Raw genomic sequence first — 144,179 nt, 5'->3', positions numbered from 1 at the left:
GTCACGGGGGTTCCGCAAATCGCGGGAGGGGGGGTCGCGGGGGTCCCGCGAATCGCGGGAGGGGGGTCGCGGGGGTCCCGCGATTCGCGGGGGTCCCGCAATTCGCGGGGGTCCCGCAATTCGCGGGGGTCCCGCAATTCGCGGGGGGGGGGGCGGGGGTCCCGCGATTCGCGGGAGGGGGGGTCGCGGGGAGTCCCGCGAATCGCGGGAGGGGGGGTCGCGGGGGGGTCCCGCAAATCGCGGGAGGGGGGGTGTTGCGGGGGGTCCCGCGAATCGCGGGAGGGGGGTCGCGGGGGTCCTGGCAGAGGGTAGGGATGTGCAGGAGTAATGGTGGATGGTGGCTGTGGAGTAATGGTGGATGGTGGGCGTGTACTGTAGCCCTGGCTGGGCGGGGGGAGGTGATGTCAAGGGGGTGGAACGTCAGACACATGAAAGTGAAACTGTTCTACACAGGAACGTTCTCCACAGGGGTTGAGTGACAGATCTGGCTAAATATATAAGATATATATATATATATATATATATATATATATATATATATAAGTAGAAATTAAGCAGGCAGCGGCACTCGTAGGATTTTTCAAAACGTGTAATGAACACAACAGCCAAAAGCCAACGTTTCGGGGCTGGCACGCCCCTTTGTCAAAGTGTGGGTGAGTAACAAAAACATAATCGCGTGCTTACCTTAAATTAAAAAGTATTATGCCTTCATTAAATCAGAATCAAGCTGCTCCCACCGGCGCGTCCATGCCCGGAAGTCTTTGGCCGGAAATGCCATGTTTCACCTGCCACAATGCATCTCTTGGGTAATGCGTTCCAGGCGCCTAGCGTGTGGAGCGCAAGCGTCACCTAGGTGACTGCATGGTGATTGGCTGATGGGTGATTGGTTGGCTGGTCCCTCCGTACGGATTGGAGCAGCATTCTACGAATGAATGACAAGTGCACTGTGGTTAATGACATACATATGTGACTGCAACTTATTAGTGACAGAGTGACAAAGACTATAGCTTTATAGTGAATATGTAGAATCATGAAGCGGTTATGTCGAATGAGAAGTCCGGTATGGCGGTGACGTGGAGGTCTAGTAGTGACATGCAGGACATCTGTGAAAATCTGTGCTTACACTAATTGCGTGCATACAGTGAACAATAAAAGCATTCAACAAGAATTTATAAACTTTCGTGGTTACAAGAGTCCTTTACAGCAAGTGGACCAACCGGGATGTCATTATCTGTTTCATATCGTCTGTACTGTTCTAGAGTAATAGATTCTCTGTTATGACAATAATTTGTTTCTCAATGTGGGTGACTCTCTGATCCATACTTATGATGCTCAAATCCTAATTTAATGGAAATAGCAAAATGATGATGAAAGGTAAAGAGGAGAAAGAAAAAGCACACGTGGGACATCTGCAGATTTCTGCTGGAGTAGGGTCAACAATATATATATATACTGTATATATAAAGTAGTTGAGTAAATAAAGTATAGCATAAAATGTCATCTAAACCAATGGTAGAGTTGCTATAGGACCCAGATTTACCAGAAATGTACCAGAATCAGGATGTGTATCCTGAAATTAGTATCACGGGAGATGGCAGCAACGATGGACTGCTGTGCTGTGTAGTACTGTGGGTGGAAAATCAGGCTAAGGCAGTGGTTCCCAAACTTTTTGAATCATGGCACCCTAAATATCAGAATATTTTTCGCGGCACACCTAGGCCAAAAGTTGGTTACTAATTTCAGGAAAAATATTAAATAAATTGTGATTTCCTTAGGTCTACTTATGTGGTGAGAAACATGATTCACTTCGGTTTACCCACATCTTCTTAATTGGAAGCCACAAGCACTGATTTTGCCTATTTCATTGGCCATAAATAACTTGAATTGGTTCTGGACCACCAACCTGAGGCACCCCTGCAAGTGCTCCAAGGCACCCCAGGGAGCCTAGGCGCACAGTTTGGGAACCACTGGGCTAAGGAAAGAAGGCGCTGAGGGCATAAGAAGATGGGTGGAAGGCAAGGTCAGGTGATGCAGCAGTGCAACAATGACCCCTGGCAGTTTAGTTGGCGAGGACTGGTGGTTGGCAGCTGCAATTGATATTCTGATTTAACAATGCACAAAGTAAGTTACTGACTACACCTGTGTGACTCCTGTTCCCATTCAGTGTCTTGCTGCAATCATTTACTGCTTGTAATCAGCGGCGGTTCTTACCTGATTGTAGGAGGGGGCCAGATCCCCCCCACACCCCTGCACCCAGTCCCTGGTGCCGTACCACAATGCAGATGACAGGCATAGAACAATGCATAGACAGCCCATAGAAGCCATAGAGCCAGCCTGAAAGGAGGGAACATCGTCTAATGGGACTGTCTTACTGCAGGTGACTGGCAGGTCAGACTTCCAATAGTGAAGACTTTCTCATTGGCTGCATCTGGCTTTACAGAACACTTAGCACAGTGACTGATTTTATCTGGAGGGTTGCCACCCATAGGTAAAAATGGGAACTGCTTGTAACCCATAAACCCTCAAGAGTAAGCAACCCATAGTGACTTAATGGGGAAGAGATCAGCAAGATGATCAGGGTCTATGTGCCCCTAGTGTACTCCGGGACAAAATATATGTGATGTGAGGGTTTTTGTGCCCCCTAGTGTTCACCAAGCACAGAGAAAAGTGAGGGGCATCAGATTTGTTTACCACCAGTGGTCTCTAAGGAAACATGGATCTGAAGGGGGTTTTGTGTTTGATTCGGGGTCATCAATGCTTCTTGGGCTTAGACATTGCTGAAAAGATTACATTATATTGGGTGTATCGGTCATAACCGATCTTTATTCACGTACATTGTGACATGCATAAATCAGGAAAGTGTAATTGTGCTTTCCTGCTGAAACAGAGTTAAGTACTACACTAGCTGGCATAGCATGGGTTGTATGGAAACTGTGTGTGTACACAGACAGACATCATACCCTCCAACATGACCCATTCCATTAGGTACAAAATGCTCTGTTCCTGGACTTCCCTGCCAGTGGCAGTTACAGAGGTTGGACTCCAGCACAGTCCAAAATTCAAAGAGGGGGGTCACATCAACTGCCAGTGAGTCCAGGACAGTGATGTTTGGGGTGGCAGTAGGTGTGGCTCCCCTTTTTGAATATTGGACCGTGCTGCAACCCCACCTCTGCAACTGCCACTGGCAGGGAAGTCCAGGAACAGAGCATTTTGTACCTAATGGAATGGGCCATGTTGGAGGGTATGAGACATGCAGGCAGGCATCTGTCAATTATGAATGTATGTGCAGGATATGTGCTTTCTTTGGTAAGTCTGCAATGGCAAACATATGCAGACTGGCTCCTAATGTATATGGTTGTTCCTTTCATGGTATTTTCATGTGGTGAAGGGCACTAGCTAATAGCTCCTGATTGATTGTTTGTGAAATCTAGCAAATGTTTATTGGTACTTGGGTATTGATTATGCTTGATGAGGACAATTAAATGCGGCCAGGCTACATCCAATGTAGGAAATGTGGAAATGTAATAGGCTCCATATATTCCAGGGGTGCGGTTCTTTTTTTGAAAGTGACAATTATACACAAGCAGTGGTGGTTTTTACCTATGGGCTGCAGTCGTAACCCCCCCCCCCCCCCCCCCCCCAAACACACACACACACACACACAGCACACACACAGGTAAAATCCACCACTGTGCTCAGCCTGTGAGACTGCATTGGCTTCACTGTGACTGGCAGTGGCTATTGGAAGTCTGACCTGCCAGTCACCAGAGGCAGTCCCATTAGGAGGTGTTCCCTCTCACCGGGGCTGCCTCTTTGTTTTCTATGGACTGCAGCCAAAGCAGCCCATAGAACCAGGGGTATGTCACAGTACCTAGTTCAGTACTTCGCATGCGTCGGTTCCAGTGCCTGTCATCTGTATTGTATTGTACAGACCCCAGATTTTACTTCTTTGGGCTGCTGCCGAGGCAGCCTATAGAAGCTGTGGGCATGCACATGTGCAGTAAATTGGATGGTACTTTGCATGCACTGGTCATCATTGTACAGGCGTCGGTGGTGGGGACTGGCCTGGAGTAGAGACAGCCCCCCTCCGACTATAAGGTAGGAGCCTCCACTTGTATAATGCAAGACATGGTTTTGCGCTGTAAATTAATTCTGCTTAAAAAAAAAAGGCTGAAATCGGACCCTGTTACTTTTCCCCCACATGTGTTGAAGCTGTGCTTAAGTAACTGAGCAGGCATGGTTTGAATCACAGAATGGCAGATACTGTATGCATGTATTGGTTGATTTATAGATTTGGTTGAGGCTTTAGATGTCTGTAATGGAAATGAGAAGATTGAGTTTACTTTTAAACAAAATGATAATTACATTTCTTGCAAAATCATTACAATCACAAACTTTGTCTGTGACTAAGTAATTGCTTTTCCCACAAAGTATTATACAGAAAATTGAACTGAATCCCGTTTTGTTTATATACCAAATGATTGAGAAAGAAACTTTACATTGTATAATTAATTAAATGAAAATAAGCAACTCCAATGCAGATCTTCACTTTTCATTAACTACTGTGTTTTATTATATGACATCCGTGAGCTGCATATGCTACATATGTTGTATAAAGGAAGAAATTGGTTGAGTACCCAAAGCTATCTTCAACTAAACTAATTTGTGCATTTTTATGGGTAAACAATGGGTGGCGCTCTGTGGTGGAACTACCATTGGTGTAGCAGGTGCTTTGCATTGGGGCCCCTAAGGACTAACAGGGGGTTATGCAATCCTGGATCACATCTGTCGATCCCTCCCGACACCCATCATCCAATCCCATTTACGTTTTGCCTGGCAGCAAATCGGCAGGCATGATTCAATGTCCCGCTCGGCGAAAAGGGGGCGTGTCCACATAAACAGCCTTGGATTGTCGATCTGCGGCCGGGATCGTGACAATCCACAGCCGATATCGGCAGAACAGGCCCGACAGCTTCTAATGACGGGCTCGCTCTGCCGTGATCCCTCTTCAATGCTGTCAGTAAAGACAGCATTGAATAGGGACCTGCCGCTATTTCCTCTATCGGGAATAGCAGTGGAACACTGCATACCCCCCATAGGCTGATCGCTGTCCAGACCAGCAATGACTTCTTGGGTAAGGGTAGAGGAGGGGGCCCAAATTATATTTTTGCACCTGGGCCCGCCACTCACAGGTTCCACCTCTGGTGATGCTCCTGGACTCTGTAGAGCAGGCATGTCCAAATTGTGGTCTGCCAGCTGTTTTAGCATTCCCTAATAACAAACCTGTGGCAAGGTATTATGGGACTTGTAGCTTCACAACAGCTGTAGGGCCATAGCTTGGACATGCCTGCCATAGAGAGTAGGTCATAGTTCCACATGCTGCCCATTACCATCACTGGGGCTCAATAACCCCCTTGTAAAATGCTACTATGATCAGATCATTTTCATCTGGCTTTATCCTCTGGCACTCTTACAGAGAGGGGTTATTGAAAGCAGACAAGTATGAATTGAAAATTTAATCGAGTAGGTTTCCAGGTAAGTTCTAATATATTTTTTTTTTTTAAATTCAATAATTTTTATTCACTTTTTTTTACATAACAAACAATACGCCCCTCCCCCCCCCCCCCACATACATATATATGTCATAGGTAGTGACATAACAGACAAATTGGCAAAGTTAGGCATAGTCAACGTTTACATCGTGATGGCAATTATCAAATGAAAGCTAAGACAGTGTATTCTAAACATTCGCATTTCTCTGGCATAGTACAGGGTGTGTGGATACCCGAGGGCGCCTACTCGGGTAAAGTTGGTAAGAGCATCCCAGAGAAAATAAAGAAATGTTCACGTACAAGGAGCATAATCACCATCCACTTACGTGGTTTGTAGTATTATATTAATATGCCAATGATGACTATGACAGCCAAATAGTTCTGCCCAATACTAATAAAGTAAATCAAAATAAACCTCCCCCCCCAAAAACCAAAACAAACCTCCCTTATAACCCCCCACCCTGTACTACCCAACCCCAACTAAGGTGTACTTGGATCCCTGAACTATACCCCCCCATCTAACTATGCTATTTTATGCTACCTAACTATTCCCATCCCCCCCCCCCCCCCCAAATAATGACAGGATATTATACCAAGTATGTGTTTAGGGCTTAATCTTAGACCACAAAAAAAAATCTAATCACAATCGAGCTTTCCCTCTAAATATCAGCAATATAGATGTGCCAGGATAAATCTATAAAAATAGAAATTAAAATGCCCTACCCCCCCCCATATAAAAGTACAGGATAGAAGTAGAGATAACCCGAGGGCTGCAAACCCATGGCTCTTAAAGCAGACAACATTTTACCCAGTTCCCCAACCTGAACATATATATATAGGATAATGCCCTTAATAACGTGTATACATAGAAGCTAGCATGTGGCCTCGTTTAAAAGAGTACTCTACCATCTATAGAGAAATAGGCTTAGAAAAAACATTGTTCCAATAAACAAAAGTCCGAGCATAGACAAGAAAAAATGTCCCAGATTGCCATATAGTGCGGTACGTTAGTCCGGCCATCTCTCCGGCCCAATGCAGGGAAAGAATAACGGACCAGGGTTTCCTCCAGCATCAAAGGGAAAAGCAGGGGAAGATTCAAGGTAGAAGTACGATCCGTTCCAAGTATGTTTGGCATGTGTTCCATATACGTAAAGCAATTTTGAGCATGCCGCAGGATTTATAAGATGGCAAGACAGGATTCTAGACATATTTACATGGTTATGCAAGTAGTTGTCCTGACAATATAATGGTGCACAGACCTCATAGGTTGTAGGGACATTACATGTGTACACATCGTTGACACATACATCAGCAGGTGCAGCAGGTGTATCGTTGTCACAGAGGGGACCAATATTATCCCACTGTAAGCCAGTAAGTTTATTGAGAAGCCTGTCTGTAACGGAGGTAATGACCTGCAGGATATGCTTCAATGAGGCTTCCATCTCAAGCCTAATACCAGGAGGGGACAGGGATGTAAAAGCAGTCCCACAGTCACAAGTTATCTCTGCAGTAATATATGGAGGCAAGCACGTTCCAAAGTTATAGGCAGATATCAGCAGGAAGCCGCCCCTCTCCTCCTTCAGCGATAGCAGGATTTTTCAAGGGAAACAGTATATAGATATGGGTCTTAAAGGCACCAGTATAATGATCCCGGGCACCCCAGGCAGGCAATCAATGGAGTGTATACCGACCGTATCCACAGCTGACCCCCACTATAATGTCAGGAGTTAATGCACTCACATATGGTCCACCAGCAGTGTCCAGGATTAGTAACAGCCAGGCACAGGAGAGACACTACAGATGTAGTAAGGCGCCCCAGCCCGAACTCCACGCGGGCAAGATGGCGCCCGCCCTCCCTGCGCGGCCCGCAGCAGCACCCCCAAGACGGGAGCACTCCCTGCTCTCTCCGCTCCAATAACAGGGAGCAGCCGGCGTCAGCACCTCTCACCCGCCGTAGCACCCGGGCAGGCAGCGCCGTCACAGTATCCCGGCGGTGAATGGAAAAGGACCAACGGCGTCTGAATCTCTGCTGTTGTGCAGGCCGCGGGCAGCGTCGTCCCCCGTCCAGCGGCCGGATAAGCCTTGAAGGTCACTGGCGGTACTGCTGGGCACAAGGCACTGTATCTTGCTCCCTGTGTGAGGGTCAGGGTCCCCGGCGGCAGCGAAAAAGGATATTATACAGGATCTATTGTTGGAGCTCAGGATATCTGCTGCCTACTCCATCGGCGTCCAGGCCACGCCCCCAAGTTCTAATATTTTTAGGTGTTTCAGATGAGGAAGTTATTCCACTTGGGCAGAATTTGGTGAATGTATGACCTGGCTGATAAATGTTCCATTGCTGATTCACAGAATATACAAAAGTTGTGTTGAGCACAGAAATGAATGATGCAGTTTCTTTATAGTACAGTACGTCTATTTATTAAGCCGTAACTCTTCTGCATAGGTCTTTCTACTACAAAAGCTTATGGTTGGCTAGTGAATTTTTTTTTTACATATAGTACATTAAAATCAATGTATCTTTCTGCTCTTATGAACGTGTCCTTTGCCTATTAATAAACGTGTTCCAAAGTGGAAAACATTTGTTTCTGAACAAATCACAGGCAAGAGTACCAATAGTTTATAATCTTAACACTATCATATAAAAGACACATATACCAGTAAATTACTCTAGATTTTGGATCGTATATTTAAGGAATGGCTTTTACACATACTTGCCTAGCCTCCCGGAATAGCCTGGAGGGTCCCGCAAATCAGGTCCCCCTCCCGCCCCCCCCCCCCCCCGGGAAGGTTGGTAAGTCTCCCGCATTTTCACCATAGCCCCTGCTCCCCCTCTCCCCGCGGTCTAAAACGACGAATTTTGCGGGTCCGCGGGGAGGGGGCGGGGCTAAATTGACGCAAGTCGCGTCATTTTGTGTCATTTTAGCCCCTCCCCCATCCACGGACCTGCAAATTGATGCGGCAGCCTGTTATGGGGGCGGAGCTTGGTGACATCAGCCGCGCCCACCCCCAAAACTAAGCCTCTTTCCGCCCCCCTTTCACTCCTCTCCGGGCTTCTCCCGGAGAGGAGTTTCAAAAAGTCGGCAGGTATGCTTTTACACTGTAACCACACAATAAGAGCTCCTTAATGTGCTAATATAACTGGTTGCTTTGTGCTAGATTAACAGGTTAGCAATGAAATATCACAGCTGGAGTTTGCTGTAGAAGTGGACCTCCTTATAGGGCCATATAACCATACATTTCAATGTCAATTAATGCTATTAATATAAATCTAAAGCTAAGGTATTCAATTTTAAAGGGGTTTCTGAAACCTGTCTTTCCTGGAGAGGCAGGAGTGATGGCTGCTGACTATCAGACAGACAAGCTAAACCTCTTCCAATTTCAGGGGAAATAAAACAGCACTTTTTCCATTTTTAAGCAAACAGGAAACCTTTTTACCTTACAGCACACTAAATAATATTTAAAAATTGCCAAGGCACACCATGAGATCCCCACAGGGCAAAACACATTGACCCCCACAGAAAAAAAAAAACCTATTGGTCCCCATATAAAAAACCATCAGACTGGTCCCCACGGGTAACAAAAATGGTACTTATATGTTAGTTGGGCGCCCACTAAGCTCTTTGCTTAGTTTTACGCGTCCCCTTGCAGGGCTCGCTACGCTCGCCACGCTTCAGGCTCGGTGGCTCGGTGGCTCGCTGCACTCCAACACATTTCATGAGATCAACTCCATGCCGACATGGATAGTGGGGGTATGAGTGTACTTACATATAAGTGCCACAAAAATAAAATACATTGGCCCTTTACATGATAAGAAGAGACCAGTACATAACAGTTGAACTGGTGGTGGCGTAATATATACTCCTGAGGGCATCTCTAGATCAGGTGGCACACATGAGAACAGCTCAAGGCAAACTAGTGTGCCACGGCACAGTGGTTGAAAAACACTATGCTAGAGAATCCCCTGTGCTGCCTGGCAGTGGAGCTGACAACTAGCTGACAAAAGGAGCACTAGGGTATGTTAGTGAATAAGTAAGTGTTCCCTAGATGAAATCGGCTGCTGCGGTGTAACCACTCCTGTTTTATAGGATTCCTGCAGCTATTAGCACTTTACAACCATCAGCTGCACTTCATCCACCGATCTCCTCCCAAAGATCGCAGGAACTCTTCAGATTAAGGTTTCCAAACAGCACATCTGTCTTCTCCAAAATGGCCACCACAGCGCTGCTCCAACTGTCCTTGTGGGGCTTCTGTTTATGCACTGCAGTCACACAACCCACTGACTGCATGTGCTGCTGTAACTGCCAGATGCCCCTCCCCACACAGCACAGGCAGAACTATTCCAATTGAGATGAGAGTCCCTGCTGCAAGCTCATAGTACAGTGTTAAGCTGTGTACACATTAAATGACAGTGCAAACAATGCAATATCGTCAATCCCTTGAACTGCCTGGAACTCCCTGTGAAACGGTATTGTGCATACACACTATGTGAACTGTATTAATAGTTCTCACATTCCAGTAATATACTGTAGTTGACAATATCTATCCTCTGATTCAGCTGTATGTAGAGATGATAAAGGACATTGCTAATGACTCATGGGAGCGGGCATGATTAACATTATAGTGTGTACAGACTCAATTATATGTGGTAAAATGTCATCATGACTGGTTGCTATCGTGTATATTGTTTAAAATACCATCTAATATGTACACATCTTTACATACATACATACATACATATTTACATGCATGCATACAATAATACTTATGGGACAGATGTACTAAGCATTAAAAAGAAAAGGTGGAGTGATAACCTCTCCAATCAGTGGCATGCTACAGGCTGTGACTGTTAGTAGCTGGTTGGTCGGGTAGTTGGTTGGAAGTTTATCACTCTCTACTTTATCACTTTTAAAAAATATTTTAAATTCTTTATTTTAAAATTTAGCAAATAGCAGTAAAGGCAAAAATACAAATATGTCTTACATCTCAAATGCAAATCATTGAACATTATGACTATTTGCCTCTCAATAATTGAATGGAATGAATTACATATACATTACAAAGACATAAAAAAATAAATGACATGACACATAGGGGGATATTTACTAACAAAAATTTGTGAAAAAAATCGTATTTTTATACGACTTTCTCAGCTCCTGATTGGCCGCTAGGTGGCCAATAGAATCTTTCGGAGGAGAGGCGCAGAAGATGAAACATCTCTGTGCCTCTCCTCAGTCCGATGCGGGGAGCTGCAAGAATCACCAGCATTTGGCAGCAGACCTGGACTACTTTGGAACGAAGAGGACAAATCTTCACAGGAGGAGCTTGGTGAGTTGGATTTCCTTCCACAGGTCCCCCATGGATTTCTTCAGATCCAGGACCCTGGACTCTTCAGCCCTGGAGCCCCGTACCAGCCCCAGAACCAAGACCCTGGACCCCGGACTCTGCAGCCCCGGACCCAGGAACCAAGGCACCGGACCCTGGAGCACCGGACCCTGGACCCAGGGAGGCCCGGACCCAGGACTACGGGACCCCGGGACCTACCGACGGGCTCAAGATAGGTAAGTATCAGTATGTGTGGGCTTTGGATGTATTAAAGTTTTATTTTTATTGTGTCTGTGTGTGTGTGTTTATTTGACTATTTTTATTACTGTGGAACTACAAGTGCCAGCGGGCCCTTTAATGCCCCGCATGCTGGGACTTGTGGTTCTCAAAGTCCCAGCTTGCAGGGGAGGCTTGCTGGGACTCATAGTTCCACAGTATTAAACGATAGTTTTCTTTTTTTTTATTACACTGAATCAGCTCGATGCCCACCACCCAGGGGCATCGAGGACAGCACCAGGCTTCAGCCTGGTCAGGTAAGTCCTGGAGGGAGGGGGCCTTTATTGGGGGGGTCCCCACTCCCCCAGGGCCCCTGGCCAGGCTGACTGGTCAGTAGGGTGATGTTTTGGCCACGGGACCTTATATAATAAGTGTCCCCCGGCTGTGGCATTACACTGCTGGCTGGTTTAGCCTGGGGCTGGTTCTTAAAATACGGGGGGACCCCTATTCATTTTGGGAACCAGCCCCGGACCTGGAGCCTGGGGCTGGTTTTAAAAAATCGGGGAACCACTATTTGTCGGGTTTCCTGAATTTTTATTACCAGCCCCGGCTCTTTCAGCCTGGTGCTGGTTACGGCTGTGCGGGGGGACCACACGCCGTTTTTTTTTATTTATTTATTTTTCTATTTTCTATTCGGTGGAGGGAGGTTGCCACTGAGTGCGCGCTGTGTGGGACCTGGACTGCACGCAGGGCAGAAGTGTCTTTACACTTAAGGTTTACAGTGTAAGGCTTACGGTATAGAGGCCGCAGATATGCTGGCCACTCACACAGGACAAATTCGGCCCACCTGGCCATCGGTCCTTCTGGCATTTGCCAGAAGGGCCAGATGGCCAGTCTGGCCCTGTATGTATGAGGATACCTCTTTTCCCTCCACACCTCAAACATAAGTGATACAGACAGATAGCATTTATGTAGCAAAGTGAGGCATCTGTACTGTACCACATTGTTTACAGCTTATAATGCATTTTACAGACTTCCAGGCTGGTGGAACACTGCGTTATCACACTACATTGTTTCTTCCAGTCAATTTGTATCCCCTATGCATAAGGTCATTATGCCAAGCCATACAAAAAGAAGGGGTATCGGGAAATGTACCATCCAAAACAATTTTATAAGCCTTTGAAATTACATGTGTAATTGAAGTCTGTGTGCACAGTTTCTCAAAGGTAGAGAGTTCCCTGTAAAAAGATATTGCCCCTCCTTGTGATTGCACAAAGTGACAGAGTTGCAGGTAGAGCAAAAATAAAAATGCAGGGTTATCTACAATTGGTAGGAGAGGGGATTTGGTGGTTGAGATACCGTATTTAAACCTGATCGATTTCCATATTTCTAATGTAGGACCCACCGTGGGGAGCAAGTTTTTCTCAATTTTGGGGAGCCAGGGGACGTACCTGAGGGTCAGTTGTGTTGAATGTGATTCAATTGCTACCCATTGTTTTTTAATCAAATCTGGGTGTGTCCATTCTAGAATTCTATAAAGGATTGAGGCCTAGTAATAGGCACAGATCAGGGGTAGCTGTCGGTTCCAGAGGCGTAACTCTGGGAGGCAATGGAGTCATCTGCCACCGGGCTCCTGCTCCCAAGGGGGCACCTATCCTCCCCTGCAAATTTAAATCAGTTAATTGAAAGCCTTAAATATCACTTCTATGGCTGACCTTCCCCTCCTAGTAGGACCATAGACATCACACTCTCTTTATTTTAAACATAACATACATACATACATAATTACACACATGCATACATATATTTATATAAGGTGTTGTGTGTGTGTGTGTGTGGTGGGGGGGGGGGAGCACCAATATTTATCTTGCCTCCGGGCAACTGGGGCGAAATTACGCCACTGGTCGGTTCCCATGTGATTTACTTCTAGATAGGTTGATGTGTTTGAACTGGGTCTCTTCCCTCCCCAGACAAAGTGGCTGATTGCTTTATGTGTATCTATCAAAAAACGATGGGGAAGTTTACGGGGAATTGTCTGTAAGATATACAGAAATCTTGGTGATGCATTCATTTTAATAAGATTCATGCGGCCTAGCCATGAAAATCTCTGTGTGAGCCACTGTGCCATCTTCTGCTTTATTTTTCATTGCAATAGGTCATGATTGATAGTGGTCATATGACTTTATCACATTTCAAAGGCTTAGTACATCTGGTCCCATGATTGGCACAATGGTTTAGCATTGCTACATCACAGTTTGGTTTTGGGGTCATAGTTATGATTTAAAAGAAGGACTATTTGTGGAAGCTTTATGTTCCAGGGTCCTCCTAAGTTCTAAAGAAATACGTAAATTTTGACTTTTGATTTGAAAAAGAACCCAGTTCACATGTGTGTGTGCATCTGTCTGACATGGAATAAATAAAAGAGTGATGTAATTGGTGATTTAATACCTTCAGAAAATGTCTAGGTATTACACAAATAACTTAATAAATACAATAAATATGGTTAAGAGTAAGTGCATGGATTTGCAGCGCAATTTTGGAATCTGTTTATTTGCACGGACATTGTTAGATCAGGGTATTCCCTATGGAAGGAATACTTTCTGCTGATACTTTCTCAGGAGTATATATTATTACAATAGGATGAACCTATGCAAAATATGAATCTGGCTCAATAGGATTTGATGCTGCAGATCCAAAGCATTTAGAGCAATTCAGCATTGCTCAAGTGCAAGAACAGCTGCTCCTGAAAGCATCTGTCCACGGACCCTATAATACATGCTTTATTCAACATTTAGACCCAGCAGTATCTGTTGCAAGTGCCAGAGGAAAGGGAGGAACTCATCTTCACATTCTGGATTTTATTCCAGTTGGGAAAAAGCAGAGCTAATGCCATCTAATGATGCCATTAGTATCATATTCAAGCTTTAACTTTTCAGAGCTTGATGAATAACCATTCCCATATAAGTTATATACGCCAGCGCTGGCTGAATGATAATACACAAGACGGTTCACATTGATAAATTATATTTAATAACTATAAATAAGTATAATAGAAAAATAATTAAAATACTAATAAAAATAACATTTAAAACCAGAGGAATGATTAAACCACATATATATCATACCCTCTCTGTTGTGGTATATATTACAAATTAGACTATTTAAAAAATGAATTCATTTTTCAGCTGGATAGATGATAGAATTCATATTTCCATTCTTTTGGTTGTCCTCCGGTATATATTTTATCATTTGGAATCCAACGGATGGTTATGGACCGCAATGTTCCTCAAATGCTCTATAATTTCAAGAACTCAAGACTCTCATTGGCATCCCACTCTGACTTCCATTAATTAGGGATTGGGCTAGGTATCCCACACACTTTCAATCTCAGATTCAGTTCCTTGTGGTGCACTGGTGTTTGGAGAAGTTGGGTATGCCACAGGTAGATCAATAAGTACCAGCTGATAAATGAATGTAGCTCAATGCGTTTCCCCGGATAAATGAACCTCCAGCTTCCTCAGCAGCATCCATTATAGAAAAATATTATATTCAAAAAGGCATAAATCCAACATTTAAAGTGTACTTTTGCTTTAAATACACTTTAAATGCATTTGCACATTTATGCCTTTTTCAATATAATATTTTTCTATAAAGGATTCTGCTGGCTATGTGTTTATGTATGTTTATGTGTGTGTGTGTGTGTATAATTATATATATATATTTATATATTGAAACAAGCATGGACCTATGCGCCAAGTGTAATCTCAGTATAGTTCACCAGTAGAAGATTCCCTTGTATGACCACAAAGGGAAGGGGCACCAAAGTCACTTATGGACCTGCACCTGCTTCACTCTCAAGGAGAGATCTCTGGAATCCACAGAGAGAGGCAAATCTAGAAGAGGGCAGAGAGAAGGCGCTTCATGGTGCAATATAGCTTTAAAAGATTTATTGGACAAGTAACACATCCAGGCACACGCAAATGAAGACTCGTACCACAAATAAAAGCACTGTGGACTGGGTACCACACGGTTTAAAACAATAGCCACAGGCTAAGCTGCTCACACGTCTGCGCAGGACCAGGGATCCACTGTAAACACCGCTATGCTGGCTTGCAGGGAGGCATGCAGGGGGTATCCACGGACCAAACAGCTGGTGTGAGGAGGAAAGGAGCGTCGTAGGCCACGCCCTGACGCGTTTCGTCACACAGACTTCGTCAGAGGGCGTGGCTACTACGAACGCTCAACTGATTTAAATAGGACTGAAGTTGTCAATCAATCAGACCATCCCTGGGCGGCATTGGATGCCGTGCTGTAATGGGCGTACACACGCTGTGCGCAGTGTAAGTCCCTCCAATAACGGAGAACCCAGTTTGGACGGTGGGAATGGAATAAGCGAGCCGCGTCATATGACGCGCTCGGCAATGAATGGACGGCTGTAGGGGGCCGGAAAAGACGTGAGTGTGCCGCGTCAAATGACGCGCATTGCATTAGGCCGCCGGAGGAGACGTACGTATGCCGCGTCAGATGACGCACATCGCGTCAAGTGACGTTGGCAACGTCAAGTGCCGCGTCACATGGCGCGTACGGTATCCAAGGACGCCAGTGTAACTATGTGGCCGGAATATATATAAAAGGAGATAGTAAGATGACGAATAAACCGTCAATGATGTGAATAAGGCATAGCCCATATATATATAAGGCGTATGAAAAACCTATAAAGCACATAGCCTAATGGGGCGAAATTTATTTAATAGAATATTGAGGGTAGTAATGGCATCAATCTAAAAAATGCATATGGGGCGTCACAAATAAAAAACGTCCAGGTGTGTTATTTGGACATCACACATAAAAATAGAATAAAGATTTTTAGCACACTTAGTGGTATGAGTAACATGGATAACTAAAAAAAATTTTTTATATTATTATAAACCGCTAGCAAGCAGCTGACAGAGCCTGTGTGACCAGCAAAAAAAGCGCTATGTGTAAGCAATTTAGCCCAGACTTTACAAATAGAACATTAGTAATAAACATAATAAAACATACAAAAATACATCACGCCACTGACCGACTCAAAAGAGCCTCAAAGAATCCACAAGGAACAATCATTCTGGGCATTGCTAGATAATATTTCACTCTATCATAAGACAGTATCTGGAGGACACAAGGAGGCCCATCATGTGCAATACTCCAGAACAATAAAAAGACGAAGTGTGCATACTAAACAAGAGACAATAATAAAAATCAAAACAACAGTAAAAAACAGTAAAAAAACCATAGGAAGTACCACACAGTGTACAACAAGCAGATTATGGGGTTCTCTATTGGTTGATAAAGGGAATTATCTCGTAGCCCTCGTTTAGACCAATAGGAGCCAAGGTGTTTAATTTTAAAATCCATGTGGTTTCACATTTTAGCAGCAGTTTCTTGTGATCCCCTCCCCTCTTGCTAGTATGAACCAATTCAATACCTTTGAATTTCAGAGACTTTGGATCGCAATTGTGGGCTTTCTTGAAGTGCCTAGGAACGCTGTAATTAAGCACTCCATGCTTAATATTACAGAGGTGTTCAAGGATTCTAATCTTGAGACACCTCTTGGTCTTACCCACATATATTAGGCCACAACCACAAGTTAAAAGGTAAATTACAGATGTTCAATTGCAATTAATGAATTCATTAACTTTCAAGTCAGTGCCATCAATAAGGGGGCCCTTCTTCATATATTGACACACCTTACAGTGTGCACATGAATTTTTTAGATTGATGCCATTACTACGCTCAATATTCTATTAAATAAATTTCGCCCCATTAGGCTATGTGCTTTATATGTTTTTCATACGCCTTATATATATATATATATGGGCTATGCCTTATTCGCATCATTGACGGTTTATTCGTCATCTTACTATCTCCTTTTATATATATTCCGGCCACATAGTTACACTGGCGTCCTTGGATACCGTACGCGCCATGTGACGCGGCACTTGACGTTGCCAACGTCACTTGACGCGATGTGCGTCATCTGACGCGGCATACGCACGTCTCCTCCGGCGGCCTGATGCAATGCGCGTCATTTGACGCGGCACACTCACGTCTTTTCCGGCCCCCTACAGCCGTCCATTCATTGCCGAGCGCGTCATATAACGCGGCTCGCTTATTCCATTCCCACCGTCCAAACTGGGTTCTCCGTTATTGGAGGGACTTACACTGCGCACAGCGTGTGTACGCTCATTACAGCGCGGCATCCAATGCCGCCCAGGGATGGTCTGATTGATTGACAACTTCATTCCTATTTAAATCAGTTAAGCGTTCGTAGTAGCCACGCCCTCTGACGAAGTCTGTGTGACGAAACGCGTCAAGGCGTGGCCTACGACGCTCCTTTCCTCCTCACACCAGCTGTTTGGTCCGTGGATACCCCCTGCATGCCTCCCTGCAAGCCAGCATAGCAGTGTTTACGGTGGATCCCTGGTCCTGCGCAGACGTGTGAGCAGCTTAGCCTGTGGCTATTGTTTTAAACCGTGTGGTACCCAGTCCACAGTGCTTTTATTTGTGGTACGAGTCTTCATTTGCCTGTGCCTGGATGTGTTACTTGTCCAATAAATCTTTTAAAGCTATATTGCACCATGAAGCGCCTTCTCTCTGCCCTCTTATATATTTATATATATATATCTAATACAACTTGTATCGTATTGACCGTCTCCTGAGTGCTGTTATTTTCCCTTTGGGGATTGGACTGTTGTGGATACTTTTCTGGCACCAGGGGCATGCTGTGTTTATTTAATATATGAGTGCCGGCTGCATTGGACTGGTATATATGTATATATATATATATATATATATATGTATATATATTGAAACACCCAGGCAAAGCTTCTACCACCTTCCAGGCACCGCAGGACCACAGCCAAGCCGCCACTTGACCACCAGGGGAGGCGACGTGTCGGAGGCTGTAAGCGAGGATGGACGCAGCAGGAGAAGCCAGGCACAGGTAGAGCTGACGTCACCAACCTCGTGTCAAACTTCGTCCTCCCGACTTGTATAAAAAGTCTTCCCCCGACTGTATCATTACCCTGCTGGCTGGTTGGCCCGGTGCTGGTTCTTGAAAGACGGGGGACCCCTACTAATTTTGTCCCCCGTATTTGGGAACCAGGTCCGGCCCTTGAGCTGGTTTTATAAAATCCCGGGGACCCCTATTTGTTTTGCGCCATGAATTTATAAAACCAGGACCGGCTCTTTGAGCCCGGGGCTGGTTATGCTCAGGAGGGGGTACTCCACACCGTTTTTTTATTATTATTTGACAAAGGTCCTAGAGGTGGACCGAAACGTCGACCGCACAAATATCTGTCATGCTGCCTGATTAAAAACAATTTGTTTACTGCAAGACTGGTGAGTGACTCCTGCTCCATACGTGTATATATATATATATATATAGATAGTAGAGGCAGTTTGCACACTTCAGGGAGCTAGGAGCGGGTGCTTGATCCATAAAAAAGGTATAGCTGGGTAATTAGAGGCAGGCACACCGATTTGCAAAAAAGAAAAGTCTTTTATAATCCAAAAAAGCAGTGAAGCATCAGATAAGGCAAAAGATCCATACTTAGCATATCAGCGGTAAAGTGGATACATCACTGTAAAGGCAGTCATACTCGACAGCTGTTTCGGCACAAAGCCGTCGTCAGGAGTATGTTTGACTGTACCCCTGTGCGCATTTTTATAGCGTCACCAATCGTGTTTCATTAGTATTACCCAAGCTCACCTGTGAAAGAAAGGTTAACGCTACTCACCTGTTCCCCGTCCGTCAGGAGCATCAGGCCGCCGCTTCCGGTGTAACCCAGAGAGCAGCGTCTGTCTCCATGACAGCGGGAGAACGCGTCATCGGAAATGACGTGTCGCGGCGTTCAGAGCAACCCGCTCGCCGCGTCCGTCACTATGGAGACGCAATGCCGTCTCAAGCTTAGCGTGTCGGAGACTCAAACCAGACAATCTGTCTGACCGGGCCTCCACACACCAAGTGAGGCAGCAATCAGGTAATCGGCAAAATATCAGGGAACACTGTGTAAGTGTACCACTGAACATGCCTTTCCCCAGAGGTGAGAGACAATGAAAAAAAAGGCTGTGAGCGGTATACTGGGCAAACACTTGGTGCGCAAGATAGAATACGCGCATAAGGGGTGTACAAAAGAATTTTTACTAGCAATAGATAAGCATGGAGCAAACATGATTCTATAGTTAATATGCATTTGTGAAAAAAACATTACAATGTAAGAAATATACATAATAAAAGGAGAAATAGAGATAAATTCATAGAAAACAGTGCAAAGATAATTCTTCATTCAGTCCAACCGGCGATACACATCCAAGTTTATGTATCCAGAAACTCTCTTTTTGGAGCAACAATTTCCCACGGTCACCTCCCCTCCTTAGGGGGGGAACTTGGTCCAGGGGTAAAAAACGAAAGTCTTTGAAAGTATGTCCATGGTTTGCAAAATGCTTTGCAACAGGGGGTGTGCTGGAGTCGATGATAACCATAGCTTTTTTAATGGATGAACGGTGCATAGCTATACGCTCTTTCAATGTCCGAATAGTCTTTCCAATGTATACCATGGGGCATGAACACACGATTGCGTATACCACAAAGCGACTATCACAGTCCAAATGATGATTGATCTTGTAGCTATTGTGGGTTAAAGGGTCAACAAATTGCGCACCAGTGAGAACATATTGGCAATTGACGCACTTGGAGCATTTGAAGCTGCCTTTTCTAGCTGACAACCAGGAATCCTTCTTTATTGGCTGGATGTCCGATTTAGCAATTATATCCTTGATGTTCCGGCTTTTCTTGTAACAAAAAAGTGGATTATTTTGACAAAAATGTCCAATGGTCTCATCAGAACGCAGTATATGCCAATGCCTCAAAAAGATTTGTTTTATCCTTTCGGATGCAATAGAAAAGGTGGAAACAAAAGTCAATCGCTCTAAACTAGGCTTCCCTGTGTGCACTGCCAATAAATCATTTTGGGTCAAACTCATACATTTATCAATGGCATCATCAATTTCTTGTTTAGGGTATCCCCGTGCCAGGAATCTGTCACCCATATCACATAAAGCTGCATAAAGTTGATCAACATCAGATGTAATACGTACAACTCGCATCAACTGAGAGAGTGGTAATCCACGTTTTAATGGGCGTGGGTGAAAACTCTCGTTGTTTAACAATGTATTTTTATCTGTTGTCTTTCTGAACAATTGTGTGTTAAGAACACCCTGAGTATTGATGACTGTAACATCTAAGAAACTTATGGCGTTCTCACTGAATGACATCGTAAATCTAATGGTGGTCTCCAGCTTATTTAAATAATCCACGAACTCAGTCAGAAGCTTAGCACCACCAGTCCAAATCAAAAATAAATCATCGATATATCGAACATAAAAAAATATGTGATTGGAAAATAAATCGTTGGACATGATATTACCCAGGTGAGCTTGGGTAATACTAATGAAACACGATTGGTGACGCTATAAAAATGCGCACAGGGGTACAGTCAAACATACTCCTGACGACGGCTTTGTGCCGAAACAGCTGTCGAGTATGACTGCCTTTACAGTGATGTATCCACTTTACCGCTGATATGCTAAGTATGGATCTTTTGCCTTATCTGATGCTTCACTGCTTTTTTGGATTATAAAAGACTTTTCTTTTTTGCAAATCGGTGTGCCTGCCTCTAATTACCCAGCTATACCTTTTTTATGGATCAAGCACCCGCTCCTAGCTCCCTGAAGTGTGCAAACTGCCTCTACTAACTTTACATTTATATGCATTTAGCACCTTATATTTGTGTTTTTGTTTTGTTGTTAATTATACTATATGTTTTTATATGATTTTGGTTCTAAAGAATTTTTGCTGTGTTAGATTAACATGGAGAATTTATCTAGCACAGATGACTTATCTGGTACTAAACGATTTGATGAGAGAGACGCAGCCAGAATTTTGTTTGCAAACACCGACACATTGGCATTTGACGTAGAAACCCCAGGTGAAATTTATGCAGATTTATTAAAATTAAAGAAAAGAAAGGTAGAATTGTCCTTACATGGACTAACCCTTTCCCAATATTATAAAGAGAAAATCATCCCTAGAGGCTTTCGAATACGTAATCAGCCCACAGTCGGCAGAACCAATGTCGGTTTTTGCAAACAATGGTGTCAAATCCTCAACGATTGTTCATTTCAACTTATGCTGCTAGTTATTGACCAAGTGAATACAGATTTGTTACTGCTAGAAACTGAGATTACCACCTGCACTGATACAGGCATTGAATTACTGAAAACTGATCCAACTGGTGATCTGACCATTAAACTAGAAGAGTCTGTTAACGCTTTCCATGCTGATCTTCTCTCTTTTAAAAAAGGTAAATATAAGATTGTAAAAGAGGATTACAAAGAGCTTAGAGTGTATGGTTGGATTCATGGCAATGAACCCAAATATTCATGGCGTGATAATATAAGAGCTAGAAAGAGGCGTCCAAATAGAAATGAAAAATTTTTTTCAGAAGTTGACACACACACCTCAGCGTCTGATTCTGACCACTCCCATAAACAGGTTTTTTCAAGGGGCACAGTAACCCGCTCCAAACACAAGGACGACCCCATAAGAAACCCTGTAGAAGGGGAAGGTCTAGACTATCGGCAAACAGGGAGAAAAGGGAAAGGGAAAATGTAATTTTCAATTTATCGCAATATACTCCTAATGTACATGAAATTGATGTTTTGACAAAGGGACTGTCGTTTGTGAGGACTCACAAACAACGGTCCTTTGATTTTGAGGTGGAATTATATCGATTTATTCGTCTACTTAAATTAAAAGACCATTTTTGTAAACATCCCAGCCCTCAACAGGTTCAAACAAAATTTAAACCAGCCAGTACATTTGACCCACCCTGTATGAATGCCGCCATTGACACTTTTGCTCGAGTGGTCAGACGTGATGCTCTTTTGTTTATTGATTCTCAAAAAATCTCCTACTCTAATCTGTCTAAATTACAAAATGCAGCAGTAGAATCCCTGAAAAATAACGTATCTTTAATAATCCGCCCAGCTGATAAAGGGGGTGGGGTTGTTCTGCTAGACAGAGAGGACTATATAGGTGAAATCAATAGGCAACTTAGCGATACTACGTGTTATAAAAAGTTAACCTATGATCCGACATACACATATAAGAAAGAAATTGATGCGGTTATTAATCTCGGTTTGGGAAATGGTTGGATTGATGAGCAGACTGCCTATTTTTTAACACAGAATCACCCTAGGATTCCTATCATATACATCTTACCTAAGGTGCATAAAACCCTTGTTAAACCACCAGGACGGCCCATAGTCTCTTCCTGTGGGTCACTCTGCCAACCACTCTCCCAATTTGCCGACTTTTGGCTGCAACCGATTGTACAAAAGACTAATTATTATTTGAGAGATACGACAGACTTTATTGTAAAATTAAAAAGTTTAAATACATTACCTGACTCCGCCCTTTTGGTCACCCTAGACGTGTCCAGTCTTTACACTAACATTAGACACACAGATGGTCTAGACGCAGTCAGAAGCTTGGTCACCACCAGTCCTCATTATGCAGGCCCTAATGTTAATTTTTTATTATTATTAATGGAAATTGTACTTACAAAAAATTATTTTCTTTTTGAGAATTCTTTTTATTTACAGCAGCAGGGCACTGCTATGGGGTCAAACATGGCCCCTACGTATGCAAATCTCTTTATGCATATGTACGAAAATCAATATATCATGTCCAACGATTTATTTTCCAATCACATATTTTTTTATGTTCGATATATCGATGATTTATTTTTGATTTGGACTGGTGGTGCTAAGCTTCTGACTGAGTTCGTGGATTATTTAAATAAGCTGGAGACCACCATTAGATTTACGATGTCATTCAGTGAGAACGCCATAAGTTTCTTAGATGTTACAGTCATCAATACTCAGGGTGTTCTTAACACACAATTGTTCAGAAAGACAACAGATAAAAATACATTGTTAAACAACGAGAGTTTTCACCCACGCCCATTAAAACGTGGATTACCACTCTCTCAGTTGATGCGAGTTGTACGTATTACATCTGATGTTGATCAACTTTATGCAGCTTTATGTGATATGGGTGACAGATTCCTGGCACGGGGATACCCTAAACAAGAAATTGATGATGCCATTGATAAATGTATGAGTTTGACCCAAAATGATTTATTGGCAGTGCACACAGGGAAGCCTAGTTTAGAGCGATTGACTTTTGTTTCCACCTTTTCTATTGCATCCGAAAGGATAAAACAAATCTTTTTGAGGCATTGGCATATACTGCGTTCTGATGAGACCATTGGACATTTTTGTCAAAATAATCCACTTTTTTGTTACAAGAAAAGCCGGAACATCAAGGATATAATTGCTAAATCGGACATCCAGCCAATAAAGAAGGATTCCTGGTTGTCAGCTAGAAAAGGCAGCTTCAAATGCTCCAAGTGCGTCAATTGCCAATATGTTCTCACTGGTGCGCAATTTGTTGACCCTTTAACCCACAATAGCTACAAGATCAATCATCATTTGGACTGTGATAGTCGCTTTGTGGTATACGCAATCGTGTGTTCATGCCCCATGGTATACATTGGAAAGACTATTCGGACATTGAAAGAGCGTATAGCTATGCACCGTTCATCCATTAAAAAAGCTATGGTTATCATCGACTCCAGCACACCCCCTGTTGCAAAGCATTTTGCAAACCATGGACATACTTTCAAAGACTTTCGTTTTTTACCCCTGGACCAAGTTCCCCCCTAAGGAGGGGAGGTGACCGTGGGAAATTGTTGCTCCAAAAAGAGAGTTTCTGGATACATAAACTTGGATGTGTATCGCCGGTTGGACTGAATGAAGAATTATCTTTGCACTGTTTTCTATGAATTTATCTCTATTTCTCCTTTTATTATGTATATTTCTTACATTGTAATGTTTTTTTCACAAATGCATATTAACTATAGAATCATGTTTGCTCCATGCTTATCTATTGCTAGTAAAAATTCTTTTGTACACCCCTTATGCGCGTATTCTATCTTGCGCACCAAGTGTTTGCCCAGTATACCGCTCACAGCCTTTTTTTTCATTGTCTCTCACCTCTGGGGAAAGGCATGTTCAGTGGTACACTTACACAGTGTTCCCTGATATTTTGCCGATTACCTGATTGCTGCCTCACTTGGTGTGTGGAGGCCCGGTCAGACAGATTGTCTGGTTTGAGTCTCCGACACGCTAAGCTTGAGACGGCATTGCGTCTCCATAGTGACGGACGCGGCGAGCGGGTTGCTCTGAACGCCGCGACACGTCATTTCCGATGACGCGTTCTCCCGCTGTCATGGAGACAGACGCTGCTCTCTGGGTTACACCGGAAGCGGCGGCCTGATGCTCCTGACGGACGGGGAACAGGTGAGTAGCGTTAACCTTTCTTTCACAGGTGAGCTTGGGTAATACTAATGAAACACGATTGGTGACGCTATAAAAATGCGCACAGGGGTACAGTCAAACATACTCCTGACGACGGCTTTGTGCCGAAACAGCTGTCGAGTATGACTGCCTTTACAGTGATGTATCCACTTTACCGCTGATATGCTAAGTATGGATCTTTTGCCTTATCTGATGCTTCACTGCTTTTTTGGATTATAAAAGACTTTTCTTTTTTGCAAATCGGTGTGCCTGCCTCTAATTACCCAGCTATATATATATATATATATATATATATATATATATATTATATATATATATATATATATACAGTATATATTGAAACACCCAGGCAAAGCTTCTACCACCTTCCAGGCACCGCAGGACCACAGCCAAGCCGCCACCTGACCACCAGGGGAGGCGACGTGTCGGAGGCTGTAAGCGAGGATGGACGCAGCAGGAGAAGCCAGGCACAGGTAGAGCTGACGTCACCAACCTCGTGTCAAACTTCGTCCTCCCGACTTGTATAAAAAGTCTTCCCCCGACTGTATCATTACCCTGCTGGCTGGTTGGCCCGGTGCTGGTTCTTGAAAGACGGGGGACCCCTACTAATTTTGTCCCCCGTATTTGGGAACCAGGTCCGGCCCTTGAGCTGGTTTTATAAAATCCCGGGGACCCCTATTTGTTTTGCGCCATGATTTTATAAAACCAGGACCGGCTCTTTGAGCCCGGGGCTGGTTATGCTCAGGAGGGGGTACTCCACGCCGTTTTTTTATTATTGTTTGTTTTAACTCTTTTTTTTTACACCAGAACCATGCACAGATGACAATGATCTGCGCATGTTTCTGACAAATTCACCAATCAGAACCTGGTCTATTTGTTTGGTGATTTTTAGTAACCTTTACTAAAAATCCCATCCCATTAAATAACTGATTTGTATACCTTTTAATGGGAAATTTTACTAAGTTTTACTAAAATGTGCAAATTCGCGGCAAAAAGTGCAATATTTTCCCGCAAATCGCACCCTATAAAATATGCGATTTTCGGAAAATGTGCAAAAAAATCACCAAAATAAAAAAACCACACCCTATTAAATGTCACCCAAAGTTTGTGTACTATCTCAAGTACTGAATTTGAATGGTAAGCAATCATTATCTTGCACATATTTAGTGCCAGTTACATATCATGTCCTCAGTAGTGCTGTTACAGATGTCCCCAGTAGTGCTTTTAGCAAGATTTTTTTTTTTTTCACTTTCCGGAATGTTTGGTTTTTGGAATAATCTGGATAACGGATATTTGGATAAGGGATACTCAACCTGTATATATACACACACACAAACATTTTTGAACTATAAAATTGGTTGTACTATATTGGTTGTCCATCACATCAGAGTAATGAACTACACACTAAGGCAGAACTCTGGCTTTGGTGTTACAATGGAAAACTGGCATTATTCATTTATCAGGGTACATTGAACTTTAGTGTTACAATAAAGTTATAGTAGCTAATATACAATTGGTATTGAAAATGGTACTCTGTCTTCTTTTACTGTCTTAACCACATGCACCGGCTGTAAGACAAGCTGCTCAAATCTTGCTGACGCAAAATCACCTCAATTATTATTGGATGTACCTACAAAACCACAGGAAATAGCAAGGTATGATTGTTATGCTCTATTTCCTTTGTGGCCTACATTGTATTGGCCAAACTACAAGGAACTTGAAAATAAGTTGTATTGCATATTAGAACCACGCACAGTGTGTTGCATAACTTCTGCATTACACATAACCACACTCCCTATTATCTATCATTTATTCATGTGGGGAAGGCAAGAACACTTATGAGCGAGGGAACCAAGTGGACATATATAAATGCAGATCTACTCTGTGGCCTAAACCTTGTTTTGGCTAAGGAACATTTACAAACTTTTAGAAATAGTAGTATATTAACACAGCTTAACACAATGTTGGCATTTATTTACTTCCCTGATCTCTCCTCCATATATAAAGTCAGACATATTTTTTAGCTCTTTTCTTTTTTGTGAAAATAAATCTAAATATAAATAAAATAGCCGACCTACCATAATAAAATAGACACGCAAAACATTACTTTATGGCCATAGATAACTTGCTCTAGTGTTAGGTATACATGCCAAAAAATACTTTGATAGGATTCCCCTTCCTTCATGTTCCACATATTGCCTTAGGGCATGTCATCACTTTACAGTAAACCTAAGGCCTCAGTTTGACCTTGGGTTCTAAAAATGAAAATAGTCCAGAAAGTCAAAGTTTGTGTCCAGAGTTTGGCCAAAAGGAGCATGTAAGATGTATGCAATGTCATTTCCGTGGTTCAATCTAGGTCTCCCATTTTCTCCTCTGAGATTACTCTTCATACTTCACAAAATAAAAACAGACCAAGGTACCTGAATAACTTTGGACTACCTGGTCCGGCTCTTAAGACTATGGTTTCCACTCTGCAGATAGAGTCCAAAATACCCATAGGATTTCACAAAGACTGTATTCAGGGGACATCATACTTCTAGACCATCTGTGTGGGTGGCAACAGTCAATGTGGATGGTAACATTGCTTGGATACTCACAGACCTACCACTAGCCGCACCAAAAACAGCCCTAAGTGCATGCCTCAATGAGGCCTTTGACAAAAGCCGGTACTTGTGTAGTTTCACAGTGGCACTTCCCAGCGGATCACATCGTATGCAAATCGCATGCAAATAGAATGTGAATTGTTTGCATAAGATTTGCATACAATTCGATCCACATCAGCCCGAAGCGTGGCGAGCACAGTGAGCCCCGCAGGGGAGGCGTTATGTGTCCTCGCGACCTGTTCATACCCCCACTATCCACATTGGCATGGAGTTGACTTTATAAAGTGTGGCGAGTGCAGCGAGCCTCCGAGCCCGAAGAGTGGCGAGTATAGCGTGCCCCGCGAAGGGACGCGTAAAACGAGCCTGAAGCATGGTGAGCGCAGCTGGATTACTTGACGTGTATTCCGTGTCCCCTCGCCACACTTTATAAAATCACCTCCACGGCGACGTGGATAGTGGGGATATGAACAGGTCAGGAGGACACGTACCGCGTCCCCTCGCTGCGCTCGCCACGCTTCGGACTGATGTGGATAGTGGAGGTATGCTAAATTGCATCGCAGATCGAATCATATGCAAATTGTATTGCGTAAATACGATTTGCATGCAATCCGCAGGGAAGTGCCGCCGTGAAACTACACAAGTACCCAAATGCCAGATATAAGGTCATGCTCTCAGAATTTATCATATGGCCTTCCAATTAAAATCATGCCACTTTCCCATACTGCATCACGCATTTAATTTCATATCACACAAATACAATATAGGACTGGCCTCCTCTACTATAAAAGCATATGAATCAACTTAATCCAAATTACTACAGGGTTTTCAGGCAACAGGATATATTTGTATCTTTTATTATACAGTAATCCTGTTCAGACCAATAACAACCAAATACTCCTCCACTTAGGACATTGGCCCTTTCCTCAGTCACCTATTCTCTATGTCCCCATATCAGACATATGGAGTATTCAATCTGCGCCGCTATTTCCGATGTGGGAAATAGCGGCAGGCACCTATTTAATGCTGTCTTATCCGACAGCTGTGAAAGCTATCGGGCCTGTTTTGTCGATTACAACCATGAATTGTCATGATCCCGGCCGAATCTTGACAATCCACGGCCATTTTCACGGACATGCCCCCTTTTCGCCGATCGCAAAGCAGGACATTGATCCCACCTGACGATATGCTGTTGAGCAAAACGAAAACGGACCAGGGTCACGGCTTTCGGGACAGATCGTTACCCGGGATTGAATACCCCCCATATTGGTCAACTGTAAAAAAAATAATAGTGTCTTTGCTGGCTTTAGAATTTTTAGCTAGAGGAGCAGAACTCACATTTATTAATATGACCAATGCCTGGCAATCACTAACCCCATAAGGATTCCACACTAAACATCAACTCTACATCAGATTGCCACATTATTAATAAAGACCCTTACCTCTGCATAATGTCCTCTCTGTATAATTATTTAACACAAACATGAACAATCAGACATCCTTTTACTATCAGAAGTGGTATAGTCTCCACAATGAAATATTCCATAATAGACACAATAAACCTGTTTGAATGCAACTCCTTAAGAAGAGCAGCAATAGCAAACGTAGCCACTAAGGGCATAGCTCTTGCATGTAGCATGCCGGTCATCTGCTTGCATCTTTACCAAGCATATTGGGGGCCCAGTGACCATGATAGGTTTAGATTTCTTAGAGTAACCACTGGGTATGTGGTAGTCTGCCTACTAGCTGTTACTGAGTGGGAAGACTCCTGAAGAACAAACTCTAGTTTGAAGTAATCTGTGGATCAGCATAAGCAATTTGACAATCCACGGCTGTTTCCGACAATACAGACTCTCCTCCACAGGGAAGCGGGTCTGTAGCAGTTGAGTCCCGGTAGGGATTGAATACTGAACTACTGATATTTCCGCTGTTGGAAATATAGCCAGAGATTAAGGGGGAAATTTACTAAAGGAAATTTGTAAAAAATAGGTGTATTTGTATTCAGAAATACACTTATTTTTGACATTTACTATCCCGAAAATACAGCAATTCGTATTTGTATTGATGTGCTATCAATACGAATACGAATTGCCGTATTTTCGGGATAGTAAATGTCAAAAATAAGTGTATTTCTGGATATAAATACACCTATTTTTTACAAATTTCCTTTAGTAAATTTCCCCCTAAATGTCCCCCTATATAAGTCAAATTTAATTTATTCTAGGCCCTCCAAAGGCATCAAAGAAAGATGTGTGTACTACTCGTATGGAAAATAAATCAATAATTCTACTCAATTAACCTTTTGATCCAGTTTCAGCTTGACTTGTGTAGAAAATAATAAAATAGCTTTAAGCAGTGATTCACTCACCTCTTTGCTTAACTTTGGTCAAATAATTACATAAGTATAGACAGTTTCCTTTAGAGTTATATTTTATTATTTATTTATTAACAGTTTCTTTTATGTTATAGAAGCTTCAGGTGATTGAGTTACATGTCTGTTGATACAATAAATACAAATGCATCTCAGTAAAATCCTTTTTATTGTAAAAAGCCTACTTACTGGGTGCCAATCCTGTTCCTTTAGAATGTAAGCTCTAACAAGCAGGGCCCCTCTCTGCTCTCCTCATGTGCGTTTCTAAGAATATATATCTGCCACTGTTATAACTGCCTTAGTGCTGGAACTGTTTTTTATTTATCATGTAGTTGTCTTAATTTGCATTTGTACTGTAAATCACAATTTTCTTGTTTTGTTCTTTTGATCATCTATCTATGTATTGTCATCTATGTATTGTCAGAAGCTGCGGAACCCTTGTGGCATTATATAAATAAATGATAATAATAATAATAATAATATATCATTATTCCATGGATCTAAGAAACAAGATTGCCATTTACAAGGTTCTGTGAAACTGATTCAATCAGCAGTAGCCCCACTCAGCTGCTAGTATTTATGTGACATGTACACAACCAAGCCTGATGGGCAGGAGCAGCTTTACTGTTAGCCTGGGTAGCCATTAGATCAAACTTTTTGTGACGAGGGCCAGATTTGGTGAAGTGTAAATGTGTGGAGGCCAACCATTCAGCCTGACATTCTTTGAATCATTAATCACATCAGAATGGTCCCCCACTCTGCCCCCATTTACTCTATGTCCCCCAGCCTGCCCCTTCACTGTATTTCCCCCAGCCTGCCCCCATTCACTGTATGTCTCCCAGCCTGCCCCTCCTTCACTGTATGTCCCCCATTCACTGCATGTTCCCCACTCTGCACCCATTCACTCTGTCACCCAGCCTGCCCCACTTCTCTTAATGTCCATCAGTGCCTCCATTCATTGTATGTCCCCAAGCCTGACCCTCCTTCACTGTATGATTCCCATTCACTGTATGACCCCCATTCACTATGTACCCCACTCTGCCCCCATTCACTGTATGTCCCCCCGCCTGCCCCTGCTCCCCCTTCTCTGAATGGCCATCACTGCCTCCATTCACCATATGTCCCCCAGCCTGACCCTACTTCACTGTATGACCCCCATTCACTATGTACCCCACACTGCCCCCATTCACTGTATGTCCCCCAGCCTGCCCCTGCTCCCCCTTCTTTGAATGGCCATTACTGCCTCCATTTACTGTATGTCCCCCAGCCTGACCCTCCTTCACTGTATGTCCCCCACTCTGCCCCCTCCCTTCTCTGTATGTTTCCCAGCCACTTGTGTGAGCCAGAGGAAGGAGAGGCAAAGCAGGCACTGCAAGGACTGGAGATGCTTGGGCTCCCGCTGCTGCCCTCCTCCGCTCTGCATGTTACGGGAGCAAGCTTCCCCCTTGCTGCCCCCCTCCCCAAACACTGCTGTCACTGTGATTGTGGAGTAGGGTGTTATATACGATTACAGCAGCAGGGGTAGGATGCCAAACACATCTGACTGTGGTGGCAGGCACCTCCTCACTGCAGCAGACAGCAAGGTAAAGGCGCGCTGGCCGGGGCCCCACCTTTAGTGTCCTGTGCTTCCCACATCTGATGCTCTGCCCGCTTCCAGCTGGAGGCTGAGGGCCACTTGAAATTACAGCCTTGGCCGCATTTGGCCCCCGGGCCTGACTTTGGACATGCCTGCATTAGATGGTTGGCTGTGGAGCATAACTCACCATGCAATGTCACTAGCAACCATAAGTACCCACATATTTGGTATACCAGGACATAAAATGGTCCTGGAAAGATGGTGGAATTCATGTCCCTCTGCCACCTAACCCCCCCTCTCCCTCCGTTCATTAGGCAGAGCTAGGGCCAGTGGTAGGGGTTTTTGCACCCCTGTTGTAAACTATAATGCTCTTTTGTTAGAATTACTGTGCAGAGCCAAGGCATAGGTTAAACTAGTTCTACCTAACCACTACAGCAGGTGGAACTTAGTTCCACCCTGTTCCCTCACACTTTAACCCCTGGGGTATAGACACTGAGTGATATTCAAGATATGCCATCCCAATTTGGCCAGTAAGTGATGCAACATTTTATTTTTCTGCTTTTTAGTGGAGAATCATCATGCTTGTTTCCCAAGCCTACTTACTGGGTGCCAATCCTGTACCTTAGAACAATACAGTTTGCAGGTCATAGATAACTAAACCAAACTACAGTATCTCTCATAAACAGCTTTAAACCTCCTTTATTCACTCTTATACCTCTGTTCCTCTACCCACTTTCCCCTTTATACAGCTAAGCAAAACAATTTGGGGGGCAAAATGTAATAGGGTGTGAGAATCAGAAAGTATGAGTTTTTGGGAGAGGTTTCCCATTTTTCTTAAAGCAGCAATAATGTACACTGAAAAAACAGGTTTATTTTGCCATGTCATTGATTTCTGCTTTTAAGAAATGGGAAAACTCTCCCAAAATCTCTCACTTTCTGATTCTCACACCTAAGGCTATCTGTTGGCCTGGAACACCATTCCTGAAGCTCTTTTGCAAGAACCGTAATCAGGAATGGTGTTCTGGGACCTCTGCGGCCTGCCCTGCTGTGTCTCCTCCTCTGCCGGGCAAAGTGACGTGACCGCCACTTCCCTTCTGAGGGGATGGGAGGAGAGGGCATTGCGCATCTCTCCTTCCCCTCACTGTGTCCCTGTGATTGGTTCGTCAGCCACTCAGAGCTTGCGGGACGGCTCTGAGTGGCTGACGGACCAATCACAGGGACGCAGTGAGGGGAAGGAGAGATGCGCGATGCCCTCTCCTCCCATCCCTTCAGAAGGGAAGTGGCGGTGTAGGAGGTGACAGACAGAGGGGGGAACCGTATTCTCAGAAGCAGCAGGAGCAACAACGGTGAGTTGTGCCGCTTCTGGGAAATTTTGGCGCATTGGGGGCATATGTGTTTCTGGCACTGTGGGGTATACTTGGTACTCTGGCACTGTGGGGGCATACCTGCCACTGTGGGGCATATCTGTTTCTGGCACTGTGGGGGCATAGGTGTCACCGTGGGAGCATATGTGTATCTGGCACTATTGGGGGAATATGTGTATCTGGCACTGCACTATTGGCGGCATATGTGTATCATACCCGCATTTTCATTGGCCACACTCCATGTGGCTGCACCCATTTTTTTGTCGCGCACCCACTGGCTGGGGGGCATTGTGTTTCTGGCATTACTGCAGGTATTGGGGGCATTAAGTAACTGGCAATGCTGTTGGCATGTGTATATATGGCATTGCTGGTGGCATTATGTGTATATATGGCACTGCTGGGGGCATTGTGTGTATATATGGCACTGCCGAGGGCATTATGAGTAAAAAAAAGTTTATGCAACAGTTTATGCCCCGCCCCTTTGGTAGATCCACCCACATCACCACCCACTTCTGCCCTGCCCACAGTTCCTGAAACTATTTTCCTACAAATATAGCCCTGCTCACACCCTATTACATTTGGCCCAGGGTCATTAATTGTTACTTTTTTACATTATTATTGCCCATCTAGATTTATTTTTTTATGGTCTACTTCTTACTCCTTTTTTTTATACAATGAACTCTAAAATATAGAAAACTTAAAATAAATAATTAAAATGTTGGTATTTGCTTATGGAGTTTGGGTTTCTGCATACAATTTCAACTTCTCTCGGACATGACATAATCTTTTTTATTACCTATCTTTTATTTAAACAGTGAGACTTGTAAACTATGGTACTTAGGGCCTTATTCTGCTTGGTACGGTGGGACCATATACGGGCGGATCGTTTTTCATCTGCGCATGCGTAGCTTTCGCTTTGCGCTTGTGCGGCGACCTCACACCGCTCACGGATGGGTCTCTCCGTGCGAAAAAACCTGTCGGCAACAGTACGGTCATTGTGAGCGGCATGGGGGCGTTTTTATGGGAGCGGACGGAATAATGCGGAAAACTGGGCGTAAACATTGGCGTACACGGGGGTGTACACCAAAAAGGTACGGTGCTACAACCGCTCGATCGGCGAACGCACCGTGCATTTTGGGCCAAAAACAGGTGGATGCCAAAGATAGCTCCAGACCACCCCTAGAGATACCGCATGAGAGCGGATGCCTGGCTCTGCTAATTAACGCTGATTACTACACCTGAATGTAATAAGCAATGCTGCAGCCTATTAAGTGAAAACCATGATTTCACTACCTGCAAGCCACACACAGCCCTCAAACACATTGGAAGCTTATCTTTCTACACTTCTCTACATGTAAAGGTTGTTTTAATTTTAGGTAAGATTCATTCTAAGACCTGCTTATATATGTCACGGTAGTTATTTTATAACCATCTACACCCATTCAGTAAGTGTTTTTGTATACTTTAAAAAGCAGGACACTCAATTCACAGCAGGCGACGTGTCAACTTTTTCACTGTAACACCAACATAACTTTATTTAAAAGTAAAACCAATGTGGGGACACATAGATAGTGATTAAAATGCAACATTAGAACATAACAAATATACATGTAATGAGGGTTAAAATGTTGTTTTATTCGGGTCTTTATTAAGGTACACAATTGAGTTAATAGAAAACAATTATTGAATAACAATTAGAATAATTAAATAAATGTCTTAATTATAGTTGAAAGGGAAGATTTGCAGTGCCATATATGTGAAGGGTATGCCACCCTGCACGGACGTATGCTCACGATCGGTGACACACGCTGAGTTTTCCATTGAAAAAAGGCGAGACCCGTCCATGAACTGTGGCGTACACTCAGATATACCGAAGATGTCGTTGTGAAAATGGACGAGACCCATCCGTATACGGTGGTGTACGCTCTGTTGTACGCCAGTTAATGGTGTCTCTGAGGAGACCCTCCGTATACGGTGGCGTACGCTCAAGTGTACGCCACTCCCCATTGTCGGTGTTTGTGACCGTCCGTATGCGGATGTTTTGTGGGCGGACTTACGCTCACCGTCCGCGTACGGGAAATGTACGGTAAAATGGACCGTACGTACGTTGCACCGACCGAACCAGAATAAGAGTGATGCTAGTCTGTCCGGTCCTGGTACATTCACACTGGGGACCGATGTTTGAACTCAGTGCATGCGCATATTTGCATGTACAGAGCTGCTGTGTGGGTGCCTTTGATGAAGTGTTCGCACGGGGGGGTTATCGGGACAGATCGAGGCGGTCAAGTGACAGCATGTAAATCAAAAATTCCTTACTGGTACAGTATAATCCACAAGTCAGTTATCGTGCACATGATGAGCCTATTTTTGTATAACAGAACAAAGGCTATCCATAGCCAGGGCCAGCGCCGCCACTAGGCAGCTCTAGGCATTTGCCACTGGAGGGCGGTAGTTGGGAGCTGGGACCGCGCTGGATGGAGGTGAGTAGCTGTCACTCCTCTCTCCCCCCCCACTCCCAGCGACACGGCGGCTGCCGCATCACTCCCGCCCATCCGCCCACCATCCCTATCCCCAGCCCCCCCTTACAGCGGCGCATCATGCCAGACGGCAATCCTACCCAAGCCTCCTCTACCACCCCCTATGTAGTGACCGGGGCGGCCGCATCGCATCACCCCCCCAGTGCGTCGGCCGCGGGGGGGATGGTGATGCGATGCGGCATGGAGCGGGTGAGCGTCGGGGTGCCCCCCGCGCCTGGAGCGCTCCGATGCACCGGCTCCGGGTATGGGGATGTAGCTGGTATCAGGATGTAGCAGATATCAGGATGAAGCTGGTATCAGGATGTAGCAGGCATCAGGATGTAGCTAGTATCATGATTTAGCAGATATCAGGATGTTGCAGGTATAGGAATATAGCTGGTATCGGGATGTAGCTGGTATCAGAATGTAGCAGATATCAGAATGTAGCTGGCATCACCAAGTAGCAGATATCAGGATGTTGCAGGTCTCATGATGTAGCCAATATCAGGATGTATCTGGTATCAGGATTTAGCAGGCATCAGGATGTACCTGTTTTCATGATGAAGCAGATACCAGGATGTTACAGGTATCACAATGTAGCTGGTATAAGGATGTTGGTGCACTATCTAACAAATTCCGCTGCAATTATTCTGGTCCAGTTAGGAACATAAAAGATTGAGGGTACACTGTGGCATTGACATGATGCATTTCACTGGACAATGAGCACCCTGCTTCCTCAAAAGCCTACAGTATATGGAAAGTCAGCAGTGCTCCTTGAATGCCCTAATGATAAAAAACTGATATGCAACACCTGTGTGTATTGAGTTAAAATACATAAACAGTCAATGAAATCAACAAAAATAAATAAATTGTTGAGCCTGTGATAAGAAATTCTGCATTTCTGGCCTTCTGTAATATTAGTTTTAAGTGGTGCTAAAATAAAAATCTATAGCAATCCTATATATAAATACAATTACATTTGGGGCCTTATATTCTGTTTGAGTGTTATGATGAAATGTATGCATCTAAACCTCATTACCAACTTTTGAATTTCCTTAAATCACAATATACTGAACTGGTCTTTGTCCCACAGCTGGATTTAGACCTCACGAAGCCCTAGGCAAGATACTGGTTTGGGTCCCCGGATCCCTTTTTTAAAATACAATATAGGATTTCATTTTTTTTTGTGTTAGGTGGAGAGAGGACAGGGCTGCCTTTTATAAAACAGAAAACAATACAACAGATTAGCCTCAATAGGAAAAAAAAGAAAACATAATGGCCTCCGATAAAGTAAAAAAAAAAAAAAAAAACTCTTTGGCTCCTGATGGGTACACAATGGCCCCCACATTTTAAGTAAAAAATTTTTGCCCCTGGCACACAAAACCTAAACACTATAAAATACCAGCTGCTGATGAGTTACATAAACATAAACAAAAAATCTGGGATTTTGGCAGGACATGAGTCGACAATGAGGTTGACTGTCTTGGATCTACAACCTAGCAATTGTCCGTGGTTATTCCTGGGATAATGTGTCAAAGTTACAGTATGCCTAATAGTCGTTTATTGGCAGGATCAGTAGTGCTAGGAAATGACATCAGAAGACACAGATCATTTTAAGACCTTGGTACCTTGTGACGGTTGACAACTTGGAATTAACCAGGGTCCATCATCCAGGTGTGAACAGGGGTAAATATGGAAAGCTGGGTTTTTACATATATCTGAAAAGTGTAAAAGTTACATATTGTAAGTGCTGAATTTACTTTAAAAATGTAAAAACAGTGCAGTAGAGTTTCTGTTATTTTTTTTTTTTTTTTAATTCCATCTTTATTTTGTTTTTGTTTAAAACAAATAAACAAACATTTTCTGTTTACAGCTCATGATCACACATCATAACAACTTTCGATTTTCATAACATGTGTCTGTCTATCTTAGTTTTCCCTGATGTTCCTTCCTTCATCAACGCGGTCTATATACTGTACTCCATTTATAATTGTATCAATTTCTCTTTATCCCTTATTCTCTAAATCTCTTTATCTATATCTAACGTGCCGTTTACTATATCGATTCTGCTATCTCCAACCCTTTTAAAAATCTTAGTGTTTTTACATTTTCTTATTAATTTAAATTAGTCTACCTTAAATATTTATGCTATTCTTCATTATTACAAGAATCAAGTCTATCAATGTGTCTAGTCTCATTTTGGTGCTTTCTTAATTTGTGACTATTATTTTAATTTTACTATTTCATATTCCATAGTGCATGTATGTACTCTACTTATCGAATTATTTGTATTACGAGCACCTTGATCAGAGAGTTTCTCTTTTTGAAGTATGGCGGCTGAAAGTAAACTTATTAATTAACTACATTTTCAATATCAATTAATGTCAGAGATAAAATTCTTATATCATCCAGGATTAAAATTTATCAGTGGATTAAAAAATCTTGTTGAATGCCCTGAACATTGGACTTCACATCCTCAAGTACACTGCCTGGGCATCTCCCATATCTCCTCTCTTGCATTCCCTCTCACATACAGTCTCTTCTGTATTGCATCTGCTCTTCATTCTCTCCTTTCCGCTGTTACTAGACTGATATTCCTTTCACACCTCAAACACAGGGCCAGATGCACTAAGCTTCAAAAAGTGGACAGTGGCAAACAGCCAGCCAGTCAGCTCCCAACTTTATCACTCTCCTCTTTATCACTTTGTGAAGCTTAGTACATCTGGCCCACAGCCTGTAACATGGCAGTTAAGACCTGATTGACTGGAACTTTATCACAGTTCATTTTATCACTTATGAATTGATTGTTCTTCGGATTTTTTTTTTATATTACTTTCATGTGCATTATATTTGGGTTGTTGGACTTTTTAGGTACTTAACTAAAATCATTGAATCTTTTCATATATAAATGGGCTCATTCAAAGATATTCTTCATAAGCTTGGCCAATTACCAAAAAAAAAAAATCAAAAAAATAAACTGCAATGAAAATTTTATAGATTAACATTTCTGCCTTTCACAGGGTTCCTGACTCCAAAATAGAGCTCACCTCATTCGATGTGGCCTTTAATTCAACACTGTAATGGCTTTCAGTGTATTAGAGGTAATCTTGGCTGCCTTGTTGCCATTTGTAATAATGCTATTGGAATAAAAAGCATTCTAAACAAAATAATTTACTAAAGTACTATCAAGCACACACAATGTAATTGAACACACAAAAGGTATTGTTTTGCTAAATTTCACTTGCTACATAATTGACTCATTTTGACTCACTGTAGCCATTGTAATTCCCTTACACTGCTGGAATGAAACAGCACTAGACAGAAGAACCTTCAGATTTCAAACACTAGAGGGCATGTGGGCATGATTTGACCAAATGACTACTATTCCTATAACAAGAATCCTAATATGGACACCAATCTGTACACAATTAACACATTTTATATATTTTGTATATTTATAAACAATACAAATAAAATGTCTCAAAAGGTTTCAATGTTTGATGTTAGTCTTCTGCTTAAATTACTAGCCACTTGGGCAAATATTCTAGTTATATGAAAAGGAAATGAATAAAGGATTAATTTGGAATTTAGAATGAGATTTGTGAATGTGAGCGTTCCTGAATATTTGCACCAAACTGCAGAGAAATCTGATCTCATCAGGAAATACCACTGTCAGGAACTTGCAAGCATACATTGTGTGCTGGTTACTAGAATGAAAACCCAGGAAGACCTTGAATTTTTGCATGCAAACCAAATGATGTAACTCTATCTATAACTCACAGCTGCATAAAATACAGCCTGTCAAAGTAATAGTGGGGTTTGGCAGAGAGGATTCCCCAAAGCTGTTTTTCTCCTTTATATTTCTTATGATTTCCATTGCTCATGTATAGAACAAAATATTTTACTAAGTTGGAGAGTAGTTACAACCATAACCTTCTTGATAAAGTCTTGCTAAGAATAGCTATGCTTATTGTAGTAATGTAGACTCCTACGTTATATGTACCTTTAACCTCTGACATTCTATAGCTCTGTCTCTTATTAAGGAGACATATCAACCAGCGCTTCAATATATTTTTTATATCTACCTGTCATGAAATTGACGGTTTCTGTTTTCACAATGTCAGTGATGGAGCTGTACACTTTGTGACACTTCTCCCATGGAACTCTTTCATAGGTTTAACCACTGTTAGCTGACAGCTGGGACAAGGGGATGCAGTCACTTTCCCGGCGGTCGGAATCCCGGCGCCCAAAATCCCGATGCCGGAATCCCGGCACTTTGTCCCTCTGTGGGTGTCCACAACACCCATAGAGGGAGAATGAATTAGCTTGCCAAGCATAGCGAGGCACCGGGCCCGCTGCGTGGCGAGCGCAGAAATCCTGGCACTTTGTCCCTCTGTGGGTGTCCACGACACTCATAGAGGGATAATTAATTAGTGTGCCGAGCATAGTGAGGCACTAGGCCCACTGCGTGGCAAGCCCGCAAGGGGGGGGGGGGGGGGGCGATCCATGTCCCGCCCTTGTCGGGATTTTGGCAGTCAGGATTCCGGCGTCAGGATTTTGACCGCTGGGATTCTATACCAATCCTAGGACAAGACATATATAGGCTAACAACAATTTCATATCCTCTAGGAATGAGGATGTACCTGGCAGTTTAATCAGGTGTTGCATTCACTTTATAACTTCAGTTGTAGGCTAGCTAATCCTAAAGACATTCTGGGTGTCACTTCAGAAAGTGAGAGATTTGGGAAGAAATCTCCAGTTTTTTTAAAGTGGCAATCATTTACACTGCAAAACCAGTTTGATTTGGCAGTGTAAATGATTAGCACTTTAAAAAAACTGGAGATTCCTTCCCAAATCTCTCACTTTCTGAATCTCTCATCCTATTAAATCTCACCCATATTCATTCTTCAACAGCTCTATCTTGTGCCAAATCCCAGTTTTTCAGATGCTATTTGGTAAAACTATTGCCGCTTAGAGTCCTCCCGAGCCTCCGCGAACATCCCTCAGCCTGCCGCCGACTTCACTGCAGTGCTGAATGTGACAGGCAGCTTAGGCAGGGGGGGAGACCGGCAGCAGGGAAGCTCTGGCTTACTAACGCTACGCCGGAGCGGAGGTGAGGGAGGGAGCGGGGCTTCCAGCTTTCTGTGGTGGGTTTTGCTGGGGCAGGACAAACCTGCCCTGGTAGGTTTATCCTGCCCCAGCAAAACCCAACACTCAAGGGGTTAATGAACCCATGCTGTCTTACTTATCACCTTCTTCTGTTCTAAAATTGTTTGTATACTAATCTCTTCTTATTCCTTCTAATATTTTCCCCACAATGGATGTAAGGCTTTTTTTGGGCACCGTTTTGTCACTGTGAGGGCATGGTCAGTGCTATGTGAACTGCTGGCCATGCCCCCAGCCCCTCTGCCTGCCTGATTAGACGCATGCACAGTGTCTAATCCCTGCAGGACCATCCCCCCAAAAATGGGATGTCACGCAAAAATCGATACAGTTGGGAGGAATGCATTATTCCACACCGCAATGCCACCATAGTAAGGCTTCTAATTAATTGTAAATGACATGCTTATTGCCAGAGATCAATACTCGTTGCCAAGGGGTCAATACTAATTGCCAGAGGGTTAATGTCCATTGCCTGGGGGTTAATGTTCATTGCCAAGTGGTTATTGCTCGTGGCCAAGGGGTGTTAATGTCAATTGCCAAGGGTTCTTGCACGTTGCCATAGGGTTTATATGCATTGCCAGAGGTTACTGCTCATTGCCAAGGGGTGTTAATATCCATTGCCAAGGGGTTAATATGCATTGCCAGGGGTTATTGCTTGTTGCCAAGGGGGTTAATGTCCATTGCCAGGGGTTCTTGCTCTTGCCAAAGGGTTAATATGCATTGCCAGGGTTTACTGCTCGTTCCCAAGGGGGGGATAATGTCCGTTGCCAGAGGTTTTTGCTTTTTGCCAAGGGGTTAATATGCATTACTAGGGTTACTGCTCGTTGCCAAGGGGGATTACTGTACGTTGCCAGGGGTTCTAGCTCACTGCCAAGGGGTTAATATGCATTGCCAGGGGTTCTTGCTCATTGCCAAGAGGGGCTAATGTCCTTTGCCAGGGGTTTTTCCTCATTGCCAAGGGGTTAATATGCATTGCCAGGGGTTGTTGCTCATTGCCAAGGGGACACTGCCTGCATCTGACCCCCCCCCCCCCCCCCCCACCCCCACCTGTGCAGCGCAGGGAAGGGATCCAGACAGTAGCGCTGGCGGCAAAAAGTCCCTGCAGTGTATGTGAGATCAGTGGTGGGGATCCCTGCAGCGGATGGAAACTAGTAGTTTCCATCTGCTGCAGGGACCCCGCCGCTGATCTCACATACACTGCAGGGACCTTCTGCCGGCATATGGGAACTAGTAGTTCCCAACAGCAGCAGGGACCCCACCACTGATCTCACATATGCTGCTGGGACCCCCTGCCTGCCAGCGTTACCCAACCCTGCCATACCCCTCTTCATGCCACCCACCAGGTCAAGCAACAGACCAGCAGGTGCAGGACACAGGGGAGGCCAGACAGGAGGCACAGGTGGGCATCAGTGGTCGAGCAACCCATTTTTCTCAGTCAAGCTACCGGTAGCTTGCGAGTGAGGGGTTGGCGACCACTGCGCTAGTCCCTTGGTACTGTCCCCAAGTTTATTTATAGTAAATGAGATTTGAAAAAAAAAAAATCAATGAAAACATGAATTTCCTATATAAATACAGCACCATGGTAAATATGTACCTAAAAGTGCATTCTCATCTTAGGCTAACCATATAAGAAATATTAAAAGTCTGTCAACAGAATGTCAGATGATAAAGTACATTCATTATGCCTGAATAGTATTGGGGTTTGTTCCAGCACAAATGCGGTTTACAAAAAAAAAACATGCTGCCTGCAGGAGTAGTGTACAGTACATAGCCATTAACTGAGAAATTGTTTCAATGTACCTCTCTAGTGGTCCTTTCTCTTAGTTCATTCATCAGTGATACCCCTTTCACACCAGAAATGCAGAGACAAACCCGGGAATTCCCTTCCCGTGACAAGCAGGGACATTCCAGGGTTGGGACCCATTCACACATGCTTTTGAAGCAGGGACAACCCGGGTCGGTACCTTTCATACCAAACCCGGGTTGACCCTGCATTTATCATTGAAAATGGCCTTTTTTAGGCCCACATTACATTATTGATTATTAACAATTAGACACCAAACAGTTGTAGTGTTTTAACCTTGTTTACTTCAAGAAAACAAATGAGAAGGCATATATAAAAGTATAAAACTTTGCCTATTTCTAGGCACAATAGTGCAAGATAAATACAAAAAATATAAAGGCATATTACACAAATCAAACAACCCCCCCACCCCTGCCCCCACAATCATCAAACATCCCACTCCCACCCCCGCCCCCCACAAGCATTAAACACCCCCCCCACCGCCGCCCCCTAAACAGGACCTTATGAATCAGGCCAAATTTTTTGTAAACTTGAAAAGTGCTCGGCAAACATCGGTCGGCCATTGTAAACATCAAACCTGTAAAGTGCACAGGCATATAAAGTGCCCAACTATCAGCATATAAATGAAAAAAATAACACCCTAAAAACCCAACCGCCCCCCTACCTACAAAAGTGCCCTTAAAGCAGCAATACTATTTCAAAATGAAATGTGCCCTTAAAACAGCAATACTATTTTAAAATGCCTATTGCAATTGCCTGTATACAGGGTATTCAGGCGAGGATGGTGGCGGGTTAGGAGGATCATAGCATGGACCTCTGGAATACGGCTGGTAGCTATGCTCAGGGGCAATAGGGCCTTGGCTAGCTGGGAGCGTGTTGTTACCCACAAAGCGAGGCAGGATGTGTTCCAGGAACTGGAATTGACGGTCTTGGTAGCTGTGCAAGATGCGCTCTTGGTGACCCATTATCTGCATTATGAAGGTCTGCTGCAGCTCTCTTTCCGCCTCGATGAAACGGAGTTGCCGGGCATCCTCCTGTCGCTGCATGTTGTTGTCCATGTCGCGCAGTTCTTCACAGAGCACCCTGGTCATTTCCCGTGCTGCGAGCTCTACTTTGGTGGCTTTGCGCTTCCACGGTGGAACTGTATATACTGCAAGGGGAGTAAAAGAAGGAGAAAAAGGCATAAGAAAAAGCAGTGGTGTGATCGTATGTGTTTGTGGCCTACTCCCACCTACACTTGATACACTCTGCGACACTAAACTTTGCAGTGGATGGTTATGGTGGCGTTTAGTGCAGCATTACTGTGTATTGGAATGCAAGTGCTTAGGACATTCAAGCAAGGATAAATACTATTGGTGCGCATCACAGGGAGAGCTTTCTTGGGTGTCGCTTTGGGTGTGGCGGGCACATCACTCTCTTGGATGGTTTCTACACTGGTGACACTTATGCTGTCATCTGCATGGTTAACGGAGGAGTTAATGGAGGAGTTTAAATCGGTGTCATCTGGGACTAGTATCGGTGATGTTGGCCCAGGTAATATTGGCCCAGATTAGGTACTGTCCATCGACTGATTATTGTCTTCATCAACCACCGATGAGAGAGTGACTGAGCTGGAGGAGGACAGGCTGACGGGGTCACTCAGCGCAGTGTGGCCAAAACATGCTTTGCACAGCTCATAAAAGACCCAATCTTGCCTTGCAGCCCCGCTCTTATTTCGATTGCGGTCATGTATGCGGTGGAATTGTTTCTTCAGCCCCTTCAACTTGTTCACTACTTGCTGCTGACGAAGCCCCGCGATGCCAGGGCCTTGGCAATGTTGTGGTATATCTGGGCATCCTTCACAGTGCCTGTAATCTGGCGCCGGATCTCCTCTTCCCCTCTGATGGCTAACAGCTCCCTCACCTCTTCATTCGTCCAAGACATGGCAGCCACACTTGCAGGGGTTAAAACCCACTTTGCCCGAGTTGCTTGCAGGGTTTAAAATGCACTTTGCCCACAGCACGTGCACGCTGTATCTCCCTGCACGCTGTTTGCTGCCTCTGGGCGTGTCTGGGAGCGTCCAGCACAACAGGAAGTTGCCCTGCTAGCAAATCAGCGTTAGCTGACATCAGCAGAGGCAACACGGGAAGCAGGGACATGTCCCTGCACCTTTCACACCAGCCAGTAGTCCGGGAAGGACCCGGGAGTAACCCTGGTACCTAGCCGGATTGCCGGCAAATTAGCCCGGGATTTTGTCCCGGGAACCTTTCACACCAGAGCTAGTCCCGTGTTGTTCCCGGACTCAACCCGGGAATTTAGGCTGGTGTGAAAGGGGTATGACTCACCATATTTAGTTTCTAGACCACTTGTGCAGTTTCTTCAGCTATACTTAAGACTAGCCCAGACAGCCTTTTCTTTTGCATGTTTGTTTAACCTCCCGAATTCCAACTTTTGTAAAATAGATAGGTTAAATAACAAAAAGTACTTTCGGGTATATTAACCTGTGTGTCAAGTGAATTTTGTCAAAATAGGTGTAAAAATTGCCAAGCAAACAATTTTATTCATCATAATGACCTGTAATATTTACCTTGTATAGGAAATATAATCTTATTTACACAAACATTTTAATTTGAATTTAGATAACAATATTTTAAACATCTCTCCCAGACTCAAAATGTTAAGTAAAGTGTGGTTTTGTAAAATTGGACATATTGTCCATAGCAACCAATCAGATTCTCAGTATCATTTATCTAGCACCTTCTAGAAAATAATATCTAGAATCTGAAACAGGCCCCCCTTAATGTACTTTGAGTATTGTCAAAGTAACTCACAATGCTTGGCCTCTAGATCCAGACCTTAAAGCTAATGTTAGATACGCTTACCGTCAGCAAGGGGGTTTTTCTAGTTGATTTGCAAGGCTGCAAATTTGCAGCCTTACGAGTCCACCAAACACGCCTTGCAAATGATAGGATGGTGCCATCCATTCGCAAGGGTGACTCACTCGCAGGGGCTTGCGAATGGATGTTACACAGTAACATCCATTTGAAGGCCAGGGGGAACGTCCCACATCTTTTGATGGTCGCCGACCAATGAAAGATGTGGAAGGTGCACGCATATAAAAGTGACTTTAAAGTCACTTACATATGCGTGCACGCTGGGAAGGAAATGGGCGGGCAGCTGACATCCGGTGATGTCAGCTCTCCTGCCCCCCACACCATGGCCTCATTAGCATGAGAATACTCATGAAATGCTGGGCGTTCCCATATGCTAATGGTCCGCCCCCACCCACTGTCCTGGGTGCCTACACCCTGACGAAGTCTGTTTGCCGTGGGTGCACACACCCTGAGTGTGTACATGCGCAGAACAAAAACATTGGACCCCATGCGAACACAGCCCTACTGTGAATGAACCAGAATAAGGTCCTAAGTGTAAATGTCAATCTTAACTAGGTTCCCTTGATCAGTAAGTCAATGCTAGCCCACCCCAAAGCAGAATACGGGTTTTTAAATATGTCACTTGTGGAGTGAATTTTAAGGTTATGTAGCTAGTAGGACTATTCATAATCCAAACACCAAGACAATTGAATTAATCTACCCAGCGCAATGGGAGTGAAATAAGTGGGACCGAGGGGCATGGACCCTTAAGAGGGAGAAGGCAGGATTTGTCTCAGTTTATAGTAAGCCCTGAGTACCTACCAAACTCCTTAATAAGTATAAGCACCTCAGGCATTGAGATATCGTATCTATCAAGGATATTTTGTCTTGCCTTGGTCCCATAAAGAGGGTATGTATAGTCGAGTTAGTTCTAATTTTGCATGCCATTGGCTCGCTAGCCATAGCAAACAGAGCAGGGGAGAGAGAACACCCCTGTCGCATTCCCCTGTGAACAAAGAGGAGACAAAACCATTGACCGATAACTCATGCAACCAGGGAAGAGTAGAACAGCTTGATCCAGTGCATAAAGCCGGTACCAATGACAAAAGATTCCATAACCTCCAACAGGAATTGCCACTCCTTAGAGCCAAATGCTTTAGCAGCATCGAAAGAAACTATGACAGAGGTGGAGGCATCCATGTGGGAGATCTGCACCTGGGAGAACAAGCATCTAAGCTTAATCATACAAGATTATCCTGGCCTGAACCCTGTCTGGTCGCTGTGTATAGTTTGATCTATAACCAAATTTAGCCACGTTGGCAAAACTTTGTCAAGGATTTTAACATTTGTTGTTAAGAGTGAGATTGGTCTATAAGACTCTACAAAGCACAGATCTTTCTCAGGCATTGGGAGTACCACAGCGCCTCGGACATAGAAGCAGGAAGGGATCCTTTTTTATAAATCTGATTAAATATTTCCAGAAGTTTAGTGAGTAAAACGCTCTATGTTTTTTTTTATAAAGCACTACGGGAATGTTTAAACCGGGCACCTTTCCCCCTGGAAATGAGCTAACAGTTAACAAATATCAATTTCTTCTACTGTAAACGGAGCATCCAGCATAGATCTTGCCTCAGGAGGTAAAAAAAACCAGGGAGCTGTACCCTAAAGAGATACAGGCGAGTCTCAGATACAGTATGAGATTGACGAGAGTTCTATAATTGATATCAAGAAATTCGACAAAACACCCCTCGAGCGCTAGAACTTTCTGGATCCTGCTGCTGTTTTGTCCACAAACAATAGTCCAACTGTAGACTAAAATAAAAGCAGAAATTGGGTAACAAGAGTTTTTATGGAACACCTACAGCACTGGCTCCATTGATTTCTAGAGTGAACCAGATGATTAAATGCAGTCCTCCTCACAATCCGAAATTAACAGAAAAAAAGTCTCTCTGTCTTAAAAAATGTATCCAAATTTATTCAATTCACAATTCTCACAAAAAAATTCTCACAAAAAAATCACAGATAAAAAATTCACAGATAAAAAACAAATTCATATGAAAAACTCCTTATAAAAAACAGTCACTTTGCAGAAATATACATGAGAAAAGATGTAATGAGACTATACTGGACCTTCTTAGGAAAAAAATCCTCTGTATACTATGAAAATACCCCTCTGGGGTTAGATGTTAATACCCGGGTACCCCTTAGGGGCTTAAGAGTACACAGTGAAAGGGCCAGATTTATGAGGGGAAAATTGGAGATACTCTCACCCAATCAGTTGCTGGTCTTGATTCTGCCTTATCGTGCTCAGTTGTCCTCTGTTCAAAGGAAAGATTTTTACACCACGGATCGCTGCTCTGCCACAGCAGCTTTCCGTGTTCCCTCGAACTCCGGGACTTCTCTCAGGGGTGGGTTGACATATATGGGGACCGTCCTGCCACTCCAGTCACCTGTGTCCCCCTCTCCTCTGAGACCTGGCACCAAAGGCAGTTTCCTCAAGATACGGCCAGCACTATTGCCACGGTTTCCGTATGCCCACTCCTGTCTCACTCAGGAGACATGCACGCTTCCAACATGCAATACTTTTCCACCACAAGTATATCGGATGCCGTCAGTTGCCCCATTTCTCTTTGTACCAGGACACCATTGTCCTCAATGGGATAATCTCAAACGACCGATATTAAACAATGGGTGCTTATAGAGAACGCTACCATAGCCTCACCAATAGGCCATTACCCCTGGCGCTCAATAATTCCTGTTGTCTCCCATCCCACTGTTGGTCCCATACTAACACGCTGGAGCAGGTTACGGGCTTTCCCATGCATATCTTCTAAGTTCTCTCCCCTGACCCCACTGTTTAAATAATTTGGATTTTCTTCCCAGAGTCTTAGGGCAGGGATTTATGGCATGGATATTGAAAGTGGTATCACGTGTCGGCCAGCTGGTGGAAGATAGGGAGATACTCCCTTTCTCCGTCTTGCAGGTGAAATGGAGTCTTCATTTCTTAGCAGGGAGCAAACTTTGTACTGACACTATCAGACCATTGAAAGCATTTGAAGAACATGTGATTGGACTCTTCCCGTCCAGTACATTTCCTTTCAAAATATTACAGACTCCTGATTGAAAGTAAGTTCCTGGCCCTTCCTAAACACTCTAGAGATTAGAGACAGGACCTGTAGATTCATTTATCAGAGGAAGACTGGACGAAAACTTTTCAGGCCACCTGTGTTAGTTCTATCAGCTACTCAGTGATCGAGATGCAATTCAAAGATTTATCACGTTGCTATTGATGCCCCCTGAAACTTGCCGAAATGTACCTGGTGTACCGAATAAGTGTTGGTGGTGTAAAACCAAAACAGGCTCTCCAACACATATGTGGTGGGATTGTCTCTAACTTTGCCCCTTTCGGGATAAAGTAATTTCCAAATCTAATTTTAATGTGGGAACTACTGGCTCTGTGACAACATAGTTTAAAAAAACGCCTTTTCAAATTCAATAGGGCTGCTAAAGCTGTGATCCCTGTTCGTTGGCCTAGTATTACCCCTACCACAGTGAAGTTGTGGTTTACTAGGATAGACATGTACTGTATATATCAATGGAGGAAATACAGGTGACACCTAAAAGCCAACAGGGATTTACAGATACATTTGGTCTCTGGCTTGTCTAAGTCCTCTCAGACATATTTATTGCACATGCACTGAAAACATGCTTCAATGTATAATAATTAGTTGAATGATGTTATAAGGAGAATCTTCTCCTAGTTGGTATACACTGGAAAACTGGAATACCACACAATTCTTCCTTCTTCTACGTCCCTCTTGTCCCCCTTTCCTCTTCCTTTGTGTTTCTCTTTCATGCTCTTTCTCTTCTTTGTAGGTTTAGGCAGGATCTGCTGTATGTTTCACAGGTCAAGTGTTTATGAGGGATACAGACTTTAACTACTGATTATTACCATATGTCTGATTTGTATTAGTCCAATATCTGTTATTGTACCCCCCTGTACTGCCTGCTTATATATTTACAATGTTTATTATGTAAAATTCTAATAAACACTGCAAAAAAACAAAACACAATCCAATTAAATCAACTACTTGCATTGACAGCTTTTTCTTGAGTACTCAGAAAGATACAGTAGGTGTGGCATCTGGTGAGTGGTTAACCATTTTCCTTGAAAAGCCTGCCAAAATGAACCATGATAAGTGATAAAAGCTATTAAGCCATAATATGAGCCTTGTAAGTTTTTTTTTCCAGCAGTCCACACCAAGGGCAAAAAATCCTGCGTATTCAGCAAGAAAATTACAAAAATATCAAAGATAGCATTTAGTGCCATGAAATTGAAAAGCCTGCTTGAGAAATAAAATCCACCAAAGCTCAAGTGCCAACAATGCATTTACCTTTTGCAACAAACTCCTGGATGCAGTTAGCAGCTTGTTCCCCAATCCTAAATCCAGGACAGGTTTATTTTCAATGACCTCTCTGGTAATTGTTGCTAAGGGATCAGACTGAGGCTTAATGACTGCTAGCGCTACTTGTAACTCTTACAAAAAGTACCACAGTGCTTCCATGTTTCATAAAAAATTAAATGCTGAACAGCAATCAATGTGTACTACATTTAGCAAAGCTTGCAGAGCAGGCCTGGACAACATGTGGCTCTCTAGTTGTTGTGAAACTACACAACCCAGCATGCATTGCCACCAGTTTTAGCATTCTCAAATAACAAATCTGTGGCAAGTCATGCTGGGACTTGTAGTATTACAACAGCTGAAGAGCTACAGGTTGGCCAGACCTGTTGTAGAGTGATAATTTGGAGATAAATTACCAATAAGCTCCTAACTCATTTTTCAAATACACTTTGTAAAGACAGGATGCATTGCTTAGCCTGCATCTCAGCCGAAGCATGAGTTTGAGAAGTTTTAAAACATCTCATCTCCTATTTTACAGGTACATGACAGTGGCAAATGCAGGTTTTTCAGAAGGCGGTTTCCAGAGGGGCGGAGCAAAGCACGGAGATGGACACTTAGGTGACCCAGTATATATATATATATATATATATATATATATATATATATATATATATATATATATATATATATGCACACATACATACAGGGGTGTCAACAGCAGTGTAGACCCCTGGGCATAGCAATGTATTGGGGCCCCTACCTATCCTCCAGCGGTAGGGGTGGGTGGTGCTATGAGTAGAAGCTTTGATGTCCAGCAGGTGGTAGGGGATATTAGGGTATTCAGCATGTAGGGCCTGGATCAGTAATTTCCACTAATTACCCCTTTAATGCCCAGATGGTGGGAGATGAGGTGGGAAAAGGGGGCATTGGGCTGAATGAAGGGGCCCTGATAGATAACTTCCAGGGTAGTAGAGGATGTTTTAATACGCAGAGGAGGGGTGTATAGTGGAGTGGGCTTATTATTCATAATTTTCTGGTGGGAGGACAGCTTGCTTGACTGCAGATATCTCCAGTTTCCAGAAATAGATTTCTTAGATTTTAATGGAATTAAAAACTAGAGAATCCCACCTACCAAATGGTATTGGGGACTAGGGGATCAGAGTTCAGGAGGCAGAGCAATCTGCCAACGAGTATATAAAACTATATACCAGGTGTGTGGAGCTGGAGCAGTAACCAGCTGCTGGAAGGCTGATATCTCTGGTTCTGGGAACAAGCTGCTAGTGTCCATCAAAGGGGGAGAGTCCCAGCTTTTGGAATATACCCTCAGAAAAACTCTAAGTCAGACAGAACCTGAAATATCTGAATGGGAAAGCAATTAAATGGCTTGGATGGGGTCCTTAGAAGTCAGATATCTCCGGTTCCCAAGGGCCGATTTTTAAAATTCTTGTATCCATTGAAAGAGGAGACCCTCAGCTTTCAGCCTAGGGCCCTTAGACTCCTGGGGGTGTTTCTGGGTACTCAGAACCCCCCCCCCCCCCCGCGTGCGCGCTACTGCATGAGTCCCATTTTGAACATCTGATGCTTTTCATTTAAAGAACAGTCTGCACCGTAAATTGTTTTGTTACTGGGAGCCTGCATCTTCCCCCACCACTAATTAGCTTGCTGAGCAATTAGTTCAAACAACAGACTGTACCAGCTGACCCAAACTCAGCCATATGTACCCGTGTCTCCCCTGTCTCGCACACTGCATAGCAACCTCATACTGTACTGTCCCTGCTTATCTGTTACCTACCTGGCTGTTTGCAATGACCAGTAGAGCCATTGTTGGCTGCCTAGGCACTGTGCAGCTTGGTGGGTAGGTGTTCCCTGTGTAATAACTGTACTGTCTCTGCAGCAGCCAGGTAGGTAACAATATAAGCAATGGCCAGTGGCATCGCTGATGGCTGCCTAGGTGCTGTGCAGCTCAGCGAATATATGTTCCCTGTATCTACAAACCCCAGGGCACATAAAGCATATACCTGTATGTGTTATGTGTATCTGTACTGTCACTGTTTTAACTGTTACCTAAATGGCTGTTGCACAGCAATCCAAATCAAATTCCTAGTATATGCAAGTATACCTGGCCAATAAAGCCAATTCTGATTCTGATTACATGGGACTAAATTAAATGTTTGTCAAAAAAGAAAAGGTTTCCTTTAATTTATTCACACGTCGATCAAATAAGGAGTGCCACAAAACTTTCTAAGAATAATTTCAAAGGGGCTTTTAACGTTATCAGAATAAGGTAGAGGAATGTTGGGAAAACAATTTAACACTCACAGGCCACTGTGAGAAAATGGGCATATTCTTTGTATAACGCCATGTCTCCCAGGATTTTAAGGACAACATTTTCAAGGAATTTCATTGGTATTTACAGTTTTACTTTCTACAAACTTTCTGGCCTCTGGTTACTTTCTTTTAAAGAGACTTTTTTTAAAATTAGGTGTGCAAATATTGGGTTTCACGGACTTCAATAGTATATGTGGCTCCTAATGTTACAAGACATGCTTTTGGAAGAGTACGACATCTGCTGGGATAATCAACTATGCACCTTGCTTGCTATGCGAAGTACAGAAAACCATCTAAAAATTGCATCAAAGACATGACAAAAATTCAGCCATCACAGTCCTGCTCCTGGTACCACCTTGCCAGTTTCCAAAAGCAACTATGTCCTAATTGTCAGAACAGATTTTAAGAGGACTCTTTTGTAAGGATGCAAAATTGAATCCACAGATATTTCATTTCCAGAATATTTGAATACACCAACCTCCTTTTTTGAGTGTGGAACCGCGGTTCTGCAAGAATATAAATGCTTTACTCTGTAGAGACCAGAAAACATTTTTTTTATGAGAATGCTGTGCTAATTCTTTAACCTTGGATCCTGCCATTGGTCAAGATAATCCTTGTGACGGTGATGCAGTTGAAATCCAATAAGATTTATCTATGACCGTAATGAATGAGCAATCCCAGTTGCAAGAAATGCACTTTGCTTACAGTCAAATATTTATGGTTCTTTACTGGTACTGAAGTGGGTATAACAGATGTTGAAATTTGATAGGTCTCTCCACTAGAAAGACATTGCATCGGGCAGAGTGTCCTATCTTTACAACATCAACTGTAGATTTGGTCAAGACTCACAGTGACTTTTTACCATCTTGTTGATCCTGTGTAAATCACATTTCCTGAATTATCCTTGTGTTCACAATATTTCCTGATATTTTGTCTCTGATTCATCCATATAAAGACAGTGACTGGAGATGTAGAAAGCCAGAATAACATAAGTTAATGGAAACTACTGATACACACCATTGAGTATTTAAGAAAGTCTACCCTCTCTCAATTGCATTAATACTTTTCTAAGATTCTATAAGAAAATTCCTTGTGTGTACCAAATGAATGAGCCTTCATGAATTGATAATGGTCCAGAAACCCCAAGTGTTAGTTCTAAGATTGAAAAAGAGTTTGGAATAGAAGTCCATGCCTCACTACGCTCACGGAAGAGGTCAGTTTTTAATGTAAAAAAGTTTGCATAAGGCTCCCGAACAGCTCTAATTCCATTGGGCAAGATGGGGCCAGGAATGCACACAAAAAAACAAAACATGGAGTACTGAGAAAAATTCAACATTTTACTCTCTACGGATGATGTTTGTATCACAACAATTTTGAGTGGTAAGGATTCAGGCATCAGTAAAATGTTAAACCCTTGTAACCACAGGAGCAAAGAAGCTGGGATAGTGTCACAGAGAGGGCTTTGCCAGCACTAATGAGTTTCTTAAATTAGAACAACATTCTCCCTTTAAAAACAGATATAGGGTTTGTTCCCTGTTCCAAATAGACCCCAAAAGGTGTATCAGATCTGAATTACATAGAGTCAGTTTGCATTTAAAAGAGAACAGCTCTAAGGAGGTAGGAATGTCCTTTACGTTTACCTTTCTAATGTTATAAACCTAACTAATTTGTAATTCTTAGGCACAGTGACACTTTAATTTTAGAACTGAGAAAATAATTCTTTGATACTTGCACAGTATGACCAAAAAAAAAAAAGACAAACAAAGTTATTTAAAAGGATAATGGTCCCATAGTTTAATTAATAGGTTAGCAAAGCAAAGTTCAATGGATTACAATATTTACATGTTGTTTAAAAAATTAAGTAGTGATAAAACATCACATTAAAAACACTTACTGTATTTTTTGGTAGCCACTCCATTAGTACTAAGTACAAGGGAGCTTGTAGAAAAGGCCAAACATTACGTTGGCAAGTTTCAGTGTTCAAGGACTCTCCACGGTAAGAAATTTTTTGCAATTGGTGCTTAAGCCATGATGCAGACAAAGGCCATTGTTTTTTTGTTTTTTTTCTTTTAAATCAGTACAAACTAGTTGTGGCTCTCTTACACAAGTATAAATTAACCATTTTTGAAAGCTTAGTTGAAATTATATATAGTTTTTGTTACAAAGTTTCCAGCAGATAAACCTGAAATGAGTTTTGATCACAAGTGAAGGCATGAGGTAGGGGATATATTACAGCAACTCAAAAAATGAGTCTCATGCTAAAAGCTAAATGACCACAACTATAGTTGCAAGTATAACAATAACAGAACAATGCCAGAAAACAAACCTTTCAAAAACTCTTAATAAAAAGTGCAATGCATATTTATTACATTGAACAAAAACAAAAGCCTACATTTACATATAACAGATTAACCATAACTTTTTCAGAAAATTGGTTAACCTTTCAAATGTAAAAATCAGAAGTTTCTAATGTGTGTGTGTTTATAATCTATTTATATGCCAAAATACGGGTTGAGAAAAATCATCATGCGGTAGTCATTTTTGGTATCTTTCGGTCACAATAATAAAATAAAACAAATGAAGATAAAAAGGGAGGAAAGGACATTAAAAGATCAAAAATGTGAAATGTAATAGACCAGTAAAACTTAAACACTTGTGAAATATGTCTCAAATATTTCTTATAGGCATCAAATAAGCATGCTGGAAACAAGATGGGTCATTATGTATGCAGTGTGTATATGCAGAAAATTGATATTTAACATACATATTACAGTCATAATCAATTAAAAAGACCTATGCTGTTTACTGCAATACTAAAGTAAATAGAAAAGACCTGGAAGGTCTACTGAACATTCGGCATGAGAACACATTAAACATGGTAAGGATTCCAAATAACAAAATATATATATCTATATGTGATCATTCACCGATACCTATAACGTTCAACATTTTTCAGCCACTTTTTTGTTTATTAAAATAAAAAAAAATAAAAAAAAAAATCACAGTATTTAAAGACCAAGTCCATGAAAGCATTTTAGTAAGATATCATGACTATTTCTCACGCATTGTTATTTTTGTTCTCTGTTATTTTGACACTGTCTTGATATTCATCCACCTGGAAAAGCAGCCTACTATACTGTATGTAAACGCTGAAAATTTTCCTGGAACATCTCTTTTATAGAGGTAATTGGAATTTGATGACCGCCAGTCACAGAGCAACTCTTGACAGTTTATGGTCTCTAGAGCAGTGGCAAAATATGGAAAGCTCATCTTCAACAGTTCTCCTAAAAGTGGTGCTTTTTAAAATTGTAAGTCATCCTTAGGAGAAAACTGAATGTTTAATCCCCCCATTAATTCACAATAAAATTATTCTAATAAAGTACAAAAAAAAAATGAACAGTGATGTCATGGTGTGGATCAGTTTGTTGTACTTTATATTACACAAGTACCAGTGCTTGGGGTAAAAAAAAAAAAAGTTAAAGGTCCTAAAAAGCAGCTTTTCATGTACTTTTTTCTTTTGAATCAATGTTTAAGCAAGTTCCTCCTGAAAATTATTATTCGGTTTTGGTCACCAAAACATTTTTAAAACAAGTGGATCCTGTTTGTTGGGAAGCATCTATTGTCCTATCCTCCAGCTTGGTGTCACACCAGGTGTCCTCCATATTGTCTATAGGCTTTCCGTTTTCCACATTTTCGTTTCTGTTTTCAACAACAGTCCTATGAAATGAAACAGCTCATCAGCATTTCAATATAAATCATATTAGGATTAATAATAGATGTTCATGGACTGTTTACAGTTAGTTATTCTGCATAATCCATTCTATAGAGCAGTTCATGTGTGCTATGCATCTCTTGGTACCTTTGTAGACAATGTATTCAACTTGCCATGGTATGTAATATTTTACATATAAATATGAATGCCTTTACTGTAACATATGCTTTAAATGTAATGGCCATTAATAGCCAACACCAGTCAAAATGTTATTTCTCAATAGACCTCTCAATTAGTTATATATATTCAAAACCATAGCATTAATTTAAAAAATTGCCCACAGATGAATGTATTTATACAGACAATACTACTATATCTAAATTTAATGCTATACCCAGACTGAGAAAGTGGCACATTGTGGACTACCATGGCCTAGAATATTAAAACTTTAAAAGATCGCTGTAAAAGGGATTGGTAAATTAAGCCAAAATATGACTGTCTTGTTGTGTACATGAACCTGTATTCTAATTTTACATGGAACATTTTTAAAATGTAAACAGATTTCAATTCAGTAAACAAATCAATTACAATAACAATTTAAGTGTTAATATTTCACTGGTAATTCAGTCTTTTTAGGGCTAAAATATAGCCTGAGTACAATAATAATTGCAATGTATATTTTATCATGGACCAAATGTAATAGGGTGTGAGAATCCAAAAGTGAGAGATTTTTGGTATGTCCCCCCCCCCCCCCCTTTTTTGTGTGTGTAAATGTGGCAATAATTATATGGCAAAAATCGACCTGGTTTTGTAGTTTAAATTAAAAAAAATGAGACACCACTCCCAAAATCTCCCACCCTATTACATTCAGTCCTATATGTGCTTTGCACTTTATTTGCTATGCCTTTTTTCTGTGGGCAGAATACTCTGGGACACATTATTGATTTGTAAAGTGTTGCTCTGCAGAGTAAAACAGAACCTCAAGAATATGCCTGTGTGATATCACTCAAAGAGAAGGGGGTTATAGGAACTGGCTACCTGTTGGCGCTATTGCAGCCTCGAGTCTGTACTAACCCACAGCTATCGCCTAACAGCAATTTACAAGATCATACAGTACAACAAGATTGGGATTCCAGGCTTCTAAGGCGCAAAGATCAGTGGTAAGGCTATCAGACGGCGACGTTTCTCTTGGTCTTATCACTATCTTGAATGTTCACACTCGATGAGATATGAAAAGAGAACCAAAATGGAAAGAAAGCCAACTATTATGTGCTGTTCCTCATTTGAACTAAAAACAGTTGTGAAAAAAAAATTGATGGGCGTACCCCACTCACGGTATTTCATTTATTTGTTCACTTGTATGCACATGCACGGGGAGAACGAAAGGTTGATGTAAAGAACCAGAGGGTCCCTAAAGATAACGCTACGTGCCTATACCCCTCCGCTAATACCGTGAGTGGGGTACGCCCATCAATTTTTTTCTCACAACTGTTTTTAGTTCAAATGAGGAACAGCACATAATAGTTGGCTCTCTCTCCATTTTGGTTCTCTTTTCATATCTCATCGAGTGTGAACATTCAAGATAGTGATAAGACCAAGAGAAACGTCGCCGTCTGATAGCCTCACCACTGATCTTTGCGCCTTAGAAGCATGGAATCCCAATCTTGTTGTACTGTGTGATATCACTGTCTTCTAGCCAAGGGATATGTGCACATTTGTTCAATGCATATGATAGATTCTGGCAAATCAACTTTTATACATGCACTTACTAAGATGACAAACTTTATACAAATGTATGGTCTTTTTTTTAATTTAGATGTGTTACAGATATCTATTTATTATGCACATATGTTTCCCTTTTATACTGTGACTTAAATCGCTTCACATAGCCCCCCCCCCAGCTAGCCAGTACCGGCTGACTCAGCTGCATGTCTTTTGATCAAAATATGCATTTTAGACATATAAATAAAACTACTGGAAGCAACAAAACTGCCTTGCTAGTATACCCAGAACACTGGGGCTTGTGACATTTGCACAGATGTTTAATATGTAAAAGGGGCTCAGATGTTAGCGGCCTCAGCTTTCCTAACTGCAAGTTTTGCTGTGCTACACTTGTGACTGGTCTTATACTAACTCTTGTGTGGTGAAAGGTGCAGCGAAGTTTCACTGTGTCTACCATGTGACAAAGATGCAAAACTGAAAGACAAATACAGTACGCTACTCATCTCAGAGCATAAGGATGCTCAGTCTAAAATCTGAATTTGAAAGTGTTGATCAGAAACATACATGCCATGTCTTAAAACATGCCGCTCCCATTCAGTGTTTAAAGCAAAGGTTCTTCCACAGAATTCACATGGAAAGCGTTTTTCTTGAGGAATATCTTTAGCATCAGAAAACTCCACAGTATCTACAAACGAAAAGACAAGACAAACAGATGTAAACATGGGCATATTTTTTGCCCTGTTATCAGTATTAATACCTGTATTCTGTATAATTTAGCAACTTTTCACTTCAATGTCTTGAGGCAAATAACTAAATTTGTATGTTTATTCATGGAGGAGATACAGTAAAAGCTAGATCCTTTCAATATAAAAAAAAAATCTATTATTAAGACAAAGGACAGACTGGCCATAGCAAATTATGTGGTTCTACTGGTAAAAGGTTGTCGGAGAGGTTTCTGCCCTTGGACTTTTTTTTTAGCTATTTCAACCAAATACATAAAGACAATACTAATGTATGGTATTAAACAACTACTAACCATCAGGCTTAACTCCAATATCTTCTTCATCACTGCTTGAAGGCTCCGTTTTATCTTTCAATTGTTCTAACTGATCCAAATTAACTAATCCAACTAGTTCAAAATTGCGGCATACCTATAGTACGGTGACAAAACAGATGTATGAAACTCAATGCAAGAGAAACTGGTTACGGCAGTATAAGTTCAGAGTTTATCACTATAGGAGTGAACATTCTGTGGTTTAGCATGTTACTGTACCATTCCATCTACTAAAACCTTCTACCATAATACATTAGACCTTCATCTAGATCAGTGGTCCTCAAACTATTTTGCTCTGGGACACCATCAGACAATAAAAATAATGACAGGACCCCACCAAGTTACTGCAGAAGGTCATCACATCACACGTGAGATCAGTAGACAGCACATACATGGCAGCATTGTGGTGACACAAAATGATGGGAGGAGTGTAAAATAACAGACAATTCAACAGATTCCTCAGACTCCTTGAATCACTGACTATGATTAGAAAAGTCATCAGCCTGACGGTCAGCAACATGGAGTCGTGACCCCATGCTGAGAAGGTCGGGACCCACTTTGGGGTCAGGACCCACAGTTTGAGAATGGCTGATCTAGATTACTGAAAAGGCTCTATACACATCTTTAAAATAAAATGTGTAAATACAGTGTTCAATCAATCTTTGAAGCAATGCTGTGCAGCATTCTTCACTGAACTATACAAACACTTGCTCTAATTCAGGTGCAGTTGTTGTTGCTATTGCTATCTTTTGCTATTCAAAATTGAAGTTATACTCTTCCATGGGCAACATATATTCTAGGGATGCCCACAGCTGTACAACTGCTAATGCATTAGTACCATTGTCGAGAAACATGTGGCAGATTGTGAGTGCCTCTGTAGACGCAGGCTGAGCTGCTCTCCTCATGGGATGCAGAGGGCTCTCAATTAGCAGGTAAGATTGGTAATGAATGTATGAACGGGCATGATCTGCCTGCATTTATCTGACCACTCCATTTCACCACCCCTGTCACTCACTTTGTGACCAATTCCTTGATACACACATGAATGTGCAGCAACCTAGAATATTGTGCATTGTGAAAGCACCCAGTTAAAAAAACCTGGCATTTCAACTCTGGTAGTGAGCCAGGCTGAACTCAGATTTAACCCGGCTCGCGGTGCAGTGCTAAAGGGTGAGCTGGGTCTCTCGCTCACATCTTAGCAAGAGTCTGCACCAGGAGATGTGCCGGCTTGGGTAGTGCCAATGGTGAGGTCACAAACCCAGCAATAAGCTGGGTGAGGTTGCCAGTCTGAAAAGAGTCTCAGCCAGGTCGCACTCGGGAATGATCAGTGTACAAAATCCAGGGTGCGACTAAGCAAAGTGGTTTGAAAGAGGTGTAACAAAAGGTAGCCATTTAAATACAAAAATATTATATCATTATATTTACCGTATAGATTTTCATTCATTCAACTTAAATTGTTTGGAATGCTATGCCATTTTGCGTTAAGGAATGATGTAACTAGCTCATAAGCGAAAGTACTGATTTTAAACTTAAAAGTGATCTCAGAGAACACAGAATTAATAAACCTGTTTTGAATTATGTAATTATTTGCTCATTACAACAAAACAATGTAATTTGTCCATTTTTCGACCATTAAATTAAAACTATATGTGCTAATTTTCATATAAGTAAGCTACTGCTTGTGAAACTAGTTTTTCTTGATTAGTTTGTAGCAACTTACTGACTACAGGTTGAGTATCCCTTATCCAAAATGCTCGGGACCAGGAGAATTTTGGATAACGGATTATTCCGTATTTCGGAATATTTTAATATTTCAATGATGTATTTTGAAGTATCTTGCATTTATGCTGTATAAACACATAATATACACACAAATATATTTTATTACCACATAAAATACACACAAATATATTTTAATTGTTCAAAAAACAAGGTTTCAAAACGTGAAACAAAATGTGTGTACTATCTCAGCATTGAATTTGAATGCCAAGCAATCATTGTCTTGCACATATATAGTGCCAGTTACATATCATGTCCCCAGTGATGCAGTTACAAATGTCCCCAGTGAGTTTTTAGTAAAAAAAATATTTTTTTTCACTTTCTGGAATGTCCGTATTTCGGAATAATTCGGATAACGGATATTCGGATACGGGATACTCGACCTGTATTTGTATAATTTTAGATATTTTGTGCACATTTTAGGCCTTGTATTTTACATGCAGAGAATGCAATTCATACCTTATGCTCATTCCTCAGATGGCTGTCTAGCTCTTCATTTTGCTTGGTTTCATAGTAGCATAGCTGACATTTGTAAGGCTTCAATTCATTGTGCTTCTCTATGTGTTGTTGCAAGCTTTCATCACTGGAGCAGGTAAATGTACATTTGTCACAACGGAACACAACTCCCTGCAATTGTTTTGATAACTTGGAGCGGCATACTTCAATAGGGACAACTCTCTCTTCTAGAATGAAGACAGAATACATCAGAGAGACATAAAAATACAAAATTACATGTTTTATAGTTTAATAACACCTCTAAAAAGGAACCAGCCAGATTTACAAACACATAGAGACAATGCACTCTATTCGCAACTGCTGGATTTAGTAGTTGTACTGTTGTATTCAGTGGTGGATTTGACCTATGGGCTGCAGCCGAGGTAGAATCCGCCACTGTAGTGAAGCCAGATGCATTGCTTGAGACTGCATTGGCTTTACTGCGACTGACAATGACGTCCTATTGGAAGTCCGACATGCCAGCCACCAAGGCAGTCCCATTGGGAGGTGTTCTCTACCTCTGGGATTCCTCTCTATGGGCTGCTTAGCAAACAAACAAAAAATAAACGCAGCATAATGCATATCTATTTGCAGCATTGTTAAGTGATCTATCATGCTGATAATTCTGTCTTATTCCCTTGGAAAATATACTTCTATAAAGTCATTAGACATTAATACAGTTTAGATTAATAGTGTTCCTTCTAGGAACTTCGGTGTGCAGGGCGCCGATTCAAAGGGAGCAGCGTGAAGGGGGCGGACCGGGCCCGCCGATGTCACTATTGTGGGCGGTCCCGGGCCACCTTAACAAAAGGGGCGTTCCCGGGCCGCGCCGTGATGAAGAGGCGGGCATGGCCATCAAAGAAGGGGGCGGGCCCGACCGCCCTGAAGGCTTTGCACTGCCAGGGAAGCACTGGGCATCACTACCTACAGCGGCGCCGGGCTTCCCCGGTCTCACCTGCAGGGAGGAAGGCAGGCTGTTTTTGCGGGGAGCTGCCAGGGAGGCAGGGCGCATTTTGTCCTTTAAAAATCGCTAAAACAGCCTAGCGGGAACACTAATTAAGACACTACAGTAATCTAAATAAACAACTACTAGTTGTAAACCTGAGGTCACCACTTTTTAAAAGCACAATTGTCAGGGTGGATGTATGTGATCATCTAAACAACACTGCTCACAAGGGAATAGAACATCAGCATGGGAATCCTAATAACACACTGCTTCTTGTTATCTGATCCAATGCTTACTAAAAATATCACTCCCCACCAGAGTGCTCATAAACAATGAAATATTTAACATATGGAAAGACCAACCATTTGATACATTATGCAAAACTTGATTTCCCAGTGATATAAATGAATATGTCTTACATATTTGTCAGCTGTTATTTGTCCAGTATGCATTCGGACACTGTTGGACTAATTTGGACAAAGCCAACGCGAGGTGGCTTGATTGAGTACAAATTAGGTTGGTGCACAGTTGAGTACTATATTGCAATGAATACAAGTGCTGCCATTTTTCTATTTGTATGTATGTATAGTTTATATGTAGTGTGTCTGTGTGTGTTAACAAAAACATACATACACTAATTATTATTATACAGGCCATCCATTTGATAGTTAGAGGTATTATGCCTAATGAATAATAAGACTGATCAATATACTTTCTCAAATAAAATAGGTTTGCAAATTAACTACTGCTTAGAAGCAAAAAAAACTAAATGGTGCTCATGAAATGATTAGGAAGGCAATCAATGGCAATATATAGTACAAGACATGGGAATACAATTATGAGGGATTCCAGTTACCGCACATGGGAGTGTAAAACAAATGAAGACTTTACCTCTATGTAGGACAATATGATCTATCATGTTGTGCTTATATTTGGTGTGATACAGACAGAGAGGACATCGGAGATCTTTGGGTCCCTCTTTGGGAGTGGTGGAATGGCCAGCTTCAATATGCATCGTAAAAGCAGATCTGTGGAAGCAAAACAATAACTAAAGTAAACGTGATCGCTTCATCATTCTTAGGCACAGAACGCAAAAAAAATAAAAAAAATAAAATCAGTGGTACTTCTTTACTTTCACGGCGCCACTAGATAGGACAGATAGGATACTACATAGGATACGATTTTGTATGCGATTTGACATAAGATATCGCATAAGATATAGGATAAGATTTACTATCCATTTCATTACCCCACTATCCACTAGGGCGTGGAGTTGATTTTATATAGCGTGGCGAGCGCAGCGAGCCACCGAGCCCGAAGCGTGGCGAGCGCAGCGAGCCCCGCGAGGGGACACGGAATGTTTTTTATGGAATTGCATGCAAATGGCATGCAATATTGGGGACTTGCTTTGAAACAACATCCGTGTCCCCTCGCCACGCTTCGGGCTCGGTGGCTCGCTGCGCTCGCCACGCTATATAAAATCAACTCCACGCCCTAGTGGATAGTGGGGTAATGAAATGGTTAGTAAATCTTATCCTATATCTTATGCGATATCTTATGTCAAATCGCATACAAAATCGTATCCTATCTAGTATCCTATATGTCCTATCTAGTGGCGCCGTGAAAGTAAAGAAGTACCAAATCAGTTTTAAAAGTGCTTTACTTCCTTAATAAAATATTAAAAAGTTGCTTCCTGCGAGAGTTTATACTTCTTAAAATAGGTTTTAAAATTTTCTAAAAATAGAGGTCAATTTATTTAATGTTGCTATACATTAAAATAATCAATATCTTTCATGATATAACATGGTAAACACTGGTCTCTGCCAATGTAAAGATGTTCTAGATCGCATTATACACTTGGTCCAGCTACATATAAAACAATAAGGGGGCTATTCAATCTGTGAAGGATTTTTTGCCGGCGAAAAGTCATTCATTTATCTGCACAGGTTATACTAGTAATTTCCCCTGCGATTTGGGAGGTGGGAGTGGAAGGTGGGGGATATGTATATAACTTTGTATATAACTTTGGATAGAGATAAAGAGGAGAGTGATAAATCCACAGGCTATGTTTAAAAAAATGAGCTGCTCTGGTAAAGCTCCCCCCTAGTAAGGAGATCAGGAAACCATAAACTATTAGGGCAGGGGTGTCAAACACAAGGCCCGCGGGCCAAATCCAGCCCGCCAGACCTCTTCATGTGGCCCGCGCAGCCGCTGCCCGCCTTCACCTTTTATTCTCGATTTTTTTTTTAAAACAAGAAAGCCGCCTCTTCAGCGCATGCGCGGCAGCCTACAAGCTAGAGAACGTCTGCCCTCTAGCGAAGTGCCGCCGGTCGTCAACCCCTCCTCCGCTCCCACCTGCTGTATAGGAGCCAGAGAGAGGAAAGAGCAGGTCCGTCGTGGTGAATGGTATTGCTGCTGCTGTGCGCTCCAGGTCACTTACTGCTGAGTGTGCACTGCACAGTGACCGGGAGCACGCTGCCCCCCACTCCTGGATAGATAGTGCGAGGAGCGCTACTCACAGGAGGGAGGGGGAAATGCGCCTGTGTGAGAGAGCAGCTGTATCCTTGGTGGTGGAGCAGCTCAGACTGGAGTGGACGCATCAGAGCGGGTAAGTGTCAAACTCTCTGCCTATGTGTGTGTGTGTGCACTGGCACATTGCAGTCCATCATTAATTGCTGTGTCCCATGATAATAAGCAGGACATATGCCCTAAGACTGAGTGCTGCCCCCCTGTGCAGTTCACAGCAATAGCAGGAGGGAAATGCTACTGCTGAGTATACAATAATTGAATGCAGTGACAATAATTTATGATAATAAAGAGTGGACACATAGTCCTACAGATACAACCGGCCCTTTGAGGGTGACCAAACTGCCGATGCGGCCCCCGATGAATTTGACTTTGACACCCCTGTATTAGGGTTTCCTGTGCACTTTAGCTGGGACACACTGGCTTAGCTGTAACTTTTTTTGCACATATACATTCCCTACCTAGGTTGCAGATAGTTATACCTAGGTTGCAGATAGTTATAGACATATACACACACGATAGATAGATAGATATAGATATATAGATAGATATTATGCAGACTTCATAAATGTGGTGTTTTTTTGATAAGATATACTCTAAGTTCAGCTACTGGTTTATTTTCTACAAGATCTGTGGACTGATATACTGAGACACACATTTACTGAGTTACTTGTTTACTCTTACTTGAAGCATGTATAAAATGTGCATTCCTTGCACTTAAAAAGCTTCTTCCCTCCATGTTTGTCCCGGTAGTGACGCCGAATGCTCTGAATATACCCAGAGGAAAAATCACAAAATTCACAGTTGAGGGCAGCTTCTTCAGTTTGCTCTGAGGGTGAGTTAGCCACAGGGAGAGGCGAGGGGCTATTGTTGTAGTTATTTCTGGCAAGTGCTGCTGACTGATAATGGTTGAGCTGCTGCTGAACATCTGGTGGCTCAGAATATGATGAGTCTGTAAATGACAAGGAGTGGTAGAGGTGGGGGGTCAGTTATGAAAATACATAATCCAGGTTGTTTTCAAATTAAATTACGAACAAACAATTAGACATTCTAAAACTATACCAAACTAGACAGTGAAAGTCGCAGTGGCCAGATATATCACAATTCAGCAGGACAAACAGTGTGGCATACAGATGTGTCCTCATATGCCTAGAGGTACGTTTACTACACTGTGGGTTTATTGAAGTGGAAATGTTCCCCATAGCAGCCAATCAGATTCTACTTCATCTAACCCATTCCAGAAGAAAGTAGTAGGAATGTGTTCGATTGCCACGGGCAACCTCTCCACTTCTATAAGCCTGCAGAGGGGATTGTCAGCTTTTCCTGGAGCTAATCTATAGAAGCTGATGGGCTTCTCTCTGCATTCTGAGCTGAGAGGGATCCAATCGGATGCCTCCCAGCACCAGCTGTGTCCCTCTGGTCATGTGCAGATGGTCTCCCAGGGCGTAAACCCGGAAGTCCAGTGACTGGCGCTGAATGCAAAAGGACAGCTCTTCTTCTCATGAGAGCTATCTTCTGTGGTACTAATCTTTTAAGTTAGTACATATGCAATTAGCATGAATGATGTGTGGCGAGATATACAGTACCACCATTGCATAGTACATCCTACGTTGGGCAGTACGGATGGTGTAACGGTTAGCATTACTGCCTCACAGCACTGATGTCATGGGTTTGATTCCCATCATGGCTCTAACTGTGCGGCGTTTGTATATTCTCCCCGTACTTGCGTGAGTTTCCTCCGGGTACTCCGGTTTCCTCCCACAATCCAAAAATATACTGGCAGGCTAATTGGCTCCAAACAAAATTAACCCTAGAATGTCTGTGTGCGTGTACATGTGGTAGGGAATATAGATTGTAAGCTCCACTGGGGCAGGGACTGATGTCAATATTCAAATATCCTCTGTAAAGCGCTGCGGAATATGTGTGCGCTATATAAGAAACTGTTAATAATAATCCTTCACTTAGAGTGGCCTGTTTGCAATCCCACAGAGCTAGCAATGCCCCTTTCAGACCGCACATAAAAAAGTTATATTGACGTTTTTTTACCGGTTCAAAACGGTAATGTGTGCGGTCTGAAAGGTGCAGAGTGATTTTTACCGTTTCCTAAAAAACCCTGTTTTTTTTGGAAACGGTAAAAATGGACGGTCCTACCCGTTTCAGACCCGTTTATTTGGTGTCTAGAATGGGTCTGAAACGGTATTCCCTGCCCCCAGCGCAAGGAAGGGAATGATCGTGCTGGGGGCAGGGGGTCCCTGCAAGTGTCCGCGGCACTGTGTCCTGCCCTGCCCGGGGTGAGAGCGGGGGCCGCTGCTACTGCTGGCGGGGCAGTGGGAAGCTCCCAGCAGCAGCAGGGTGAATCGGACAGAGCCGAGGAGGTGAGCGGGGACAGGCGGCTCTGGCTGGGGTGCGGGTGGCTGTCTGCCCCGTCTCACCATCAGCCTGCAGGTACCGGAGTGCGGGCAGCGCAGCCCGCTGTGGATGTCCTCCTCGCTGCCTCCTCGCCCTCTGTGGGGGGGGGGGGATGTCCTCCTCGCTGCCTCCTCGCCCTCTGGGGGGGGGGGGCTGCGGGAGCCCGATGTGGACGTCCTCCTCGCCCTCTGGGTGGGGGGGGGGGGGAGCAGCCAGCGGTGCAGCTGATGGAGAGCGGGCAGGGGAGCGCATGGTGAGATGATGGAGGGGGGGGGTACCGCTTTACTGTATTGCTTTCGCACTACAAACCTGCTTTAGACCAGGTATTTATATGCGGTGTGAAAGGGGTTAAACTTGTTCTGACCAGTTTTAAAAACCGTTTTAAGTACCTGGTCTGAGCAGGTTTTGCGGTGTGAAAGCAGCATAACAGTTGAAGACTGCACTTTTTCCATATAACCCAAGGAACCACCTACAGTACATGGTGGAGAAACACCTCCCTAACAGTTGAAGAACTTTGCAACTTTTGAGGAGTCTGTACGCAAGACATTTTGACAATATCAATTTGTTTTGTAAGGTATTATTCCTCTTGGATTGTAGTTATTGTTTTTAAGGAATTAGTCGCGTGAGACATTTATTGAGTTTTTTTGGTTCAGAATAGTACAAAAGGATTTTGAGGATTTTTTGGCAAAGAACAGTGAATAGAAGCTTTTGTCCCCCTGATATACCATATATACTCGAGTATAAGCCTACTTTTTCAGTACATTTTTTATGCTGAAAAAGCCCCCCTCGGCTTATACTCGAGTGAGGGTCCCGCTTTAGTCAATACGTTTTCCCAGTTTTTGTTGTAAAATTAGGTGCCTCCGCTTATATTCGGGTCGACTTATACTCGAGTATATACGGTAAGTTGACTTAGGGACCTGCTCAGCTTTGAATGCGTTACCTATTTTGCAGAGCTTCTAGTTTTGGGGTGTTTGGTGAAGCCCTGGATTGTACATTTTTCCTGTTAGATTCTATACTAAAGTAATTTCTTATAATCTCTAAAACTCACTGATCTTCGATAGAATATGTTCATATGGCTGTTTATTTTGACCCCTCTGAAGGTCGCAATGTACATGTTCTATTGTTTTTCTGGTTTATAAACTTCTTGTTGTAAGACGTGGAGGACCAAAAACAAATTTGATTGACACAATGGTTTTAATTCATCTAAAAAAGAACACATTAGCATGGCATCTATTTTTTTACTTCAAATATGAAAATCCTTTCATAAGAAATTCATTTCATGAGAAATTTTCTATTTTAAGAATGGATTGTCTGATGGCCAAGGATGTAAAAAGATTTTTGGCCTCTATTATTGAAGCTACAGACCTTTCTAAGGAAGCAATTGTGTCCATGAAATATTTGCAGAGGAATACTATGACTCTTAGCATATTTCCAATACTCTAGTAAGTATTGCCTATTTGTTTCCTTCCACAGTCTGGAGGCTCCGGATAGCAGGCTATGGCCATACCAGACATCAGTATGGTTCCTGAAGAATTTTAGAATAAGACTTCATCTTTCAAGATATGGAATCTCTGAGAGGACCCCCATCTTCATAAATAGCTTTACGGAATAAACCTTAAACTGACCTTTTCACAATGAAAAAAATCTGTCATCGTCTGATTGGCCTGGAACACACTATTCTCCAGACACAGGATTTGTTTGTGTAAATGTAAAATCCCAACATTAGCCAATCATATGTTTCTGTGCTGCCACAATTTTTTCTAAATACTTTTGTCTATCTTTGGTACTCCAAACATCAGTGGGGAATCCCCAAGGTATTCCTTGTTGACGTCAGTGCTGCAGCAGTGACGGCTCCTCCGTCGGCGGTCTGTTACTACTGACCTCTGTATGCCAGCTGACTAGGGTCACTGTGGGCAAGTTTGGCACCCTTTGTAAGGCTTTTTAATGCAGTTACCTGTGAATGCATATTACTACTCACAAAAACCAGCAAAAGCTGGGCAAAACGGCTGATTGGTTTTTGTAACATATAATGCTTCAATAAAATGTATTTCTTCGTTGAAATGGTGTGCTGGTCCTTTACTACTTCTTCCATTTCAGCATGGAGATGTGAATGTGCTTTATAACTATTGGCTGTATGGACCCTGCACCCACTTTTTCTTGCTCTCTGAGGAAGCTGCCGATCATATAGGTGGAGAAATGCTTAAGGGCTATCTGGTACCAGCATCGATCTTATGTCCATCTGTGGTAATAATGCTAAAGCCAGACTCCAGACAAGGCAAACTGGAGTGCTAACCAGCCAGGAGCTGTCATTTGAAAAAGCCATACCCTGGTGGCAACCTCTTTATTTCTGGACATTCTGGCACAACTTAGCGGTGATTACAACAATACCAATCAGAAAGGAGTGGTAAATATACTAACGTAAAACAATCCCTTTAATATAGTTATTTGCCAGTACTGTGCACACTGTCTTTTTTGTTGTAAGGAAAAAGCCATCGCTGCATCCATTTTAAAATGGGACTCCCTAAGGTTTATTCACTAACAAAATAATAATTTATTTAAAAGAGGCTTTTGTTCTTTCCATTTGTAGGTGACTAACCCAGAAAGTTGGAAGTTGGAACTCCATACCAATGCCAACCCCTTTGAACATACTAATATCTATCTGAAAGTGCTAATAGAAATCAGACGGTACTAACTAATATTAGTTGTATTCTCTTTAGATGTATTATTTTTTACAGTTTGTGTTATTCATATGTTCATTGTACTCTATTCGTATTTTTTAGATATAGTGAAGCTCAGTGGATCATGAAGTTGGATACAGTACATCCAAAGGGTCTCAACGACATGATTTTACGCAACAGCTTTTTGTAATTTCTCATTATGGGGGTCAGATTCAATTTATTCAATGTTTTATTATAGTTGATTGCTAAAATGTTGGCAAATTATGTTTATGGTATTGAGTGTTGTATTTTCTCTTTTTTCTTTTTATTCATTTTCAAATGTATGTTTTTGTGAAGCAATATTTGGTTCACTATTGCTTTAATAACCCAAAAAAATTTTTTAAGTCATACTTTGTGCGTGATGATGTAAATACGAAAATAATCATTTATTTAACAGAGGCTTATATTGATAAGTCATATTTACTTGATTCAATCCTATAAATAGAGGATTGAATCAAGCTAATATGACTTATCACTATAAATGCTTTGCTATATCTAGTTAGTCGATGTGATTTTACATCTTGATTATTTATGTTTATATGCACTTTACAGATGGAGCCCCTTTCATTCAGCTCCAGGGCTCGCCAGAATGTCCCCACTGGCAAGTCCTGGCTGAGAGGCACTCCATGTGACTGGGACGCACATCCCAGTCACTCGGCAGCGGGGATCGGAACCCCAGCCCGCCTCCGCTTTAGGTAACATGCACGCTTAGGTGGGGGTGTGGTGAGGCGGCGGGGACCGATGGGGAGCTCCATCGGAACGGGGCACGCGAGCATCTCGTGCGCTCCCTTCCGGCGGCTGTCGGCTGGTGGTTCTATTGCCAGCCCCCAGCTGAATGAGAGCAGCTCCATCTGTATGTATTGCCTTGACAACCGTGTCAATGTGCCAGTTTTCAAGTGTGTAGTTAGAGGATGTTACTGAGGGGGATCGCGTTGAAGGGCAGGAGTAGCATCCTGGGCTTTTGCGTGGTGTGGTGTTATTAAAGGTATGTCAGTTTGTCTTTTTTGTGAGTCTGATAACATTTATTTGTTGAAACGTTGCTATTGGATAAAAATGTTTTGCACATGTTTTCTAAAGGCTGGAGTGCTGCATGTTCTATTTCTACATATACACACATACATGTATACATAAAAAAATAAGACGCAATGCAGCGGCACTCAAACAGGACTATCACCAAGAAAAACAGTCAGACCAATTTGGGGTTCCGTTGGACGTTTCAGTCGGCTAGACTTATCAAGAACAAGGGCATACACACACACACAATATATATATATATATATATACACACACACACACACACACATATATACATACACACACACACACACACACACACACACTCCTATAGACACATAAGCCTTCATGCCTTCTTACCATCTAGACCAGATTCCTTTCCAATCCTTGAGCTCTGCTTGGCACGGGGGCTATTTGGAACCATGGTGCGTAATTTTGGCAGTGGTAGAGTTTTCCCATGAACTTTTAAAGAGTGATCTTTTAACTGACTGATGGTCATTGTAGATACAGGGCATAATGAGCATTTGTATGCATGCTCACCTGAAATTGGCAAACAAGAAGACTATTTAGCAAAGTTCGAGCAAATGTAAAAAAATAAAGGTAAATTGTGGATTTAAATCTAAAAAATATGCCATGTTACGATAACTTACCACCATGCGCTTTTATAATATGTGTCTTCAGGCGGCTACTGTAGGAGGATTTGAAAGGGCAATGTTTGCATCTAAATGGAGTGTGATGTCCATGATGATCCTGAATGTGACGATCCAGACTGGTAAAACGTAAAGAAGCGGTATTAGAAAAAGAAAAAAATCATAACTTTTCAACCTTACAGTAGGTTGATAAAAAAAAAAAAGCTGGTGTGCAAAAAGTATATTAAAAAACTCCATTACAAATTGATGTAGCTTTTATATTCTGAACGTTTTCTATTGATACTTATTGCGTAAATTTGTTATATTTATATGAACTTTGCACAGGCAAGAACTTTTGAAAGCTCATTCATTTGAAACTCGGTGAGGTAATGCATGCCTGAAAGTTGTGAGGAAAAAAAAAGGTTATGAGGATCATATCTTGCCAGACCCTTGTTCATACTAAAAGAAACACTGTAAAAAGGCCTAGGCATGCTCCGATTCTCTAAAACTTTAGTCCAATAGGTGTCTTGAATGGCCCCTCATAACATCAGCACATACTTAAGACCTGGTGCTAAAGACAGAAGGCTCACAGACTGCCTATAGTGTACAAAAAAAAATGGTCAATAAGTCGCTATTTGCACTGTGAAATATCACAATAAGTGCTGTATGCACTTCCTGTCCCTGGCTCCTGGATGACTCAAATATGAAAATGTAAAAGGTAGTTGTCTGAATGTTAAAGAGCTACTCAAAGTCAGTAACAAATGCACAAACCTTATTTAGGGGCTAATGTCTCAACATCCACATGTGCTAAAATAGGGGCAATTTGCAAAGTGATATGTGATGTATGGACATATCTTGCAATAAAGCTCTGTCCAGGAGATGGCTCTCTGCAGCCATATTGGGAATTTTTCATAAAAAAATATCCCAACCATGAGCTGCACATGCGCCATCGCCGCTACCACCACCGCCCGCAGCCCCTGTCAATTATGGAGGCCCCCTCCCACCCGCTAGTAATATTTTCCAATACAGTAAAGTGATCTGCAGTTTTGGAGGGTCACTTTACTGCATCGGGGGTTACAGGAGCAGCAGAAAGCCCAGATGATCAGCAGCCCTCATTGGAGTACCAATCACCGGACCCTGGTGATCAGCTTTTGTGTTCAACTGGACTCACACAACAGATCACACTGGCCTATCCCTGCACTGCTTTCTCTTACTACATGATTTGCATGCCTGTGCCCTGTTAATATCATAGCGCTTACTACAAATTTTTATATGAAATGCAATACAAAAACTGTCCCAAAAGACCTTTAATACATTCAAGGTGATACTAAATTAATGTCTTTTTACATCATTTGAAAAATATATATGTTGGTAATAAATGGGGCCAATAGAATTTTAATGAAAGGAAATTGTAACATACCTACAGACTAAGGACAGATGGAACCGCGCTCATCTTTGTGACTCGGCGTGCGCCATTTGCAGCAATCCAAGACAGGTCTTCTCTATGTGCCAGCACCAACAATGACCACGGCTCCATCTGTATATTTTTTGCAGGTGTTGGAAAACTGTTGTTCCTTTAAGACAGTGGTTTTCAAATGTTTTTGAGAAATTATATTTACTTCTGCTTGCACACACATTTTCGGTTTCAAAGAAACAAGCACTGGTTTTGCCTGTTAACTTGATGATAAATAATTTGAATTGGTTCTGGACCACAAACCCAGGTGTCCTCAGGCAAACCAGGGTGTCACATCACTCAGTTGGGAACCACTGTTTTAAAAGGAATCCAATGACAAGTCCCAAAATATGAGCTGATTTATCATCATACTGATTAGATGTATGAAGCAGTTAAGGAAATACAGCATGCACTTAAAATTCTTTCTCTCACAGCACTTACTTGTGCCTGAAGGCAGAGACAAAGGAGCAGAACTGGCAGCTGTACTTGACTTCTCGATTAAACCTAGCTAGTGCCAAGTGACTCCTCTCATGTGAACGCAGGCCTTGCATGGACATTAGAACACGATCACACTGCTTACAGGGGTAGCCACCAGGTCTGGTACGCGGCGGCAACTTTACAACCTTTGTTTCTACCTCAACAGCTACTTCTCTTGGCTCAGTGCTGGGGTCAGTTGGCTCCTCTTCAACATCTTTGCTTTTCAGATCGGTCTCATCCTTATAGAAAGAAAGAACAAAATCTATGCTTGCCATTGCAGAAAATAAATTTTTATAGTTACGCACACTTGGGAAAGAAATCTTAAAGAACTAATACACTTAATTTGATCAGTGTAATAATTAAAACATATCTGCAGTCACTTCAAATCAATACAGTATGTTTTTAAAAGTTATTCAAGCTATATAACAAGTGAATAAATGCATGGATCTTTCCAACAAATAGCTCCTTTACATGTAAAGCAGTTCTCTAATGTCACATGCAGCCATTGAATCAGATCTCTCCTGCTCCAGGAGACGTAAGCAGAAACAAAACTGAATAGCAGAAGTCCAGGCTGCATGTGAGAGCCAGACCCTGCTGAATAGAGTACATGCTCAGAGAAGGAACCCTCCTCACCGAGGTAGTATTACAATGAATGAGGATACTTCAGGTAGAGATCATTTAAAGGGGAAACCTTTTCAAAGCTTTGCCACATCATGTACAATTTGAAATGTAATCTACTGATAAATTGCAGCACAAAAAAAGTGTTTAACCCTTTAGAATTGATATGCTTTACCTTCTAAAAATGTGTAATCTAAAATATGTAAGAATGAAAACATCTACACACAGAAGCAGTTTCCAATTTATTGTCTCAACCTATTTTTCATGAGGGTCAATTTAGTAGGATCCTGAAACTCAGGAGCACAAGTTAGGCCTTAGTGATATTACTGGTACATACTGTAGCAAAATGAAAGCCTCTTCTGTACAGTGTAGGTCTGCTTTAAATATTTATTTTATACCTGTTTTAAGATCAAACAGCCAATAAAGTAAAACCTCCAACTACAAATATGAATAGGATTCTCTATTATACAATACACATATTTAGGTTTCTAGATCATACATTAAAATACAGGACTAACTAATCTTAGCTGATGCAACGTGAAATAAATATTACTTAAGTAGTAATTCTATGTTAATTTGTGTTCATTATTTTGGTCATCCAAAATGCACCATTTTAAATATTTTCCAAACATGTTCAAGCTAGATGTGGATCCATTTGTTGGTACCCTTTCATGAAAAAAACTATTTTCTTTCTCCGAATAACTTAAAAACGGACAAAAGTAACTGGCATCCATCATTGTTTATTCCATATTTAATAGAAACCACACTTTGCATTTGATTTTTGATTCAACAGAATATTTGAAATAAAACAAATTAAATGGCATGGACAAAAATGATGGGAACATTAACCTTAACAATTTTAAAGCAAAACGGAATATACTGCGCTACAGATGGAGCCAGACAAAATTTTCTGCCAGACCGCCATCTGCAGGTTTCTGGCGGATGGCGATCTGGCGGACGGGACATGGACGCGTGAGCGTCTCACACGCTCGCATGTCCTTTGCTGATAATGGGACGCGCAATCGTCTCGATGTACGTGCACCCTACTCTGGTGGAGCATATCAGGCAGCCCCATCTGTATACAAGAAACTGTGGTACTTGTGTATTTTGGCGGCGCCCATCGCATCGCATCGCATACCATAAGGCATGCGATGGTATGCGACGCGATATCGCGCCATGCTGTACAATGTCATACAATTTTAAAATTGTATGACATTGTACATGGCATACAATGCCATACAATGCGATGCGATTAAACATTGTATAAGCACCCTAATGGGTGCTTACAATGTGAAATGCACCCCCACGCCACCCCCCCCCCCACTATAAACGTGAACCCGAAGCGTGGCGAGCGCAGCGGTACGCATCCTCCGACCTTTTCATACCCCCACTATCCACGTCGGCGTGGAGTTGAGAATAGAAAGTGTGGCGAGCCCAGTGAGCCACCGCGCCTGAAGCGTGGCGAGGGCACACGGATACTTGTGAATCCCGCGAGGGGACTCCGATACCTGTGAAGGTATCCGGCTGCGCTCGCCAAGCTTTGGGCTCGGTGGCTCGCTGCACTCGCCACACTTTCTATTCTCAAACTCCACGCCGACGTGGATAGTGGGGGTATGAAAAGGTCGGAGGACGCATACCGCCGCCCCTCGCGGGCTCGCTGCGCTCGCCACGCTTCGGGTTCACGTTTATAGTGGGGGGGTGCATTTCACATTGTAAGCACCCTTTATGGTGCTTATACGATCTTTCATCGCATAGGGGGCAAACATCAGGTCGCATCGCATCGCATGCGACGCGTTGAAAACATTGCGCGATGCACATCGGGGGCGCCGCTATAATACACAAGTACCGAAACTGTAAATAAATAATAAATAACAGCTTGTTGCACAACCTTTACTGGGAATCGCGGAATGCAAGAGATCTCTGTAGCTCATTCTTCCTGAGCTAACTGCTGCAGCTGTCTTGGGGTTGGTGGTACAGGTAGGTGCCTTCTCCATAGATGTTCGATAGGATTCAAATCAGGGCTTAAATAAGATCAATTTTGAACAGTCCAATATTTTCTTCTTATGCATTCTTTGGAGGACATATGATCTGGGACTGACACAGGGCAGTATGTTTCGCTCTAGAATGCCATGAGATTTCACTGTGCCCTGCACAGATTCTGCCAGATGCAGAAAAACAGCCCCAAAACATAACAGAGCCTCCTTCAAGTTTCACATTAGACATGGTGTGCTTTTCTTTGAAAGTTTCCAGGTGACGAGACTTGCCAAAATAAAATGCAATATTATTTACTGTTTCTGTCCATAGGAAATTCTGCCAGATGAATTGTTTATCAAAATGAACTTTAGCAAATCCCAGTCTGATGTGAAATCCTTCAGAGTCTTCTTCAATGGAGCCCACTGTCACCAAGAAAGCATCACATGGTGCAAACAAACACTAACATGCCTTGACCTTGGACTTCAGTTTGCATCTTTCTGGATGTTTTCCTTGGCTCATTTTCTACTGCTCTCATTTATCCTTTTGTTTAATGTGGGGTGTTTTTCCTCTTGTAGCAGGAGGTTGGCTACAGTTTTATGGACTTTAAACTTTTAAAAAATATTTGCAACTGTAATCAAAAGAATAGCAAGTTTCCTGAAGATTATTTTACTTTTCATATTCTTAAGACAGCTCTCTACTTTTTTCTCTGGTCTATGATCAGTATGGTGCACATGACGACACCATGCATAGGAGGGTATTTAATGTTAATTGGGTTGAACATTTCTGACAATCAGAATAATGGCCACGCCGACATAAATTTGGCAGTCGGAATTCAATCTGCCGACTGTCAGAAGTGGTGCAGAATCATTAATCCAGCAGCAGTTTTCGAAAATGCAAATCAACTTTTTAAACAGTCAAATCTGCAAGGGCACTAATGAGTGGTGTCTGAGTAATTCAATGTAAACTGTACTGTCCGTTAAAGTCTCATTGATTTGTAGTCTGTAAGGTCCTGAACAACAAGGACTCCACCATTATCAGCGGGACGAACTGTTAGGTCTGCGTAGCGGTCACCCAGTCCCCCCTCCTATTTGGATTTTCTTTACCTATGCACTTGATGTTTCTGCTGTTGAACTGCATTGATAAAGGTCCATACAGGGACCGAAACGTCGGCAGTCTTTTTATCCTCAGTATAAACTCTCTTTTGGACTGAATTGAACTCAATTACTACAAGACTGGTTAGTGCGGTTTTCGCATACCAGGGATCATTGGATATAGATAGGTAGGTAGATAGATGACATGCCTGGTCATAATAAGCAATAATTTCTCTTTTCAGTTTGTTTGCCTAAAAATGTATAGCTCATCAAAAACATGCAGGTATACATGGCAATAGTTTTTGATTTAATAATTTATCTGGAGGCATGATGCATTGTTTCAATGACCTGTAAGGGTACCAACAAATTTGCGTACATCCGTAAAAGCAATGTACAGTAGCTGCAACATGTTTGTTTCAGGAGTTTGTCTGTACCTGTAATTCAGAAGGAATTGGGGGAGCATTTCCATACTGGACATGTTTGCGGAGATGATTACAGATGGCTCGAAGTGTGGGATGGACTTCCACGCAGAACTTACACTTGTAGCCCACAACTACCTTTTCTTTTAAGCTCTTATGCACTGTCTCTTGGCCACCACCTCCTGTCTGTAACCATATCCAGAAAAATACAACATTATCACACCTATATAGAAGCGGATAGGCTCCCAGTGGCTTATCCACCAGTATTTTATACCTCATAGTGCAAGAAACATACTGGAAAATAGCATCCCTTGGTCAGTTTATGTACACTGCATATCTCTTTTCACTCAGAATTTATTGAGACAAATCTCTACTGCACAATGTAGTACTTTAGAAAACAAAAGTGCACGAATATTCCAAATGGATAAATGTTATATTCAGTAATACGCTGAATAGGAATATTTACACAGTTAGTGCATAAACTATTAATATAGATTATATAATAATGAAACGAATGCGGTCCTCATGTACACCCTATACAATGTTATATAATATGGATTCCACTGTGCAGGAAGCAGTACTGAACTATATACACAGTGCACATAAATATATATTTGTATGCATTTATACATAAAATAATGCTAAGGCATCATGTGCTTAAAATATTTCTGTTTATCGTAACTCTGAATCAGCTTACTCAATCGATTTGCTACTGGCCATGTAAAACTATGAGAGTTGAATAACTCTAGCATTAGCAGGTCCTAGGTCTGAAGCTTTGGCAGGATAAAGCAAACCGAAGAATAATAGTTCATTTTAACCAGCAATAAGCTTAACAAAAGGTTTATGCAAGATATACTTGAATGTTTTACCTAGACGTTGCTAGACCTGTCCCACCAGCCATGAAGAACATCTTTAAAACCATGTAGGAAACCTTAGAAACTATCATTTCTCTGAGTGTAAAAGAAGGAATTTAGCATTAAACAATACTAAAATAACCGACAAATGGGACACCTTCGAACACAAAATACATTTGCTTATTTTTTTTTAAGTAAAAATTATGCCCAGTCAGCCAACTGGCACTCTAGGCCTTCACTTACTCCAATCAAGACTGGTCCAAGTGTTATTATAATGGTTTTGACTATCAGTTTTTTTTAGTGTTTAGAGCAGGCTTCCAAATTTTCTTTATTCCTATATGAATCTACAAGTCTCAGCAAGTTAGCACCTCTTATTTATATATTTTTGCTGTATTTATTTATACAGTATATAATGTAAATTGTACTGCAGAGACTCATTTTGCTTGGTACTAGCATCACATCCATCTACCCTTTCAAAGTAATTTCAAATTAGCTGTTTCCTGCACTGCTGTCTACATATTAGAATGAGCACTATTATGGTAAGCCATTGATAAATTGGGTAAAGTAACTTTATCAATTGAATTCCTCCTTATGTCAGAGTTACTGCCCGATGTTGAATAAGCCTCGGTGAGTCAATTAGACACAGTAATCGAATTCCCCCCATAATGTGTTATATTAGGGATGTTAAGGACCAAACTTGGAGTCACCTTGACATGGTGGATGAGCACACATTTTTGGCAAAATGTGTAATTTGTAGAGTTTATTATAACTACAAGACTAAAAGAGTTCTTAATGTTTAGAGTGGACATACGCATTTCCTTTTTCCTGCATGGGTGGACAAGTCTCACCCCCAACATTCCCTTAATCCTTTCAGAGCTCAAATCATGCCATAGGAGCCACAATTTTACTGTAATGCACTTCTTGTTTTGTAATATAGTAATTAAGGCTGAAAAAAGACGTTAGTCCATCGAGTTCCACCTATGAATACTATTTCTGTAACTCTGTAAGGCACTACTGACTCCTTGTGGCGCCATATAAATTTTATCCATGTGCTACTGAATAAGAAAGCTTTAATTGTGAACTAGCAATAAGCAAGCCTTGCATGTGACTACATGGCTTTCAATAAAACCACAAAATATATGTATTTGGTTAAGGAAGGGGGGGGGGGGGGCGGGTAAGAGTTGAACACATCCTTTGCATAACTGTAGCTCATTATGGTGTCACATTATACAAGTGACATGTTGAAAGAAAGAACGTGAGTAGCAGGCTCATGGCTGACTGATTTGTAATGCTGCCAAGAAGACAGTTATAAAGAGGAAGTGTGTATTCATTGTACTGCAACTCTGATATCTAATGAGAGAAAAAGATACTATTTACCAGGAGAGTTTCAAGTGCCCCACCTGTTTACATACTACTGCTCAAAGGGGGGGGGTGATTCAATTGTGGCATGCGCCTCCCGCTGGGCATCTAAAGGAATGGGTTTCTATCCAAGCTATTACAATGTTTTTCCAATAGACACCCATTACCTGCATCACATTTTTTCTCGCAGCCTCCAAAAGGTGCAAGAAAATGGTGTTCAAAGTCCGTTGTTTGGGAGTACAAAGCGCCCAAGCCTAAATGTTTTCATGCCCACCAATATTAGACTGGTTTTAACCCTGTGCGCAACTAAACCTGAAGCTATCATGCTAATGTTCAGAGCATCAATTGAACAGCTCTGATAGCCAGTCAGTAGCAATAGGAGCACAGCAGGGGGTGCTGACACCAACTGACATCCCTAAAGTGTGACCCATTCAGTATAATTAAATAGATTTAATACCTTAGATATTAATCATTTTAATTTAACAATGTATAGGGTGACATCATTTTTTATCACCTGTCAATTAAAATATTGTTAACCCTTTGAGCGCCAACATCTGTGAGAGATGTTCAAAATATCCGCTAAAAATGCCAATTGCTCCTATTTGTTATATTTCCAATATAAAAAGGTAAACATAGCATACCCTCCAACTGTACCGGTTTTGCCGGTACAGTAAAGTTTTTTAACGGTCTGTACCAGAAAAAAACAAAGTGTACCGATGTACCGATTTTCAGCCTGGTTCCAGGCGGTCTTCTTTCTTCTCTCGATCGCCCGCGGGTAGTAAACACTAGCACCCGTTCCCAGGGATGCTTTGTGGGCCCCGGCCAGCGTGCGTCGCGCTGGCGTCACACGGCTTCTGCGCGTACCCTCCCGCACTCCTCCATCGGCGTATGCTCTGCTGAGGCGCCATGGAGCAGAAGGACTCCGCACTCCTCCGCCGGCGCATACTCTGCGTTTACAAGGCGCCATGGAGTAGGAGGACTCTGGAGCACCTGCGGTGGCTGGCGGGATGCAGTGAGAGGGGAGCAGTGAGCAGCACACATTACACACACACAAACGGGGTAGCCGGCACTCAGCTCAATGTAGCAATGTGCCCCGTGCCCTCGGTAAGGACCTGGCACAGCCAAAGCCAATAGACATATGAATGGTAGTCCACGGCACTGGGGTCTTTAGAAAAAAAACGACTGACGCTTGCCTCTAGGGCAGTGGTTCCCAAACTTTTTCAAATCACGGCACCCTAAAGCATCAGAATTTCTTTCACGGCCCCCCTAGGTCAAAAGTTTCTTATTCAGAAATTTTGCAAAAAATTAAGTAAATTGTTTTATATGTCATACAAAGGTTTAATTATGGGTGAGGGACAGGATTAGCTTCTGTTTGTCCACATATTTTATTATTGGCAGCCACCAGCAATGTTTTTGCCTTTTACATTGACCATAAATAATTTGAATTGGTCCTGGTCCACCAATCCAAGGCACCCCTGCAAGTGTTCCGAGGCACCCCAGGGAGCCACGGCACACAGTTTGGGAACCACTGCTCTAGGGTTAACTTTTCAGCCTTTATTCAGGCTTTTATGAAAACAGCATACATGTATTATATATGAGACAATAACCCGGCACTCACGAATGACAATAAAACTCATAGGCTCAGGATTGCGTTTGCAACGTTTCGGGTCCCTTTATTGGACCCGCCGTCAGGCAGTATAATATCTGCCTGACGACGAGTCCAATAAAGGAACCCAAAACGTTTCAAACTGAGTTTTATTGTCATTCGTGAGTGCCGGGTTATCATCTCCTACATACCCCCTTGATCTGTGCACCACGCAACTAATTTGGAAAGAGAGTGCCGACTGTTCACAGAAAGAAAGATATATATATATATATATATATATATACACACACACACACACACACACACACACACACACACACACACACACACACATATATATATACACACACACACACACACACATACATACATATATACACACACACACACACACACACACACACTAAACATCGGCACTCAGGTGTGTTGGTAACTGCTCACCTATAAAAGCACAGTCTGCTGTGAGCTTTAGACCAGATAGCATGCCTGGAATCAAACATTGATGTGATCTCTATATATATATCTATATATCTCTATATATATCTATATACATACACATATATATACATATACACACACACACACACACACACACACACACACACACACACACACAGGGGGCCCAGCACTCAATACAACAAACTGACTCACCTTAACATTCAAATGATCAATTAAATAAATAATGGGGTTTTAGTTCATGAATTGATCAATGCATTTAAGCTTGCAGCCCATCGCCAAGGGACACCATTTCACTCCAAGTCCTACACTAATAACTGGTTTTCATGGGAGCCTGGCAGCTGCTTGCATTGATCAATTCATGAACTAAAACCCCATTATTTATTTAATTGATTATTTGAATGTTAAGGTGAGTCAGTTTGTTGTAGTGAGTGCTGGGCCCCCTGTGTTTGTATTTACTAGAGTGTGTGGTCACAGGCCACTGCACCCCATCCTGGGAAGTGGGTGCTGTTTGCACCCCATTCTTAGGAATAGCGAGTGTGTTGGTACTTCTGTATCATATATCTAGGTACTTCTGTATCATATATCTATCTATCTATCTATCTATCTATCTGTAGATAGATAGATATTTGGGTTGATTTTTAATTAACCTGTTACTGTAATCATAGCTTTCTCATGCACCCTAGAGCAGCTTATTTACCTGAAACCTGTGACAGCTGCCCCTTTTAATACTAATTCACGTGTTTTGGGATGGTCTCACCTTTAAAAGCCATTCTTAGGAATGGCAAGTGTGTTGGTTGGTATATATATATATATATCACACACACGCACGTATGTAATATATGTATATTATAGGAATTAAATTTCACATCATGCATTAAAAAAATGCCCAGTACACATTAGGTAAGGGGTTGTGACCACGCCCCTTTGCCCATGGCCACGCCCCTTTTCCGTATGTGTTCCGATTTTTGCCCTTCAAATGTTGGGAGGGTATGACATAGGTCATTATGGTGACAAATTCAATTGGCACTCAATGGGTTAAACTATTTTAAATCATTAATGAGCAAGGAAATTTAATTTACACCTGCCATTTATATAGATAATGTGATTTATGGTCATTTACTATATTCCGGGGAAAAAAATTCCAAAACTTTTGTACAGCATGCCCACTAATTAGTTCTGGGAATGTCAGTCTCTCTGTGCAACATCCACTATCAGTGCTAATCTAATAGGAGCTCAAACATTCCATATAATGACTCAGTCACCGGTAGTGGTCAAGGTCTGTGGAGTTTCAGTGGCAAAGTAGCCAATAGCTCTGAACTCAAAATCCTGTCACAATGGGACTAATTCAACTTGAGCAGTAGAATAGGAACTCTTCATTTTCATGATATGCAGTGTGTAGGCATAAAGCATATCAACACCAGATACCTGGAGCTAAAATATGGAGACGCACAAAAAGCCCAAGTGACAAACTATGCTTGAAGTCTAGAAGACATTAATTTAAACTGCACCAGTTTCAACTCAGGTTTAATTCTACATTATTAGCAACAATAAAAGTAGAACAGTTATTTATTTTAGTTTTAAAAGGTTTAGCAATATACTAAATCTTCCAGTTAGATGATTTTGGAGAAAAGGGAGTGGTGTTAGGCTAACCTCTCTGCTGTTGCATCTGAAATTTCTTAGAGAAAAACAGAAAATGCAATTTTCTACCTTTCAAAAGCAGGCAGGTATTTAAATACAGATATTGATCACACAGTACAGTTCATCAATATAGCATTGCGCTACATTGGATAGTCCACATAGATAAGAAAAATGGGGATTTCTATTCCCAATTTGAGGTTAACGCAGACAGGCACACTAATAAAAATGAAAATCACAAAATAACATAGCTTACCTTTTCTAGATTAACATCTGAAGTCTCAGCAATTTTTTGCTTGTGTAAAAGCTGCTTACGTCTCTCCTGGCGTTTGGCACGTTTCTGAAAATCTTCAATGTGACAGTTCAAATGGAAGGTCAGTTCTCCAATGCTGTTTAATTTACTATTACAATGCTTGCACTGATATGTGGTGGTATAGGAGCGAGTACCAGAAGTACCCAAAATGGAGAAGTCTCTCTTTATGTCCTTGCTGTGATGATCTGTGTAATGCATGCACAGGAGGTCAGCTGTGCTAAATGAAAGTTTGAAGCATTTAATACAGCTAAACGGAAGGAGTTCTGGTTCATGGGATTCTAAATCTTCAAATGGGAGCTCAACTTCTGTTTTGTCCTCAGAAGAGCTTTGGCTCTCATTTTCTTCAGCATACACAGCTGTAAAATAACCACCAAGCTTACTAGCAGGTTGCTTTTTGGGGAAAACCCCAGGATGTCGTTTTATGTAATGCGACACAATCCCTTTTTTGCTGTAAGATTGAAATGAACAAATAGAACATTTTTTCATTTCAATAGCCTTCTTCAACTCATCACTTAGTTCAGGGGAATCATCTTTTCGTGGAGAAGGAACAATGACTTTGTTTGGTTTATCACTAACGGTCCTAGATGCTGCTAAACAATGAGTATAGTAGGCATCAATGTCATGCCGTTTCTGGTAATGTGCGGCTAGACCCTTACGAATTGGATTAGTATAAGAACACAGTGCACATTTGAACAAATTATTTTTGCCCTCTGGTTGTGCACGCACATTATTATGTTTGATACGGTAGTGTCTAGCTATACCTTTCCGGGTGGAGCAGAAATATTTGCATAATTGGCACTTAAAGACTGTGTGTGAGGCAGCGTTTTTACGTGGTCTGAAGCCAGTCATTTCAGTCACTTCACCAGGTTCTAGAGTAACAACAGTCTGTGGTGGTTGCTCTTCTGATGGACTGTCTGGTTCCACACTAGAAACTTCTTTCTGAGAAATCTGTGAGAGCATGTCAGGTTCTGGTTGATGATGATATTTTTCATAGTGAATTTTCAACTTTTCTAGCGTGCCATGGGTATAGGGACATATTTTACAACGGTAGGCACCATATCCTTGTTTAAATATTCGATTATCTTCAGCTTCATTCTGAGAGGAGTCATTTGGTGGTTCCACATCATGCACAAAATCTTCAGCTGTGACCTTTATTAAGGGGTGTCGTTTCTGGTAGTGGGTAAGAACACCATGAATACGGGTGTTAATGTATGGACAGTGCCTGCATTTATACACTGCTCCAGGGTTTATGTCCACATCCTGGGCAAAATCAGCAGCTTTAACTTTCATACCAGGATGCTTCTTCCCATAATGGGTCAGGAGGCCATGTAGGTTATTGTACTCAGATAGGCAAACTGTGCATTGATACGGTGATGAAGATAGAGCAGAGGACAATTGTGATGTCTTTTCTTGCAATATACTGGAATCATCTCCACTCTCCATATGCATTTCTGCATTTATGAAACCTTTTTGGGTAGACTGAGATTTTGAGGTTGTAGGTTCTTCTAAATTTGATTTTTGTGCAGCATCCTTCTCCTTAATAATTTCAAGGAGTACAGATTCATCACCTTTCAAAGCCCATGGGTGTATAGCTTGATAGTGGTTAGTGATATCCCAAATAGAAGGTGCTTCAAATGTACAGTCTCTGCATTTATAGGATTTTGGTTCAGGTGCTGCTTGGGAAGCGGAGGGGTCTGGCCCAGTACACAACTTTGTTGCCATATAGGTATAATCCACATAATGCTCCGGATGCCTTCTCTGGTAGTGTTCAAGAAGGCCACCTGGCTCCGGATGAGAGTAAATACACCATTCACAGTGAAAACCAGCTTCAATAAAGCCATCTAAAAAGGCCCATTTCAATATAGATGTCACAGTAGCCTTAAGACCAGGATGATCTTTTTTCATATGCTTTCTAAGTGCATAAACATAAGGGGTTGAAAATGAACACTGTCTGCATTTGAGACTTCTGAGCTTTTTCTTCTCAGGCTCACTAGTAGAAGGTGGATTTTGTGCGGTTGTTGTAGTTTTCTTTTGTCCTTGCTCACAAAGACTCCTAATTGCAGCTGTGTGTTGTCTAATAACATCAGCATTTACCTTGAAATCTCTATGTTTCTTTTGATAATGAATTAGAACTCCTTTGACTGTTTGATTACCATAGTCACAATGCTGACAGAAGAACATTTCATTTTCTTTTGGTTGAACATTGCTCTTCTTTGCACTGTGCACTGGGTTAGTCTGCTTTGCAGGTGTGCTTTTCGGGTTATCTGCATTTCTCATTGTCTCAGATGTTGGAGGTGCCTGTCTAATGTACTTTGCAGTGACTTTAATTTCAGGATGCCGTTTTTGGTAATGGACCAGTACACCAACTACCGAACGATTACTATAAGAACAGTGTTTGCAATAGTAAAGCTCAATATTGACTTCTGGTGGAGAAGCCACATTGGTAGAATTTGGAGTTACAGAAGAACCTCCATCAAATGCCAATTGTGAAATGGCTGTTCCACTGTCCACAGAGACAACTCGCATTGTTTTTTGAATTCTGAAGTAAGAGGCCTTTTCATCAGGATGCTTTTTTTGATAGTGAACTAAAACAGAGTGCATGTTCGGACTTGCAAATCCACAAATTTCACAATCGTATACCACAACATTATTAACAGCTGAACCCTTCTGATTGTCATTCTCTGCAGGAGGAGACCTTGTGATGTTTGCAGTAGTTTTGTTAAAAGAGGACGAGCCACTAGCTCCATGTCCTGATGGAGTAGATGTCACCAGACTTTTGGGAGCAGAATTCAAAATTTCTCTTAAGGTTTGTGATTCAGAATTGAGATCCTCCTGGCTTCTCTCAACAACATAACTTGAAAAAATCATAGCATTATTTATTTTAACCGTTGGGTGCATTCTTTGGTAGTGTGGCATCAAGCTTCGAACATTAGGGCTTGTGTAAGAACAAAAGCGACATCTATAAATCAGATCGGACTGGTCAAAATTGAGAACATTCATGGCTTCTGGATGATGCTCTGAATAATGTTGTTGTAAATCCTCAAAATTATTGTAGTCAATATAGCATTCAAGACAACGGTATACTGCACTATGATCACTGGGATCTAAGATATACCTAAAACTGAATTTAATGTAGGGATGCATGCGTTGATAATGAGTGCTAACACTACGGGCAGACTTGTTGCTAAAATCACAATGTTTGCAGTAATATAATCTTCCTGATTCATCAATATATTCAGAATTTTCATTTTGGTCACTCTCGTTATACATATTAGATTGGTCGCAAGCAGTGGATGAATTTTGTTCTGGGTCTTTAAGACCAGCAGCTTGGAAGTAGTAGTCATCATCATCATCTGACAAGGTCAACTCAATTTCGGCTCCGTTGGATGCAGAGTAATTATGTTGGACATTTCTAAAGTTCATATTTTTTTGGGACATACTAAGCTCTCGATTCCAGATTTGCTGAATAGGATATTGATCTGGTTCCTCCATCTGTTCTGATTGATCCTCTTCTTTGTCAAGTTCTACCTCTATTTCCACCTCATTCTCTTCATCCTCTTCATCATCTTCCACATTGATTATCGAATCTTCATGTTGTTTACTTTGGTTAATCTTGCTCTGGAGATTGCTTGCAATTTCATCAATTCTAGTTCTTTTTTTCACAGGGGACAAATCCAAAGGAAAGTCAGTTAAGTTTTTCCTAGCTGTCTTTGCTAAAAAATTATTTTTTGAAGATAATCCCAAAATAGAAGTCTGACTTTTTTTCACAGTTCCAGAATTAGTAGCATCTAGTTCATTGTCTTGCATTTGTCGTAACAAATTGCCACTACTGTTTGGCATATTGTCACAGAATGAGTGCTTGTGCTGCTGGTGAACACGTAGACCTTTCAAGGTTGTTGTAGAGTAGTTGCAGATAGTACACTTGTATGGGTTCTGCGGAGAAGACTCTGCAAGGTTTCCAGATTTCCTGCCATTAATATTGTTTGTTTCATAAGTTTCATTTAATGATGACATACTTTCACTTAGTGAGCTCATCGGATCCCATTCAGGTGATGCATCACTGTGACATTGTTTGTGTGCGCCTAGCTTTAGTGGACTTTTGCATGAAAATGGACATTCATCACACTTATAAACAGCTGTCTTTCCAGACAAGTGAATATTTTCAATGTGACGGGAAATACTCCTCCGATGCATGGTGAGAAATGGGCAAAAAGGACACTGAAATCTGTTCATAAATCTTCTAAAAGGAATTCCCTTTGTCTCCAGCAATTTGTTGTTCTCGGATCCTAATAGTGTATCCCCAGACATGTCATGATCAATTAGACTTAAACCATTTTCACCATCAATTTCAATATAGTCTTCATCTGAACTTGAGTCATTTAACAAGCTATTCTCATCCATATCAATCATGGCACTAGACTTTTCTGGAATTCCATAAGCGGACCTTTCTGCCAAATTTAAAATGCCAGCATTTGTGCTGAGTTTTGGTTTTATTGAAACGTAGGACATTGACTGATATTTGGAAGTATTACCTCCTGGAAGATTACTCATGGGGCCCCTATAAGTAGAAATATTAGCATTGGAAAGATCATGTGTTGCCATGTTTAGTGGCATATAGCTCGTTCCAGCCCCAGGTACTGGTGACCCTTTATTCTGTACATCTGGTAAATTTAATCCATCCTGTCTTAAACTTGACAATATTTTGACCATCCCACGATGCTTTTTCATCATATGGTCACACCAGCGCTCCCTTCTTGGAGTCTGATAGCTACACCATTCACAGCAAAAGTTTCCCCTAGACTTTGTTAGAGGTTTTACCATAGATTCTAATATACTTCGCTCAACCACTTCAGCTGGCAATTCTTTACATGTTTCTTGCATTGGTATGGAAACAGGTGTAGTCTGGGAAACTGAAGGTGCTGAGGCTTCTTTCATGCTATTCTTGTGGTACATTTTCTGATGTTTAATTATTCTTGCTCTTCTAGGTGACTTGTAAGTGCAAAACTGACAGGAGAAGACCTTGCCAAATCCATCATGCAGCATAATGTTATAATTTCCAGGCGTTCCTATACTTCCTCCACCATGTCCATGGACTTTTCTAGTATGCTCCACTAGAAGGTATTTTGATCGAAAATAGCGAACACAATATTTACACTGGAAAAACTTATTGGTAGGTTTGGAGCTGCTTGCAGAAGACAGACCATAAAATCCAGGACTGTGGCTGTAGTATGGAACAGTATTTGTCTGTGGAGTAGTCTGGTCTGAAAAGACAAAGTAAAAAAGAATTATTATTTATATGAAATATCTTTCTAAATATTCAGAATTCTTACATACACCATATATTCAACCCACCATGAGTTTCTTCTGTAGGCACAAATTCATCTTTCATAGTAGAAAAGACAGATTCTGATTGGCTGGTGGAACTTGTACCCACAGGTCTAGACTGACTAGAATTTTCCTCAGTAACATCTGTAGGCTGTAAAAATGCAGTATGGACATCTTGTATGTGACCTTTTAGATCTTCATAGGACTGCGCTCTGAAGTCACATCCATCACACTGGAGAACTTCCATGGCCTTTGGTTAAGTTCTTACATTAGGAAATTCTGAAATACACAAAGAAAATGCAAGTTTTTATTATACTACGTAGCTGAATCTGCAGAATAGCAAAGGTTTCACTTAAGATAAGTAAATTTTCCCTAAACAAGCCATACATTGGTTTTAAATTATGTTATTTCTGCATAAAGACAACATTATTCTATTGAGGCACATACTTCACATTAAGATCAATTTAAAAAATGGATAACGGTGTATGTTATGCAAAGTGGAAAGACATTTGTAAATTAACTATAATCTTAGAATTACAGTACAAACTCTTCAAATCTTCATTCTGATTACATTATCAATCATTTAGACCATGTACAATTGATTATATGGATAGATTGTTACCAACAAGCATCAATTCTAGGTTTTTAAATGAACCGTAAGGAGATTCAACAGTATGTGGGCGGCAATAGCTTAATGCTGAATCAATCCTTAATATAAATATTTTAGGGGTAACAGTTAAACTCACCCTCCTACCCCTGACAGATCAGTTTTACCTCCTAACTCACTGATTTTTAGTAGGTAGGTGCTGTAGCTAAACGATTTCACCTCTTAATATGAAGTGGCTGAATTTAACATGCCAGGCCTGTTCCCACTTTAGGCCAACATAAATGGCAATAAGTCATCCAAATAATTGTACTCTCTCCAACTGTATCTTTTTAAGTGGTAAAGTACCATTTTTTTTTTTTAACGGCCTGTACCAGGTTTCTGGGTCTCCAACTGTCCATAGAAACTTTAGAAAAAGGGGTGTGGTCACACCCATTTTTCTGTGGCCATGCCTCCTTTCCAAATTTGCACCGATTTCTGCCCTTCAGATGTTGGAGGGTATGTAACTATAATTCAGAACTACAAAAATAGGTGACAAATTGCCACATAAACCATTTGGTGAGATTAGCAGCAAGTTGCAAAATCATAGTTAGACGAGACATAAGGTTATTGTGAAGAAAATTTTAACAAACATAACCAAACCAAATTGAGCATTCTGTGAGAAATTTTCAATGGAAATAAGCAAAACTTTATGCTGCACTGATAACTGCAAAGTAAAGGTAATAAAGTCAGTTTAAAATTAAATTTGAAGTGCAGTATCGCCCTCATGATACTAGATCTCAAATTAGAGATAGCATTGATATGTAATAATTTGCACCAAGCCACTGAAAATAAAAATATACAGGGGAAAAATAAAACCTTCCTCTCCGACCAACCTGCTGTCATAACATTCAGATAAGAAATATTTAAAATGTTCTCTCACCTAAGCTACAGCTTTTATTTTCCCCCACCAACTAATATTTGCATTAGAGACTTTTAAAACCAAGAAACATAAGAAATGTCAAACACTCACTTCAGATCACAACACTGAACTGCGTAGAAGAGGTTTCTATAGCTGTAGTTCAAATTACAGCAACAAATAAAGCACCACCCCATGTCTCTTCAGCACAATCCATTACACATCTCCTGCATTCTAAGTACTTCCACAGAAAAGCAGATCAGCCAGTTTTCCTCTACCATCCCCCAATCTAAGACCTTTCTTCTCAGCTAAAAGGAGACATGCACATTTTCCAGAGATAGGAGAAAGTCTCCAGTTTTAGAAGCAGCTATTTTAAGGCAGTAAATTCAGGCAACAAAACATGTAGTCTTAACGCAACATGACTTCAGACCAGCCCAAACTAGATAATGCACACTGCTCAGGCAGAAATGTATAGCATTATGCATGTTTTTGTGGATGTATAAAAAGGTGCATGCTACAAAATTAAGTGAAATATGTAGAAGAACAAGTTTTAAGCTTACAAAAACATTCCAGGATTTTTATTTGAGATGTTACTAGGTAGAAGTGCTGAAAATGCAAAAAGAAAACAAAGTATGAAATCACCAGGCATTTAAACATACAAAAAGGGTTAACCTGAAGCCAAAGCAGAGGTCATATCCCTTCTGCTCTCATGTGAGTTGTCTCCTCTCTACAGAAGGACATCAACTGACTGTTTGCCTGGCGATTAACAAAGGTCTTTTAGACTTTGGAATCCAGCAGTCTGACTGCATCTGCAAACCCTGCCAACTGACACACCCTTCAACACAAAGACTTCAACTAGCCTTTTAAAAGAAAAGTACTCTGAAAGCTTCATTGTGCAGCACAGGAGTAAAACAAACTGTCTTCAACAAAATGTCACAGCTCAGAATAGAAAAAGAAATAAATCGATTATAAAAATAAGCTTCACCTTGCAAATTACATGGGGAAAATTGAAAAAAATTGTAAATAATTAGCACCAAGAATATTGTAGCCAAGGATTTTGCATAGGTGTTGTACATGTGTTTGAGAAAATAATTTCCCATTATTCATAAAATGATGTACTGTTCTGATTTCCTATTCTCTATGTATGGCCATTGGGGCTGCAAGTGGAGACCTCATTGAATATGAAAGCATGGTGATTTTTGGGGTGTGTTTGGCAGGAGCTTAAGTAACAAAGGTGGCTAAACAGGTCACATGCAAAGGTGTCATTGACATGGAGCTCAGAAGGAACCTTCACTCAAGCAAACAGGTGCAAGCAGGGGGCCAAACACATTTAAAGGGTTCTGGTGATTCTGTGAAATTTTGAGTAAATTTGCCTAGCACAACATGAATGTAGTCATTCTTTAATTGGGCAAAGTTCCTAGGTACTGCAGGACCTTTTTCCTGTGTGAAGGGCATCTTTAAGCGTGTCAATGTCTTGCTCAGAACTAGGGTAGTTGTCCAACTGTTTCATGAGCATCACAACGATTTTAACCATATCTTATAGGGTTCTCAGTAACCACTATCCAACTGAACATTTGTTGTATAATCTGAATGCCAAAGAATTGTCCGGTCAGCTGACTAACTGTCCTGTGGAATAAATATTGTTAGACTCAATGTCACAATGCATTTAAAACAAACATTCTGAAAACCCACTCCTCAGGACCCAGCAAAGATCCCATTTTCCAGGTCTACTCCTTGAATCACAAGTAAAATACTTAGCGCCACCTATGGCTTGTTAAGATGAGTCAGTGAAAAATGAGTACATCTACTGTATGTACCTGCTAGATGACCTGAGAAATGTGAGCTGAGGATCAAATTTTGTTGTGGTATTTGAGGACTGAAGTCGAGATCCCCTGCTTTATGTGAAAATATGGAGGGGAATTTAATTAGCCTAGGCAATTTTCTTCAGGCTAATTAAAGCAGCAGCAGTAATTTACGGTTAGCAGCCCAAATAGGTCTGAAAAGTAATCCCTAATACATAGCCTGCTTTTGGGTGCCACAACCATGTTATTCCACTTTATCCTGGATTCTATGGAGGCGATTTAATTTTGACATCTATTAGTTCCCATCTAAACGAGACTGTTTAGATGCCCAAAACAATTATCAGGACACAATTACTTCTGTGCACCCATAGATATTATCAATATTTGCACAACTGAATCTGTCTAAAGTCCTGCTTTGGCTCTCCAAACTCCCTTTGGACACCCACAGTTCCCACATATTTTCTCGGAGACTATGATCAGAAATGTTACATCATGGCTACCAGACATCTAACTGAAGCAACACTGGCATTGCTCAGTTTTGAGTCACCTAGTGTTCCCACTGACTTTTCAAGGAAAAAAAAGAATAGAAAGCTGCGCAGGTTAATGGAAAAAAATATTTTTAATCAATACAGTTAAAAATATATAGTGAGTATCACATATATAGACAAAAGATGATTAAAAACACATATATATATATATACAATATAATGTATCTTATTAATTATATCACAGTTGCTCAGAACTCCCTGGTGCCTTTTAACTTGGGCTAATGTATATTATTAATTATATGTGTGGTTTTTTAATATATATTTTTAATCTTTTGTCTATATAGGTAATACTCACTAAATATTTTTAACTGTACTCCTGATTAATAATAAATATTTTTTATTGCTGTTTTACAATAGTCACATTATTATTTCCCCCCCATCATCCACTAACCTGCGCAGCTCCCTATTCTTTTGGCCTTGATCTTCATCTCTATTCAATTTGCAATAATTGAATTAAGCTGCAGCAGAATTTTGGTTGATGGATTAAAATCTTGAGATTTATGTTAGTGCAACAGGCCTCCAGCGCCAAGAGTAAATTCCGTTCTTTTTCCCCACTGACTTTTATGCGAAGTCAGGAGAAATCATTCAATGGTCATAAAATGGACATTATTTTATATATAGCCTTCATCCAGCACATTTTAAAACATATCTCAAGCCTCTGACTCAGGGAGAACTGTGTTAGCCTGGACCGCAGTAAAATACCTGGGATTTTACTGTCCGTGTGATTCGAAAAGTAAAAATTACAGCTGTTTTTTTAAGAAAAATAATTGTTCTTTGGGAATTTCCACATGGATAGCTGTAAGCTTATCAGTTGTGGGACTGTACAGGAAACATTTAGAGATAAGAGTAGAGGGGATGTAAGCAGGACAGGAAAATGAAGGACTTTGTAATCAAGAATTAAAATCCTGAAGGAGAGGCAATGTCAATTGTGGAATTTGTTGGCCAGGCCAAGTCAGGAAATGTATCATGTCTAGCACACAGTTTACAGTAAGCCACTCAATGGTGGACTACTGGTGTTTTTCCAAATGTAACAATACTTGTAAAAGTTTCAATGGATTGAAAATGTAAAATCTACCAAAAAAAAAAAAAGTCAAGTTATTAAAAATAAAATAAAAATACTGAGTGGAGGCCATCCACGAATGGAGAACACCAACATGAGTTTCCATGTGTCATTCTTGGAAACTATAAATAGTTTATTCGTACTCAGATGATTCAATAATGGCAGTTGTTACAAAACCAACCAATGCAAATAAACACCTTCATCTGGGTCCATGAAATATGGAAACGTTCCATAAATTACTTTGTTTAAATATAAATAAAACAAATTCATATAGTGTGCATTATAAATTACCCCGCACACAATAAAGTCTACACACACACACACACACACACATGCAAGAAAACAGCCTACAGCAGTGGTTCCCAAACTGTGTGCCGTGGCACCCTGGGGTGCCTTGGAAACCTTGCAAGGGTGCCTCAGGTTGGTGGTCCATTATGGTCAATGTATTTGGCAAAAACAGTCCCTGTGCCTGCCAATCATAAATATGTTGACAAATAGCACAAATGTTGTTCCTCACTACATAATTAAACCTAACGAGGACATACTGTATGTACTCTCCCAATAACAAACTTTTAGCCTAGGGGTGCCATGGATAAAATTCTGATACTATAGGGTGCCTTGATTTGAAAAAGTTTGGGAACCACTGGCCTAATGATAAACAGATTAGGAATACATGGTCATAAACCTAAGATTTGCAACTTAAACTTGAAAATCAGAACAAAAATTAAACAAACTGATCAAATAGTATGACTGCTTGAGACTGCAATTAGCATAACCATTACTTCAGTTTTGTTCTATTAAAGTTCCAGGAAGCATATGGCAATACAACTATTAACCATACAACAGAAAGCTGTTCTGCCGAGCAAATCTTTTAAAAGCTTGCTCATTGAAATGGCTCCCCAAAACATCTCAAGTATAGTTGAAGCACTATAATGTATTTATTTTACAGCTATTTAACAGAGACAATGGTATTCAAACAGAAATACAATCATCTATCTATAGGTCTAGTGTCCGTGAGTCTCCGAAACACTGCCATCTGCTGGAAGAAAGTGAAACTACATCTCTTTCTCACACATGCAGAAACACAGAAGGTAGCAGACTAGCATTCAAAGCTTTTGCTTTGAGCAGGCTCACCAGTATAAATAAATCCACCAATGTAATAGTCCACTGTACATCACTTAGGGGGATGTGCATCAAAGTTTGGAGAGGGATAAAGTATCAACCTAAAGTATCAGTTTCTAACTGCTATGTTACAGCAGTATTTGAAAACAATTTCAGGAGCAGATTGGTTGGTACTTTATCTCTCTTCAATGTTGGATACATAATGGTCTACTCAACACTTATATTTAGGTACCCGTGATGGTAGCAGATTCAAATAGTCACATGACTTACTAAGGGCTTTAGCATTCAACTTAAGTGCCCAACACTATTAATTTAGTTCCAGTGGTCAGCCATAGCTGCCTGGTGAAGAGCCCCCAACTATGCAATTACCGCCTACATCCAGCCCCAAAAGCACTAGTTCATCCTCAAGTGAATATCTACAAGCACTTAACCAAGGTGCTGCAAACGTGTGGTGAGTCCTGTGGCTAATTGTATTTGCCCAGTCATATGGTGAAGGACTACTGTACTGCTAGATCAGTGGTATTACATACACCCAAGATTTTTCTGTGCCGAGCTGTCATTATGTTCTCCTAGGGAGATAGTGGGGACAGTATAAGAGCAGGACACCCGAGCAGCTCATCATCTAGCGTCCTAGGATTCATCTTAATTGAATCAAATTTATGTGCTATGCAGTCTCCGGCAGCTTCCTAAGCAACGAGCTCTTAAACCAGGACTAACCCAGACAACATTGATATGAGAAAGGGAGCAACAACAGCTGCCAACAACTAATGATGATTAGTGGATGACAACAGCAGTGGCCAGCAGCCAGATCTGGACCCACTGATACCAGAGAAGGGTAGTCTCATAAGCTGAGGATACAAAGACAGGACTGAAGCAGGAAGAAACCAGTCAAGAACAGTTGAACTGCTGATGATGGTTGCTGTAAACTGATGCAGACATCTCTAGTTCTGGAGGCACACTTGGGAACAGCTAAAGGCACACTACAGTGGTTGAAAAACCCTGTACAAGATACTTGGATTATCATTTTTTTCTATTCATTTTTTAGTAATCACTCATGCCCCAAAACAGTTTGCATGTCATTATTAAGACACAGTATGAGTGCCACAACATAAACATACAGTTGGGCTGCTGTAATACTGCCAGAGAAACCTCCTCCATGCTTGGTTACACAGAGTTAACATTAAACCACATGTACTCTCAGAAGAAAATCTAAACAGGAAGCAGCAGTAGGTGGGTGGGGAGTTGGAATCAATACAATACCAAACTGGAAACAATAAGTGGAATATTACTAAGTGCAATCAATTCTTATAGGCTAAAAGAAAAATGTCAGTTACAATACTGAACATATACCTATAGCATAAATACTAAATTAAATGGCAAGTAAGCATTTAATCATATAACCAAGAAGGTACAATAAATGTAAATTGGTAATACAGTCCAAAATTATATACAGTATAATTGATTTAAAGATTTGTATTTTAGAGCTTTGTGAACTACTTGTAAGATAGAAAGAAAGGGATAGTATGGTAAGCCTAACTATAATTAATCTAGCAGAATATTACTAATGAAATAAATGCATATCAAATTAAGGCAATCAAGTAAATAACAAAATATTTGTTTCTTAAGCATGTACAAACTGCAGAAGAATGGACATGTACATGGATTTTTAAAAAAAGGTATTAATTCCTCTTGAAAGTCAATGTGTAAAGCACATCCAAGAGCTGCAATGCAGCCAATGGAATTTTCCACTCTAGAACATGATCTGTTGCTTTAAACCATATCTGCTCAGAGAGCTGGCTTCCAAATGTAGAAGTATCAGTAACAGAACTGGTCTCACAAAGGTGAACAAGAAATCTCATTTTCGTTTCTAAGGTTTCGTTAGTTCTGAAATTTCCAGTATATTAAATTACTTCATCTCTTGACTAAAAATATAAAAATAGGTTTCTTGTGCCCCAAAATTCTCTGAAGTTAAAACATTTACACACATAAAACACAGGAACGCCAGGAATGCCAATGACAGATTTCAAATGCACTGTAAACATACTTGCCAATTGAGGGTGACTGTGGCCTTGACACGGATTGGTCAAGAAAGCATGCGCAACCATAAACACAATAACATTGCTAAAAATGATTTATTGGATTTACATTCACTGAGAGTTGTTGTTAAATGGTCTACTATATTTGATTTAATTTTTTTGCTAATTTTTGGGTTTCTGCTGGATTTTGTCATTGTGCATTGAAGACTTTGAAACTTCCCACTTCTTTGTTTTGCTCAATACGAGTAACATTCTTTAACATACATTCTCCTGATTCTTTTGGATTACAACTACCATATGGGATACCTGCACTATTCCTAATTTCCAATATAAGGAGAAGACGCCCAATAGGGAGGAAATCGAACCCATAATAAGGGAACTTTTGGGACTCTATCATCACCCTGTTCTGGTCTACAAACAATACCAGAAAACATCGGATGGTAATACACATCATCTTATAATCATTTATCATTTGATAACAAGCCATTCTATATGGAGCTCTACAATATATGATCATTACATCTGTGTTATCCTCATTGCTCATAAGCATTATATATGATTTTAGGATTGTTTGAATGTCCTATTTTTTTTTTTTATATATGTAATCTTTAAATTGTCTTTTTAAACTGAGAACCGTCTGGTCTACATATTGGTTCAGCCAGTGCTGGCACACCCCTTGTTTTTTTCTCCTATTTGTTTGGGCTTGACAACCCAGTGCCAGCAGCTGTTGATAGCGCACCACCAATAGTTTACATAGCATTTCTCCTGAGGTGGCGAACTGAAATGTATGAAATTACAGTTTGACCTTCTGCATTATTGAAACAAATGAAGTATATGAACTAGTCCCATATCAGAGAGCACGATAAATAGTGTAAATAGCTCGTCCATTAGTGTTGAAAGGAAGACCCGCTAACCAGAAGTGTCTTATGCTGACAATTATATTTCATCCCCAGCTAAAAATAATAAATTACTTGGGGCATAGAGTAATGGCTGAAACTTCCTTTGAAAAAGTCTTCAGCTTAAAGGCCCCCATACACTAGGGCGACTTGTCCTTAGGACAAGTCGCCCCCGACTTCCCCCTGAGCTTCCCCGGCTGCTCCCCGGGGGAGCTTGATTAGATTGGCACTTGATGTGCCATTTTTTACATGTGATAAATCGTCTCGATTTATCACATGTAAAAAACCTGGGGAGCAGGGGGGGGGGGGCTACAGAGCAGGGCTGCTGGAGGGAGCAGGGGGGGCTGGGGACGCTGCGGGGGACACAGGCGGCATAGAGCCGGGCAGAGGGAGCCGGGAGCTGTCAGTGCTAGAAAAAAAAGCCTATACAATGAATGGGCAGCCTGTGATTGGCTGAGCGCTCTCTCAGCCAATTGCTGACTGGCTGAGAGAGCGCTCAGCCAATCACAGGCCGCCCATTCATTGTATGGGCTTTTTTTTTTATTCAGTACTCACAACTCCCGGCTCCCCTTGCCCGGCTCTATGCCGCCTGTGTCCCCCGCAGCGTCCCCAGCCCCCCCTGCTCCCTCCACCGCCGCGCCGCCATTTCATTTAATGAATTACCCTGCTAAAAATTATTAAATCAGTTTTTATTTTAGAAACACTGCACTCCTCCCAACTTAAAGTATGTTTGCATGTTACCATGCTTATTCATACAGCTATGTAAAAATAAACAAATACATTTTTCATTAGAATTTTTAAATTGTTATAGCTGTCTATAGACAATCAATATAATTCTAATTGACATCTTGATTGGATTTAATATTTTTGTGTTTGTGGGACATAAGGGGTTAAATAACTAATTGGAGCCGTTACAAAAACATTCTTTTTTAAATAATGGGTCGATGTATCACGTAGTGAAAAGAGTGGAGAAGTGGGCCAGTGGAGAAGCTGCCCACAAAAACCAATGTGCTTCAACCTATAATTTTACAGAATGCACTTAATAAATGATAACTCAAAGAGGATTGCTTGCTATGGGCAACTTCTACATTGGTTGACTTCTCTACACTGCTTGAAAGTTGAACCTCATTGTGCAGTAGATCAGTGGTTCTCAAACTTGGTCCTCAGGAAACCACACAGGTCTTGTTTTACAGGTCACCCGACAGGTGACGCATTTTAAACTTCCACAGGTCGTGCTACCTATGCCACTTGATTCTGTGAGGAAACATGCAAAACATGCACTGTGGGGGGTCCCGAGGACCGTCTTTGAGAACCTGTGCATTACATAGAACATGTAAACACTAATATATGACAAATGTTTATCTCAAGCTTCAGTGCAAGGCATGGGCAGATTTGGTATTCATGTCATCCTAAAAGCAGAATTTAGCACTTGCTATGATGAATTAATAAATGGGCAGATCACTGTACATGTGTATTAATACACTCACACATTCATAATGGTTATTTGTTTCCCCTGAAGACTGTGTTAAAGCCTAGGAGGAAGATAAATCACAAAGCAACCAATCTTCTGGTTACATTTCCCAAATTGTGCTAGCTACAGGACAGTTCCTAGCTCATTGGATGCTTTGGATATCTTCTTAATTTTATATCAAGGATGTAAATATGTGTTTCTGATGTGATTGTGCTAATGTTTCTATGGGGTTGATTAATTTCTCAGTACTGTGAATAGCGGCATAAGGGAGCTCCCAGAGCTATTCTAATCAGTCTATCGGAGAATGCTGGTACTCGTGACTAAAACACATGCAAGTACCGACTTCGCAGCAGGCTGATTAGACTAGCTCCAAGAGCTCCTTTCGGGCACTATTAGCAGCACTGAGAACTGAATCGACCCGATAGAAACATGATCATATCCTTTTCCGACTTATGGCTACCGGCGATGCCGCTTGCCCTGCGTTAGGACACAAAAACAGCATTGCCACTCTAGTTTTGTAGAAATCCACTAGTCTGAGTTAGCAGCGTGTGGTTTAGAATAGCTAAGCGCTCCATCCTGGCGCTACGCACAGATGTGAGATTTGTATTGACCTCTTAGTGGTTTACCTGCTCTTGTCCTGTCAAGTCTACCATGAAAGGCTTTGCTGGGAACCCATTGATGGCAGGGGTGACTGTACTACTTACGCCATCTATAGAGGATGTCAATATTTCTTGAAAGCATAAAGAGCAGCAAGCGAAGATTAATGCTATTTGCTACATACTTAATTGATGTCATAACCATATTTAGCATCAGAAATTACTGCTAAAGGAGTTAAGACTTATTCTTAAATGGTGCCCAAATGTCGTCCTATTTCTACAGTGGTGATGGGCAACAGGCAGCTCTCCAAGACATCACCTGCTGCCAGTTTGTTCTATCACTGTCTACAATTGTAAAGTGCAACAGCATCTGCTGCGCTATGTAAGAAACTGTAAATAAATCTATCAAGTTTTACTTTAGTAGTGTCAAGTAGGAAGTCATTAGTGTTATGGTTGACTAACTAACATTATCCATAGGTCTCAGTTTAAGCAGCACCGATGCATAAATTACAATGAAACCACAAGTCATTGACCCCCCAGGAAGACCGTATACATTTTGGGCCTGATTCTGGTTCACTTGCAAAAGCAAATTCACTCTCTAATGGACAAAACCATGTGCAATGCAGGGGGGAGCAGATGTAACATGTGCATAGAGAGTTAGATTCATCAGAATCATGCCCTATGATTCCTTTGCTATTACAGGCCTACAATACGTTCATTTGCAATACTAGGACTGAGCTGTAGTTGTATAACACTGCAGAAGCCCTGTGCCCACCTAGGTCTATTAAATACATTTAGGCCAAAATAAAGCAGATATGAGCCACAAAGCAACCAGAACTTGCAGGAAGTAAAATTTTAGTGGAATACAATATGGCAGGGTGAGTAACATTTCTAAATTAATTTTCATAATAGGTAGAGAAAAACGGAAAGAAAAAGGAATTTTTATTAAATACAATCAATAACCTGTAAATAATCTACAGTTTTCAAGAACACTTGCCAAAAAGTGAATGATTTACTGTGATCTTTGTGATTGTCAAAACATAATAAAACCTTAATTATGATGGCAAATGAGCCACAGATCACTCTCTCCCTGATAGCCTCTAAAAGGTGCCATGCATGCTGAGATTTTAGTAAGTAAGAAAGTCAGTACTCTTTACTTAGTTGGGCGCCCGTCGCGGGCATCGCGGGTACATTTATGTCTGGCCGCGACGCGACCGACGCGATGCCCGCGATTTCCCATTGAAACCCATGTTAAACATGGAAATCGTGTCGGTCGCGTCGCGGCCGGCCATAAATGTACCCGCGATGCCCGCGACGCGATGCTCCCGATTTCCCATAGGAATCAATGTTAAAAGGCCCGATGGACACGATTTTACTGTTAAATGCCTCAATGGACCCGATTTGGCCATAGGAATCAATGTTAAATGGGCCACAGAGCCCAAATAAGCACAATTAACCCTTAAATGTCCCCCCAAATTTTTAACGCCACCCCACGATCCACGCCAACCCGAAGCGTGGCTAGCGCAGCGAGCCCGCGAGGGGTAGCGGTACGCGTCCTCCGACCTTTTCATGCCCTACTATCCACTAGGGCGTGGAGTGAGAATAGAATAGTGTGGCGAGCGCAGCGAGCCCGAAGCGTGGCGAGCGCAGCGAGCCCCGCGGGGGGACGCGGATACCTTCACAGTTATACGCGTCCCCTCGCGGGCTTCACAGGTGTCCGTGGCGACGCGGACACCTGTGAAGCCCGCGAGGGGACGCGTCTACCTGTGAAGGTATCCGCGTCCGCTCGCCACACTATTCTATTCTCACTCCACGCCCTAGTGGATAGTAGGGCATGAAAAGGTCGGAGGACGCGTACCGCCGCCCCTCGCGGGCTCGCTGCGCTCGCCACGCTTCGGGTTGGCGTGGATCGTGGGGTGGCGTTAAAAATTTGGGGGGACATTTAAGGGTTAATTGTGCCTATTTGGGCTCTGTGGCCCATTTAACATTGATTCCTATGGCCAAATCGGGTCCATTGAGGCATTTAACAGTAAAATCGCGGTCAATCAGCCTTTTTAACATTGTTCCCTATGGGAAAATCGCGGTCATCGCGGGCATCCCGATTTACCCGCGATGCCCGCGATTTTTACCCCCGACGCCCGCGATTTCAATCGCTGGCGCCCATCTAGGTAAAGAGTACCAGAAAGTCTAATTTATATAGCGCACTTTCTCCAACAGGACTCAAGGCGTTTTTGATGGACAATTCACGCTATGAGGGATAATTATCAAAGCTTGGAAAAGAGAAAAAGTACCAACAAGCTACTATCATTTTATATGCAGGATTTAAAAACAAAATGGTAGTACGAAGCGGATTGGTTGGTGCTTTATCTGATCGCTCTCCAATCTTCCCGCAGTAGCTCTAGAAGAAAAATGTGAGAATTGGTGTAACTGTACATCACAGTTTTCTTCCTCAATGCAATCAATAGCTGGGGAAGTCAGTGAATAGTAGTACATGCATAGCTCCAAACATACTTTCCATTCCCTCTTTTTTAAGGCAAATTCGACTTCGCCCTAGTCAATCCCAGCACCAATTTTTCAACTAGCCGAGGAATCCATCATTACCTAAAACCGTGTAAATCGTCTAAATTACCACAAAATCACGTGGTTTTGCCGAAAGCACAGCAGTTTTCATGCATGCTGATTCGCCAAAAAAAAAAAAAAAAAAGTGAAATGGCATGGACAAAAACGTAATCTATAAAGGGTGAAAACCCCCCGTGACTGAATATTCATATGCGAATTGCTTCCTTTTTTTCCACCTTGAGAAAAGCCTGAATATCCCATTAATATCAGTACATGCATGCTGCTAACTAGATGTGGCCTTATATAAGAGCTCTAGCCAAGTGTCTGTCTTGGCTTCCAATGACTGCTGTGCTCTGCACCGACTCCACCTGTCCGGCCCAGCTTGTGTTGTCAGTAGTCTCCAAACTCTGTCTACCCTAGGAGGGTCTGTGCATTGCCAAGGATTGAGGCTTTAGAGGGGTAGGGGCTACACCTCAGTTATGTGGCCATGTGGGTTGGCTTGCCCAGAGGGTGGAGGAAAGCTTATCAGTAATGTTGCTGCAAGGGCTGGTTCAGCTATTTTATTATTATGGGGACGGTGGTACATTCATGCCGGCTCCTAGAGTTTAGGAAAATGTGTCAAAGTCCTGGTCAAACACACAAAGCCAGTCATAAAAAAAAAGAGTTCTAGGATTTGATAATCAAGCCTCCATCTTATTTTTAGGAGACATCAATTTGTGGGAGAGATACATAGCTTAACCCAGAGTTTCCTAAACTTTGCCAATACAGTCCAAGTTTTAAGAAAATCCATGCCTGAGCCCAGTTAGTTAAATCCAACTGACTGTGGTTCTAAGTAAGTTGAGTCTGTGCTCAAGAATGCATATCCTCGAAATTTGGACTGTAATTGTCAGCAGCGCTGCCGTGTGTCTGTTGTGGTGCTGCCGCAGCAGGGTTCCCCTGCGCCCTGAGAAGGGTGTCGTGAGTACGTCTGTCAGCTGGAGCTGACTTTCCATTTGCTGCGGCGCTGCCGCAGCCGGGTTCCCTGGCACCCTTAGGAGGGCATCCCGGGTATTTCCGCCCGGCGGCGGGTTCCGTGGCATCACTTCCGGGGGACGCCCATACAGTGGACACAGGATGAGTCGCCCAACAGTTGCCTAGCCAGCTGACTGATTCTAATCACAGTGGGATGGGCGCATGGCGGGGGCTGATTGGCTGGGCTATCCCTCTTAAAAGGGATCTGGCCCAGCTCAGCCCCGCCGGTGATATTGGTCATAGCAGTGAGTTGGTGGCTCCCTGCTGTCCTGTCTGGTTTTCTCCCAGTCGTGCCTCTCGTGGTCCAGTCAAGTGTCTTGTCCTGCTGCAGTCTGGGTCCAGTCATCGTCCAATCGCTGTCCTGGTCCGGTCACAGTCCTGCCTTGGTCCAGTCTTGGTCCCATCCTGATCCGGTCCTGTCTTGGTCCTGTCTCGGCCCGGTTGTGGTTCAGTCATTGTCCAGCTGCCATTGTCCAGTCCTGGTCCAGTCTCAGTCCCATCTTGGTCCGATCCTGGTCCAGTCTTGATCAGTCTTGGTCAGCGGGGGCACCATCCAGTCCTGCCAAGTCGCTCCTGGCGTGCACATTACCATCCTGCACTGCTGGAGGGTTCGGTCCGGTCACGTAAGTGCTCTAGTGGAGCCTGGTTCTTTATCTCTTTATTTCTGCGGGCAAGCTGCCCTTTATTCTAAGTTATTACTATTGTCCTGGTTCAGCTCTCTGTGCTTCGGAATGGCCCACGGCTGTGGGTTCACGCCTGTTTTGGGGTCCCATCACTTTAAGTGTACTATTTTATGTTGGTGTGTATTTGATTTGGTGGCACCCAGTTATTACTTGGTCCGGTGCTTGTGACTCTGTCACACTCTCCGTCCTTGGTCAGGGTGTTTAGTCCAGATAGGCCCGGTTAGTTAGATCATCCTCTTGGTCCTGTCCCTGACGGTCACCGTAGGTTTGTACCATCCTAAAACCTGGTTGCATTGGGGGTCGGAGCGGGCTTAACTCGCTCCTTCGAACGCGGCGACTAAAGGAGAAGCCTAGCACCTCGCAACCTACGGTCACCTGCCCGGGATGGCCAATAGAGTCAGAGAAGGGTTTTGCCGTGGCTGTTCTAAAAAGCGGTCCCGGCTGAGGGCTCTGCCCACCACCATCGTCCACACGTGCCCATCACATTGCTCCTACGGTGGGTTCACACCCAGATCCCAGACAGTAATGTCAGAGTTTGGGACTACAGAATCAGCCTATCCGTTATTGAAGCAAAGTTTAGTGTTCATTCTAGCACCCGCTATATTTGAAAACCCATGCAGTTCCCCTTCCCTGCCTGGGGTGTCACTGTCTGCTGTGGTGTTTCTAGCACAGGTCTGGTTTGCATATCAGTGCTGATACACAGACCACACTAAGCTAGAAGCACTAAAGCAGACAGCGACACTCCAGGCAGGGAACAGGAACTGCCTGGGTTTTCAAATATAGCGGGTGCTAGAATGAACACTAAGATGTACAGGGGACATACATTCATGCAGAAAGAGGTTCCACTGATGATATGTGATCACACTAGCACACTTAAGCCGGGTACACATCGTGTGATGATGGTGTGACCCAGCAGTCTGATGTAACAATTCAACATACAGTATACGACGTAGACCCTAAACAATCCATTATACAACACACAATGGCAGGTATTCAATGCTGTGGGCGAGCGGCGACAGTGAGCAGAGCTTCCTGCTCGCTGTCACCACTCACCCTGTCAGTTTTTAACGCAGCCCCCTCATACGCCAATTCCTCCTCGCTCCATTTTTTGTATTTCCCCAGAACATTGAATAGAGCAAGTGGCCGGCGTGGGGGTTAAACAGTGAGGATCTCTGGTTTTCTGCAATCCTCTCTGTTTAACCCCCTCGCCGGCCACATTGAATACCTGCCAATGTATTGTTACCTGCCAATGTATTGTCACCTACTGCATGTAACTACACCCACGTTAGCTGGAATAATCCCAGTGTACAAGCAGCACATCCAATGAGACAATTCAATGATCTGACCTTCTGTACAACGAATCAGGGGTACATACCATACCATGAGCATGATAAGTCATTACGATCTGCTTTGGAACAATACATGTTAATTCCCCAAATAATAACCCTGGGAATCTATAGAGGTGATGAGAACAGCAACTTCTTCAAAGAGGGAGGTATTGCGGTAACTACAAATGGAAAGTGTGGCACTGGTGGTAAAAAAAAGTGGCACAAAACATTTTTTTTTGCAAAAAAAATAAAATAAAAACACACACCACATTGCAATTTTGCACCTTTTAACGCAGCTCAAAAGATGTGCCCTCCAGATGCAGGAGTATTTGTAGCTATTTACCGGCTAACCCTGCTATGTAAATACCTATGGTCAATCAGCCTAATAATTGCATAGGTGTGTATTTAGCTTGAATTAGCAGATGCAGATCTGTTTGGTCGTTTGGTCATTTGTCAAGTTAAAACCACAGCAGGAAGCTATCTGGAAGAGACTTGACCCAGAAGTACCACAAACAAAAGAGGCAGGACCTGACTGGGCATCCACAGGTAGAAGGCAAAATGCAGGCACGCCTACAGTCCACCTACTAGTCCCTTGGTTAAGTACCAATATCTTCTATCTTATGTCAATATATCTGGCTATACAGACCCTCAAAGCCATCTGAAAAATATACCAGCTAAAGAATAAAAAAAGAGAGTTGATGTGCTTGTTTGAATTAAAAAAAAAATTTGGTTCTCCGGTCTTGGTCTTCACAACTTCCAAATTATAATTGAACCATATGAACTGATAAACCATGTGGCGGTTTGTCCACGTATTTTTTGACTGGACGCCACAAGAGCTATTTTTGCCTATTACATTGACCCTGCAACTCTCCCAAAGCACCCCTGGGTGCCACAGCACATATTTTGGAACCACATTATAAAACGTGAAGTAAAAGTACATTGGTAGGACATACAAACAGATTTATGGTCTTAATAAACTACTAGACATAGTGAAGGCAGCCATTTTCTTTCATGAGGAAATATTTATGAGATCAATACAGATGCAATTCACTACCATCATCACTGATCCATGATGGTAGTGTCTGCTGTCTGTAGGCAATAGTTACACAAATGATAAAAATGTATGTTCTGGTATTACCTCAAATACTTTGAACCTAGATGAAAAGATGTGGTGCATTAGAAGTTAAAACATGTAATGAAACGCTACTCAAATAAGTGTAAATATAATATTATATATGCTTATACATCAAAATTATCCCAATAATCTACAAATTAAGATTACTATAAGGGTGCTGCGATAAGAATCTGGTGAGAAAGACTAATGTTCTGTCACAGACATTTTCAGCTCAACTCCTGCTTCCTTTCTTCCTATGAATAAGAGCCGTTGCACTGGATATTTTTAAAACAAGAAGCAATCAAGATATATCAAGCTTTTACTTCAGAGCACAAGACTCGATTGTGTAGAATAGGTTTCTATCTGCTGTAGATCAAATTACAGCAGCAAAATGAATCCCAGCCCAAGCCTCTTCAGCACAATCCATTACATCTCAATGCATTTTTTTCCAAGGTGCAGATGACTCCTGCATTCTAAGCACTTCACAGAAAAGCAGATCATCCAGTTTTTTTTTTCTCTACCATCCCCCAAGCTTAGACCTTTCTTACTAGCTAATAGAGACACTGCTCTGCTGAATATTTCTAGCACATGTTCCAGAGCTAGGAGACACCGCTTCACATAAGCTGTCATTATGCAGTTAAGCCCTCAGAGGTTTAGAAGCAGCCATTTTAACTCAGTGAATACAGAAACAAAGCATGTGCCTCAACACAACATGGCTTCACACCATTCCAGTCTTATCTGGACACAGCACACTGCTCAAGCAGAAACCTTCCTCACTTGTCAACATAATTCTTGTTTAAAGGAGATGTTACTTATTTTCTTATTTTTCCAGGACAAAACAGAGTTAATGATTTGTATAACATGTTTTTAGCTTGGTAAAATATTTTAGGTTAAGTCCTGACACATTGAAAATGTTGAAAGCAGACATGAAACCACCAGATTTACTGTACTTGCACAAAATAATAACCTTTTAAAAAAACTTTACAAACAGCTCCAGTGTTCAAATGGACTGTCCTTCTAATATGAACAAAATAGGACATCATTGGAGCCTTAACCATCGCCAAAAACAGAAAAATTATGTGGCTCTCCTAAACCTGTGTATTTTCCTTGTCGGTCATGCATGAGCAAATGCTGCATAAGTGGTATACTTTCACCATGAAGGATTTGTCAGAAAGTTTCTCTGAACGCTTCATTGTGCAGGAAAATAAAATGTCTGCAGCAATCCAACTTTTTAAAGCCACCAATCATAACAATGAACAGAAGGAAATTTAAGGGTTGAGCTTCAGTTAATTAAACCTTGGTGTAGAACGAATTGGATCCAAATATAAAAAAGTGTATATATTTTTTTTAGAGAAATGGAAATCTTTTTAGAGGCATCAAACTTTCCACTGAAAAAAAATATTTTAATTACCTACCAGTAAATCCATTTCTCCCAGTCCATATGGGATACTGGGGTCTCAATACGACGGGGAATAGAGGGTCCTCCGCAGGAGACAGAAACATATAACTTTCTTCAGAATGGGTGTACTGGCTCCTCCCATCTATGTCCCCACCAACAAGCCAGTCAAGGTAAAACTGTGCCGAAGGAGGGTGAACATAAGTGAGAAAAAGATATTTGTTACACATGATATGTGGCGAGATTCATACCAGCACACCTCAAAACAACAATAAGAACTGGTAACCTAACTTGTTAACATACATACATATATATATTTTTTTTATATTAAAAAACATCACTGGCAACATTGGTAACATCACTAAACAGTTAAATGATAAACTGATGCAGAAGAACTCCATACTGAGGCAGGCGCCCAGTATCCCATATGGACTACGAGAAAATTAAATCCTATTTTCTCTGTCATCCATATGGGATACTGGGATCTCAATACAATGGGGATGTCCCAAAATTTCCAGAACATGCGGGAACGTGCAGAGACTGCTGCACCACCACCTGCCCAAACTTGGTATCCACTTTGGCCAGCCTGTCCAACTTGTACATTTTACAAAGGTATGTTGACCAGACCATGTTGCAGCTCTGCATAGTTACAAAGCCGAAACACCCCGAGCAGCCTCCCAGGATGAGCCCATCGCTCTAGTAGATTGAGCCTTCAGCAAGGTTGGTATGGGCAATTTTGCTTCACCATACGCTTGTTGTATTGTTGAACGAATCCAACGGACAATTAATTGCTTTGAAGCCTGGCAACCTTTCTATTGTGCATCGTATACTGTAGCACAAATAGACAGTCTGTCTTACTAAAATCGAGCTGTTCTTTTAACATACGCCTTAAGCGTTGGAACACTTGGAAGGAACCACAATTGGTTGGTTCAGATGGAATGCTAAAATCACTTTCAGCAGGAACTGTTGACCCGTTCTAGATTCCACCCTATCTTTGTGAAAAACCAAGATACAGGCACAACAAGGCTCCAAATTCGGATACACGTCTAGCCAGAGCCAATAGCACCAATGTTTTCTACGCAAGGTCATTTCCAGAGGCTCAAAACAGAATGACTGCAGAAACGTTAATACCACATCCAAGTCCCAAGGCGCACAAAGGGTGGTTGAATACGCAGAACCCCTTGGAGAGAAAAGTCTGGACTTCCGGCAAGACTGCCAACTTCTTCTGGAAAAATATGGACAGGGCCAAAATCTGAACCTTTAAAAAGGATCCTAGACAAAGGCCCAATTCCAAACCTGTCTGCAGGAACCAGTTCAGTTTAAAATCAGCTGGTGGAAATTTCTCATTTTCACAACAGGCAATGTATTTTGTCAAAATATGATGATAGTGGGACACAGTCACAGGTTTTCTAGCCTGGGTCATGGTAGAGATTACCGAAAGCATGTAGACCCTTGCAGGCTAAAATTTGCTGCTCAACCTCCAGGCCATTAAACAAAGCCACCCTAAATCCTGGCCCGCAAACAGATTGGGAAAATGAAGCCACCACTGTATAGACCGCTTCGGTTTCGACGACAGACGTATCCCCCTGTGCATGTGGAGGCGAGAGCCGGACCACTTGCTCAGCACATCCAATTGGAAAATTCTGGAGTGGAATCTTCCATATCGCCTCAAACTAGGCCACCATCTTGCCCACTAACCTGATGGACTGATATTTGGTTCTGAGCAAGTACTTCCACTATCAGCTGTTAAAGTGCTAACACCTGGTCTCCTGGGAGGAACACCTTCTGGTCTACTGTGTCCAGAATCATCTACAGGAACTGGAGATTTTGGCTTGGAACCAATGAGGTTTTTGGTAAATTTAGAACCCAGCTCTGGTTTGATAGTACTTGCCATGTAAGATTGCTTGCATGAATCAATTTTTCCTCTGACGGAACTTTCATTAGTAGGTCGTCCAGGTATGGGATGAGGTTTATCCCTTGTATCCTGAGTAGTAACATCATATCCACATTACCTTTGTGAATGTGTGGAGCTGTAGACAGTCCAAAGAGCAAAGCCTGGAACTGAAAATGGTCATTCCTTAGAGCAAACCTTAGGTATGCTTAATGCGGGGGCCAAACCAGAATGTGAATGTAGGCATCCTTCACGTCCAGGAAAGCAAGGAACTTCCTTCATCCAAGCTCTGGAGATTACTGCCCGCAATGACACCCATCCTGAATTTGAACACCCGCAGTTCGAGGACTTTAGATTCAGAATCAGCTGCACCAAGCTATCCGGCTTCTGTACCACAAACAGGTTGGAGTAATACCCCAGACCCCGTTCCTGTACTTGGATAGGTACAATTACCTGGGATAGGATCAGTTTTTGAATTGCCTGTTGAAGGATCACCTGGTCCTCCACAGCTGCTGGGAGTCCCGACCGGAAATATCTCTGGGGAGGCGTTCTGTTGAACTCCAGTCTGTAGCCCTGCAAAATAAGATCCCTGACCCAGGAATCGAGGCACGAGGCATCCCACACTTGACTGAAGTCCAGCAGCCAAGCTCCCACCACGAGCATGTCTTTGGGTGGGTGAAAACCGTCATGCAGAGGGCTTTGACGCAACTGCACTGGAGCTACGGTCCTGAGGTACAGAGGCTGAATTTACCTTGCATGCCTCTGTTGGCATTGGAGGCGCCGCTGGCCTTAGAGCGGAACTTGTTAGCTCGAAAGGACTTCTGGCTCGGCCCTGAAAAGGGACGTCACACCTGTGTGGACGATGTTAGGAGAAATGTAGATTTTACAGCTGTAGCCTTTGAAATCCACTCGTCCAACTCACTCCCAAAGAGTCTCTCCCCTGTAAAAGGAAGACTCTCCACACTGCATTTTGAGTCTGCATCCGCAACCCACTGATGCAACCAGAGGGCCCTGTGGGTCGATACTGTCATGGCCGAATTGTGCACATTAATAGTGCCCAGTTCCTTTTGTGCTTTACAGAGCACCCTAGGCATGTCTTGTATGTGGCAGAGTTTTTCTCCAACCTGCTCAATGGGCATATCTCCAAATAAGCTTTCTTGTACCTGGGATGCCCAAGTGTAAATGGACTTAGCCATCCAACAACTGGCTAGGACAGGACATTGTGACGCCCACTGGTAGTATACATGGACTTAAAAGGGTTCTAAAGTTTTTATCTGCCACATCCTTAAGTGTGGATGCACCAGGGACTGGCAGCACCACCTTTTTGGACAGCCGCGAGAACAAGGCATTTACCACGGGAAGCTCCTCCAACACCTTTCTCCCTGAGGGATCAAAGGGAAATGTGGACATAAAATGTTTTGAAATTTCAAACTGTTTTTCAGGATTTTTCCATGCAGCCTTGAATGTGTCCTCCAAGTCAGCCTTTTTTGTGAAACAAAAAAGGGATCCCCTTCCACGGGATCAGCCAGAGGAAGGTCTAACACCTCTCTAATAGTCATGATTTAAAGCGCTGACCCTTGTAGCAGTAACAGAGACGCTTGTAAGGGCTCCTGCTCCTCCTCTTCCTCTTCCAAAACCTCCTCAATTGAGTCAGGGGAAATGGCGGCAATACCACATTTGTGCAATTGCCCTGGTATGGGAGCAAAAATATCCACTCTGGCAGACAGGATGGATAAAACCTGCTGCACCTTCTTGGTCTGCTGAGTATTAGTAGCAAGCTGTGAGGACACATTCTCAAGCATAGACTTCATGCTGCTAGCCCAAGCCGGCTCCTGAGACTCCCCTTGTGACACACCACTGACCTGTGAGGTAGATGCAGGGGAGAATTTTGCACTGCAAATCATGCAGGTTATTTTTCTCACCATTTTGGAGAGCTGTAACCTCCCCACTCACACAGGAATAAATTACACAGTGTGTGAGTGTATATAATAACTATCGATAACTTGTATAAATTGATTAACAAGCACACACACAATTTAATGTGTAAACAGTTCTAAAACACTCAGTGAGTGTAACTTAGCACTTTCCACTTGCTGTCTCTGCTGCTAAGGGTTTCCTTCATCAAACACACTGCTGAGGAGTGCTTGGGCTGAGTAATGGCAATTACAGCATGCAGGGAGTAGCAAGAAACAGGAAAAACACGACCAAAGAGTGCTGGTCCCTGTAACGGCGCAGGTGCTTTCACTAATCTTTATATTGGCGTTTTAGCTGCAACAGCATTTTTACAGTGTAACATGCCCTGGGGGCCCAGTGGCATTACAGTAACATCCAGACTGAGCGGGGGGCTGCGGAGTCCCAATGAACTGGGGACCCCCTCTAAGGGGTCCCCGGGTAACACTCACAACAAATGTCCCACCCACACAGGACAGTGGTCCTGCAGCAGGGAACAGCTCTGCTCCTGAAGAGGCTCATGTCTGACCCTACCCCTGGCTTCCCACAAAGCAAGAATGTGGTTTAGTCCAAACAGCAAACCCAAAATAAAGTTAAAAGTAGTGCAGAAAAAAACCCTCTGGAGCTCCAGGAGTGTGCATCCTCTCCTGAGGGCACATTTTTCTAAACTGGCTTGTGGGTGGGGACATAAAGGGGAAGTACACCCATTCTGAAGGAAGTTATATGTGCCTGTCTCCTGCTGAGGACCCCCTATTCCCCATCGTGTTGAGACCTCAGTATCCCATATGGATGATAGAAAAATATATTTATACTGTATGACAAGTACCATGTGCCATAATATATTGTACACATCAGATTTTCAGAAGCATTATTCTAGTTAGGTTGAAGCTTTTTAATTTGGGGTTTATGTAGGTTTGTTGCCAAAACCAGCTCAAGTTTTCCTAGAATTGCTTGCATCAAACATAATTTTATTAGGAAACCTCCCAGCTGCAGCATGGTTCCAACTGATTTCTCCTGAAGGAAATCCTATTATGAGAGAGGTAATCAGTATTGTCATCTGTTGCTAATCTAGAACAGTTCATTAACCTAAACTTTGATCAGGTCCTCTGCCATTACTCCTGTATGCCACAACATTTGCTTACAGCTAGATTCCTTTCCACAAAGAATATGGTTTCACTTTCTGGCTACAAGCAACTTTCCATAACCAGTACCCGTATTCTTGTCACTGATTTCCTCATACATTTACTGTATGAGGAAGGGAACCTTGATAGTGGCCAAACAGTGAGTAAATTAAGCCAGACTGTGCACATATCAGTCGGTTATGGGGCAAGAGGGAAAACAGGATGCCAGTGGACACAATGTGCTGTTCTTTAATGGCACATCACAATGATGCTAATCAATTGCATTCCCAACTGTATGAGCTATATTTTTAAATTGCAACTGTGCCCAAAGGACACAATTAAAAGTGGATTAGCTTGGTGGTATAGAGGCAATAACTATGGCTCCATTTACTGAAAACAAAATGTCAAGAATAATGAAATATGCTACAAAATGTTAGAGCATAGTTAATAATGTAATGTAGCACATATGCAAACAACTAAACATAAACGACTGCAGCAATTTAAACATGGAAAAAAATAACTTTTCTTTATTAAAACTGTTAATACACTAATACATTAAAACCCCATTTTTTGCAACAAACCTATTCATGTTTGAATGCAAGATACCGTAAACTCTAAAATACAAGAGGCATTGTTAAAAAATTATCAATATCAAGTGTTGAATGGAATTAGCAGTTCAATTACTATTAAAAGTATGAACAAAAGAAGACATGAAAGTCCAGCTACACAAGCAAGTCTTTCAAACAAAGGATGTGGCTTCTCTGCTGCTGATGGCTCTTTACAAACATTTCCTGCCTCGGATGGATCAGTTGTGAATGCTTTCAGGCAATTGATATTACTGTGAAGCCAAAATAATTCCCAGTATCTTACCCCTTTCACACCGACCACCCAGCAATTACCTGGCATTTTTAAGTGCCGGGTAATTTTGCGGTGTGCAGCCGGACCCCATTCACACCACCCGCAAATTGCCGGCTTAAAGCTTATCAACCCAGGTTTTTTGGTGTTGTGAAAGAGTCAACACGGGTCTTAAATCCCGGCACTCTGTCCCTGGTTGTGCCGGGATGTAAGACCCGTGTTGACCCTTTCACACCACCAAAAATCTGGGTTTTCTGGCAAATTACCAGGTTGAAAAGATTTAACCCGGTAATTTGCTTTGTGGTGTGAATGAGGTATAACATGCCACGTATAGGTGGATTGCCCCTTTGTTTATAGATTTTTGGGTACATTTGTTCCCAATACAGATAATGCTTGGCTCACATATTTGAATTAAAAAAAAGGTCCAACATGTTGGAGATCATAATCTTGTACTTCGCTTGACTGCTGGTCCAACTTTTGTCAAGTCTTTTTAAAATCTGAAAAATATTTACCTTTACCTTTTCTTCGGGTATTCATCTTAAATAATAATTTTGTTAGAACCTGCAATATTGTGTCTGCAATTTTTTGTGTAATTTTCATGCGGAAAAAAATATTTTTAAATGTTCTAAACTCCCTATCCTGAAAAATAGAAGACTGATTGGTTAGTGATTTTGCTTTCTCCATGCTTTTAGAAGTTCCATATGTTTAGATAAACTCATCAGCCAAAGTTAGAGCAGTGGTTCTCAACCACGATCCTCAAGTACCCCTAACAGTTCATGTTTTCTAGGTCACCCATCAGGTGCACTTATTACTCATTGACACATTTTAAAAGCGCCACAGGTGAAGCTAATTATTTTACTTGTGATTCTGTTTGGAGATATGGAAAACATGTACTGTTAGGGGTACCTCTGGACCTAGGTTGAGAACCACTAGTCTTGTATATAGCCTGCACTTCAATCCTGCAATAATCTCCTCTTCATACAAATGCTGTGGTTTCTAGCAGTCAAATACAGCTCCCTGCATCCCCAATGTAATTTATGATTATTATTACAGATGTCCACCCATCTCTAAACACATCCTGTTTTCCATCATTTTCAAAAGCCTTTAAATCTGCTTTAAATAATTTATGCTCACTGTATGAAAAACTAAACTCTATCCATGACCTGGCCCTCTCAAAACAACTTCAATAGTCTTGAAATAACAAAAATGCAGCTCACACAATTAGGCCACAATCCACCTATGGACAGTTTACATACAGTAGTACTCTCCGATGTGTATATAGTGATGTACTTTATATACTCTATATGAAAATGTACTCAGAGCCTCAGGCCTAGAACCATAAAAGTTTTTCCAACTGCTCTTTAACCCTTATCCCCTGCTTTTGAAGTACATACAATCTAGAGTTACAACCATTTCTCGCTAATGTTCCTGTGAATACAGATCCCCTCGGATTAGCCCATTAATTATATAAAGTATTTTTCCATCTACTAACTTTATTTCTTTGTGACATCTACACAATTACCTGAATAATTTTAACATTCCAATTTTGTTCTGATCCCCATTTTCTTTACCCTCATCTCAAAGACTGGACTGGCTCTTCATTTCATCATAATGGCCGGGTTTCACATTTTTTTAATTTTTCTTTCACCCCTGCAGATATGCATTCCATTCCCCACTAAATGTGTATTCCTCCTCAAACTTTCTTCTTTATACAAAGAACAATATATGTTCTATTACGACATTATATGGTCCTGATCTGGAATGTCAACTACTTGCTCACATCCTAGTTAGAGACCTTACTCAGTTGGTTACAGATATTTTTTCTTGTAAGTGTCAACGGAAATCTTTAAACTTTCACCTCAGTCTCCCTTTGTCCCCCAATTTTTTTTAGCTATTCTCTCACCAACTCTGAGGGCCACTACCTGCTCCTAATTCTCCTGCATTTAACTCAGGACAATGTCTTACCATAGACATCATACTAATCAGAAAATGTAGTAAGAGATCTGGATCAACCGCCTCTACATTTAATCTGGCCATACACCGGTTTTATGTCCAACCAAACAATTTACTGGTCAGAACAAGAATTTTATAATGTATGGGAGAAAATGACAGCCAACCATTTGCTTCCAAATGCTGGAAAATGGCCAAAAATGGTAATTAATACAAACTGTCAATAGTCATTTGCTCCCAGTCATTATAAGATTGCCATTTCAACTAGCAAATTGGTTGGTTGTACAGAAAATCTTAAGGTGTATTGCCAATTTTAGTAGAGCAGTAGTTGCTCTGTTCTCCAACAATTCTACAGTAGCATTTCTCTGAAAAAAAAAAATACGCTTCTTAGGATTCATTGTTACCCTCATGCAGAAAGCATTTTAATCTATGCATCCTCTTCAGATTTATCACTGTCTATGCTTCACCTGGTTAATAAATGGACTTATACGGTTTCATCATGGCATCATTGTAAGGAAAACATTTTTTTAATAAAATTAGTTTCGTTTACAGTCTTAGTTTCTACTAACAGAAACTTCCTACAACACAACACTAAATACTTCCCGATCCAACTCACTGCCTATGTAAGATTTTGATACAGATTATGCAAGAAATATCTCACAAGACAAGAGACAGTTGCTGTGCTAAAGCAGGAGTTCTTCTATTGCTGCTCCAATAGTGCCTACATTGGTTTGCAATATTTTCTCGCAAAATATATCTTGCGAACCAACTTCTCTGCTTTGGCCAAGACTTGTACTTATCCACCACTATTAACTTGCTCCTGCAGTATACCTTATCTTACGCAAGGCCCTCTTCTAGCCTGCATTCATAACAACTTTCTATACTGTATTTATACTCAAAAATCTTAAATTTACCAACAGCCAGCATTCAGAGACATAAATTGATGTTTGAGTTGTATGCCTCAGAACATAGCTTGACCCTATTGCAATCTAAGTGGACCAATAAATAAATAAACAAAAATCCTAAGAATACATTTTTGTCTGTATGTTAATAATCTTGTTTGGTGGATTTATGAACGTTAATATAAGGTATAACATTCCCAGGTTCTCAATGAGCACAGGTCAAGTGCCAGTGTTCGAAGTTGAAATAGTCTCCTAATCTCCCCTGAACATCAGACTGGGGCAGAGGTCGGGCTTTTGTCATCCAGGAGTGTGTCTGAAGTCACAGCCCATATGGGGTTTCCTATATGGGGAGGCTGTAATCCTTCCTTCCTCTGTAACAGCTGTTAGACACCATTCTGATTTCAGACAATTACCATGCTGTAAACAGGTCCCAGGTCAGATGACCCAAGTTACCTATTTACACTATTCCTTAACTGGGTCCTACAAGTGTCCAACCCAGCAAACTGTCTGGGTTGGATTCTTGGGTAACTGGACCAATGTTTTTTTTGTGGTTTGTTTTTTGAGGGAACACTTTTCCATGGACCAAAAACCCAGGTTCATGTGCAAAAACTCAGGTATTTTAAGGCAATGCAATGTCGATGACCTCTTCTGAAATCCATACATGCAGCTCAATCTGAGGATATTGTCAATGACAGCATACTCCTGGATATGGCTACTGAAGAGATACTGTTGGTCATTTGGAAGACTGCACAGTGTCTATGCCCCATATAATTTGATCATATAGCACCGTGAAAGGCGTGTGTATGGTTATTTGACATGGGTAACGTTTAAAAGGCGAATGTGTATGCAGCAGCCCACCTCAATACATACAGGCTGCAGTATGAAGGTGATGACCAAGGAAGAACACGGATCCAACATGTGGTGAACAAAGCTGCTACGACGTGACTCTAAACCGTATTCTCTTTACCTGGATCGGACAAAGGATGTAGGTGCGAAAGGGGTTAAATGAGAGCCAACTATAGGGGTCAGTCAAATTAATGTACAAAATAGCATTTTTATTCCTACCGGTAAATCCTTTTCACGGAGTTCATATGGGGTACTGAGGTCTTATAACCTTGGGGAGGTCCCAAAGCTTCCAGAAAGGGTGGGAACGTGCAGAGCCTGTTTGCAACACCGTCTGCCCAAACTGGGTATCATCCTTGGCCAAAGTGTCAAATTTAGAATATTTAACAAAGGCATGTTGACCTGACCAAGTAGCAGCTCTACAGAGCTGCATTGCTGACACCCTGGGCAGCTGCCCAGGATGCACCCACGGCTCTCGTGGAGTGAGCTCACACAGAGGCTGGTATAGTCAATTGGGCTGGTGTATTGTGGAAACGTATCCACCTAGCCACTAATAGCTTTGAAGCCAGCCAGCCTCTCTCTTGTGTGTCGTAAAGCACCAACATACTACCGGTCTTATGGACTCTTGCCGTCCCCATGACCTAGACCGTAAGGGATTAAACCACACCAAAGGAAGCTGGGATATTCTGATGTCCCAGTTGAAGGCACCCCAATCGGCTGGTTCATATAGAACTCTGACACCATCTTTTGTAAAAATTGAGGCCTTGTCCTAAGTTCTGCCCTAACCTGATGGTAATCAGATATGGACTTTTACAGAAAAAAGCACTTGGCTCAGACTCTTCTGGCCGAAGCCAGAGCAAGCGATATCACCATCTTCCAGGTGAGATACCTCAAATCAATAATATCCAATGGTTAAGATCATGAGGTATGCAAGGACCACGTCCAAACTTTCAAGGTGCCACGGGAGGCACAACTGAGGGCTGTATACGTAGGACCCCTTGTAGGAACGTCTGGAAAACCAGCCAACCTTTTTTCGAATAAATTAGATAGGGCTGATATCTGGACCTTTGAGGACCCCAGACGGAGTCCCATATCTAGGCCCACCTGCAATAAATGCAGGAACCTTTCCAAATTGAAGACCACCCGTGGAAAACTCATCTTTTCGCACCTATCCATGTTTTCTCGCCAAATCTTGTGATGATGTGAGGCAGTTTCCTTTTTCTTGGCCTGTGTCATGGATTCGATGACCGAGGAATTCCCTTTTTGAGCCAAAATCTTCTGCTCAACCTCCAGGCCATTAACAAAGCCACCCTAAGTTCTGATAGACGAAGGTGCCTTGAACTAGAAGATCCCTTCTAAGAGACAATTGCCATGGATCTTCCACTAACATGTTATGCAGACTTGTGTACCATGCTCTCCGAGGCCAATCCGGAGCTATCCTAACTGCCTCCACTCTTTGGGTTCGAGTCCTTTGCCACTCTCTTCCCAGAAGTGGAAGAAGTGGAAACAGGTACACCAACTGGTACCTCCATGTTATAGTATCTCAGTATGTCAGAGCATCTACCGCCTCTTGCTTGTGGATATCTTGTTCTGGGACATTATCTGTCGACCCTCTTGTTGACTCCGGAGGCCATCAGGTCTATTCGTGATAATCTCCCCAGTTCCACTATGCTCCTGAACACTTGGGGGTGTAATCCCCACTCCCCGGGGTGAAGGTCGTGGCAACTGAGCAAATCTGTTTCCCAGTTGTCCACCTCCGGGATAAAGATGGCTGAAAACACCATCACCTCATCTCTGCCCCAAGACAGGATTTTGGAAGCCTCCTTCTTGCATGACCTGTTCTTCGGTCATTCCTGGTGGTTGATATACGCCACTGTTGTCGTATTGACAGACTGTACTTGGACCGCCTGACCTCGCAGGAGTGGAAGAGTTTGTAGAATCGCATTGTACACAGCTACTGAAGAAACACTCTCTGGAGCTCCAGGAGTTTGCATCCTCTCCTGAGGGCACATTTTCTAAAACTGGCTAGTAAGGGGAAGTAGAGGGGAGGAGCCAGCACATTCTGATTGAAGAAAAGTTATGTGCCTGTCTCCTGTCGGCTACCCTCTATTCCCCAAGGTTATAAGACCTCAGTACCCCATATGAATGATAGTGAAAAGTTGATACCTCTTATTTGACTCTTGTCATCTCACTTCAAAAAGACAAATGCAAGTAGATCACATCAGAAGTTGTTTTAATCTTGAAGACATTGTGGAGAGAAGATGAATCGATTTGATCTGATAATTATATGGATAAAGTCATTACCGGTGAGGAAACATGGATCTTTCATTACGATCCTGAGACAAAACACCAGTATATGCACTAGAACAGACCACCATTATCAATATGCCATGTTAATGCTTTTCATGAATATCAAGGGTAGGTAGCAGAAGCAAAACAGTGAATAAACATTTAAACATAAACATTCTAGAAAGGAAGCAGATAAGAAGTAGAAGGAAATGGCCAGAGTTGTGGGAAAATGGTTTCATCCATTAGGACAAAATCAACAGCCAACACTGTTTTCTCAGTTAAGCAATTTTTTGGCAAGACACAAATTGCAGTACTAGAACATCCCCCATACTTACTAGATCTAGCACTGTGTGACTTTTCTCATCCCTAAAGTCAAATCTGTTTTCTGTAACCAATTTTGCATCAGTTACTGAGGTAAACAAGAAACTGACAGAGTTTTGACAGATAATATGCAGTGGTGTGTGGATGTAAAAGGGTAGTACATATAATGGGAATCAAGATAAATGTATGCAATGGAATTAAAGATAAATTATAGAATCAGACTCGCTATTTGATAGCCACAAGTATACACCAAGTGCTCAAATTATTATTAACCCCAGGTTAGAACTTTGTTGGTTCACTTTTGCCCTAAATACAGCCTGGACTTCTTCTAAGCCATAAATTCTGCTGTTGCTATGTTTAGTGGGGAATATTAGCCCAAGTGTGATGAACTGCATCTCCATAAAAGTGCATCCACCAGCCTGAAGAGCTGTGATAATGCAATAAGTATGCTTCCATGATGTTGTCTGCATATCCTCATCTTATTTGTAAGGTGCAATTGAAAATGTGATTTCTTAGATAACATTTCATTTACTGTTCAATTCCTGTGTTTCACCTTATTTTCATCAAACAATTACATAAAAAACATGCCTTTTGGTTTAGTAGTCCATACAATGTAATGTGCAGTGTATTGTACATTGAGAGACAACTTGAATTGGATCCAGAGTCAGGTCATCAGTAATTTAATGCACTGTTGTCTGTCTGTGGGAATGAACAAGTCGGCCCACTCACTGTTCTGATTAGGCATCAAGTAGTTGTTTATTACAATGAGCCCTGCACTCAGTCCCAGATTCCTCTACTGGTGCAATGCATACAATTTTACAGCACCTGCCCTTGAACAAGTCACCAGTGCAACTAGTTTGAACGTAGAACTATTGTTGACTCTTGCAACAAAATGATCAAAGTCCATCGGATCGCATTGTTTACCCATTACTTCTTGAGTGATACTTCATTTGACACTGCATACCTTTGCCTTATGCAGATTCAGACATTGGTGTCATGTGTCTTTACTTTGGGTCAAAGAACACACACCGATTACAGATTTCTATATGTCTATGTAATGTTATTACTCCATAGCTACCAAGCTTACAAAATTGTTCTTTGTCCTACTAATTATAATTGCATCCCAGTTTCTGAAGGTTAAGATATGTTACAGTCTTCATTATAACATCTACAAAATGTGCTCAAATTGAAATGAAAGATAAAATTGTGATAAAGTACCAACCAGATTCTATTATTTCTCAAACACAGCCTTTAAAATCTAAGGTAAAAGCGGATTAGCTTGTACTTCGTTTTCCACAATTTTATATCTGAGCTATAATATCACCCTTAAATGCGTTACTATGTTATGCTTTGTTCCTTAATTGACGGTCAGTTAAAAGTTATACTCAAGCCTTACTGGGCATGAGAAGTGTTAAAGTTGAAATCCTTTGTATGCACAAGCTACAAAATTATCTGTAGCCTGCTGCAACAAGCCTCTGCTGAGAATTTCTGAGCATTCTCTGCAATACACATGTTCACCTAAGCTTACAATAGTTGTTGAAAAAAGGCAGTAATCAAGATACTTCAAGCTCTTATTTCTGAGCACGCAAGCCTGGACTGTATGGAAGAGGTTGCTATCTGCTGTAGATCAAATTACAGCAGCAAATGAAGCCCCACCCTATGTCTCCTCTGCACAGTCTTTTACATCTGAAAACATTTTTTTTCCCATGTTGCAGATGACTCCTGCATTCTAAGCACTTCACACACACACACAAAAAAAAGGCAGACCATCCAGTTATTTTCCACTACCATCCCCCAAGCCTAGACCTTTCTTCTCAGCTATAATGAGAAACTGCTCTGCTGAATAATTCTTCTAGCACATGTTCCAGATAGAAGACATTGCTACACAGACCTTTAGAAGCAGCCATTTTAAATGCAGACATTGGAAGCCTAAAGCTTGAACACAATATGTATTCCGAGATCATTCTACTCTAATCTGGACAGGCACACTGATCATGCAGGAAAAGAGCTACTCCTAGTTAACACAATATTACTTAATATTATATTGAAAAGTGCATGCTGATACATTTTTCTCAGAAACAAAAATGAACCATATTCAGGAAAGCATTTAAATTTTGTTAAAAGTAGAGTTTGACTTTCAAATATGCTCCTCTGCTCTCCCTTCAATAATTTATCATTAAAATACCAGTTTAACCACACACACGCATATACAGGTATTAAACTTGGCTAACCTGAAGTAAACAATAGGTAATATTCCTTTTGCTCAGATGGTGAGTTGTCTCTCTCCAGAGAAGACCTTATCTCACTGGACTATTTGCTGGATTCCAAAGTCTAAATAACCTGCTTTAAACACCAGACTGTCTGTTTGCATTAGCAAGCCCTGCCAACAGACACACCCTTCCACATAGAAAACCTCATCCAGAAGGTTCTTTGAAAGGTTCATTGTGTAGCCATGAAGCAAAATAGATTGTCTTCAGTAACACAACTTTTAAACACCTCTATGCTATTAATATAAATGCTTCATGGAAGGTTAAACTTTACTACTAAACATTTGATTAAGATATACAACAAATAACTAGTCAATGTATCATTCAATAATTCCATATGGCAATGGAATATACCTCAAGTATTTGGAAAACAAATGATGTAATCCCTTTAAAGAAAAAAAAAAAAGACCTAAAATCTATGCAGTTATAAAACGTTATAAAATTTACATAAAAGATGATAAAAGTAATGTTAGCATTTCCCCCTGTATTCATACAAGCAAATTTTTACTTTAGGTCAGATGTTACCAAATGAAGACCTCATCATCCCATCATTCCAGGTTTTAACTATATTCATGCTTGGGCACAGGTGACTTAATTAGTACCTCAATTTAATTTAACCATCTGTGCTGAGCCATGGACACAGGTTGCTTTGAGTACAGCTTAAGCAAATTAGAGATGTATCCAACCATTTAAAGCAGAGGTTCCAAACCATGGTCCTCAAAACACACAAAGAGTATGTGCTCAAGCAAGGATAACCTTAAAACCTGGACTGTTCATGTGCCTTGAGGACCATGGTTGGGAACCTCTGCTTTAGATAGCTGAATATATCCACACTTCAGCTTAATACAGGGGTGGCCAAACCAGTCCTCTAGATCTACCATTAATGTCCATGTTTTCCAGGCCACCTGAGGACCTTTGAATGCGTTGCTTTGGAAGGAATGTAACACATGTTTGAAACTGCTATAGTTCATAATGACTACAGCTGTGCACCAGCAAGGCAGTCTGGAAAACATGAACTGTTGGTAGACGGATTTAGTCAGCCCTGACTTACTAGATTACTTTAAAGATTGATGTGGACCACAAGCAGAGCATGAAGGAACTCCATTATAAGAAATGCTGAAGGTTCGTTTACAGATATGATATGAAAGAGTGGATATTGACTGGTCAAAGGATTAAAAAGCGTCCAGGATAATGAGCGGTCAATCATACGGAAGAGCTTGTTGTAGGGGGATGCAAACTTCAGATTAGCTGTGGGTAGTTTATTGGGTACATTTTGTAAAAACAGTTTATGTGGACAGTGGAAACCAGATGAAGTTTCAGAAGGAAGTAGGTGATAAGTAGTCAGTCAGTTATACTAAAGCAATGCAGTTGCTTAGGAAGCAAAGGGGAGGAGAAAAACTTAGTGGAAGTAAGATGATTCAATGATCAACTAGACAGGAAGATGCCTACTCTAACACTTTGCTTCTCAAGGGATAGGGGTGTGAGGCTGAGGGAAAGAATACAAGAGAGTTGTAAATGAAGCAGGATCAGAGATACTAATACAAGTTTCAGTACACCGAATGAGGGGGAGATGTATCAAACCTTGGAGAAAGAAAAAAATGGGGAGAGAAAATGGTAGCTTTGAACAGCCAATAAAAGTTAGAAGCTGAATGGTTGATGGCTCTCCGCTTTATCATTCTTCGAGCTTAGAGAGGAATAAATAGGTTGTGAATAGATGTAAGTTGCAGACCAATCGGTAGGGTAGGAGATATTTTTTGGGTTGAATATCTGCAGATGCATATTGTGTGAGGTCAATAAAAAAAAGTTGCCATCAACAGAAGGATAAAGAAGACCAGGGGATTTAATATATGTTGGTTAGACAATAGCTCCAGTTTTATGTAGGCTATGGAAGGTGTACTATATCAGATATTTAAAGTTACAGATTGGCTAAGAAATAGGATTGAGAGGAGGAAAGTAAACATTGATTAATAAGTGCATATTTAGCAAAAAAGGATATATAAAAGATGTAACACAAAACAATATCTAGTGAGTGCCCATAACTATATTGGCTATGCACATTTCAGAGCGATAATGAAGGAGGATAGAACAGCGGTTCCCAAACACCATTCTCAAGGCAGCCAAACAGTCTAAGTTTAAAGGAGATCCATCGCACAGGTGAATTAATTAGCACCTAATACCCCGTTCTCACTGCAAGGCAAATTACCGGATCTAGCATGTCAACCCAGTAATTTGCCTTTTAACACAGGTTTATTTGCAGTGTGAACTGTCTGCATACCCGGATCTCATACATGAGGTAAAACCCTTGTTTTCACCCATGTTTAAGATGCAGGTATGCAGACACAGGTTGACCTGTTCACACTGCAAAAAAACCTGTGTTAAAAGACAAATTACCGGGTAGAACTGCTTCACCTGGGAATCTGCCTAGCAGTGAGAATGGGGGTCCGTCGCCGCCGCTCCGGGCATTTAAATGCCGGGTAAATGGTGTGTAATTCACACACGCAGTGTGAACACAGCATTAGTGGTTTGATTATAAAATCAGAGCACAAGCAAGGATATCCCTAAAGCTAGGACTGTCTGGGAGCCTTGAGACTGGGTTTGGGAAGGACTGGTATAGCGCCCTACAACAGTTTGTATTCTTAGCCAATTCATTACATTTTAGTGCACTCTTTTCAAGGTGATATCCATGGTGTCTAGCTCTAGCAGATAAGAATTTGAAGACCATAAAATATTTGAAGAAATTCCTACAATTTATTGGAATGAAACTAGTTAAAACATTTTTCTTAAATTAAATATTTTCAAATCTAACAGAAGATACAGAATTACAAAATACGTTGATAATATCTTCATTGTATTCAAAAGTCCAGTTATAAGAACAAGTCATGGAAACAAAGGAAGTGGCTTCTCTGTTGCAATCTGCTTACAAAATACAAGCAAACTACAGTAGTTTCCTGACACTTCCAGCAGAAAAAAAGCCATCTACATCTAAAAACATATTTATGAAAATAAGCATTTCAACATTAATATTGTAACACATAAAATACAAGCAGAGTATTAAACAGACCAACAATTTGATGACCATCCATGAAGCCTACTTTGCTATTATATAAATGGTCTTGTTCCCAGTGGCGTTTCTATAATGGGTGCAATGTGTGTGGTGCACACAAGCCCCTGAGTTCCAGGGAGGCCCACACATCACCCATTTTTAAAACATAACCCTCCAAAGTCCCACAATGAAGGCAGCAGCAGCAGCCATTTTTTCTGAGTTCTTTGCATGCACAGTAGAGTACTGCGCTGTACACTGGAACGGTGCCAGCTGGGAGAGAGGAGGAAGCTGCACACAGAGCTCCTCCTCTCTGAAAGTGCCTCTGCTTGTTCAATTATATCTTCTATCTGGTTGAGTCACCTATAGAAATGTAGCTATAACCTGGATTTATACTACTTATGGTTACAGTTTATAAACTAAACACATACAAAAAGCCATTTTGATCTTACACAGAGTATCTGCTATTGGGGCAGATGTATTAAGCCTTAACAAGAGATAAGTGCAAGGGTGATAAAAAGAGATAAACGTTCAGCCAATCACATTATAACTGTCATGTTACAGGCTGTGTTTGGAAAAAGTCAGTAAGGAGCTGATTGGCTGGATGTTTATCTCTCTATCACCCTTGCATTTATCTCTTGTTAATGCTTAATACATCTGCCCCTTAGAGACTAGGGAATTATATTATATCCCAAAAAATGATGTTGTAGTAAAGCTAGATACACACAAGATTCTCTCCAAAATGGCTGATTGGAACAAAAATCTGGTAACAATTAACCATTTGCTCCCAAAAGCCAGAAAAAAAAAAAAAGTGGACAAAAACATTTGTTCAGTTAAATTGGTTAACTCAAAAGGATTTAACTAATTTGTCTGAATTAATATTCTTGTTTTCCAGTGTTTGGTAGCTAATGGTCAACTGTCATTTGCTCTCCTACATTACCATACTTTTGTTCTAACCAGAAAGATTGGACAGCTAATCTTATAGTATCCAGCTTTAGGTTTTCTATCCAACCAATTTGCTGGTTGGAACAAAATTCTGGTAATGGATGGGAACGATTGATCAATATTAATTTGTTAACAACCATTACCAGATTTTTGTTTCAACCATCGAATTGGTTGGTGAGAAAATCCTAAAGCATATGGCCATCTTAAACTGGGTACACACTAATGGATCTTTCTGAACGATATGCACAATAATGATTTTGTTAATGATATAATACAGGGTGTACCAAGTATATAATTAATGATGTGCAATCCTATTTGAACATAGAGTCCAATCTGCTGAAACTATAAGTGACTGCATGCTCAGCGGGGTGTCCCAGTGATGGCACTTAACAATATTATACAGTGTTCACCCGCGGATCATTCATTTTTTTCAGTAACGCTGAAATCATTAACCTTGTCTGTTTCCAGATTTTGGGAGAAAATTACACATGACATCTGCTCCCATCCAGTACCCAATTTTTAGTCCATACATCCAACTAGTTGGATGGTTGGAGGAAAGTTAGTCTGACGTATGGCCAGCATAAGTAATGCTGACTATACACTAGACCAGTGGTTCCCAACCTCGCTCCTCAAGTACCTCCAACAGTTCACGTTTTTCAGGTCCCCATACAGAATCTCAAGCGAAGTAATGAGCTCCATCTGTGGATCTTGTGTCAGTGAATAAAGAGTACACCTGTGCACCTGCCAGTTGACCTGGAAAACGTGAACTGCTGGGGGTTGAAAATTTCATCCAACTAGTTGGTTGGACTGAAAAGCTGGTACTGTATGGGAGCACATGCCAATCAGAAATTTGCTGTAAAACATTCAGTTAAATTGTTTAAAATTAAACAGAATCAACTAGGAGTATCTTGTCTGACGGACAGTTTTTGTCAGTTTGCAGATTTTGGGAGCACATAGCTGAATTACAAATTGCATTTGCTCCCATCCCACACCAGATTTTTATTCCATCCAGCAAGGTGGAGGGTTGGAGGAAAGCCTTCCACAATGTGAAAGTAGTACTTCCCCAAAAAGACAAACTGTTTCTCTATGGACTATGAATCCTTCTATTTTAGTGAATTACCATTGACATCCCTTTTGTGTAAATAGAAGGCCTGGCTAGCTCAAAAACTCAACTAGGCCAGTGTTTCCCAACATGTAATGATTTAAACATTTCTGACATCAAGAACATTTGAAATAAAACATGATTCCACTGTACAAGAAGAACTCATTAAAATTAGCATAATTAAAACACTACCCATTGTGGATTATGGAGGTTGGGAAACAATGATCTATTCATATTAGGTAATCAACAAATCTGAAGGGTATGTTGAGATTAACAACTTTCTGAAACTAGATTATATGGAATGCTAGATCTTTATCTATTATAAATATACCGTAGGTATAATATTGAGATCTGCATTTCTTTGGTGCATTGCTATAGGCCAGCGATTCCAAAACGCATTCCTCAAGGCACCATTATAGTCCAGGTTTTAAGGACAGCCATGCTTTAGCAAAGATGACATAATTAGTACCTCATTTATTTGAATCTGTCCACAAGCATGGATATCCTAAAAACCTGGACCATTATTGTGCCTTAAGGACATATTTTGATGACCACTGCTATAGACATTAAAGCAATTGATACAACATGTGCGCCATAGTACACCAGTTGCACAAATTATAGCTGAAGACCTATGTTGTTTCCAAGTGAACCCATCATCTAGGTAAAGTAAGTCAGCCATTTTGTAACCTTAGCCATATTCATGAGAATATGCTCAAAAATGTACAGGAACTAGTGACATCTTTGATGCATGATGTTCTTTACACACGTTTCAGCGATGTCATCAATAGCTCTCAAATGATAGGCTATGTATGTTGATTCATCCAATATAATGGATGCATCTCCAAGGTCACTTTCACAAAATAACAATATTGTGGTTTTGTAATTATCATCAAAATAAATCTCGAACTGTAAACATTCCATCACCATTTAGAATATACATAGTGGAATTCTGTTACACAAATTAAGTTGGTATGATGAGATGCACCTCATTACTTAACATGTATTTGCTTCCTGGTTCAGTTTTGAAAATAAATTAAAAAGGTACAAAAGGTTTTTTCAGCATCGGCCAAAAACCAACACAGTATGAGTAGCATAGTAGAGTACTAGTAGTACATACAACTATATACATACACACACACCATAACTAATGTTTAATAAATGTGTTGGGTATATTTGAGGATGGTAAGAAAAAATTGAGAGTCCAGGTTTAGTAAATGATACATTTTAACAAGTGGGATAGGGTTCCATAGTAGAAAATGGCACCCAATACCAGGGTAAAAGGAGTTTATGTGCAATTATGTCCATCAACAATTATAATGTATATCTGAAAACTAAATTTCCCCCAAAAAAATTCTAGAAATAAATTCCAGGAAAAAAAAAAAAAAGACAACCTGAATGTTAAATAAATAATGCAACCAAGTCTGATAAACTTTAATGTGTCTTGGTAAACCGTTATGAAGATTCACAGCCATAATTTTATTCCAAGGCTTCATCTCAGCTTTGTCTACCTTGAAGCCATCTGTCCTCCATTTTCTGGTGGGACTACAGCATGACATGAGTTACATGACTCAGACCATGGCTTTCTGCAGCAACTAGTAAAGCCAGTTCCTCTCAAAGCATACAATGGCTTCATTTACAACCATGCAGAAAATAAACAACCTGATGGAAACTCCCAGCTTGAAGGTTCTCCTCAAAATATACAACACTGTAAACAATTATGAAGAAAAGAGGAACCTTGATAATGAGCATGGTGGAACAGCATTTTCATATGAAGTCTGCATTCAAACAGTTTGGTATGGTTTAATACACATACACACAAAAAAAAAACGAGAATCAAATGCTAAAATTGCATATAAAGGACCTATGATTTATTTGGTCTCCAGTCATAATTGGGTTTTTTCCACTACATAATGAAAGTTGATGAAATGACATGAGGGCTTTCCACATTCTACTGAATAAAGCACAGAATGTACAGTGGCTTCCTGTCTTCCAGCCTTGAGCTACACAACAGCCCCACGTCCCTCCATCCCAAACAAGATATTTCGACCCAGAATTCAACCTTTCATGTCAACTCGGTTTAGGAGGGAGGGGTGCCACACTGCCAGCCAGTGAGACCTCCTAATAGCCAAAGGGAGGGGTGGAGGGAAAGTCTCCAGAGCCAGTAGCTCATAAAAAAAAAAGAGGTCACCCTATCTTTTTTGGTCATGCAGCCAGCAAGCGATCTGCAATGTTTCCTACCCCCCACTGTGTCTGTCAGCGTCTTGCTCTACACATATAATAAGTGCATGCTAACACCACCTCCTGGCTCCCTGGCGTTCCGAGCTTCTTTATCCTCAAGTTCTTTTTAATATCCACCACATGGGGGTGTTTGGGTAAAGCAGAGGGGTCAATTAATGAATTCATTAATTAGCCGTCCTCCTCCTCCTGCCATATCTACCACCACCTCCTTTTTTCTTCAGACACCAGCAGCACACGCTAGAGGCTTCCCACCCGCTACTGTAACGCCAACGCCACCCCAAGCCGCAGCTCTGACACCCTAGTATCCTCCTGGTAGGCTGACATTAAACAAGCAGCAAACAATAGCAATGACACAGGGAGATGACTTCAAAGCGAGAACTTACAGGGACGTTCTGGACGTGGCTGCTCCAGCTCCTGGCGTTGTGTCTATGATTTGTGTGTGTGTGTGAGGAGATGGTGGCGCTCTGCTTGGAGTTCTTTCTTGACTCTCGTGCTGCCAGTCTCAGCAATGGAGGCTTGCCATCTCCTTCCCTGTATTTCCTCCTCCTCTCTCCTTCACTGGCTGCTGCTGCTGCTCTGCAGCTGCAGATGACCTGAAAGATCCGTCTCTCTCTCTCACTGAGTGTGTGTGTGCATGTGTCTCTGCCTCTCTCTGAATAATGAGCAACCAGAAGGGAGAGGGAGAGCGAGAGAAGACAATCTCAACCACACAAAACGCAAGAGCACCAGGGGGTGCACAAAGTCTATCTAACAGCAAGGAACATGTAGACATGTCTCCTAGCTGTGGAAGGCATGCTAGACATTTTCAGCAGAGCAGTGCCTTCATTAGCTAGCTGAGATGAAAGGACAAAGCTTGGGGGGATGGGTGGAGGATAAAAACTTTTCTTTCTGCTTGTCTGTGAAGTGCTTAGAATGCAGGAGTCATCTGCACCATAGAGAGAGAAAAAATGCTTTGAGATGTAATGGACTGTTTAGAAGAAACGTGGGGTGGGGCTTCATTTGCTGCTATAAGTAATATGACCTACAGCAGATAGCAACCTCTTCCACACACAGTCCAAGCTTGTGCTCTGAGTCTGAAATGAGAGCTGGAAGTATTCTTGATAACTGCAGCTTGTTGTGAAAGTATCTAGTGCAAAGGCTTGTTGTATGATGAGGAAAGACAAGCTGCAGTTTAGGTGAAAGTGTGTGAGAAAGAAGACGTTCTGTATTCCTTAGCAGAGGCTTATAGTGACAGGCTACATTCTGATACAGTAATAATAATAATGTGTTCTTGTTTTTCTTTAGAGGGTTGATGCTATTATGTGGAGTGTACTAGATCATGTTAAAGATTACCTTGAAGTATGTACATGCTAATAAGTGAAACGCCAACATCAACTAAAGGAGTATAGCAATATATAATAATATAAACATTTTCAATGCCTTTTGTCAGTAGATTTCTTTGAATACAAGCACTTGCACAAGCAGCCTAAATTAGAAGGGTACTTAGCAATATTATGCATCCTTACATTTGCTTATTAGTTCTGGAGAACCAAGATATCAGTCTTTTGCTGGGATTATTATTATTTTTTTTTTTTTTGCAAACTCCCTTTAAAAAAGTTTTGGTTTCATACTGACATGATAATATATCCAATTTAGTAGCTTTTTTTTTCCTTAATGGGGAAAATGGTTATGGTGGGTCTTGAGGACCAACTTCAAAACTCCTATGATTATATGTGCCTCAATGTATCTGAGCATTGTTTACTTACTTTATAGAATGGAGTGTTTTCTTTCCATACTTCATAATGACTTTTAGTTTATGGAAGTTCCTCAATGTGACTTCGGAGCTCAGTCCTGTGAACATCTACAAGCTGACCTACTGTATTTCTTTTCCGCTAAGACTGTACACACTAGTGGATTGATCTGCAGATATATCTACAGCCGTGTCGGGAAGCACGTTCTCCAAACCTGATCCACCTATTGGGCTGTCAATTGCTGGTGGATCTCCCATACATACATGATGCACCAATATATCTTTAGACGTCGTTCAGATTGGCCAATGGTCCAGAGATATATTGGCTGTTCACAGCTTCTCCAATCTGGCTGGTTGCACTGAAAATCTGTTAATGTATGGGAGCAGATTACAATTGACCATTCGCTTCCACATACTGGAAAACCGGCAGAAATGGACATTCCAACAAATGGGTTTTAGCCATCTGATATAACCAATTTTAATATAATGACCATTTTTCCAACATTATTTTTGGCTTTTGGAAATTTGTTTATTTTCCAACCTTTCGCACCAACCAGAAAGAATGGATATAGGGCCTTCTAGATAAATTGTACAGTATATGCTCAGTATAAGGAATATGATTGCCGCCTATCAACAGGTGGTGAGCTTTTGTAGCAAGCACCCTGAGTCTCCACTGAAAGCCATGGTTAATAATTTTGTTCCATTACTAACCTGCCAACACAGTGAAGCTGCACCTGCTCCAAAGGATAGCTTGTGCACACTAGCGACTGAGCGGAGTTACTGCTCACTTCAGGGGCGGATTGGTATCGATATCCTGGCCAGGTACAATCCTGAAGCAGCCCGGGGGGGGGGGGGGGCTGGGGGATGCGCTACGCTACTGCCCGGGGGGGGCGGTGTGTTAATGCTACTGCACGGGTGGGGGTGTTAACAATACTGCTGGGGGGGTTGTTACTGACCGGGCTTCAGGTTCCACGCTGCAGTCCGCTCACTGAGTCACCCACCAGCGACCACCGGCCGCAGCCTGGTCACATAGCTGGGCAGTATAGCCCAAAAGAAATATGGCCGCGGCCGCAGCATAGTATGACACCAGCACTGGCCCTGATAGCACCGGCCCTGGTAGCACGGTCGGTGGCCCAGCCAGGTGGAAATCTGAACCGGCCCACCAGGAAATGGCCAGGTTTCCCGGCGGGCCAATCCGCCCCTGGCTCACAATCAGATTTTTTAAAAGTGTCCTGATGGCAATACTTTTTTTCCTTGTACCGTAGTATTGTAATAAAGAATTATTTGTCTGTTACAAAATATAACTAGTATTTCTCTTTCGTCCATCCTGGTGACACAGCTAACCTTAGGATGTAGGAGGGTCCGCAGGAGCCAAGCAGGGCCGGAGCCACCACTAGGCAGCTCTAGGCATTTGCCTAGGGCGCCGGCCACTGGAGGGCGGTACTGAGCCACCGAGGAGACCAGGAAGAAAGCTGCAGCAGCATGCGGGACACCCAGCCAGGAATTCAACCAAGCAGGGAGCTGCCAGGTGAGTCCATACGCCCCCCGCCCCCCCCCCTCCCTGCATGGAGCCCGCCACTGCGGGACAGCAGCAATGTGCTGCTCAGCCGCAGAGTGCCCCAGGTGACCCCCATGCCCGCACACACCCCCCCCCCTCCACCACTACCGCTCCCGCAATCCCCCTTCCCCCCCGGCTGGGTGTCCCGTACTTGCCAGCTGCTGGTGGTGCAGCAGCAGCTTTCTTCCTGGTCTCCCCTCTGCAGTGTCAGAGAGTGGCGGGTCTGGTGCCCGCTAGACAACCCCCCCCCCCCGGCGGGCGGGCGAGGGGGGGGCGGGCGATTTGGGGGTCGCCTAGGGAGCTGGCAGGGCTTGCACCGGCCCTGGAGCCAAGGCACCTATGCTGAAGTCTTCGGACGCAGGTTCCTTCCTTCTGCATCCCATCATGCCTCAGTTCGTTTTAGGTGCCCACAGGAGTGGGTGCTATGCTATATAGTTACATAGGGGGTTATATTGGTTCACTCTTTCTGACAAATTCCTTCTTAGATGGACAAAACCATGTGCACTGCAGGGGGGCAGAGGTAACCTGTGCAGAGAGAATTCAATTTGGGTGAGTTATTTTGTTTCTGTGCAGGGAAAATACTGACTGCTTTATTTTTACACTGCAATATAGATCTCACTTTGAAGTAAAACCCCACCCAAATCTAATTCTCTCTGCACAATTTACATCTGCCCCCCCTGCAGTGCACATGGTTTTGTCCATCTAAGAAGGAACTTGTCAGAAAGAGTGAACCAAAATAACCCCCATAGTTACATAGTAGGTGAGGCTGAATAAAGACTTGCGTCCATCTAGTTCAACCTATGTTTATAGTAGCTTATCCCTTGTTGTATAGTATGTTCTAATATTTTAAAGACAGATTATGTTACTTATTCGTACCCATGGATGTTTTTAACCAAAAAATGTTTATCCATCCTTATTTTAAATGTATTTATAGTGTCTGCCGACACCACTTCTCCAGGAAGCGAGTTCCAAAGTTTGACTGCTCTGACTGTAAAGACATTTTTTTCTTCTAGATGAACAAAATCTTTTTTCTTCTAATCTAAATTTATGCCCTCGCGTCTTAGATTCCTTTCTAGCAGAAAAAAGGGTGTTTGACAGTTCCTTATATTGGCCCCTAATATATTTATACATGTTGAGAATATCCCCCTTAAACGTCTCTTCTCTAGTGTAAATAGTCCCAAATTGCTTAATCTTTCCATGTAGCTTAAATTCTCCATTCCCCTAATAACCTTTGTTGCTCTTCTTTGGATTTTTTCTAATTCTATTATGTCCTTTTTATAGTGTGGGGCCCAGAATTGTACTCCGTATTCGAGGTGCGGTCTAACCAATGATTTGTACAGAGGCACAATTACTTTGGAGTACCTAGTTTCCATGCCCCTTTTAATGCTGATCGGCTGCAGCCGTTTTTTTTCTTTGGGATTTTTTAAAGATAGAGTAGCTAGGTGTTTATTTTTTTTTATTAATTCACTAGTTTGTGCAGGTTTTTTTTCTAGTGTGTTACTACTGACAAGATGTTTGCACACACTGAGAGCACAGCAGAGGCTGACAGAAGCGCGTCCTGTCATCTCTCTGTGTGCAAAGGGACGCCATCTGTTCCTTCTGCACAGCGCTTAACCTCAGGCTCTGTGAGGTTTTCCTGGGCTCTGGAGGTGTCAAGAACCGGCCCCCTGCTTAGGGGGGTATCATGGGGGACGGACCCCCCGCGATGGCGGCTGCCATTTTGGAAGGGCTTATAGACTGAAATCCCACTGTGGGAGGTGAAGTCTTTTGCAGGAGTCCAGCGCTGCTGGACAACTCCAAGTGGTTCCAGAGAGAAGAGGAGGCACTGGAGGTGAGGAGAAACACTTGTGGTATCGGCTAATGGGGGAAGGATGTCAAAAAGGCTGTACTTCCCCGCTGAAGCAGAGACTTGGTCTCTTCCTGCTCTGTGTGCTGGCGCCATTTTCTCTCCAAGCGGCAGAGCTGAAGCAAGGCTTTTCATTCACAGTACAGAGAGTGAAGTTTCTCCTGGGCAGTGCTTCCCTCGCGGATCGCTGAGGGTCAATGGCAGCAAAAAGGAGACAGATAAGTACACTGTTACATGATTCTGTGCTTTGCCTGACATTGTGCACTGTGTATTCGACATGACTGAAGGGTGTAATGCTGCTGCCTTGGGGGAGGGAGCGCGCGCCATGTTACTTAACTGCAAGTTTTTTGGGGTGAAAACGAATATGTGAACAGATGGATCAAGGGGATTTGTGCCCCTCATGTGAGTCTGTACTCAGTGCAGCGCAAGCTTATAGGTCTGAGCAGTCTGAACCTGCGTGGGCTGCTGTGTTGATAGAGGCATTAAACAGGCAGAGAGATAACTTAGTGAAGTCTCCTGGCCATATTTCTTCTACGATCCCCATGGCAGCCATACATTGGGATATTCCCTTCCCCCACTAGAACAGACAGGATTGGTTTCTCTTGGGACCGCCCACCTTGGGTATAATGGACCCCTCCTTCACCTCCCCTGCATCTTTTTTCCTGTCTCCGTTTAGAAGTAGACAGAGTAGGACAGATTATTTTTGTTTAAAGCAGGGTTACCTCAGAGCAGCATGGAGCTGAATGGGGTGGCTCCCCGGGGAGAAGAAGGTGCAGGAGGCCAGCGGTATTTGTCTCCTTGCACGCGATATCCTGCCATGGCAGTACCTGGTCCGGACGCCATACACTGCATGCTGGTGTATGGAAGAAACGGGTCTGCTGGGAGACTGTGCACAGCCCCGCTGTAAAGCCGCGGCTACACATGCTGGAAGATAAGGCAGAAGGGGCGGAAGTGCCGGTAACGTGTCACTTCCGCCCACAGATGCTGGGTGCGTCTTTGAATCCAGTCCCACCGGAAACGCTGGGCAGTGGTTTTAGTTCCACTTCGCCGTGCTGAGCACAGAGGGCGGACAGGGAACAGTTAAATAGCCAGCAGTGATTTCTATCATGGCGTCTATCTGCTTGGTGTGTTTGCATGCTGTTTGGAAACGCTGCAGTATTGACCATGGAAGCGCCTTCTCCCCAGAAGCCGGATGATGCCCCAGTGAGGTAAGCCCTTTGGTTTTGGAAGACCGGGTAGAAGTCATAGCAATACTACCTTACTGGCCAAGAAGACCGTGGTTCGTCAATGTTCTGAAGATGGCAGTACAAGAACCTTGGCCCCTACCCGACAGGGTGGATCTGCTGCACCAGGGTCCGGTTTATCATCCAGAGCCCAAGAAATTATCACTAAAGGCATGGAGATTGAACGGAAGATCCTGAAAAGACATAACCTGTCCCCCCAGGTTATGGAAATGATGCTGAAAGCCAGGAAAGACATATCATCCCTGGCATACTACAAGACATGGATCAGATTTATTGATTGGGGCCAATTCAGAGGTGATTTCTCCTCCATAACAACGGATAGAGTGCTACAGTTCCTTTACGAAGGTTTCCAGATGGGTCTCGCTCCTGCCACAATTAAATCGCAGATATCAGCACTAGGGGTGCTATTGGATAGATCTTTAGCAGAAGAAAAACTGATAAAAAGATTCAACAGGGCTATGAAGCGGATCCAGCCACCAGTCAAGGCTATAGTGGCACCGTGGGATCTAAATCTGATGCTTTCGGTCCTAACCAAGTGTCCGTTTGAGCCCCTAACGGAATGTTCTTTGAGACTCTTAACTTGGAAAACAGTATTCTTAGTAGCAGTTACCTCTGCGAGAAGAGTGAGTGAGTTGCAGGCTCTATGGATCGAAGAGCCCTATTTGGTTATCTTCCCTGACAGAGTTGTCTTAAGGACTCACCCAGAATTTGTACCAAAGGTGGTGTCAGCCTTCCACCTCAATCAGGAAATCACTCTACCCAGTTTCTATCCTAGACCTGAAAATGAGGAACAACAAGCCTGGCATACTTTATATCTAGTCCGAGTGATTTCTATCTATCTGGAAAGAACTAAGGTTTTCAGAGCAACCAAACATTTGTTCGTCATTCCAGAAGGTGTCAGGAAAGGAAGAGAACCTGGGAAACAGACGATATCCAGATGGATAAGAGAGACTATTGTTACAGCCTACAAACAGGAAGGCAAGAAGATACCTCCTATTGTACAGGCACACTCAACGCGGGCAGTATCTACTTCCTGGGCGAACAAGGCCAAAGCGTCGGTGACGGAAATATGCAAAGCGGCTACCTGGTCGTCAGTACACACTTTTGTGAATCACTATGCTCTTGACGTTTCTCTGGCCCACTTTGGGAAGCATGTACTCCAAGAGGCAGTTTCCTAAATACCTCTTGATAATAAAATATTATTTTACATGCATTTACCCTCCCGTTTATTTCTTGGGTATGTCCCAATGTATGGCTGCCATGGGGATCGTAGAAGAAAGAGTCGAATTATACTCACCGATAATTCCTTTTTCTTCCTAGAGATCCCATGGCAGCCACTGATTGCCCTCCCTTGTGTTCTGATGTGTTTTCTCTAGGGACCAAGAGACGGAGACACTCAAAAGATGCAGGGGAGGTGAAGGAGGGGTCCATTTTACCCAAGGTGGGCGGTCCCAAGAGAAACCAATCCTGTCTGTTCTAGTGGGGGAAGGGAATATCCCAATGTATGGCTGCCATGGGATCTCTAGGAAGAAAAAGGAATTATCGGTGAGTATAATTCGACTCTTTCTTCCTCCCAAACTTCTATGGGCTCCATTACCCCATCTCAAGGGGATCCTGTATTATTGAAGGACATGCAGGACACTGCACAAGGGGTTCATAAGATGAACTCTTTTATGGAACAGTTTGCCAAGTCCTCTGGGATTATTTCTCCTAGACACCCAGTTTCTACACCCCCACTTTTGAATTTGGATTCTGAGGAAGAGGGTGTGTGTGAAGAGGATTTGTGCTGGGACCAGAGGGAAGAGGCTGAAGCTTCTGTCCCTGGTATTGAGGATTTGATCCTTGTTGTAAAACAGACATTATATTTGTCTGAGGAAGACAGGGTGCCTGCAAACTGTGAATTTAAGAAAATTTGCGGAGATTCTGGGACTTTTCCCTCAGATGAGTGTATGGTTTCCTTGCTGGAAGAAGCATGGAAGGCTCCTGACAAAAAATGAATTCTGTCTAAGAGGTTTGTACCCCATGCCTGAGGAACATGTGAAATTATGGGAAAAGGTTCCCTTGGTAGATGCACCTGTAGCTAGATTGTCCAAAGCCACGGCTTTGCCTGTTCAGGGTGGTGTGGCTTTTAAGGATCCAGTGGACAAAAAAGTGGAAGGATGCCTTAAGGTGGTCTTTGAAGGAGTGGGTTTCACACTTCGTCCCATTATTGCCTCTGTCTGGGTTTCCAAGGCAATGATTAAGTGGGTTGAAGCCTTAGGGCAGGCATGTCCAAAGTCAGGCCCGGGGGCCAATTGCGGCCCATGCTGTCATTTCAAGCGGCCCACAGCCTCCAGCTGGAAGTGGGCAGAGCATCAGATGTGGGAAGCACAGGACACTAAAGGTGGGGCCCCAGCGAGCGTGCCTTTACCTTGCTGTCTGCTGCAGTGAGGAGGTGCTGGCCGCCACAGTCAGATGTGTTTGGCGTCCTACCCCTGCTGCTGCAATAGTATTTCACCCTACTCTACAACCACAGTGACAGCAGTGTTTGGGGAGGGGGGCAGCAAGGGGAATCTTGCTCCCGTAACATGCAAAGCGGAGGAGGGCCGCAGTGGGAGCCCAAGCATCTCCTATCCTTGCAGTGCCTGCTTTGCCTCTCCTTCCTCTGGCTCACACAAGGGTCTGGGAAACATACAGAGAAGGGAGTGGGCAGAGTGGGGGACATACAGTGAAGGAGGGTCAGGCTGGGGGACATACAGTGAATGGGGGCAGTGATGGTCATTCAGAGAAGGGGGAGCAGGAACAGGCTGGGGGACATACAGTGAATGGGGGCAGAGTGGGGTACATAGTGAATGGGGGTCATACAGTGAATGGGAGTCATGCAGTGGAGGAGGGTCAGGCTTGGTGACATACAATGAATGGAGGCATTGATGGACATTAAGAGAAGGGGACAGGCTGGGGGACAGAGTGAATGGGTGCAGAGTGGAGAACATACAGTGAATAGGGGACATACAGTGAAGAGGGGCAGGTTGGGGGACATACAGTGAATGGGGACAGGCTGGGGGATATAGAGTGAATGGGGGCAGAGTGGGGGACCTTTCTGATGTGATTAAAAGAATGTCAGGCTGAATGGTCGGCCCCCACACATTTACACTTCACCAAATCTGGCCCTCGTCGCAAAAAGTTTGGACACCCCTGCCTTAGGTAGTCAGATCCAGCCTGATTCCGAGTCCTTTACACTGGCTGAAAAGCTCATATGTGCTGCAGAGTACATTTGTGAGGCTGGGGAAGAGGGCGCTAGGATGGCATCGAAGGTTTCTGCCATGTCTGTATCAACGAGAAGAGCCCTTTCGCTAAAGGCCTGGGAAGCAGACAGCAAATCTAAGAAGTCGCTTGAAGCTTTGGCTTTTAAAGGAGAGTTGCTTTTTGGGTTAGAGCTTGAATCCATTGTAAATCAGGCTACGGGAGGGAAGAGTACTTTTCTTCCCACTACATCTAAGACTTCAGGATCTAAATTTGGAGCTTTTAAGTCTTCATTTCGCTCCTCCTTTCGGGGCGGAGTGTCCAACAGAGAACAGGTGGGAAGAGGTAGGTTCCCAGCCAGTAAAGGGAGGGCCCCCAAATCCCGGTTTGGGGCCTTTACTAAAAAACATGTGTATAAAGGAGAGGGTAAGTCCTGTGCATGACGGGGCGGAGACTGCCTGTTCTGGCCTCAGAGTGGGGGGTCGCCTCCTGCAGTTTCGGGAAAGGTGGAAAAATCCCACCACAGATCCTTGGGTTTATTCCATTGTTTCCAGGGGTTACCAGATAAATCTCAGGGGGTTACCCACAAGAAGATTACTTCCTACCCCTTTGCCATGGGAGGTGCTCTTTTGGGGAAGCATCATCTCTCATAGACAAAGGGGTAGTGGTCCCAGTACCTAAGGAAGAAAGGATTTTATTCAATTATTTTGGTACTTGTTTCCTAGAACGGCCACACCGATGTTGATCGGGTCGGTCGCATCGCATGCGACCAAATCGCATGCGATGCGACCGACGCGATGGTCCCAATTTTTACATTGATTGAAATGTGAATAGGGTCCCTGGGACCCTATTTTACATTGGATTCAATGTAAAAGTCTCCCCAGACCCCAATTTTAACCCCCTAAATGGCACCCCTTGATTGACGCCAACCCGAAGCGTGGCTAGCGTAGCGAGTCTGCGAGGGGCGGCGGTACGCGTCCTCCGACCTTTTCATACCCCTACTATCCACGTCGGCGTGGAGTTGAGAATATAAAGTGTGGCGAGCGCAGCGAGCCACCGAGCCCGAAGCGTGGCGAGGGGACGCGTATAACTTCACAGGTATACGTGTCCCCTCGCGGGGCTCGCTGCGCTCGCCACGCTTCGGACTCGGTGGCTCGCTGCGCTTGACACACTTTATATTCTCAACTCCACGCCGACGTGGATAGTAGGGGTATGAAAAGGTCGGAGGACGCGTACCACCGCCCCTCGCGGGCTCGCCACGCTTCGGGTTGGCGTCAATCGTGGGGTGACGTTCACAATGGGGGGGGGGGGCATATACAATGAGAAATGGGCCATATTGGCCCATTTCCCATTTTTTTCCCGATTACAATGTTAAAAATATTTTAACATTGAACCCTATGGCAAAATCGGGTGCATCGCGTCGGTCACGTTGCGTGCCATGTTAATGCACCCGACCGACGCGATGGACCCGATTTTGCCTTTGCCGGCAAAATGGACCTGATTTCAATGGAAATCGGGTCCATCGGGGGTAATCGTGTACCTTAAGTTAAGGTACACGATTAACCCAGATGGTGGCCGTTCTAGGAAACAAGTACCATTATTTTCTTGGTCCCGAAACCAGACGGGTCTTTCAGACCAATTCTAAATTTAAAGTCTTTGAACCTGCATCTATGGGAGGACCATTTTCACATGGAATCCCTACGGTCAGTGCTATTAAGCATAGAGCCGGGGGAATTTCTAGCATCAGTGGGTATCTGAGATGCTTATCTGCATGTGCCTATATGCATGGAACATCAGTCCTTACTACGTTTTGCAATAGGAGACACATTTACAGTTCCAGGCTCTGCCTTTCGGTCTGGCCATGGCGCTGAGGGTCTTTACAAAAGTGATGGCTGTCATCTCAGCAACCCTCAGACTGAAAGGGATAGTTATTATCCCTTACCTGGGCGACTTCCTGTTCAAGGCGGAGTCAGTGGAGAAACTACAGGAACATTTGAACATTGTGACTCAGTTTTTACAAGAGCAGGGCTGGGTTTTAAACCTTCCCAAGTCTCATTTGATACCCACACAGAGACTGCAGTTTCTGGTGGTGATTTTGGATACTCATTTACATCGGGTATTTCTTCCAGAATCCAAGGCAGTGGACATCCGACAGCTGGTGCTACAGATCTTGCGGTCTCCAAGCCCGACTGTTTGGGAGGGAGTGAAGTTGTTAGGCAAGATAGTGGCACATTCAAGACGTTGCAGTTTGCGAGGTTTCACTCGAGGATTTTTCAGTAGAACATTCTAGCATGTTGGTCAGGGAATGCAAAGACCATGAAACAGGAATGGTTGTTGCTTTCTCAAGAGACAAGGGAGTCCTTGATCTGGTGGATGGATTGGAGACTCTGCAGCTGGGGCATTCTCTCCGCTCGTGGGATTGGCTGGTTATCACAACCGATGCCAGTCTCAGGGGCTGAGGGGCAGTAGCTCTTCACCTAAGGTTGCAGGGTCTGTGGTCCAAGGAAAAATCCAGGCTGCCAATTAACATTTTGGAGCTCCGGGTGGTTCGGAATACTCTTCTGCAGGCAGAGGTTTTTCTGAGGGGATCTTCTGTGCATGTACATTCGAACAATGCCACGGCTGTGGTTTACTTGAGCCATCAAGGCGAGACTTGCAGCAAAATGGCGCTGCAGGAAGTCTCGTGGATTTTCAGTTGGGCAGAAGTAAACATCCTTGTCTGCGGTGTTCATAACGGGGATCCGGAATGTAGAAGCGGATTTCCTCAGCAGGGCCGATCTGCTGAAGGGAGAGTGGGCACTTTATCCGGCAGTTTTTCAGGAGATTGTGGATCACTGGGGGCTCCCAGAAGTGGATTTAATGGCATCCAGGAACAACTGTCAGGTTCCCAGGTTTTGTGCTCGGACCTGGGACCGGCCGCTTGGGCAGTGGATACCATGACAGTTCCATGGCAGTTCCAAATGGTCTATGTGCTCCCCCCGTTCCCAATGATTCTGCGGGTGCTGAAGAGAGTAAGGTCTCTGAAGGTAGAAGCTATTCTGATTGCACCGGATTGGCCGAGGAGGTCCTAGTATTCAGACATACTGAGGTTGTTGATGGACTCTTGGCGTCTACCTCTTCGGCCGGATTTGCTAAGACGATGACCATTTCTACACCCAGGCCTACCTCGTCTTAATTTGACAGCCTGGCTTATGAAACCTCCCTATTGAAGAAGAAGGGGTTTTCGGATGCAGTTCTACAGACTATGCTAAGGGCTCGCAAGCCTGTGTCAGCTGCAAATTACCATCTGGTCTGGAAGATTTATATCTGGTGGTGTGAACGTCAAAAGGGCACACACCTCTAGGTTCAAGGTGTCTAGAGTTAGAGTGTTAGAGTTTCTTCAGGATGGCTTTTCAGCTGGGCTGAGCCTGCAAACTTTAAAAGTGCAGCTCTCAGCGTTATCTATTTTCTTTCAGAAAAGAGTTGCTTTGTTTCCTGAAGTTCAGACCTTTTTACAGGGCGTGACGGGACTTAAACACCCATATAGGCAGCCTGTGGCGCCTTCGGATTTGACTTTGGTGTTGTCAGTTTTACAGAATCCTCTTTTATGAACCATTAAGGTCGGCTGACATAAAATTTGTTTTGTGGAAACTTGCCTTTGTTAGCCATTGCTTCGGCTAGGCTGGTTTCGGAGTTGGGAGCCTTGTCCTGCAGGTCTCCGTTTTTGATTTTTCATGAAGATAGGGCTGTGCTTCGAACAGTACTTAAGTTTCTACCCAAAGTAGTATCTTCTTTTCATTTGAACCAGGAGATTGTGCTCCCGGTGTTTTCCCCGCCCGAAGGGGCTAGAAATAGGGACAAATTAACAAAATTGGATGTTGTTTGCACCCTGCGGATATATACGTGGAAAGAGTAAGAGACATACACAAAACTGATTTGCTGTATGATGTGCATAAGATAGGGTGGCCTGCTTCAAAGCAGACCATTGCTTGATAGTTAAGGTCAGTTATTGCCTTTGATACAAACAAGAAAGTAGAGCACCTGCGCTCTAAACAAGGGGTGCAGCCTTGTCACAAGATAGTCACCACACTATCCAAACTACAGTCAATTCAAAAAGAATTGGACAGGGCGCTCCCACTTGAGATATGAAAGTATATATCCACCACACTTCCTTAGCCGATGTCAGTTGATTCTGCCGTGTTGCGATACCTCAAATAAAAGACAAAAAAATCGCACTTTTCATAGTGTAGATGTTACTCTCAGTGGTAATAATTATCCCCACAAATGTGTACTCTCCGTACCGCAATTGAGCCTTTCCTTAGGCCACAAGATATCTCGTATGGTATTATGTGATGTTTCAACGTTGTATGTACTCTCTTCTTATTATTTCATGTATACCTCGGTTTAAAATCAAATGCTCCACGTAGCATAAAACTGTAAACATTTATTTAGAATTGACATAAACAATAAAATAATTTGAGCATAGTACCGTGTCTGGCCTTATAATCAAGGCTATTTGTGTCGTATTGGACAGTCCAAGGGGTAGTTCCTGGTGGGATCCCGGGTCTCCACAGCAAAAGCTCCCTCCTTGGATAGCTTCCAGATGGTCCAGTTATAAGGTCCAGTCCAACAGTATCTATGTCAGGGTGTAACCTCCATGTTGGCCGTTTGGGTTTTTATACCCAGCATGCCTCTTTCCCCTCCCCCTTACTGTGTCACATGGGAGGATGCATAACATTTTTTCTATACATAAAAACAAGGTATACATTTCATAATCATGTTCCTAAATACTATATAATTTAAATTCAAAAACCAGAATCATATAAATATCCCTAATTCATAAGAATTAATGTTTTAGCGTACCACGTGACCGGAAGTTCCTGGATAATACGTATCCCGGAAGTATCGGTTTCTGCCTTTTAGTCATTCTATAATACTCCTTTTATACTTTAAATATCTAACTATTACCTATTCTATTATGCAGCCTAATTTCTGGCTGCTAAAATAGATCTCTTCTAGCACTCCGGAACGGTGACCGCCGTTACTGGAAGTGCGTGTGCGTGTCACAGCCTCAGTTTCCTGTTGCGTTATTGCCTTTGCCTACACCAAGGTAGGTAGACCTATTCCTTCACGGATTAATGCTCATACCACCAGGTCAGTTGCTTCCTCTTGGGCTGTGCATCATTGGGCTACAGAGGAGCAGTTGCGCAGGGCTGCCACTTGGTCCTCTATTCATACCCTTACCAAATTTTACAGATTTCATGAGTTTGCGTCGGAGGACGCTTCATTTGGACAGGCAGTGATGAGAACTGTCAGTCTGAGCATACCCTCCCAAAGGACCGGCTCATGAACGTCCCAAGGTTAGTTGTGTCACCAGGATGGACGAAAGAGAAAATGGGATTTTTGTAATGGTGCCCACACACGCACCGATCCCGGCGGTGCGATGCTATACGATGGTGTGCGCGCTCCCGCCCCACCCCATCGCACAGTACAAAAAGTATGTGCTGCACATACTTTTTGTACTAGCTTTTTCTAGCATAGCATCGCATCGTATGCACATCGTATGCACAAGGCATACGATGCGATGCTATGTGTGCTAGTTAAGCCCACAACGCACGCCGG

At 42.3% G+C, this 144,179-nt stretch overlaps 1 protein-coding gene across 2 annotated transcripts; it reads right to left on the bottom strand.

Annotated features, from left to right (window-relative positions):
• Window positions 1-53,898: 53,898 nt before the first annotated feature.
• On the bottom strand, window positions 53,899-129,824 carry ZNF462 (zinc finger protein 462). Of its 2 annotated transcripts, XM_083185026.1 has the most exons (13): window positions 129,363-129,823; window positions 88,169-88,420; window positions 82,760-88,077; window positions 76,606-76,776; window positions 72,453-72,727; window positions 70,580-70,698; window positions 70,290-70,469; window positions 64,474-64,741; window positions 62,155-62,291; window positions 60,282-60,505; window positions 58,026-58,140; window positions 57,554-57,674; window positions 53,899-55,272 (listed from the first exon to the last, which is right to left on the bottom strand). In XM_083185026.1, the coding sequence occupies exons 2-13, from the start codon at window positions 88,386-88,388 to the stop codon at window positions 55,110-55,112; spliced, it is 7,311 nt and encodes a 2,436-aa protein (XP_083041152.1). In that variant the 5' UTR covers window positions 88,389-88,420; window positions 129,363-129,823; the 3' UTR covers window positions 53,899-55,109. The 2 variants fall into 2 exon arrangements, with proteins under 2 accessions (XP_083041152.1, XP_083041160.1); XM_083185034.1 differs by lacking the exon at window positions 76,606-76,776 and having other exon boundaries at window positions 129,363-129,824.
• Window positions 129,825-144,179: the final 14,355 nt, after the last annotated feature.

Source organism: Crinia signifera, chromosome 1 (assembly GCF_055691185.1).
Source record: "Crinia signifera chromosome 1, ASM5569118v1, whole genome shotgun sequence".
Taxonomy (NCBI): Eukaryota; Metazoa; Chordata; class Amphibia; order Anura; family Myobatrachidae; genus Crinia; species Crinia signifera.
The sequence above is the reverse complement of the archived record's forward strand: the minus strand, read 5'-3'. Positions and strand labels throughout refer to the sequence as shown.

Bases quoted from the DNA above. Each gene is read 5' to 3' on its own strand.
- ZNF462 (XM_083185026.1), bottom strand. From the start codon at position 88,388: ATGGAAGTTCTCCAGTGTGATGGATGTGACTTCAGAGCGCAGTCCTAT. The intron at 72,728-76,605 runs GTACAGACAAAC...TCTTTCTATAAG, and splicing joins CAATTCCTTCTGAATTACAG to GATGAGACCGATCTGAAAAG. The intron at 62,292-64,473 runs GTAAGAGTAAAC...TTGCTTCCACAG, and splicing joins ACATTTTATACATGCTTCAA to ATCTGCTTTTACGATGCATA.